At 39.1% G+C, this 144,179-nt stretch overlaps 2 protein-coding genes across 6 annotated transcripts; one reads left to right on the top strand and one right to left on the bottom strand.

The window, feature by feature from the left end:
- Positions 1 to 30,085: 30,085 nt before the first annotated feature.
- On the top strand, positions 30,086 to 111,672 carry IL12RB2 (interleukin 12 receptor subunit beta 2). 2 transcript variants are annotated; one of them, XM_077120651.1, is made up of 16 exons: positions 30,086 to 34,162; positions 39,745 to 39,856; positions 41,459 to 41,746; positions 46,572 to 46,686; positions 47,576 to 47,757; positions 49,016 to 49,158; positions 51,000 to 51,150; positions 63,831 to 63,910; positions 75,464 to 75,683; positions 86,014 to 86,214; positions 90,181 to 90,279; positions 90,369 to 90,527; positions 96,953 to 97,090; positions 99,056 to 99,146; positions 101,559 to 101,658; positions 106,380 to 111,672. In XM_077120651.1, the coding sequence occupies exons 2-16, from the start codon at positions 39,781 to 39,783 to the stop codon at positions 106,911 to 106,913; spliced, it is 2,577 nt and encodes an 858-aa protein (XP_076976766.1). In that variant the 5' UTR covers positions 30,086 to 34,162; positions 39,745 to 39,780; the 3' UTR covers positions 106,914 to 111,672. The 2 variants fall into 2 exon arrangements, with proteins under 2 accessions (XP_076976766.1, XP_076976765.1); XM_077120650.1 differs by having other exon boundaries at positions 30,086 to 39,856.
- Positions 111,673 to 118,005: 6,333 nt separating this feature from the next.
- On the bottom strand, positions 118,006 to 132,480 carry SERBP1 (SERPINE1 mRNA binding protein 1). Of its 4 annotated transcripts, none has more exons than XM_077120655.1 (8): positions 132,044 to 132,480; positions 128,454 to 128,604; positions 127,504 to 127,644; positions 127,306 to 127,395; positions 126,605 to 126,724; positions 123,334 to 123,511; positions 119,750 to 119,923; positions 118,006 to 118,483 (listed from the first exon to the last, which is right to left on the bottom strand). In XM_077120655.1, exons 1-8 carry the CDS (start codon positions 132,354 to 132,356, stop codon positions 118,427 to 118,429), a joined length of 1,224 nt encoding a protein of 407 aa, XP_076976770.1. In that variant the 5' UTR covers positions 132,357 to 132,480; the 3' UTR covers positions 118,006 to 118,426. The 4 variants fall into 4 exon arrangements, with proteins under 4 accessions (XP_076976770.1, XP_076976768.1, XP_076976767.1 ...); XM_077120653.1 differs by having other exon boundaries at positions 126,605 to 126,679; positions 132,044 to 132,471; XM_077120652.1 differs by having other exon boundaries at positions 127,306 to 127,377; positions 132,044 to 132,471.
- Between the last annotated feature and the right edge of the window lie 11,699 nt (positions 132,481 to 144,179).

Below are 144,179 nucleotides of genomic sequence, written 5' to 3'. Positions count from 1 at the left end.
CCCCAGTCACGCTCAGCCCCTTCCTTCTACTCACTCAACAAGCCGAACATTGCTTCCTGCCAGGATACGCCACAATGAGCTCTTAAATCTCTTCCCTCACTTTTCACTGTCATTTCCTTAATTCAGGCTACCGTGATATCTTGCTTGGATTATCTGAACAGATTTTTCAGTGATCCACATGTGTTCAGCATGGCAGTTTTAGAGTCCCTCTACAATATCATTCTAAAAATGCAGTTCTCCACTCCTTAAAACCCTTCAGTGACTCCCCAGTACAAATTCCTTAGCAAGGCATAACAGCAGCTTCACGATTCGCTAAGTTCTGCTGTTTCATCTCTTGCCACTCTGCATGTCACAACACTCCAGGTATCAACCAAACCGAGCTACTTAGAGCTCCAAAATTGGCAGGATTTTCTCTTGACTCCAGGCTTTTGCATGAACTGTTCACTTTGTCTGCATCTTTTTTTATTTCCCCCTTTAAACCTGGTTAACTTGTATCTGGTACCTGAGGCCTCGTTGCTATTCCCCTGGGGAACCACCCATGACCACCCAAGATTAGGCTAGATGTGCTCTGGAACGTTCTCTGGGCTAAGTCACGTGGTGACACTTTCCATGCTGTATTATATAGTAATCTGTTAAACATCTACTAAATCTAATAAAAACTTGCTCCCAGAGTCTGGAACATGTTAAATGTAGCAGAGATTGCTAACTTGTACTAAACGTCCATTCTCACACTTGGCCTTGTTAACAGAACACCTGTTATTGAAGGTAACAATGCACCTGGCTAAAAGATACATTCTCCAGCCTTCCTTACAGCTAGGTGTGGCCATGTAACTGAGTTCTATACAGTGAGATATATGTGGAAACTGTTAGAAATATTTCCAAAATGTCTCTGCAAAAAAGGGGGACAGACCAATGAAGAAATATTTTCTCTCCCTTAATGCCCCTTCTTCCTGCTGCCTGGAAGGTAGACATAATAGCCAGTGCTCCAGCAGCCATCTGGGCCATGAGGTGACCTAGAGGATAGAAGTCATCCATTGAGGATGCTGGAGAAAAAGGATGGCAAGAGCCAAGGATCCAGATGATTTTGAGGCACTCTCCTGGATCAATTAACTCTCCTTCTTTGACATGAAAATAATGGTTTAAATCACTGTCATTGGAGGTCCTGCTATTTGTATCTGAACTAATCCTAATGGACACAATAAGGATCAAAAAACATTTGTTCAAGGAATGGATGGAGTATACCCTTATAAGGGACAGGCATTGAATTGTCTCCTCACTTCCTCTTTTCTAGTAACTATGACTTTCCTCCTAATAAGCAGGCAAACAGAAAAGGGCAAAGATGAGAGATGGAAGGAGAAACTTAACTGCATTCAAGTCCCTGGTTTCAAATATTAGTAAAGTTCAAGGTCACTCATAACTCATGGTTCATGAGAGAACTTATCATACAGTCTTCTTTTGCTTTAGTTGGTTTTGTTATTTTTAATTGAGTCCTAATTAATGTAACCCCCTAAAATTTAAAAAAAAAAAAAGATTTTGAGGCTAAAACCTACATGATTTAAAAAAAATTATTAGCAATGACTGAAGGTGTTTCATCTTGTATACTCACTTTCCTGAAATTGAATGTGGACCACTACACAAAGAAATATTTGATGTTGTTTTCAGTAAATTGTGTCTGGGTTTAAATTTAAGCCATCTGACAACTCCTAGCTACATCAACCTCTTTCAAATTGCAAACAGAAGAACTGGCAATAAACACAGTGTAGCTTGACAAAAACATGATACATTTTAAAAGGGACCACTGGATTGCAATAGAGACTCTTGGGTATTCCTATTTGGAAAACTAAACTAGAACCAAAGTTCTAATGTTTTTACTTTTATAATTGTCTATAAATGTCATTGTTGTGTCTGAATAATTGTATCTGGATATAAACACTGCACACTGAGAAAAGGAAAACCCCTCTGAGTGATATGACTGAATCTCAGAATGTGAGTAAAGAACCAAAATGTTCAAGCAAACTGATGCAGATTTCCTTCTCTGTGACTACTTAAGCAAGAATCTTTTGCACAGTATACCAAGTTTGACGTGCTGTAACATACAAACGAGAGAATGTAACACACAAATGAAAGAATGCCTTTAAAAATATTTGCACAGAAACCAGGTAACCATGTCAGAAATTGTGGAAGAAATGACTTAGGGGTCACCTCCCACACCTTCTTTTGTGAACATGCTTAAGGTGTCATAACCACTAAATACCAACTTGACCGAAACTAAACGCCAGTGCACAAATTGAAGAAAAAGTGTCAGCTATAAACGAGTTCTATGGATGCATAGGTTTCACCTTATTTTCAAGGAACTTGTGAGGTAGGTATGATTGTCACCATTTTACAGCTAAGGAAACTGAGTCAGGGAGATGTTATACCTTGCACAGTATCCCTTGGCTAGAGCTGACTTTTGAATGGAGGTCCCCTCACTCCCATGCCATGCCCCTAAGTCAGCAATGTGCTGTACTGGGACTTCCTCAAGGGATGGCAGCTGCTGGTTTGAACTGTTTCTTTAGATTAATGTTTGTCATGAAGACTGGGATCGTTTTGAAAGTAATAATTTGTACAGCACCAGGAATATAGCAGTTATATCAAGTTAAATTTAAATATACTAATATTTATCAGAGTCAGCAGGTGTGGGTAGCAGAGGCACTGCAAAGGTGCTACCTGGGAAACTGGTGTTCCAATTTAGCAATGAGGAATAATGACAAGGCTAGGTTTGTCATTATTAGAATACGCTGGACTGTATTCTGCATTGAGAGCAGAGGTGAGGGGCAATTTGCTGGCACTACTGTTGTTGGGACATTCAACAATATTTCCATAGGGACCATAGGTTATGAAAAATACTGTATTGATTTTAAATTTCCTGAATTTGATACATGTACTGTGAATATTTAAGAACATATCTTTATTTATATGATAATACGCCAGAGTATTACAGGGTAAAGAAGCATAATACATGCAAGCGACCTCTCAGAAAGATTAGAGGGAAAAATGTATAGAGAGAAGACTGAATGAGAAGAAGAAAGAAAAGAAATGCAGCAAAATGTTACAAATAAACAATCTGGGTAAAGGTATGAGGGGATTCTTTATACTGTTTTCACAGGGCTTCTGTAAGTTTAATATTATTACATAATCTAAGGTTAATAGTAAAGAGCCCCGGGCTAAGATCCAGGCATACTGGACCCAAGATTCAGACTTCTCATTATTCATCTGAGTTACATTTGCCAGTTCGCATAACCTGTCTGCACCATGCCCCTCTTCTGGAACATAAATAAATAATTGTTCTAGCTGCAGACTGACACTCCCTTGTATGAATACAACTCAGCTCATCTGTCCTGCAACGCTGAGTGGTCACACTGTTTTTTCTACTCAAACAGTGCTGCAGCGAACAGGTGTATACTTTTTCTTGTACACAAGGGCAAGCAAGCGTTTCCTATATAGAGAGACATGTATCAATGTGGCTAACTCTCACACACATAAATATTGAGGGTAAAAAGGCTACATTTAATATGATTCCATTTATATGAATTTTCAAATGCTGAAACATGTCATAAGGCTACAAAAACATTCATAGGCTCAAAACAACTTTCACCGTTCATTCAGCTTACCTCTAGGGAGGGAGGGAAGGAAGAGGGGAGAGTGGGATAGAGTTGGGACTATAGCTGTATCCATAATGCTTTTTTAAAAGAGAGAGAAGGTGTGACAGTATTAAAGGGCTTCAGGCAGAAAATCTCTCGGTTCCATCCAGACTTTCTGGCCTATATTATTCAGGCTAGATTTTTAACCTCAAAAACTTTATAACCTTTAGCCTGCTTCAGAATGTGTATAGGCTTAATGTACTGGAATATAACAACAGGCAGTCACAGATAAATAAAACACTGTTTGGAATTCTTTGAAGATAAAAGGTCTCTGACGTTGTATTAAAGAAAAAAGCTTTGTTAAATTACTTCCTCAAGTTCATAGAACTTATGGTACAATAAAAAGAGATAATGAAATTAAGGGACTATCAACCATATATTCCTGATGTGAAAACAGGAGCATTTAGTTCTTAGCATTGTTGATTCTGTGAACCTACTAAGGAAGTTACGCCCCAGAAGGAAACATTTTGACACGTTGGAATTTACTGGCTCTCCATTAATAGCTACAATTGAATTGCATGTACCGAACAAAGATGAAAAAAACACATGCAAATGGAAAATATTTTCTATCAAGGACTGGTATCATTAAAATAAAACAAAGTGGAAATTTGATAATTGTCCAGTGAATTTCTGGAACTTGATAACAAATCTGGATAATTCAAGCAAAAATTGGATCTACTGGTGCATACACATTACTGCAGCAACATGCATCTTTCTATCCCTGAGAGTCACCTTATATAAAGGGAGAACAAATGAAGGACATACCCATTAGGACTCTTGGGAGCAAAAACAATACAAAACTGGTTCACATGAACTTAAATGAAAATGGAAATTTAATGGATCAAGTTCCTCTCGGTCTGGGGCAGATTTAACTTGACTGCAACTTGATTCTGGAGCTCGGGTGATGACTTCAAGCTCTATTTCTCCTCATCTCTTGGCTTGGCCTTCTCCAATACTGGCTTCATTTCAGGCTTCATATGATGGCCCAACAATTCCAAACGTGTATCACCCTTAATGCTGACAGAGCCAGGCAAAAGAGACTGTCTCAGTTTGTGGGAACTGGACACAAATTCCAATAATTAGGTTGCTTGGCATAATCTGGGTCACCTGCTTATCCTTAAACTGATCAATCACCGTTGCCAGAGGATGGTGACGCGCTCCTTGGCCAGGGCAAGTGACATGCCCACCAGAGGAGTCAGGGGTGGAGTTAACTTCTCTCTCAGAGTATTGACAATTACAGTAGCAGTTATCATTTGTGGCACTGCGAGTTGTTTTAATTTCAGCCATTGTGGTGGGTAAGTAGTGGTATCTTATTGTGGTTTTAATTTGCGTTTCCCTGATGACTAATGAAGCAGCGAGCACCTTTTCATGTATTTATTGGCCTTTTGGGTGCCCTATTTGGCTGAAGGGTCTGTTCAAGTCTTTTGCCCATTTTTCTTTTGAGATGTCTCTGATAGGTGCTCTTGATATATTCTGTATTCGGGCCCTTTGTTGGTTATATGGCATAATGGTTTCTTTCAACGAACAGAAGTTCCGAATTTTAATGCAGTCTAAGTTGTCAGTTTTTCCCTGTAAGGTTAGTGTTTTTTGTTTTCTATTTAAGAAATATTTGCTTCTTCTAATACCGTGAGATTTTCCCGTATGTTATCTTCTAAAACATTTGTTTGTTTTCAGACATGCAGTCTACCTAAAATGGATGGTATAAGGAAGAGCGCAACATGTATTTTTTCATACATGTATCCAATTGATCCAGCACCATTTATTACAAAGGCTTTCTTTCCCCCACGCCACCTTGTCATAAGTACGTGCAGCTGTTTCCTGTCTCTCTATTGTGCTCCTTTGATCTATTTGTCTCTCTTTGCACCAATATCACACTGTCTTAGTTATTATAGCTTTGTAACAAGTCTCATATCCAAGCTATTTTCCTCTTCAAGATTGTCTTGGTGATTCTTAGCCACCTGCATTTCCAAATATATTTTGGAATCAGTTTAATAATTCGCACAAAAACACTGGCTGGAATTTTGATTGGGAATGCATTGAACCTTAAATTTTTATGGTGAAATTGACGTTTAAAAATAAGATTTAGTCTTTAGATCCATGAAAATAGTATATCCCTTTATGTAGGTCTTCTTAATTTCTCTAAATATTATGTTGAAAATTTCTATATGTAGGTCTTAAACATCTTTCGTCAGATTATTCCAAGGTATTTTATGTTTTATGATGTCATTCTAAGTGGCATTTATTTTCTAATTATTTGTAGCTGGTTATCAGAAATATATTGATTTTCATATATATATTGACCTTATTCCAGTGGTTTTGCTAAATTCACTTTTAAATTTTGTAATTATTTCAGATAATTTTGGATTTTCTAAAGATGCATGTCATTTTGTTACTCTGATTTGTTTTGCTTTGTTTTTGCCTTATTATATTGTCTAGGGCATCCTGTATATTAGTAATACAAGTGGTGATAACAGGCATTTTTTTGTTTCACTTTTTACATCGGAGGAAAGCTTTGATTTTTCACCGTTAAGTATGATGTTTCTATAATGTCATAGGATTTTTGTGGATATCCTTCGACATATTAAGAAAGTTCTATTTCCAGTTTACTAAGATTTCGGTAACTGTTCCACCTATACTTCAAAAGAATGTGGATTCTCAAGTCATTTGACACAATATAGTAAATATTTCAGTTAGGTCATTTTATTTTTTGCTTGATATCTCTTGAGGTATTTTAGATACACACAAATTTAGAAATGTCATATCTTCCTGGTTGGTCCTTTGATCATTATGAAATATCACCTTTATCTTAGTAGAGAAGATACAGGTTTAGAGAAAAATGATGCAACTACAAAGTCACCACGTACCACCCTATTATTAATACCTTGCATTAGTGTGTGCATCTGTTACAATTCATGAAAGAACATTTTTATAATTGTACTATTAACATCATTTACAACAGGGTTCACTGTTTGTGTTGTAGTCCTGTTTTTTAAAAAACTTTTTTTCTAGTAATAGACAAACAATCTAATATTTCCCCTTTTAACATCATTCAAATATGCAATTCATTGTTGTTAATCATATTCATGATAGTGTGCTACCCTCCCCACCATCCATTACCAAAACTTTTCCATCAGATAGAAACTGTACACTTTAAGTCCACATTCCCTATCCTCACCCTGACCCCTAGTAACCTATATTCTAGTTTGGGACACTATGAATTTCCTTATTCTAATTATTTCATGTCAGTGACATCATACAAGTTTTGTCATTTGGTATCTGGCTTATTTCACTCCACATGATTTCTTCAAGGTTCATCCACATTGTCACATGTACCAGAACTTCTCGTTTTATTACAACTGAATAATATTCCTTTATATGTATATGCCACATTTCATTTACCCACACATGAGTTGATGGACACTGGATTGCTTTAAATCCTTTTGGGAATATACCTAGAAGTAGGATTGCAGGGTCATGTGGTAATTCTATGTTTAACTTTCTGAAGAATTGCCAAACTGTTTCCCACAGTGAACTGCACCGTTTTACATTCCCACAAACAATGAATGAGGGTTCTAATTTTTCTGCATCCTCTCCAACTCCTGTAATTTTATATTTTTTAAGTAGTAGTGATTCTAGTGGGTATGAAATGAGATTTCATAAAGGTTTTGATTTACATTCCCTTAATGGCTAAAAATGTTCAGCTTTCTTCATGTGCATTTTGGCCATTCGTATATATTCCTTGTAGAAATGTTTATCCAAGTCTTTTGCCCATTTTTAAATTGGGTTGCTAGTCTTTTTATTGTTGCATTGTAGGATTTCTTTATATATTCTGAATATTAAATCCTTATTGGATATATGGTTTCCAAATATTTTCTCCCATTAAGTAGGTTGTCTTTTTACTTTTATAATAAAATCCTTTGATGCACAGATGTTTTAAATTTTTAGAGGGTCCCACTTCTCTATTTTTCTTTTGTTGCTTGTACTTTGGGTGTGAAGTCCAAAGAATCATTGCCTAACACAAGATCCTGAAGATGCTTTCCTATGTTTTCTTCCAAGAGCTCTATAGTTCTGGCCCTTGTATTTAGGTCTTTGATCCATCATGAGTTGATTTTTGTTATTGTGTGAGGTAGGGGTACATCTTCATTCTTTTACAAATGGACATCCAGTTTTCTCAGTACGATTTGTTGAAGAGAATTTTCCTTCCCAAGTGAGTAGACTTGGCACCCTTGCCAAAAATCAGTTGGCCATTGTGCTGGTTTGAAAGGATGTATGTCCCCTAGAAAAGCCATGTTTTAATCTAAATCCCATTTTGTAAAGGCAGAATAATCCTCATTCAATACTGTATGTTTGAATCTGTAATTAGATCATCTCCCTGGAGATGTGATTTAATCAAGAGTGGTTGTTAAACTAGATTAGGTGATGACATGTCTCCACCCATTTGGGTGGGTCTTGATTGGTTTACTGGAGTCCTATAAAAGAGGAAATATTTTGGAGAATAGGAGATTCAGAGACAGCAGAGAATGCTGCAGCACCATGAAGCAGAGAGACCATCAGCCAGACCTTTGGAGATAAAAAAGGAAAATGCCTCCCGGGGAGCTTCATGAAACAGGAAGCCAGGAGAAGAAGCTATCAAATGACACTGTGTTCACCATATGCCCTTCCAGATGAGAGAGAAACTCTGACCGTGTTCACCATGTGCCCTTCCACTTGAGAGAGAAACCCTGAACTTCATCAGACTTCTTGAACCAAGGTATCTTTCCCTGGATGCCTTAGATTGGACATTTCTATAGACTTGTTTTAATTGGGACATTTTCTCAGCCTTAGAACCGTAAACGAGCAACTTATTAAATTCCCCTTTTTAATTCCATTTCTGGTATATTACATTCCGTTTCTGGTATATTACATTCTGGCAGCTAGCAAACTAGAACAGATTTTGGTACCGGAGAGTGGGGTGCTGCTACAGTTTGCAAATAACAAACACGTTGGAACATTTTTTTAAATGGATAAGGGGAAGATTTTGGAGGAATTGTGAGAAGCTTGATAGAGAAGGCCTAGAATGCTTTGAAGAGACTGTTGGTAGAAATGTGGACTCGAAAGATACCTCTGACCAGGCTTTAGACAGAGATGAGACACGTGTTATTGTAGACTGGAAGGAAAACGAGCCTTGTTTTGAAATTGTAGATAATCTGGCAAAGTTGTCTAGTGGCTTTGGCTGGAAAGCAGAGTTTAAAAGACATGAACTTAGATATTTAGCAGAAGGGATCTCCAAATTAAATGTGGAAAGTGCAGCCTGGTTTCTCCTCACAGTTTATAGTGAAATGCGACAGGAAAGAGATACACTGAGAACTGAACTCTTGGGTAAAAAGAAACCAGAAATTGAAGTTCTGGAAAATGCTGGGCCTCCAGAATGGGAGACCCCAGAGAATAGTGCCCCATGTGAGGATTTAGCCAAATGTGGAACTAACCAGCCACTTCAGAGAAAGCCAGGCTTGGACAAGGAGTTATCCAGGAAGGATTTGTGAAAACTGCTTATGCCTAATGGGCATGATCCAAGACTACTGCGTAGAAAGCCAACGAGAGTGCTGTGGGACCTGTATAAACAGAGCCACTGGACTGGGGGTTTCAGAGAAGGGACACATTAGAGGAAAAATAACTTCAGAGGCAAAACCATGGAGGCTGAGGTCTGAAGTCAAGAAGCCTTGGGCCAGAAGAGCGGACCCACTGAAGCCCGTGAAGAGGGTGAGTTTGCCCCAGAGGCAGAGGATGGGCCTTCCACCTCATTGCAGTGAAAGAGTCATGCCGCCTCAGGCCTTGGAGAGGGTAAAGCACATACCTTGGGGTTTGAGGAGAGCCTGGCTGCCGCCACATGGAGGGGTTGAGCGTGTGCCCTGAAGATGGCGGAGAGCCCTGATGCAGCCCCGATGCAGCCCCGATGCTTGGAAAGGGTGGAGCCGAGGAAAAGGTGGTCTCCCCAGTGTCCCCCAAGTTTGCATTCAGAGAGAGGAAAGCCACTGCATAGGCCCTTGGAAAAGGTGGGACTGCCGCTTTCTTAAGCCCTGAGGATAAATGACTCTCAGAGCTTGAAATCTGATGGACTTTACCCTGCGGGTTTTCAAAACTGCTTGGGTCCTGTGACCCCTGTGTTCCTTCCTCCCTATGGAAATGGGTATATGTATCCTATGACGGCTCCTCCTTTGTATGTTGGCAGCAAATAACTTGTTAGGAGTTTTTGTAGGTCCAGAGCCAGAGGATAATTTTGCCTTAGAACAGACTATGCCTGTAACTAACTTTGATAGGCATTTGTATGTTTCTAACTTTGTATTTCATGTGTATTGCTACTGAAATGGTTTAAGGATTTCTGATATTGTTATGAAATTAATGTATTTTGTATATGGGAAAAACATGTCTTTTTTTAGGGTCCAGAGGGTGGATGTGCTGGTTTGAAGGGATGTATATCCCTTAGAAAAATTTGCACTTGATCATGGTGTATAAGTCTTTTGATGTACTGTTGGAATCAGTTTGCTAATATTTTTGTGGAGGCTTAACATCATAAATCTGTAACAATCATATTGGATTTGATATCAACTTATCTTTAGTAGCATACACATGAATGGTTCCTCTACTCCTCTGTCCCTCCATCTTTTTTTTTTCTTTTTACTGTTTACAAATTATACCTTGGTACATTGTATGTCTAAAACCATAGATTTATCATTACTGTTTAAGAATGTGCCTTTTAGGACTTTTCCTGGAGGTCTTTATTTCTTTATATGCTTTAATTCCTGTCCAGTGTCCATTCCTTTAAGTCTAAAGAACACTCTCTAGCATTGCTTGTAAGGTGGGTCTAGTGGCGACAAACTCTCTCAGCTTTGGTTTATCTGGAAATGTTTTAAAATCTCCCTCATTTTTGAAAGAAGGTTTTGTCAAATATAAAATTCTTGACTGGCAACTGTTTTCTTTCAGGACTTTAAATATTTTATACTAATACCTTCTTGCGTTTATGATTTGTAATGAGAGATCAGCACTTAATCTTATTGGAATTCCTTTGTTTGTAACTTATTGTCTTTTTTCTTGCAGTTTTCAGAGCTCTCTCCTTGTCCTTGGTAATGTACAATTTGATTTTTATGGGTCTGGAAATGATCTTTTTTGAGTTTATCCTAGGATCAATGAAGATTTTTTGGGCTTTTGTTTCTTTGGGCTTCTTAAACATCTTATTCATGTCTCTCATTAAATTTGGGAACTTTTCTGCCATTATTTTTTTTAATATTCCTTCTGTTCCATTCTTTCTTCTCCTTCTGGGACTCCTGCAATGTATATATTGGTGTGCTTGGCGGTGTCCCACGGTTCCCCTAGGTTCTGTTTGCTCTTTTTTTTTTTTTACTTCTTTTCCTCCTTTTTGGTCAGGATGGCATCATTGATCTCACAGTGCCAGGGTCAGACTCATCCCTTCGAGTCATTTCCTGCTCCACCAGGGAGACTTTCACCCCTGGATGTACTGTCGCACGTAGTGGGGAGGGCAATGATTTCACTTGCACAGTAGCGCTTAGAAAGGGTGAGGCCACATCTGAGCAACAAGAGAGGCCCCTTGGAAGTAGCTTTTAGCATACCTATAGGTAGCCTAAGCTGCTCTGCCACCTATATAAGCTTCACCAGTGCAGGCCTCAAGATCAAGGGATTGGTTTAATGATTTGGGTGCCCCTAATGTTTGACACAATATCAGGGCGTTCCCTGGTGAGAAAGTTTAATAGTTCCATATTTTTTCTCCCATCATTCAAGGAACTTTGCCGATACTTTTTGATTATCTGCTTAATACACTCTGGGATGTATCCAGGCATAATATTTAGCTATATGGATTAAGGCCCTCATTCTTATTATTCTTATTCTGGGCTCCCTGTGTTTAGATTGTTTAAATGATCTATGCAGACACTTTGAGTTAGATTATGTGCTACAGAAAATTTAGGTTCTGTACAAAATAAACCTTTCTTCCTTTGGTGTCAAAGATTAGATGAGGTTCTAAAATATAGACAATGTCTTCCTTACCCTTGTATTCTCATTTTTTTTTTTTTTGCATGGGCAGGTACACGCAACTGAACCCAGGTCTCTTGGCATGGCAGGCGAGAACTCTGCCTGCTGTGCCACCATGGCCAAACTTACCCCTGTATTCTTTACCTTAATCCCGACCTGATTGGCTTCATTCTTTTTTTTTCTAACAGTACAATTCACACTTTATTCCCTCATGGTTGGTATACATGTAGGACTGGAATAGCAAGAAATTAAAATCAGTGCAGAACTTCTCTGGACTAAAGAGCCGTGAAAGGCATTACTGGTTTTGGCACACAGAATGGATAACCATACATTGGCTGGAACAAGATGGTCAGTAAAATAAAATGTACAGATCTAACACCATGTTGAGGTCATGACTTGAGTTCTGTAGAATGTTAGAGTCAATAATTATAAAGACTAACATGCAGCTCTACATAAGCCACAATACTCATCTACAGACTATTCCCCCCCCCCTTAAAAATGAAGAGATAGCCTTAGAAATCTGTTCACAGTAGCTTAAAAGAGCAGTCAGTATGCACTAGAAAGACCTGACTACTGATTTCTATAACAATCCATCACAGTTGAAGAAATAACGCTTAATAATGTACTTTCTCTACATTGTCCTTAGTAAATTGAATCTTATTGACCAACTTTTACTTGCCTAAATACACTTCTTTTTTTTATTTTTTTATTTTTTTATTAATTAAAGAAAAAAAAGAAATTAACACAACATTTAGAAATCATTCCATTCTACATATGCTGTTTGTTCTTTTTTATTATTTTTTCTTTCTGCACCTCAGCCTGAATCTTTTTTCTGTCTTGTCTTTGAGATCACTGATTCTTTCTTCTGCCACCTCTGATCTGTGCTTGAACCCAACAACAGGATTTTAAATTTCAGTTATTGTATTATTCAACTCCAATATTTCTCTAGTGAGATTCCCACATTGTTCATTCACTGTGTTCCTCATATCCTTTAATTCTTTCTCTGTGTTTTCCTTTATCCTTAAGCATACTGAGGCTTACTTTTTGGGGGTGGGGGTATGTGTGTGTGTATGGTCTGAGAATTGAACCCTGGGTCTCCCGCATGAAAGGCTGGCATTCTAGCCACTGAACTCCCCATGCACCCTGAGGCTCACTTTTTAAAAGTCTCTTTTCAGTAAATCCAAAGACTGGCCTTCTTTGTTGATAGCTTCTGGATTTTTATCTTGTTCCTTTAGGTAGGCCATGATTTCCTGTTTCTTTGTTGTCTTATAATCTTTCTTTGCACACTGTAATTTAATATGTTAAAGTGTTAACTCTGGCATTTAGCTCCTGCGCTGTTCCCTGTGTTTGTATCCAGCTGGTGATATGATGGAGATTTTCTTGAATGCCAGGAGCTAATCAAAACAAGCAACCCAAGGCAAAGAGCACTTTTTGCTAACTTTGCAAATTGGCTCTGCTTTGGCTCATGGTTTCCTTCAAAGCCTAGTCCTCATATCAAGAAATTCAGCCCAAGGTAAATGGGAAGTGCAGGGTCTTTCTGTCTTGTCTGAGCCTGCATGGAACTGGAACTATGGGGTCTGTTTCTTTTCCTGGGTGTGTGTTGTTAGAAGCCTTAAGAATTCCCCTTTCACAGATTCAAGGAGTTTGCGTGAACAGCCAGCCCCTTTGCTCCCTTTGAAATAGACCCCTCCCCTCCAGGGTACTTTCTTGAGTGATTTAATGCAGGTAGTCCTTTGCTCCAGACTATTTCAACTTAATTGTTTCTCACATTGTCCCAGAAGTCTGCAAGTGACTTTTCTACCCTCAGAACAAACTCTTAGAGGACGAGCCCAAGACACATTCCCAATTCAGTCTCTCAGATTTCCATGTGATGAATTGGCACTGACATGCATACACTCCAGTAAATACACAGGGGCCACTCTATCTCCTGTGGACCAGGGCCAGGAATCCACAATAGGAACACAGACTGGCTCCACCCTGAATTGTGGAGGGGATGAGGAAAGGGCCAGCAAGGGCACCAGGTGCATCTTCTATGGCTTTTGAAGCTGTGTTTTCTTGATTCAGCCATTGCCCAGTTAATGCACCCTGTAATGGTCTTCCCCAGTTTTGAGGAAGGTTATTGTCTGTGAGATCCCTCTGCTGCCTTTATCCAAAGAGGGATAAAATAATGACTGCCCTCAGAGACAGCCCCTAGCAAGCTTTAATAGCTGAGTACAAGTAGAGATCTGTAATCAGATCACACACCCCTGGGGTTTTAAGGACTGGGTATTTATTTCCCACCCAGGCACCAGCAAGCTGTGCTGGGAGCCTGAGCTGCAGTCCCTCCTGCTGCCCACCACAAGGCTGGGAGATAGGGGATGGTGGCTACTGCAGGGAGTGAAACTCACTAGTATTTATGGTAATTTACCAGTCTCTTCCTCCTGCCCCTCCTTGGGGGCTGCACAGTGCCCCATTAGACCCCAGAGTTTGAACTGTTGATTTAGACAGTTCCTGCCAGTTCAATATTGTTTTGATGGAGGGATGGCTTCATTTTTTGTGTGATTTTGGAAAATTCAGAAATTATGACTTTAAATATTGCTTCTGTCTCACATTTTTTGGTCCCCATAGCTCCATTTATTTATTTTCCATCAGTCTTCAGCCAAATTTGTGTGTATTGTAAATTAGACCTTGAACTGCATCTTGAAGCAGGGTTGTTGGACATAAGTGCAACATAAGTGGTCTGATAGGAGAATTCTCTCTAGGGTGGCTAGGGAGCTTGGAGTTTGGAGAGTAACTAACAATTTTAATCACATATTCTCTCTTGAGTAGTGTTAAATCTGAGACATACAGAGTGAGATCTCCAGATGCAAAATCAATAGAAAGAAGATGAGAGAGAAGCAGAAAGGATATGAAATTATTTCCTTTTTTTTCACAGCCAAATTTCCTTAAAAAATAAACTACATTTCTTACTAATTTTTCTCCCATTCACTCCTCACCAACTACAATCTGACTTTCCCCCCAGCTTTAAAAAAAATTCTTCTTATCTAGATTTCAAATGACTTCCCTGAGGCCTAATATTATTGATACTTTTATTTATGAATTTTGTTTTGGAATCCCCCACCTCCTGTCTTCCATAGGGTAGACTTGACCTCTCCTGACTTGGTTGGTGTTCTTTTTGTAATTTATAAGAATTTAGATCAAGCACCTAAAACATTTTATTGCACATATCTATTTATGTATACACTCCCTCTACTAGAACATAAGCTGCCATACCCTGAATTTCTATCCTTAATGTTTAGAATTGTTTCTATCCTTAATGTTTAGAGTCAAACATGGAATAGGTTCCCAATAAAACTTTGTAAAATTTAATTAATGAATAAAGATGACTCCTCTGAATTAGCATTTACCATTGTTGACTCTTCTTTGCCTTCTTGAGATGGCTCCTCTTTCACTTTCCATGGCCTCTCTCTTTTCCTGGGTTTTCCTCTACCTCTTGCTACTTCTTGTTTATCTCATCTGCTTTCACATTCTTTAAATGTTGTTGTTTTTGGGTTCTGAGAATTTTACAAAATTTCTCTGGGTGATATCATACACTTTCATGTTTTCAGCCACTGTCTTCATACTGATGACTTCAGCATCTGAATATAGGCTGGGCCCCCAATCTTGGGGTTTGTTCATATGAAACTTAACCCCACAAAGGATAGGTCAAGCCTACTTAAAATTAGGCCTAAGGGTCACCCCCAAGAGAACCTCTTTTTTTGCTCAGATGTGGCCTCTCTCTCCAGCCAACACAACAAGCAAACTCACTGCCCTCCCCCTCTCTATGTGGGACATGACTCCCAGGGGTGTGGACCTTCCTGGCACCGTGGGACAGAAATCCTAGAATGAGCTGAGACTCAGCATCAAGGGATTGAGAAAACCTTCTCCACCAAAAGGGGAAAGAGTGAAATGAGACAAAGTGTCAATGGCTGAGAGATTCCAAACAGAGTCAAGAGGTTATCCTGGAGGTTATTCCACCCATTAAGTAGATATCACCTTGTTGTTCAAAATGTAATGGAGAGGCTGGAGGGAACTGCCTGAAAATGTAGAGCTGTGTTCCAGTAGCCATGATTCTTGATGATGACTGAATAATGATATAGCTTTCACAATGTGACTGTGTGATTGTGAAAACCTTGTGTCTGATGCTTCTTTTATCTACCTTGTCAACAGACAAGTAGAACATATGGAATAAAAATAAATAATGGGGGGAACAAATGTTAAAATAAATTTAGTTTGAAATGCTAGTGATCAATGAAAAGGAGGGGTAAGAGATATTGGTATGTATAATTTTTTTTTCTGTTTTTGTTTTATTTCTTTTTCTGTTGTCTTTATTTCTTTTTCTGAATTGATGCAAATGTTCTAAGAAATGATCATGATGATGAATATGCAACTATGGGATGATATTGTGAATTACTCATTATATATGTAGGATGGAATGATCATATGTTAAGAATATTTGTGTTTCTTGTAATTTTTTTTAATTTAAAAATTAATAAATAAAATAAATATAGGCTGTATCTCTCTTCCAAGTTTCAGACTTATAAAGCCAACTGCCTACTACATATCCCACCTCCTAGCCCCAGATCTACCTCAAATTCAGCATATTCGAAACAGAACTCAGCACCCTCCTCCCCAGGCCTGATCCTTCTTCAGATTTCTTAGTCTCCTGAATCATCCCGGACTCATTCTTCTCTAGGACATTCTATCATCTTCTGACCAAATCTTATTTTGACATCTGCCTCCTAAATGTCTCTTAATTCCATACTCACCTCTGCATCTCCAATCTACACTCCCCAAATACCCAGCCCCACTTTCCTCCAAGTCATCCTTCCCTCTATTTCAAAAGTGACTTAAAATGAGGATTAAGTGACTTCAAATGAGGGAGTGTAAGGGGAGTTCAGTGGTAGAATTCTCGCCTGCCATGCTGAAGACCTGGGTTCGATTCCTGGTCCATGCACTTCCCAAAACACAAACAACTAGCAAAACAAACAAAAAACCAAACAAACAAAAATTCAAGAAATGGTGCTGCAATAACAGGATACTCACACAGAAAATGAATGAAATGTGACCCCATCATACAGCATACAAAAAATATATATATGCAGGTAAAAGAAATAAAGAGAAAATTATCTAAAAAAAAAAAAAAGGAGGATTGTCAAAGTTTTAAGTCCCTCAATAGCACTCTATTTACTCCAGATGATTATCCTTCCTAAAACAAACCTTGTCTCACTGTCTTTTCCTCTACCTGGAGCACCCTTCCCAACTTACCACCCTGGCAGTCTCTGTTCAATGTGATTGTTCAATTACTTTGATGTGTATCTTCTATGCGCAAAGCTTTAGGTTCATGTATCCTCTTTCAGGAAGATTTTCTGACCTAATGTGAGAGTCATTCCTTCTGAGGAGTGAACTTTATATAACTAAGTGTGAAATTACCAGAGTGATAGGTAGAATTCTAAGATGGTCTCCATGATTCTCTTTGCCTTGTATAATCCCCTCCTCTTGATTTTGGGCGGAACCTGTGAACTGATTGTAACCAACAGAATATGGAAAGAGTGATAAGATATCACACCTGTAAATATAACCTTTTCATGGCAAAGATGAAGGTATTCTGCAGATATAACTAAGGTTCCTAATCAGTTAACTTTGAGTTAATCAGAAGACAGATTATCTTAAATGGGCTTGACCTAATCAGACGAACCTTTTAAAAGAAGGACTGAAGCCCTCCCTGGGGTCAAGGAGATTCTTCTGCTGGCCTTGTAGAAGTAAGTTGCCACGTGTTCTACAGCCACAAGGGGATGAATTCTGCCAACAAGTCCACCACCCAGTTGACACCTTGATTGCCTCCTTGGGAGAGCCTGAGCAGAAAACCCAGTTAAGCATGGAAAGACTCCTGACCCACAGAAACTGAGATAATAAATGTATCTTATTACAAACTTCTATGTTTGCAGTAATTTGTTATGCAGCAACAGAATGTTAATACACCAAAATAAAGAGACTATGGTGACAAGAACAGACGATTAAAAAAAAAACTGTTATGAATATACCTATATTTGAGTAACTGGAAAAAAAAAGTAGGGACAGTGACAAGGATAAAAATAAAAAATAGGGGAATGGAGGTAGGCAGAAACTTCCAAATAATAACCTTCCCTCCTAAATACATAAAATTCCCATTTTTGTAATACATAGCTGAATCAGAAGCAAGAAGAATTCCAGCCCCATAGGCTGGAAATTAAGAGAGTCAGAAGCAGAGTCAGAGCATAAAGTGGAAAATAAGACTGAAGAGCTTGCAAGAGTAAAACAAACAAGTATAAAACCTTTTGGGACTAGAGTTTTAATGCCACTGAGAAGACTGAGTTCAACCCCAGGCCCATTCTAATTGGAATAATTTGTGAACCAGAAAGGGCTGTCCTATTAGTAAAAATGGAACAAGGAAAACTCCACCTAACACACTAAGACAAAAATAAATAAATAAAAGGTATAATAATTAGAAGTGATAAGACAAATATTTCATTATTTTCAGGTGATATGATCATTTACATAAAAAGATGAGCTATTATAACAAATAGGATTAGCTGCTATAAATTATTATACAAATTGTTTTAATAGTTTGCCAGAAAAGAGGTCAATATATAAAAATCATTACCATCTTTCTGTCTCATCAATATCCAATTAGACTAACATCACTCTAATATGCAAACTGGGTAAAAAATCTATAAGAAAGGAAAACTTGGGCCAATCTCCCTAATGAATACAGAGGCAAAACTTCTCAACAAAATACTAGGAAATCAAATCCAGTGACACACTAAAAGAATTACAGATAACGACCAAGTAGGGTTTATACCCTTGGAATGCAAGGTGGTTCAACACAAGAAAATCAATTAATGTAATACGGCACATTAAAAAATCAAAAGGGAAAATCACATGATCATCCTGATCAATTAATGTAATACAGCACATTAAAAAATCAGAAGGGAAAATCCCATGATCATCCTGATTAATGCTGAAAAAGCATTCAACAAAATTTAATATCCTTTTCTGATAAAAACACTTCAAAAGGTAGGAATCAAAGATAACTTCTTCAATATGACAAAAAGTATATATAAAAAACCCATGGCCAGCATTGTACTCAATGGTGAGAAACTGACAGCCTTTCCCCTAAGATCAGAACAAGACAAGGATGCCCTCTGTCACCACTATTATTCATCATTGTACTAGATGTTCTAGCTAGAGCAATCAGGCAGGAAAAAGAAATAAAAAGTATCCAAATTGGAAAGGAAGAAGTAAAACTTTCATTATTTGTAGATGACATGATACTATACTTGGAAAATTCTGAGAAATCTATGACAAAACTTCTTGAACTAATAAATTCAGCAAAGTGGCAGGATATAAGATTAATGTACAAAAATCAGTAATGCGTCTATATCCAAGTAACGATCTAACCAAGGAGACAAGTAAGGAAAACATTCCATTTAAAATAGCAAGTAAAAGAATCAAGTATCTAGGAATAAACTTAACAAGGGATGTAAAGGACCTATACACAGAAAACTACATAACATTGCTAAAAGAAATAAAAAGATCTAATAGATGGAAAAGCTTTCCCTGCTCATGGAAAGGAAGATTAAATGTAGTGAAGATGTGAATGCTATCCAAATTGATCTACAGATTCAACGTAATACCAATAAAAATTCCAGCAACCTACTTGGAAGACTTAGAAAAGCTAATTATCAAATTCATTTGCAAAAAAAGAGACCTTGAGTAGCTAAAAATATCTTTAGAAAGAAGAATGAAGTGGGAAGATAAATCCTTCCAGATTTTAAAGCTTATAATAAAGCCACAGTGGTCAAAACAGCATGGCACTGCATAAAAACAGAAGTATTCACCAATGGAATAGAATGGAAAGTGTGGAAATACACCACCAAATCTATGGTCAACTGATCTTTGACAAGGCCCCAAATTCACTGAACCAGAACAAAATAGGCTTTTCAATAAATGGGCATAGGAGAACTGGATTTCAATAGCCAAAAGAGTGAAAGAGGACCCTTACCTTACACACTATACAAAGATGAACTCAAAGTAGATCAAAGACCTAAATATAACAACCAGTACCATAAAACTCCTAGAAGAAAATGTAGGGAAACAACTTCAAGAACTAGTAATAGGAGGTAACTTCCTAAGCTTTATGCCCAAAGCACAAGCAATGAAAGAAAAAATAGATAAATGGGAACTCCTCAAGATCAAATGTTTTTGTGCCTCAAAATACTTTGTAAAGAAGGAGAAGAGGCAGCTAACTCATTGCAAAAAAAAACTTGGAAGCCACATATTGGATAAAGGTTTTCTATATATAAAGAAATCATACAACTCAACAATAAAAGAACAAACAACCCAATTATAAAATAGGCCAAAGATACGAACACGCATTTTTCTGAAGAAAATACAGATGGCTCAAAAGCACATAAAGAGATACTCATTTTCATTATCTATAAATGAATTACAGGTCAAGACTACAATGAGATGTCACTTCACACCTATACAAATGGCTGCTATTAAACAAACCAGAAACTACAAATGTTGGAGAGGATGTGGTGAAATTGGGACACTTATGCACTGCTGGTGGGAATGTATAATGGTGCAGTAGCTATGGAAGACAGTCTGGTGGTTCCTCAGAAAACTAAATATTGAGTTGCCCTATGACCTGGCAATGCCACTACTCAGTATATACCCAGAAGATCTGAAAGCAGTGACACAGAAATTTTCACAAAGATGTTCATAGCAGCATTATTCACAGTTGCCAAAAGATGGAAACCATCCAAGTGTCCATCAACAGATGAGTGGATAAGCAAAATGTGGTACTATGATTACTTTCTGGAAATCTACAACCTCCAGTTGGGTTCCTAGGCTAGATAAGTCCTGAAACCCAGACCAGCCAGCCTCTTCAGAACATCAACTAGTTCCTGCCCCTGTCCCATAACATCGACAGCCCTTTCCAACGTGAAAAAGCTGGAATGGGCATAGCCCAAATACCCCTAAAGATTGAGAGAAAGATCAAAGGAAAAAGTGGCTTATAACAGAGAAAATAGAATTTAACAAATGAGTATGACTGCTGAATCATTATTTTGATATTTTAGTCTCCAGTGTCTTGGAGCAGCTAGAAGTAAAAACTTAAAATTGTGAAATGGTAATCCACACCAAACTCTGAAATCTGTTCTATAACTAATTGCTGTGGTGTGCTTTGAAATTTATTGCTTTTTTGTATATACGCTATTTTTCATAATAAAAAACTAAATAATAAAAAAATTTATTAAAACATAATAAAATATTTAATTTATAATAGTGACAAACAATAAATAATGAGTTGGAAGTAACAATAAGTAATGCCAAACTTTTACATTGAAAATTTTAAATATAAATTATTTCTTTATAAAATAGTAAATGCATGTGTATAGATCAAAATTCAAAAATAGAGAAGGTAAGAGTTGCTATTAAAATATTCCCTACCCCTTCTTGACCAAAAGGGGGGAGAGAAAAATGAGAAAAAAATGAACTATCAGTGGCTGAGAAATTTCAAACAGAGTTGAGAAGTTATCCTGGAGGTTATTCTTACACATTATATAGATATCCCTTTTCCGATTATGGTGTTTTGGAGTGGCTGGAGGGAAGTTCCTGAAACTGTAGAGCTGTGTTCCAGTAGCCTTGATTCTTGAAGATGGTTGAATAAAGATATAACTTTTATAATGTAACTGTGGGGTTGTGAAAACCTTGTATCGTTGTTCCTTTTATCCAGGATATGGACAGATGAGTAAAAAAAATATGGATAAAGAATAAATAAATAATAAGGGGGACAAAGAGTAAAATGAATTGGGTGGAAATACTACTGGTCAATGAGAGGGAGGGGCAAGGGGTATGGTATGCATGCATTTTTTCTTTTATTTCTTTTTCTGGAGTGATGCAAACCTTTAAAAAAATTATCATAGTGATGAATACATAACTCTGTGAAGATACTGTGAGCCACTGATTGTATGAAATATATGTGTGTGAAGATTTATAAAAAAATATATTAAAAAATATATATTCCTTACAGTCCTTCCCCAGCCATCTAATTTCTTTCACGAAGGACAACCACTCTTAGTTCTCATTAATTTTTTCAGAGATATCCTAGGCATACACAGGCAGAAATAGTTTTTTCCTTATTACTTTCTTACAAGATCACAACATAGCAGAATGCTGTTCTGCATCTCTCTTTTTTTCATGTATCAATATATCTTGGGGATAATTCCATATCAGTACATGTAGAATCACTAAATTCTTTTTAAGTGTAGTACTATACTCGATTCAATTAAACAGTCCCATATAGATGGAAATTAAAACTTATACAAGTAATGTTATTGTGAAAACCTTTGCACATACATCAATTTCTACATTTCTGGAGTTAGAATTGCTGATTCAAAGGGTATGAGTATTTAAAATTTTTTTATAAATAAGCCAAATAACCCTCATAGAATTGCACCAATTTACATTTCACCAGTAATATAGGTTAATGCCTGTTATATCACAACATTGTTTCAATCTCAGGGTTTTATCGAATTTTCCTCTTTGCCAAAATGATAGGGAAAAAAACTCATTCAAAACCACAAAGAGATACCACTTCACACCCACTAGGATGGCTCTAATCAAAACGCCAGGTCATACATTTTGGTTAAGATGTAGAAAAATCAGAACCCTCAAACATTGCTGATGGAAATATAAAATTATTTGGTCACTGTCAAAAATAGTTCAGCAGTGCTCAGAGAGTTAAATAAAGACTTATCATTTTAGCAGTTCCATTCCTAGGAATACACCCAAGAGAAACGAAAACATGTTCATATAAAAACTTCTACACAAACTTTCAGAACAGCATTATTCACAATAGCTAAAAGGTCAGAACAACCCAAATGTCTTTCACCGTGAACTAATAAATAAAAGGTAGTATATCCATACAATGCAATATACTAGAACATAAAATGAAATGAAGTACCGATACATACTACAATTATTTCAAAGATGAACATTGAAAACAACCTTATGCTAAGTGAAAGAAGCCAGTCTCAAAAGACAACATATTATATGATTCCATTTATACGAAATATCCAGAATAGGCAAATATATAAATACAGAAATTAGAATAGTAGTATTTTTCCGAGCTCATATTCTGGACTGCAACATAGAAAAGAAAAACCCAATTAGAGCGTGGAGAAAAGACAGAGATCAAAGTTCAAGAAGGTGAGGTAGCTACAATTTATGGGACAGAACACCAGAAGGAAGAGAGTCAGTTATGAACATATTTTTAAAATTCTGCATAGGGGTTCCCTTGGGAATTTGGCACACACAAACTGAAACTCCACATGGCCTGGCATGTACCTAAAAGGACATAATTCTCAAAGCTCATACAGGACTGAGATACGTTCAAGTTCTAACCTTCCTGATGGAGAGACTTTGCTTAACCCCCAAGACGTTCGGTAGAGATCAAAGGATCACATCTACACCCCATGGACCATGATAATGGACCTGGAAAGAGACTCGAAGACAAGAATATTTGGCATATTCAAGAGGATAAAGGAAGAAAAAGAAATACTGACTGGAGAGGCAAGGAAAGGGTAGTTGGTGCCACATAAGGGAAGCCAAGTGAGGGGAGAGCCTTGGGGTGGATGGGCCAGGCCAGTTAACAACGTCCATAGTTCCAGGGAATAAAGTATTAAGAACACACTAAGCTAAGAAATGATGAATATGCAACTAAGTGATGATATTGTAAATTACTGATGATGTATGTTGTTTTATTTTGTTTCTATTTTTTAATTAATAAGTAAATTAAACAAAGAAAAAAAAACACACTAAGGCTCGGATGATGGTGACTTTTCTGATTGGGTTTCTAGGACCATGGACGGGGCATCCTTTTGATTTTGCGGTCCTAAGGGATAGGTAGAGGGATAAGGAGGTAAAGAAATCAAGACATCATACATTGCGGATTCTTTCCAGAGGTTTGGCAGGGAAGCACGTGACAGGCTAGAGTGTGAAAGGGGAACAGAAGCAAAGGAAGGATCATTCAATTTGTCATTTTTCAGGACTGATATACATGAACCTGTTGAAGGTTGTATGAAAAGAGATAGTGAAGAGGAAGACCTCAAATATATGATAAAATGAGACTGACTGACGGGCAAGAGGAAATTTGGAGCTGAAAACACTGAGGTTCTTGGCTTGACCTTGACAAAGCAGAATGCTGACTCGTCCTCAGAGTTATGACGAAACACACACATGCACCCATTTTCATGCAGAAAGGAGGAAACCTAACACTGTTAATATCAGATCATCTTTAGCTTCTCAATTAGGTAGGGAATGAAGGCAGCAGGAGTAATTTAAGACTTGAGAGTGATGATGCTGTGTAATGACAGATATGCAGAAAGCAATGGACCCTAAGCATCGTGTTCCTCATGCACTTGCCCAGGTTGGCCATCAATGATTTCATGTCAATTAAATTAATATTTATATATTGATGGCCAACTAATACAGTTCACTGACTTAAATAGCTGCTTATTTAATCCTCCTTATATGGCAGACCTGCATTAGAGTCTGTGAACAAGTCAGACCCTGACAAGTTCACAGTCTAGCTTAGTGTAAGCCAGAGGCTTTCATTTGTTATCTCATTTAATCTCCATCATGAGTTAAAATGTAGAGCAGGATGCAGTATTGAATGACAGAGCACATCTTTTATTTCTCTGTGTCCTCTCCATCTAACTAACACCTTCTTGTTATGCATTTAATCATAAATTGAAGAGAACGGAAGCTTTCTTATGCTGAAGATGAAGGCATAAGATGTGAGACCTAGCGATTTTGGTGTTTTGTTCCCAAGCATAAGGTGGTTCCTAGTGTGAGGGAAAGAAGCCAGACTGCATGCTTTCCTTTCCCATGGTTAGACAAACTACCCCAGCATCCTTCCATTAAGTACACTTTATTGACTAAATGTTTCAAGTTGAGTTTCTGTTGCTGGAAACCAAAAAGAATCATGGCTAATACAATAAGGACAGTGGCTAACATTCAAGGAGTTTTAAATGCATACCTGCCAAGGGCTACTCATGGATAGCTAACTGAATCCTCACAACAATCTTGTGAGGTAGATGCCATCATCAGCCCCAATTCACAGGAGAGAAACTAAGGCACAAAGAGTAAGTATCACCTATCCAGTAAGCAGCAGAATCAGAATTTAATCTGGGCAGGTGCAGAAACATTACATACTCCACCTCTCAGTGTGAGCCCTTAACTAGTGGAAGACACAGGATATATATTAAAAACTTTATGAAGTAGAAAGTGGTAAACACCCCGAAAGTTACAAAAATATGTGCTATGGGACTTCATTTCCCACTAAGGAGAATGCCCTTATAGACTTGTGATGACATTGTTTTGGAAGAAGACACCAACATCAGGCCAAGTAAATGGCAACGGGGAGAGAAGGAAGAAAAGATGACAAAATGAAAACATTAAAATTTGTTTATTGTAAAACAATCTAGTCTTCCACCTCCAGTAACAACAAAAATAATTTATCCTAAAATTATCGGGCCTCTCAACTGCAATAACACAACAATAAAAAACAGGTTGTCTGTTGCATTAATACAACTATGGTTATAAAAGTCAAGGCCACCTGCAGTCTAAAAATCTCATTGCATTGCTCCTATCCAAGATATGGCATTTTCCATTGGATTTGTTCACCTATAAACAACATCTCTGCTTGATGAATGTCATTTGTAGAAATGCCATTCTTAAAAAGTTTAAGAATATTTGATGATTACTTATAATCTATGAATTTTACGTTACGCTATTTTATATAAGCCTTTCAGCATATAACATTTCAAGTATATTTAAGAGTTATATTAGTATCCTATAAGTTGAATACTTTAGACAGATGTGTAAACCTAAAAATTAGGTAAAAACTATTAAAAATTAAACTTTGGCAAAGAGGGGCAGCAAGGATGAGCAATTAATCATCTTGGATACTGTCTCCTTACTATAAAATGTTACTATAAACATGAAATGTTAAAATGTATGTCCAACCCTTCTTACTAAGCTTAACTGTTGCCAGCATTTGTTCCATGCTCTAAATCACTATGTTAACACCTCTTGATATTTATTCTAACAAGTAACTCTATAAGCAGAGCAAAACTCACTTGTGATTACATATTTTCAGAACTTTTGCTATCAACAACAAACCAAACTAGGCATTTAAAGGAATGGAAAACTACCAAAAATGGAAACTGAACTAGTATTTCCTAGAAAAGGTTTGTCACTGTCACTGTGGTTATTCACCTAACTTTTGATTTGCAAATATATTCATCTAGCTACAGCTACAGAGAAGGCCATCTCACACCTATAGACTTAGAAGTAATCAGCCCAACAAGCATATGTTGACATTTTGGTTTATATATTAGGTTCTTCCTTCATCAGGCATTCTCCACCGTCTAGGGCTTATTTTTCTGAAAACACAGACACAAGGATTTTTCCCCCTTAACTAGATAGGGAATCACTGTCAACAGCTATGAATCTATTAGGAAGCTCCCCAGATAGTAAAAGAAGAAGGAAAAAGAAAAAAGAAAGATCTTTAGAGACTGTTAAATTTCATGTGGAAAGGTCATATACTAGCTAAGAAAAACTATATATATAATCTTCCAACTGCTTTTTTAGCTCTGGTGAAAGTTTTGATGAGTCAACAAATCCTATGATCTTGATTGGCCAAAGAAAGTGAGATCTCTCTGGAGCAAGTCAACTCAACTCAATAAATATTTATTGATCCCCTGCCCTGAACCAACTATTGTGGCAGGTGCTGGAGATAATGGAGGGATGATGCAGGATGAGAGAACCACAGTTATTAATGACTATTAGCACAAGTCTTCACTTTATATATAACCTTAAGTAGAATGATAGGAAGATGGACTTAGAATTATTTCTCTAATAATATTCATGTGTGATTAGTCATCTTCTAAATTATTTATTTTGGTGGGGAAGGGAAGAGAAAAAAAAAGAAGGCCATCATCATTATCTGCATTTTATAATTCCTTGTGCTTGCCTAACAACCAGATTCAAGTCCTCACCGGTCTCCCCAAAGAAACTGGCTCAGATGCAGATGAAATACCATCCTGTGTCTGACTTAGCAATTTTGTAAGAGTCAAAAATTCTGGAGATAGAAGTTAATAGACCAGTAGTCTTTAAACATTTTAGAGTGTGCATTATTTCAGGGGGAAAAAAAAGGATTTTGAGAATACATTCCCAATGTGTTTTGGTTGTTTTCCATTTGTTGATAAATGTTATATGCATTGTAAACTATACATAAAACATAGATTTTAAAATGAGACAAAAGGTAAAACACATATTTGGAATAATTTATTTTATTTATTTACTTATCAAATGGAAACCTTTTTCTCACTAAAAGCTACTGTAAAATAATCCAATCTTTGAATTATGTAATTTGCTATTAACATTTGGCTATCATAATTCTTCTATTCCTGATATCCATCAGCTGTCCTTTCAAACCAATCAGAAGCTGTTAATTTTCATATTTTAAATTTTTTCCTTTTTTTTAACAAATGGATTCAAAACCCACTGAAATGCTCATCAGAAGATTGAAGCAGGATGGCAAACTGTTTTCAAAATTTTTAAGAACTTTTTCTGTTAGTGGCAAACATACACAAACTTCAGTAGCAAAACCACACAATAATAACAACACATAAATTTTTTATTGTTTTAAGAGCAACATTTTGAAATATTTATTGTAACCGTTTTTTTTTCATAGTTTTTTCTCATTTAGTGTTAAAATACTACCTTTACCTTGAAGGGAAAAAGACGCTTGTGATTTTTCTTTTTCCTAGAAAAATCTATTAGGTGACTTTTTACTGAGAGCCATATATCAATACAGAACAGATGAGCAAATTTAGAACATTTGCCTTTTTTGTGAAAACAAATAAATAAATTAAAAGTCAGTCATATTTAAATAAGACAACTCTTAAATTTCTTACTAATGGTTTTCAAAACCGCATCTCATTACTCAATAATGTTAAGATTCTACAATTTAAAGATTTACTTTTATTAAATTATTCCCACCAAAGCATGTAAACTACAATAAGTCATAAAATAATCTGTAGTTGTCACTCCTGAGATGTATAATTTACATATTAAACCCCTCCAGAATTGGGATGTGTCTTATCCATTGCCCAAGCAGTAACTGTGATGCACTTATCATTGTCTGCTCAGCCAAACTGGGTTGGGGTCAGTGGACTGGGAAAAAAATCCCAGACACAAAAGTAAACGCTCTTTGAAGAAATGTTGCCTTATTAAGACTTCTGTGAGTTTTAATAAATGGTGTAGGGTGAAACAAAAAAAAGTGATCAGAAGTGTTGGGACTCTGAATATGAAAAGATCTAAAGGATATCAACCAATTTCTTTTTGCTTATATATTTCCTTTTTCTAATGCATAAGAGATAACATGTATTTCTAAATAAATCTAAAGGAGACATTTCAGTAAATAAAATTTTAATCAAAAGTTAGGTTCTACCTCTTTTGTTGCCCACATGTGGCCTCTCTCTCTGAAAATGAACTCACTGCTCTCCCCACCTACGTGGGACATGCGTAAACCTCCCTGGCAATGTAGGATAGAAATCCTGGGATGAGCTGGGACCCGACATCAAGGGATTGAGAAAGTCTTCTTGACCAAAAGGGGGAGGAGAGAAATGAAAAAAACATAAAGCATCAGTGGCTGAGAGATTTCAAACAGACTTGAGAGGTTATCCTGGAGATTATTTTTACGGGTTATATAGATACCCCTTTTTAGTTTATGGTATATTGGAGTGACTGGAGGGAAGAACCTGAAACTGTAGAGCTGTGTTCCAGCAGCCTTGATTCTGAAGATGTATAAAGATAAACTTCTACAATGTGACTATGTGATTGTGAAAACCTTGTGTCCAATGCTCCTGTTATCTAGAGTATGGACTGATGAGTAAAAAATACAGATAAAAATAAACAAATAAGGGGGGGGACAAAGGTTAAAATAAATTGGGACTGGAAATACTATTGGTCAGTGAGAGGGACGGGTTAGGGATATGTGATGTACGAGTTTTTTCTTTTTCATTTTTATTTTTTGGAGTAATGCAAGTGTTCAAAAAAATGATCATAGTGATGAATACACAACTATGTGATGATATTGTTAGCCACTGACTATACACCGTGTTTGAAATGTTTGTATGTTAAGAATGTTTGTATGTGGTTTAATCAATAAAAATATTTTTTAAATATTAGGTTGTGGTTGGGCCACGGTGGCTCAGCAGGAAGAGTTCTTGCCTGCCATGCCGGAGATACGGGTTCGATTCAGGTGCCTGCCCATGCCAAAAAGGAAAAAAAAAGAAAGAAAGAAAAAAAAAAAATCAGGTTCAAAGTGATTTTAAAAATCATAGCTAATTTGGCAGTTCTTTTTAGTTTTTTACTGGTCCCTGAATAATAGTGTATCTTATTATGGTCTATGAATTCCTAGATTCAAAGGAAATAATAAGTAAGTTTAATCGCTGCAATTTCCCCTCTTCCTGCAGTGCACTCGTATAGACTGACCACTTAGGGTCCGTGTCACGCCATCTATTAAACGTTCATTTCTTTCTTACTTTTTAAATAAGTAGAATTTTTCTTCCTCCGCTCCAGCGGCTCACCTTACACAGCTCAGTGGAAACCACAGCGACAGGCAATTCCGCCAATGTGGTAGGAGCTGGGAGCTGCAGCGCGCCGGGGCCAGCACACAGCGCGGCGCGTGTGCGCGCGGGACAGCCGAGCGCCTCGCTGTGGCGTCGCAGCTGCCCCGGGCGCAGAGTCCACCACCTTACCTCCGTCGGGCGTCCCGCGGCCTCACGGCTCCCGCGGTCTCACGGGTCTCACCCCCCGCTTCATAGACGGGACACCGAGGCATGGGACGACAGCTCCCTCGTTCGAGGTGACACAGGCACAGCCCGCGAGGGGCGGCACCCGATCCTGGCCGAGGGACCGCGGCGCCGAGTGCACCGGCGTGGCGGGGCTGGCGGGGCTCGGGCCGCCCCACGGTAAGGCGGGGTTCCGCGCGCCCCGCGCCCACCCCACCCCCGCGCCCTCGGGCCGGAGCGGGTACCCCCGACGGCAGCGAGCGCGACACGTGCGCCCCGGAGCTCCTGGGCTGCTCGGTCCGCGCCGCCTCTGGCCCCCGCCCGCGGACCGCCAAGCGCGGTGAGTGACCCATGGCCCGGGTGGGGCGGGGTGCCGGGGATCCCAGGACGCGGCTTCGGTGCCTCGCTTTCCCCGGGGGGCGGGGGGGAGGCTTGGATGGCCGCCTCGCCTCCTTGCGGTCCCTACCCTCGGCAGCCTGTGCTCACTCGGGGGTGCTGCTGGGCTGGGGGGTGGCCAACCCCAGGGGAGGGGCTGCAAAGACTGCACCTCCGAGGCGCCCTCGGGGCCGGGTGTGGGTGGTGGGCACGGGAGGCAGGGAGGGAGTGGGGTCCGGAAGGGAAAGGGTAAGTGGTCTTGGCCCAGGCCCTGGAGCGTGACTCAGGGCTGGAAAAGGGACCGGCGTGAGTAAACGTGGGAAGGATCCAGCTGGGGTGGCCTAGTGTGCCATGGGGGGCCCGTCCCCCTATCCCGCAGCGCTGCCCGGTGGCCTCTGTACACGAACCTGGAGCCCCTCCTGGCCGGTTAAAACAGGGTGCTCTGGGGAAAGCTTCAGCTTTCTCACCTGTTGGGCGACTCCAAAATATACATTTCGTAAGCCTTTATGTAAGGGAACAACTAGATTCTCGTCTGACAAATAGCAAGCCGAAAGCCTGCAAAAAGAAGTTTTTCTGGTATGTCTAAAAAAGGAGGCAAGATTAGTTTTTTTTATTTTTTGAAATCTGGGTAATTGTTATAATCCTCTATTTCCGCGCGTGTGTCTTGTGTAGATGAAAATCTTCATTGATTTTGTGAATGTTCCCGTTGTACAGATGTGGAAACTTGGCCTATTTTCATACAGAGAGTGAGTTACAGGTTTCTGGCGCCAAATTCTGTGCTCCTTCTGTTTGCATTTCTGGTTCTTAACAATTCTTTTTCACCTCCGCTGAGGAAACGAACACTAGATTCTCATTCTTCAGTGGCAAGGAATGGTACAGCAGCCTATTTCTCTGTCCCACAAGTATCTGAAGGACCCTGGTGACTTCGAGCTGACATGCTCCTCCCCTGTTTTAGTGTGAAGCCTCAATTTATTACAGTCGGTTTGTCAGGCGCGGTAGGCTGTAGCGTTTGCAACAGGCTCTTTAGCGTGTCATACTTTCCTAGAGTGTCGTGGTGGTTACATGGGATGATAAGTTGCCAAACTTTGGCAAGCTCTAAATGCCCTCTGTATTCATTATGTGTTCTAGTGTAAAAAAGAAAAAAAAAAATCCAAAACCACATGTAAATGATTTTTATGGGAAAACTCTATATATCTACAGTAGCTGTTGTGCATTGTTTTTCCATGTGGACTAATTTTTTTGTTACTTCACATACTTTGTTCTATGGAAAACTGTCATCTCTATAATTACTCTCACTGGGCTGCTCCTAACTTCTATGTATGAATTTGTGCAGACTGACCTGAAAAGAAAACCAAACCCCGAAAGTAGTCTTGTCCAGATCCCTTTGCCTTGGAAATTTTGTGATGCTCTTTGCTAGCGGTAAAAATGTTGTTGGTTTTTTTTTCTTCCAAATACGAGTACTTGCTAGCATCTAATATGTGCAAGGTACTGTGCTGGACACTGCCAGTGAATATAAGGAAATGTAAGACCAGTTCCTGTCCTGAAGAAGTTAAAGCTGTTTGGAAATTATAAGAACACTTCGTGTGTCATACATGTGAGGTGGTGTAAAGTCAGAAGATCTGGGATCTACTTTTAAACGGATTAATCTAGCCGTTTATGAGCCAGTTGAATGGTCAAAGTGGGAGGTCAAAAGCAAGGCCATGGAACTTAGTTTTAACAATGTCCTTGAAAAGTAAGTGATAGTGTCCATTTTCTTAAAATAATAGCAGTGCTAATATTTATTGAGCTCCTGCTATATGCCAGGCAGAGTGCTAAGGGCTTCACATTTAACCCCTACCACACTCTATCATAGGTGCTATTTTAATTCCCATTTTGCAGACGAGGAAACTCAGGCTGAGCTATGATGTGATTTGTGTCAGTTAGACCTGGCAGAGCTGAGGCCTGAATGTTCTGACCCAGCTGCACCAGGAAAGAGGCTTTCCTGGAAGCTGGGCTGGTTGGGAAACGTGGCTCATTCATCTCTGAGTGGATCACCATGTTGTATTAATATGGAGAGGCACTGGGCTTTCTGGGAATCAATGAGAGAGGTGAGTTTGTTCCTGCAAAATTTGAATGGGGAGTCAAAAAATAAAAATAAAAATGCAGATGGACCCAGCAGAACAGTAGTTCCAATTACAATTAATTTAAGTCTAAATTTACTTCTGATTTTTTTTTTTTTGTTATCATGGTCAACTTGCGAGTTCTCTACCTGTAAAATAGAGATACAAATAGATACTTCATATATATATATGTATATATTACACCAAATATAAACAACCAAGTTGTTTGCTCTGTATTGTGATCGTTGCTAAGTGTGTTAGTTAGATTCAGTTGTCAGCTTGGCCAGGTGAGCATTCCTAGTTCTGTTGCTGCAGACACAAGCCAATGGTACGTGAACCTCATCTGTTGCTAATTACATCTGCAGTTGGCTAGGAGGCGTGTCTGCTGCAATGAGTGACGTTTGACTTAATTGACTGGTGCTTAAATGAGAGTGTGCAATGTAGCACAGCTTAAGCAGCTCAGCATTCCTCATCTCAGCACTCGCAGCTCAGCCCAGGCCTTTGGAGATGCAGAAAGAAGTCACCCCGGAGAAAGTTTTTGGAACCCAAGGGCCTGGAGAGAAGACCAGCAGAGACCATCCTGTGCCTTCCACGTAAGAAAGAACCTCAGTGGAAAGTTAGCTGCCTTTCCTCTGAAGAACCAACAAAATAAATCCCCTTTCATTAAAGGCCAATCCGTCTCTGGTATGTTGCATTCAGGCAGCTAGCAAACTAGAACACTAAGTAAATACCCTTAAAAGATTATTGAGATGAGAATTCCGCATATGTTAGGATTAAAGGCAGAAGAAAGAGGAAGACGTTTAAATGTCAGGGAGAGATGCTGAGACGTGGGGTTGATAGAGGCTTTAGTTGAATTCCTAGTTTATATAAGAAACCTTAAGAAACACTGTGGGACAATAACCATTAGTTCTGTTTTTCTTCACCCTCCGGTGAAAAAAGACAGTTATCTTAAGACAATTGTGAAATTCCTGGAAAACTGTTAAAAATTATTGCAACGTAGTGCAATATGTTTAATGCCTTCTGAAAAGACTCAGGGTCGATGTTACAAGGTAAAGCAAAATGACAGGATTGAGCAGCACCCGGTGGTAACAATGCCCCCCCACCCCTGCCTACTGTCTACAGAGAGAGGAGACTTCAAGGTTGAGACATCAATGGGAAAGCTGTTTAAATAAACTAGGGAAGAAAAGTTACTGAAAAATATTTATTTTCTCAGTAAATGTTGATTTCCAATGAGAAAATGGAGGCTTGGAAATGTGAAGGTACTTGGCATGGTGAAGGTAGAAGTGGAAAGTCCAAGATGGTGACAAGTTATCTAGCTCCGGATACAGGACATGACCCTTCCCAATAGAAGGTAGTGTACTTCATCTATAATTCTTTGAAGGATACAGAGGGCGAAAATAGGAAAAGTTGGATTTTTGAGCTTTATTGAACAAGAGCCATGAAGTTTTAGGCTACTGGGAGATAATTAAGGAAAGAAAAGAGGAAATATAGCAAGTAGTATCTAGTTATTTGAAACATTGCTTGTTTCTTCAGGACTCCCTATGTGTCCTGTTTCTTCTAATTTCTCTCTCTCTCTCTCTCTCATTATGTTGGGAGAATGCTTGTTCAATTTATAGAATATTTTACAATACAAATGATTTGGGAAGAGGAATAAGATTCCCTAATGCATTTGACATGTGATTTGTCTACACGTATTTCAGGAGCCTGTATGTTATATCAACTGTGATAAATCTGAAAATAGGAATCAACACAATCTGAATTGCCAGAAAGAACATTTTAAAAAGCATAAAAGAAGAGAGAAAAAGATAAGGTGAACGATTTCTTTAAAAAACAATAAAAAGTTCTTTAAAAGGGAAAAGGGAAAACATATTTATTGAAAAGAATTTAAAAAAAAAAAGAAAAAGAAAAAGGAACAGAAGTTCAGAAGTCTTCTGAATTCAAGCCAGAGAAGAAATTTCCTGCAGTTTGGTGAAGCTGGAGAAGAACTAGCTACAGAAGTTTCCTAGGGAGATGAGAGAAAATTCAAGGGAGCCTACCTAAGACAGGAACACAGGTGTGTGTTGAATTGGCTTATGTGTTTGAGCTATTGGGTAGTAAGAAGAAAAACTGGAGGTTAATGTGTTATTCTCCTGCCCATTCCAGCCATTTTACATGGCAATGTGAAAGAGCTGAGTTGATGAATGGGGCCCAACAAACTAGCTCCTGTCCATGTTTTGGCTTATTAGATTTTTGACCAAATGGTAGACTTGGAAGGCAAAAGGGCATCAGGAGAATGTTCTTTCTCATGACGTGGGTCGTGAAAAACGATGGAGAAGAGAAGGTTGTCTCCAGTGTCTAAGCTGAGAGTGAGCTCCTTGGTGGCTTTGATTTTCCTTGTCGCTCTCCATAGTGAAATAGTTGATTAAATCACTAAAGATGGCTGTATATTGTTTGGACATCGGGTTTTGCTGTTGTTTCATCCTCTGTTGAAAGGTCATCAAAAATAAGGATTCAAGCTTCTGCATATTAAAGCATTAGGCATTATAAGTGCTTTACTAGATTGGTGTCATAAAGATTAATCAGCATCCTGCCTGGCACCTAGTGAGAGAACACCCCACTATAGCATTAGTCTTAGTGTTAGTGTTAGCATTAGCATTAGCATTAGTATTAATTGTGTGCAAATACTGTTGTTACTGAGCAAAAGCAATCTCTCATGTTGGAAGGAATGTTGGGTTAGAAATCAGGAGACATACTTTCTCATCTATCTGAATTCTGCCATTAATGTGACCTTGGCCAGGTCCCCTTTTTTTTCTCTTGGCTCCAGTTTACCCATCAGGAAACTGGGAAGGGTGGAATAGATGATCTACAAGCGGTTGTCTTTAAATAGATCCTTTCTGTCATGACCCTGATCATGACATGACTGTAAGTAACCTCGCCAGAATGCCAGACACAGAAAAAGAATTTTGAACCCTGCTTACGAAGTCATCTGACAGGCAGGCATTTGAAAAGTCAGCCAGCTTCACAATTCACGCAAAGCTGCGAGGCCTCTGAGAGGCTCTCTCCCCCTGAGGCAGGGATGCACCCTCCAGCCATCACTGGGTGGTTCTGTGGTGGCCCAGACAGAAATGACAGCTGTTGGGAGGGGAGGGGTGTGAAGGGTGTGGTAGTTGCTAGGTAATCTCGGAATTTCCCCTGATTTTTAAAAATTTCTTTGATTGCCTAACATAGGGCTTTTTTCTTTTTTTAACCTAGTCTAACAAAATGTACAATTCCAATACATGTGAAGTCATAAGTAATTTAGAAAAGAAATGCAAAAGCAGGATCCAGAAGGAGAAATGGGAACTGGCTTCAATGGGGTGTCTTCTCTGTTCTAGAGATTCTCATAGGTCCTCATCAGTGTCACGTTAATCTTCACAATAACTTTATCTTGGTATGTATCACCCACTGTATCCATTATACAGATGAAGAAATTGGTGTACCCATTATACAGATGAAGAAATGTGTTCTCACGGTTAATTACACCTGGTGGAACTGATACTCAGCAACCTTTTCTTTTCTACAGTACCACAGTGCCCCTTGCACTTAATGTGGTGCTACAGAAATTAATAATAATAAAATATGGAATGAGAAAGGTGACCCTGACTCGGTGAAATGATTGCCCCTGGAAGACAGCTTATTTGTTTTTTCCCAGTCCAGTGAAATATGATTTTGAAGGAGCAGCCTATCTTGGGCTCTTTTCTGGGGCAGTGGGAAAAGAGACTCACTGAAGGGCAGCTGTCACCTCTTCCCTCTTGCCAGTTGGTGTATTTCTGGTTCCGGTTTCTTCCTCAATCTGAGACATTGTTTTCACTCTCTGGAAATAGTCACAACTTGTGTGATGAGTCAATGACATCTTTGATTTTCTGATTCCAGGTACAGTTGTAGTTTTAATATTAACCCTCAAGGCAGCCTTACAAAGGATGTTTACAGTTGATAGGAGGTTTCATTTTATTGGAAGATACCTCGTTTACTCGAAGGTCTTTGAGGTTTGGTGTTTCTCATAAATGGAGAAGTTGTTTTTACCTCATATTCAGAGAAAATGAACAAGTTTGTGTTTGGATCAATGTCCTCTGTAAACTAAAATTTATTATCTATTTTATCTGAAATATATATATATATATATATATATATCCATTTTTAAAAATCCTTAGAGACCTTGGGGGAATGTTATAGCTTCATAAATTGCAAAGCACATAGAAAATTCCTATAAGAGAGTGCTGTGGACAGACATCTTTTGCAGTTAGGAAACAACAACCTATTTTATTCCTGTAATTATCTTCTGGTTCAATCCATCATTTCCTCTATGCCAGGACATTCCCGAGTTTATTGTAGCTACAATAAACCAAAATTTGATGCTGTAATAACAACACAGTGTAGCAGAAAAAGAGTTAACTATTTAAACTAAACTAGAAATAAAATAGAAAAACCATTTACATCTTATTCAGGTCAGCACATGTATTGCGTGTCCATCGTGTGCACCACTCACCAAACCAAGATGAACGTGGTTTGGCCCCTGCCCCTGAGGAGCTTGAAGGCCAGTGAAGGAGACAGAAAGATGCCTAAATAGATTCGTTCTATTTAATACAGCAAGTGCTAAGATAGGAATATGCCAGGATGCTAGGACAATACTGGTAAGAAGCTCCAGTCTTCTGCTCAGGTGAGGCTTCCTGAGATCTGGTATTTGTTTCCACCTTCATTGCTATGACTAGTCCACAACGCCATCATTTCTCACCTGGATCTTTGCAATTGCTTCCTTATTGATATTCTTACTTCCACTCTTGCCCCCATACACAGGGTCCAGAGTATTTTTTTTTCAATGTGATTTATATCTTGTAGCCCCCCATTGGTTTCCATTGGTTTCTCATGATTTAAGAGTCAAATTAAGCCTTCCTTCCATGGCAAACAAGCCCATGGTACATCTGGCCCCTGCCATCCTCTCTAATTTCATTTCGTTCTCCTGCCACACTGGCCTTATTTCTGTGCCTTACCCAAGCTTGTTCCTCTGCCTCCAGGCCTTGCACTCACCAATTCTCTTTCCGGAAAGCTCTTCCCCTAGTCTTCCCTTGCTTGGTGCCAACCTCAGCTCAAGCATCACTTCTAGAAACACCTTCATTGACCAGCTTCTCCATTCTCTGGTTCTTTCTCCCCTTATACTCTTTTATCATTATCTAAACTTGTTTTATATTTATATTATTGTTTTCTGTCTCTCTACTCTAGAATGTTAGTTCCATGAGAGCAGAAACTTTATCTTGTTGTCCACTGTATCCAAGCCCCCGGTACATAGTAGGTGCCATACTTAATGCATACTTGCTAAATGGATAACTGAATGAAAGATGGTGGAATTGTGAGCAAATAGATGACTAAGACTTAGCCAGTTTAAGAAGACTGGAAAGGTAGAGAGATACATGGACAAAGGCACAGAAGAATGAGTCATATAGGATGTGCAGGGAAGCTTTAAGCACCTCAACATTACTAGATGGTAGAGTGTCTACAGAGAGTGGCGCTGGAGGTGATAAAGACAATTAATTCACAAAGACTACTGTATACTATGACTTTGGACTTCATGATTTAGAGAGGGGAAGTGGTAGGTCAGATTCCACTTAGATTATTGTTTCTGAAACATAAAATACACAAGAAATACATTTTATATTACTTGTAAACTGAGAGCCATTCCAAACTTCTAGAGACTACCACGTTCCTTTGCTTGTAGACCCCTTCCTCTGTCTTCAGAGTCTGCAGTGGTGGGTGAGTCCTCACATCACATCTCTCTGACGCACTCATCTGCCTTCATCTTCCACTTTCAATAATTCATGTGATTCAATTGGGCCTATCATCCCAATTCAGGATAACTTTTCCATCTCAGCATCCTTAACGTGAACCACATCTGCAAAGCCCCTTTTGCCATGTAAGGTAACATAGTCATGAGTTCTGGGGGTTAGACCTCGCTGAAGGGTTTCATTTGGTGGCAGTGGGAGGTAATCTGATCTAATTTATGTTTTTAAGAGATATTCAGCTATATGAAAACGATTTAGGAAGGGGCAAGAATGGAATGAGAGAGACACATTAGATAGAATTGCAGTTGTCTGGGAGAGAGATGGCAGTGGTTTGGATTAGGGTGAGGATAGTAGAAATGGAGAGAAGTGGGTTATCTGTTATGCCGGTTTGAAACTGTTGTGTAACCCAGAAAAGCCATGCTCTTAAATCCTCATTCAATATTGCTGGGTGGGACCTTTTTTTATTATTTCCATGGAGATGTGACCCACCCAATTGTAGATGGTAACTTTTGATTAGGTAGATTCTCTGGAGATGTGCCTCCACCCCTTCGAGGGGGAGTTGCTTACTGGAGCCCTTTAGGAGGAAACCATTTTGGAAAGAGCTTTAGAGCAATGAGAACCAACAATGTAACATTGCACACATACATATCTTTGGGAATGGACTATAATCGCTGTTTATACTGCAGCCCTTTTGATGAAACAGTTGAAACTGTGCTAACCTCTCTTGCAGAAGAAACTTTTAGATTATTTAAACCATTGGATCTTTGACTTCAGCTTCAGAGTTCTGCCTCAGTGGGAGGATTCTCTTCCAGACTACATATCATATTTAAGAATTCGAACTCCAATAGTATTTCTAACGACTCTCAGAATTCCTCGTTAACAAAATTTGGATAATGTCAGTAACTATTACTACCATCTCTAGTAGTAGACAGTGTATTTTCTAAAAATCTTCTCCATTTTTCTAACAAGACAGCCTTCAAGACCACATTTGATGGCATTTTTTTTTCCTTAAAAGTGTTTGGCTATCTTAACTCTTTTTACTTCTTCCCATCACCAAGAATCAGTTCTCTCTCCTTGGTCCTCTGATAGCTCTAGCTTTCTTTATTTTAAGAATATCACATACCACATTGTACCATAGTTACTGGTATTTATTTCCTGTGTCAGACTCTGAAGCCCTCAAGGAAGAAACCACATCTTTTTATTTATCTTTTTAAAACACTCTTTCTAAACCCTCCACCTGGCACAGTTTGGGGCATGTAGTAGATAAATGACAGGTGTCTGAATGAATACGTGAATGGATGAACCAAAGGAGAAAATGTACTGGTATTTCAGTTGGTTGATATTTCAATCACATATTAAAGGAAGGCCTTATCTGCCAGTGTCCATATATGGATCATTATACCATTAAATGCTATACAGGGTACTAATGTTGTTGAGTAGCAAGCACTATGCTTTTATATAGATAACTTTTTTAAATCTCTACTCCTCTGCGAGGTAGGTTTCATTATTGCTATTTTCTGGAGGAAGAGACTGGGACTCAAAAAGTTTAAATAGCTCACCCACAGTCTCAAAGTTTTTAAACCTAGGTCTGCAGGACTCCAAAGCACATGCTTGTCCTCCAACGTTTTGCTGACCCGAAGCATCCTAACTGTGATGGGAACTGGGCGGTGGCTAAGATTTTCAATTTACTGGTTTAAAAGGTAATGTACATTTTTAGAAATAACAAACAAAATCTTAGTAAGAATGGAGAAAAATTAAACAATATTTTAAGCTCCTCTGAATCACTTTTTTCTTATCTTTTCTGAACGCATTGAATATGAATGCCTTTGTCTTCTTTTACAAGGAAGAATACAGAGGTATATTCCGGAGTTGACTATTCATGGCACATATTGTTAGAGGATATGCATCGACATTTATTTTTGTAATCATATGGCTGTTGATTCAAGCAAAAATAGGTAAGATATTTCTGTATGTTAATCAGTGGAAGGATTTGTGGTTTAAATTTTCAGTTACGTGTGAAATATACATTTCTGGTACATGTTTTCGTAGTTGCTCTTTTGTAGTCTGTCTTCTCTTGTTTAAGTGGATAAATTGGATTCAGTGTCTATAGTTAATATCTATTTTTATATTATTAAAATTTAATAATTTAAATTTTAAATTGCTTAAATTATTATGAATAGAATTAAATCATTAAAATTTAATAATATGATTAGCATATATTAATGTAAGAGTCCAGTCAGGTCATTTCCTTTCAATAAAGTGGCTGGGTAACCAGGCATCATGCATGTGTGTTTTGCATTACTGTGCATTTTAGCAGGCAGGTTTTCATGGGTGAATTCAATTATACCAAAATATTAATGGATGGGATTATTTTTACTATTTTCTTGGGAGCTTTTTCTTGACTTTCTGGCTCTTCAGGAACAGGAAAGAGGCTGAAGAAACAAAGAATAGACATATAAATGAGACAAGAGACAGGGAAACTCAGTTTTTGTCCTGAAAATTAAAATGAGAGCTTTTTATTTTAAATGAATTTTTAGTGTCGCCATCAATTGATTTAAATAACTTTTTATCAGTGCCTATCTAAAACAGTTGATCCAAGAAATCTTAAAATTCCTTAAAAAAAAAAAAAGATTTTCATTGAAGGCATTAGATCACATCTGAAATAATTCTGAGGTTCTTGCTATCAGCAGTTACTGAGTACCACCCCCAGCTGTTAATTTCTGAATAATTGTCATATCTATTAATATGAAGCTTCTGGAGGGTAAAAAAGACCTTGCTTTTAAATATGATTTAACAGTCTCTGGTGTATAGTAAACAGTATAGAAAACCCTTTTAAAAGAGGAATACGTTCACATAATTTCATTATCTGAATTGGGTAATTGTTTATCCAGCCAGATCTTACCTCTTATAGGAATACCAAAATATTGCATTTGAAAACGTAATTTCTGTCCTTGCTGCCAACAACAAACACACAAGAGCCTCTGAAGGTTTTTGCTTCATTATAAATAATGTTAAAGATTACACATACTTTATGCCACTAAGACTACTAGTAGGAGAAGGAATTATTCCTAAATCTGCCCTTAAAATTGGCAGTACCTTTTTAAAACTGGGCTTCTTGGTATGAGGATTAAAGTAAGCCTTATAAATTATAAATGGGGATGGAAACAAATGTGATTTGTTCTGGGAATAATATTCTGGGACCTCTTTCATGGTCTGGTGGATGATTTACATATAAAAGAAGCTGGTTTTTCCAGAAACTGTGTTCTCACATGTCCTTCCAACCCTATTTTTTCCATCACTTTCTTATTTATGGTATTGGTTATAGTATTTCTATTTTGAGAAGGATGTATATTTTAATTCAAATGCAGTTAATCTTTAGTATGATTGCCTTCTGTTCTTGTGATGTATCATCAGTACAGCCAGAGCAGTGTAGATTATCTATATTTCCATGATCTGTTGGGGTTAATATCACCCTACCTTTGGGTATTCCACAAATCCTCCATTTTCAATGAGTTCTTTATGTGCCAACTGCGTACTGCATTTGTGTCTTCTTATAGATGTGTGCAAGAGAGGAGAGGTTACTGTGAAGCCCTCCCGTGTAATTTCACTTGGATCAGCCATCAATATTTCGTGTTCCTTGAAGCCCAACCATGGCTGCTCACACTATTCCAGTTTGAACAGATTAATCCTCTACAAGGTCAACGAAAGTATCAGTTTCCACCGTGGCCGCTCTCTCAGTTCTCAAGTCACAGGTCTTCCCCTTGGTACAACCCTGTTTGTCTGCAAACTGGCCTGTAGCGGCAGTGACGAAGTTCAGATATGTGGAGCAGAGATCTTAGTTGGTGGTAAGTATTCCTTTCGAAATTCCTAAAAATTTGGTACTTTCAGTATCTGTGATGTGTTCAGAAGAAACTCAAATAGAGGTCAACGCTCTTTTGCTCCCATCACATGGGAGATGTTGTCTTGATGGTAACATGAGAACTTCAATGTGAGAAGTCCAGAAATTTGAGGAATTGGAGCTCATTGGGTAAATCTGTCGTCTGTCTGTCTCTCTCTCTCACTTTGTCCATTAAGGCCATTCATCCACTGTCCTTGGTTCTGATGGCAGGAAAATGGACCTCTGCAGAGTCTTCATGCCTTCTTGACATAATAAATTTGTTCAAAACTAAAACCTAAAAAAGACAAAAAGAGATGGGTCTTTCTTCTTTTGCATCCCAAGCTGAGTACCTCTCCCTTCTAATTTACTGCACAAAAAGCAGTTCTCGTGGTCCTCTTTGTTCCCTTCCAAAACCCTTACCCCTGACCACTTCTTATCGTACTTAACAGAAGTCAAGAGAACTATCTTTGTATTTACTATTTTTTCCCGAGTTCTCTAGAAAACTGAGGAAAATGAACATGCTAACACTTGTCACAGGCTCACTAGGAACATCCCCAGAAAGGGCTAATAGCAATACAGTGAGAGAGAGAGAAAATTTTATCTGTCTCTCATTGGTCAAAATTCACCCCACTGGGCCTCAGCTTCCCCATACTGCAGGTCCCTCCAGGCAGCTGCTGGAGGATTAGAGCTAAGATATCAGAGTTGACATCTGTAGCATGTGCCACAGAGTACAGGGTGATCCAGCAGCACACCTGCCTGCAGCAGCTTGCAGCCTGCAGCCTGCAGCCTGCAGCTTGCAACCTGCAACCTGCAGCCTTGCCGGTCTAGTCAGGCAAACCAGTGAGCATTAGATGGGCCCTACATCATCCCATGGTGCTTTGCACCTCTGTGTTTCCAGGGCAGCCTCCAGGGAGGCGAGAGGCATGAGGGGACCGAGAGGAGTTGCTGCAGGAGCCCAGCTTGTCAAGCTGCAAGAACAATGTCTCCTCTGTGAAGGCACTAGGATGAAACTCAATGAGACTCTTTCCAAGAAAGATGCAAGAGCTGGAAGCCTCTTCTCTGTGACCTTTTAGGACATGGCTGGTACCCAGCAGTTTTCCTGGAAGGCCACCAGAAGCATTGAGCAGAAAACCAAGGCCAAGCTAACTGGGAAGGGTGGGAGACAGGTGGAGAGGGGAGGTCTAAACCAGGTCCAGTCTGCCTCTCCAGATCAGGACCCCCTGTTCACACCATTCTGGGTCATGTACTCTCAGCTCAGACAGCCTGTGGTGAAAAGAAGAAGTATGGACTTTGAATCCCAACCCTGCCACTGGCAGTGTACCCTTGACAACTCAAATTCTCTGAGCCTCAGTTTCTCCATCTGTATTATGAAGGTACTAATACCTCATAAGGTGGTTGTAGTGATCAGATGACACTTTGTATGCAAGGTGCTTAACCTAACGCCAAGCACTTAGGAAGTGATAAGAGCTAGGATTGAAATTTCATCCAGGTTACTCTTTTCTTCATGTGTACTGCTTGCTGAGTGTCTGTGCATGTGTCCCATAAAAGAAAGTACAAGTATTCATTTAAACAAATGAATTTATTAAAAAAATGAATTTAAAAAATGCAACAATGGTTTTTACCTCCTTTGCTCTCAGAACACCTGAGATGATGCATCATCTGTTTTAGTTTGTTAGTGCTGCTAGAATGCAATCCACAAGAAATGGACTGGCTTTTAAAAAGGGGATTTATTTTGTTACAGATTTACTAATTTGGGAAGGCACAGGTGATATCTGCTGAGATTCTCTCCCAGCTTCTGGGTTCAAACAGCTTTCCCCCAGGATGGTTCCTTTGTGCATCTCCAAATGTCTGGGTCTGAGCCAGCTCTGAGCCATGAGCTAAGCTGTGCTGGGCTACTGAGCTCCGCTAGCCCTCTCTCTTTGGTCTTCTCCTTTTAAGCCTCCTGCTAGTTAAATTAAATGTTACTCATTACAGTAGGCACTCCCCTTGGTTGATCGCAGATGTAATCAGCCATAGATGAAATTCACATGCTGATGATTTAAGTCCACAGCAACAGAACAAATGGGCATCTCCACCTGGCCAAGTTGAAACTGAACCTAACTAGTACACCATCTTAATAGAGCAATGGTACATTTTAGTATAGGACATTCTCAGCTCTGTGATTTCATTTGCAGGTGTCTGCAGTGCTGTTGGCATTTTCTATTTTAGTAGACTGATGACAGCCTTGCCAGTCAGTGCCCTTGCAGTCACACGAGGCCAGTCCATCCATTTCACATCTGTAATGAGATACAGACTTGAAATTTGAATACTTCATTCTCCTTTTCAATTTTTATTTTCTATCCAGAGCAAGTAGATGCATTTATGACAGTTTACGGGATCCTGAGGTCTAGGGAGATGATGAAGAGAATCTGTCATGATGTGACTCAGTTGGGTAGTGCTGCCAGAATGTTGCCTGTGCAGCGTACATGAGTGGTAACCACACAATCAAATAACTGCTCTTCGAGCCAGTTTAGCAGCTTTGAGGTGAAGGACTGACTGGAAGCAACACCTTTTCTGCTCGTTATTTCAAGAAAGGACACAATGAATTTTGGTTTCATTCAGTGTAGTAAGTTCAATCCTATCTAGTGAGGGATTTTCCTTTTTGTAAAAAGTATATGCAGTGCCTTGGCATATACTGAGATTCAGAAAATGATGGCACCACATGTTTCTGAGAGTGAAGGTGAAAATGGGGCTAAAAACAACAGGTTTGTTTGAAGGTCTATTCAAAAAGCAGTTAGATTTTCAGATCCCCTTCCCAAATCTGTGTATCCAGGCAGTAGCTGCTCCCCACTCTGGCATAAGCCTGGAGGTTTGATATATGGAAAGGTAAAGGGAGAGTCTTCTGAACTAGAGGACACTAATCCGGTTAAGAGTGGCAGAACTATATGGAAAAGCTGAGAAAGTAAGAGGACATTGACATACAGCTCTCTTCCTCCAGTCAGCAACAGGAATGCTGGCAGGCAGACTGTACCCTTCCAACAGAGAATTGGAATATCTTTTCCTAGGAATCTGACCTGACCAAGAGAAAATATCTAAAACTATTCCTAAAAGGGGTCCCCCCAAAAAACTAGCCAGATCATCCTAGAGTGAAGCCCAGAGTCAGAAAATGACCCCCCACCAACTGACACACAACTTCAACCTAACTTAGCGCTCCATACCTGTATATGAGTGAGAATAAAGACTAAGGGAAATATCCAGCATGAAAGGCAGAAACCAGGTAAACAAAGCAAAAACAATCACATGGAACAAAGCAAATAAGCAAAGTAGAAGAAATAGAGAATGTTTAGGGAGAAGACAATGCTTTAAAAACAGAAGCTATCTTTAATAACTTTAGAGAGTTGAGTTAAAATATTGAGGGCAGAACAAGAATAGGAGGCTATAAAATGGAAACATTCAGAGATTAGAAAACATGTCCTCTGGAAAAAAAGAGATAACTAGAAATAAAAAACTTAACAGGTAGACATCTTGACAGAGGGCATACCCCTTATAGGCATACCCCTTAAAGATCAAGAGTTTAAACATACAGGGGATACAAAATAAAATTAGATAAAGGTCCCACTCACAAATAATAGGAATTTTTAGAAATAAAAAACAGAAGAAAGGAAATCATCAGAGATATAATTCAAGAAAATTTTCCCAAATCAAAGGACATGAGTTCCCAGGATGATGAATCCTCTGAGAACCCAGAAGAATGAATGAAAATAGACCCTTATTAGGTACATTTTTGTGAAAATTTGCAAAGAGAAGATTCTACAATCTTCCAAAAAAGAAAAGACAGGCAATATACAATGATTCAGGAATCAGAATGAAGTCGAGCTCCTGAGCAGCAACCTAGAATCTAAAAGACAGGAGAGCATCAGAATCCTGAATGAGAAATCTTTTCAACTTTTTATACCTGCCAAAGTATCAATCAACTGTGAGGGTAAAGACATTTTTTAGCACGCACAAAATATTTCCTCCATACCACTTTCCCAGAGAACCACCAGAGAATACCCTTGCCAACACCAATAGTTAAATCAAGAAAGGAGAAAGCATCGTATCTAAGAAACAGAAGACCCAACACAGGAAAAGGGGAAGGAGTCCACAGGATGCTAAGGCTGGGCAGTCTCAGGGTGCACAGGTGCTGTCGCCAACGAGAACAGGACTGGAGGGAGCGGGTAGGTGTCCTGACAGCAATATTCAGGTCAGTGGAGAAAATGACTCCCAGACTTTTAAAGGTGACTGGCATTGGAATGAGCTTCACCCTAAAAAAGCTAACTCATCTTCTCCAGAGGGAACAAGCAGGTGTTGGGTGTTCATCTGTCAGGGAGAAGAGTAGAATGTGGTGGGGGAAGGCTTGGATTCAAGTCAGAACTCGAGCCTTGATTCTGCCACTTGGTAGCTTGCGATATTGGGCAAGATGCTTATACTCTCTAAGTTCTACTTTCTCCTTTGATAAGCTGAGGTTAATAATAGTGTCTGCCTCATGGGGCTGCTAGGATGTTTAATTGAGAAAAACTATACATAAACCAGCATAGAGCTTGGCGGGTAGTAATTGTTTGCCTCATAGCTACTATTGTTATTATTGTTATTAGAAGAAACACATTCCTTGAAGGTAAATTTGAACTTGACAGACACTAAAATGCCTTCTGGTTCATCTGGGTATGGGGGACTGGGAACAAGTGTTGTCATCCTGTGAGAGGAATTATACTATGATTTAAATATCACCTGTGTGATATTTAAAATACAGTGTTTTGCTTTCTTTGTTTTTAAAGTTGTTCCAGAACAGCCTCAAAGCCTATCTTGCGTACAGAAAGGAGAGCACGGGACTGTGGTCTGCACCTGGAAGAGAGGAAGAGACACCCACCTGTACACTACGTATTCTTTACGGTCAGTGCAAGACTACATTTTGTTAGCTTTTTTGTAGGACTTCGGTCAGGTGACTTTTAGAAATATCCAACAGCTCTATTTTTTACCAAAGAGAAGACCAATAGACGCTTCTAGACAATTAGATGTTTAAAAAAGTATCTGCTTTGTTTCCTAATGCCTGCCTATGTTAAAAAAAAAAAAAAAAGAAAAGTATCTACTGTTCATCAATTATAAGGGCTTCATTCATCTAAAATGTGAGGGCTGATATCTTAAAATAATTCAGAATGATTTTCAGGGGATCCAAGGCTGGGCATTCTTCCCTGCTCTGCTGGGAAAAGCAAGCTGTGTGAATCCTTCTCCTCTTCTGCAGTCACAGACTCTTGGAGTCATGCTGTGTAAATCGACTCTTCCTTGAGGTAGCTTTCTGTCAGCTTTGGAGGACTTTCTTTTTATAGCACCTTTTCCTGACTTGAAAATCCTCAAGGGGAGGGGGTCTGGGAGGTTCTGTTCCTTGACGTTGATTCCATGATTTCATCCCAGAGATCCAGCTGGTTTCTTCTATGTGGCCCCCATGCTTCAGTGAGCAAGAGTCACATCCGATCACTGCTGTAATGCTGTAATGTAATCAGCTCTGTGCAGTTGATGTCAAGGTAGCCTTTGGCCAAGGATTGGAGTTGTCCTGAGGAACCAATATGGCAGCCAGGTTTTTGGGCATTCAAGCATTGGAGGTGGTATGGTTATATTTATGGCCAAAGAGTACAGATAGTCCTACAGTGTTTCCCCTGATGATAAGACTGACTTTAAAAAACTGTTTAGAATTTGAAATGTTTGAACACTTTGCTCTTTTGTACTAAAAGGGGAAAGTAGTACATAAAGCATCTTGCTAAACATACTTGTCTTTTATTTACAGGTTAAATGGGCCAAAAAATTTAACTTGGCAGAAACAGTGTGATAATCCTTATTGTGACCATTTGGACCTTGGAATAAATCTAACCCCTGAATCACCTGAATCCAATTACACAGCCAAGATTACTGCCACCAATAGACTTGGAAGCTCTTCATTTCCATCCACATTCACGTTCATGGACATATGTACGCTTTATTTCACTTTTTATAGGTGTCATTCATTGGCCCATGAAATTTGTTTTTTGAAACACTCAGATCTTATGTATGTGGTTGTTTCAAGGAGGGCAATAGTTGATGGAAAGTGCCCAAAGGGCAAAGGAAAAGGATAGAACTTACTTTTGTGCATGTAAAAGGGCACATGGAACCTAGAACTACATAAAGATGGCTGCTAACAATGGGTTATTTGTTATCTCTCTTGTGTAGGAAGGTGAGCCTGTAGCTTCAGGTCCCATGAGGGCACCAGCTGCCCATGATACCACCTAACTGAAGATAGGGTCCTGTGAGGTCCTTCAATAAAGCTCCCAGGCCCTTCTTGATGGAGCTGTCTTTCTATCCATGGCTACTCTCACTGTCCTGAGATGGCCTTGTGTGCTGGCCAGGCTAGAGCAGCTAGGTATAAATTATAAGTAAAATGTACCCAGGTATGAGTGCATCTTGCTCTTGGAATATTTATTTCCACCCGTTTTATCATCTTGGGAGCTGGAGTGGTCCAGATGCAGCACGTTTCTGAGCAAACACAATGGCCCAGCTGAATCAGAGCCAACCCAGGCATCACTGAGTTCTGACCACCCCAGGTAGAACTGGGTTTCTGGCTTCTCCCCTGCCTTGAATTCCACCTTCATGTTATGTGTCTATCTTTTCTCTTCCCACTCCACCTCTTTGCATGTATGCTGCTAACTTTGTGAGTATGAATATAGGCACTGGTTATGCACTTTCCTACCGCCATACTTCTCCCCACCCTACCTTCCATCTCTTTACATGGACCATTCATCTCCAGGTCATCTTCTTTCCCCTTTATTCTTTATTCCTTTTTTCCTTTGTCCCTTTCCTGTGACTTTTCCTACCAACATTCCTTCTCCTCCTGAGGTGCTCACCCCCCAGCTACCTCTGCCTTCTTAGCCCTTGGAGTCTTTCAGGTGTGGCACATTGGTTTTCTCTTAAGTCATTGATTGGATTAAATGAAGTTGACACCATCACTGATGTCGTAAGAGTTCATTTGGTAAAAAATGAGGGAGGATTAAGGGGAATTATTTTAATGATTTAGAAGTGGATCTAACTTTTCCTTCTTTGAAAGTCCAGGGGCTTCTCTCTTGTATATTTTAGTAAATTTGGTGATTGTGCATGTTAGAAATTACTTGTTCAGCTCTTTATCACTCATATAAATACGAGGCAATTTCCAAGCGTTGAGCCTGAATCACACTTTTTTGTTTGTCCTGGTTCCTAGTGAGGCCTCTTGCTCCCTGGGACGTCAGAATCACATTTGTAAATGCTTCTGTGAGCAGATGTACCCTTTGGTGGAAGGACGAGGAGCTGGTGCTGCTTAATCGACTCAGATATCGGTCCAGTGACGGCAAGACCTGGAATATGGTAATGGTCTTCAGAGAGAAGGAGAAGACAGTGGGAAGGGCTTCCTGTCTCACTAGACAGACCTCTATCTTTTCATACCAGAAAATATGGAGTTTAAAAATATTTAGCCCAAAAGTACATACTTGTGATATTTCAGAAAGACTTGTATACCTCTGTTTATTAAGAAATATCTTGAATTTTGAGCACTAATTCTGAAAGTTTTTAAACCACATGTTTCTGTAAATCAAATCACACGTTTATTCTAGTAAAATTTTGTTTTTCTATGTTTTACTGCCCCCTTCCATTTATTACTTTTTACCAATATTTTAACATATTAGAAAAAGAAATATAAGGGAATGTCTATACAGGCTTATATGGAATAGAATATTCCAAAGCAAAAGCATCACAATTTGATAGACTATTAGTCATTACATTTTCAGTAATAAAAATATAAGATTATGATTCTTTCTAGTATTTTTATAATAGGTATTATTTTATAATAATAACAAAGGATAAGTTTCACATATAGCTGATACTCAAGAGAGATACAAGCAATTGTTTTCTTTTTGAAACTGATTCTATAACTGTGTCTAAATATTCATTATGTTCTAATTGTAACCAAATTAAAAATAATCTCTAGTGTAGAAACTTCTCCAGGGCTCTTTGAAAATTGGAAGTTTCAACTTTCATTCATTGTTTAGCTGGTTTCAGGAGCCCCTTAGAACCTGTAGAGATGGGTTCTTAGTCCCAGGATGTTTTTTTTTTTTTTTAATGAGAAGTTATTATTTCAGATTAACATCCCATGTTTTCAGTAACCTGGATCTGAAAACATACCTAAAAAAGTCCATTGAGTCTAGCTTTTTTTTCTTTATGTTAATATTCTCTAAATTAATTTATTATAGATGTGTAACTTCTAAAATCTTCTCTGATTCTATTCCATCCTGACCAAAAGGGGGAAAAGAAGTGTAACTAATAAAGTATCAGTGTCTGGGAGAGTTCAAATAGAACTCTCAAATAGAGTCAAGAGGCACTCTGGAGGTCACTCTCGTGCAAGCTTCAGTTAGACATCATAACTTGCCTTTCATAACTTGCCAAATACCAACCAAAAACCATTCCAGCCAATCATAAAGAACACCTAAGGCAATATATAAGATTCTACAAAGGTTCCATGCACTAGGATAACTTTCCAGAAACCTGCAATCTCCAGGTGGGTCCCTGAACCAGATAAGTCCTGAAACTTTTTAAAGGGCCCAGCCTCTCCAGAGCATCAGCTAGTTCCATCCCCCTTCCCGTATTATTAACAGCCCCTTCCAACATGAAAAAGTTAGAATGACCACAGCCCAAATACCCCTAAAGAGAGGGATAGAAAGATCAAAGGTGATGGTGGAGTTACACAGAAAAGGCAGGATTTAACAAATGAATATGATTGCTGAATCATTATAGTGATATTTCTTTTAGTCACCAGTATCTTAGAGCAGCTAGAAGTAAAAATCTGAAACTATGGAATTGTAATCCACACCAAACTCTGAAAGCTTCTCTACAAATAATTGTTGTATTTATTGTGCTTTGAAATTTATTTCTTTTTTGTATATATATTATTTTTCACAAAAAAGAGAAAAAAGTTGATTGTAATGATAAAAAAAATATTTATTCCTTCTAGCCTCCTATATTCTGGAGCAGCTAGAAGGAAAAATCTGAGAGGATGGGGTAGTAGCCCATGACAAACTCTGGGATCTGTCCTATAACTACTTGTTGAAGAGTGCTTTGAAAACTGTTGCTTTTTTTTCCTTTCTCTGCTTTGTATATATATGTTATAGTATATAATAAAAAATAGTTTTTAAAAAAATCTTCTCTGATTCTAGGTGAATGTTACAAATGCCAAAGGGAGACATGATTTGCTTGATCTGAAACCATTTACAGAATATGAATTTCAGATTTCCTCTAAACTACATCTTTATAAAGGAAGTTGGAGTGATTGGAGTGAATCATTGAGGATACAAACACCAGAAGGAGGTATGTGTCAAAAAAAGAGGGACAGGACAAAAAGAAAGTGGGGGGGGGGAGAGGAAGAAAGAGTGGCTTGAAGAAGAACTAAGGATTCTTTTTCTCATTAGCTAGAGTTCGGGAGGGACTAAAGATAGTTGGTGAAATGGTTTTTGTTATTTAGATTACCAGTGATACCATAAATGATAGTCAATTTTGTTGAATAAATTATTTATCATTCTCAATGATTACCTTGCAAGAATGGTATGGTTTCCTGAGGCTGCCATTATAAAGTACACGAGCTAGAAGGCTTAAAACAACAGAAATTCATTGTCTCACAGTTCTTTAGGCTGGAAGTCTGAAATCAAGGTGACAGCAGGGTCATGTGCCCTCCAAAACCTGTAGGGAGAATCTTTCCCTGCCCTTTCTAACTTCTACTGTTCACCGGCATTCCTTGGAGTTCCTTGGCTTGTCAATGCATCACTCCAATCTCTGACTCCATCTTCACCTGGGCTTTTTCCCTGTGTCTCTTCTTCTTCTTGTAAGGCCACTACTCATATTAGGTTACGCTCCACTCTATTTGAATACATCTTCATTGACCCTATTTTCAAGTGAGATTCTAGAAGATAGGATTTCAGTATACCTTTTGGGGGGACAGAGGTCAACTCATAACACTCAGTTGGCAAGTAAGGAAATTGAGCTCAGATAGCTTAAAGTACTTGCCTAAGGTTAAACAGGTAATAAGTGATGGGGTGAGGACTTAGAGCTAACTCCGGTTATTTTTGTCACACCATCACTTCTACTTCTTCTCATTAATGAGACATTTTTTACATAGTAATCAATAATTATCTGTCTTTTCGTGCTCTTTGTTTTATTTTATTTTAGATTATTTTATATAGTCTCTTCAAATGACCAGGATAGACCACAAATATGTCATTTCATTCATTTCAGTAAATATCTGAGCCCCTGTCGTGTAGGAGCACACAACCAGAACATTAAGTGTTGGGAGTATAAGAAAAAGAAAGTAAAAATTCTTGACCTCACGGAGCTTACATTCCAGTTAGGTAAGATAAATTATAACAAAAAAAAGCAAGCAAACACATAAAATAGATATCTGTAGGTGCTATTCAGAAAATTATAATAAGACTATGCTACACCAATGGAATGGATATTCTTTATTAGGAAATCAAGGAAGGGCTCTCTGATCAGGTGACATTAGAACTGAATTTTAATGTAGGGCTGGGGGAAGCCACTCAGGTCAAGATCTGGGGGAAGAGTAAGTACAAAGAGAGAAACAGGATGACACGAAAGATGATAATAGGCAGGGGCCATATCGTAAAGGATTTTAAAAATCAGAATAAGAAGTCTGGATTTTCCCCCTACATCTAATAGGAAGCTATTGGTGAGTTTTAATTTGACTCGAGCCGATGAGAACTTACCCTGGCTGCTAGGTGGAGAACAGATTGTAGGAGGTTGGGGGGGGGGGGGGGGTGGGCGGACGGGCAGGAGTAAAAGCAGGATGAGCCATACTGTGGCTTGGAGGAAAGTAGACTCTGAGAATTCACATTTTAAATAAGAACATTGCGTTTTTCAGGTGAGAGATACAGGTGACTTGGACCCAGATGGTAGTAGTGGAGTGGTAGAGATGGAGAGAAATTAACGAAATGGAGATATGCTTGGGATAGAGTTAACAGAACTTACTGAAGGATGTGATATGGCAGATTAGAGAAAGAAAATTAGAGAAGAAAATAAATGATAGTTCCTAGATCTTTGTCTAAGCAACTGAATGTATGGTGGGGACTTTTCTTGAAACGGGAAAGATTGAGGAATGAGCAGATTTCTCATTGGGGAAGACAGATCGAGAATTCTGTGTAAGTCTTGTGGAGATAGTTCCAGGAAGAACTGTTAAGCATGCAGTTCTAGGGAAGATTTGGGCTGGAAATACACTTTCGGGAGTCATCAACATGAAGAGATGGTATACTTAAGGCAGTGGGACTCCTAGAAAGGATGTGTACCTGGAGAAAAGGAGGAGTCCCTAGGGTCCTATCACCTTTAGAACTGGGGCTAAACAGATGGGGGCTAGCAAAGGAGACTGAAGAAATAGTCAGTGAGGTAGAATGAAAACTAGGAGAGGGTGGTGTCATGGAAGCCAAGAGAAGAAAGCATTCAAGCAGCAGAGAGTGGCCAAATATGTTTGATGTTGTTGAGAAGTCAAGGAAGATGACAGAAATAATCCATGGAGTGTGCAACATGATATGGGCCAGAAGGTTCTCATGGAGAACTGAGGCAGAGGCTCCTCTGAGTGGGCTGAGAAGCAGGTAATGGGAGCAAGAGGAGACAGTAATGATAGACAACTTTTTCATGAAGTTTTGCTTTGAATGGAAGGAGAAAAATGAGATAGCTGGAGGAGGACACAAGGTCAAAGGAGGGTTTTGCTTTGGTCTTTAATACTTTAAGATTCTGGAGTTTGTATGCTAAAGAAAGATTACTCAGTAGAGACAGAGAAGCATAAATTATATGGTAGAAGCAAGTTCCTTGAGGAGGCTAGTGGTGATGGAACCAGAGCACAAGTGAAGAGGTTGGCCTTTTTAGGAGCAGGGACAAGGCATCCACAGAGCCAGGAAGGAAGACAGAAAATTTATTTGGTCTGTTTGGGATTGAGGAAGTTTCTTTCTGATTGTATCTACTTTCTTCATAAATATGAGACAAAATCATAAGCATTCAAGAGTATAGAAGATTCAAGGGGAAGGTTTTACTGAAAGAGTAGGATATCAAATACAATAGAGAAGTAGGGCTAAGTTGCCAGGCAGCTTAGAGTGCCCACTTGAGATTTTTGACCACATGTTAAACATCATGGTTATGTGTATTTCTTCTTAGAAGCTTTTTGTGTGATGGTATGAAGTTGGCAATTGACTTTAACCAAATTTGTTGTTTGGCCAGGTTGAAAATGGTGGAAAGAGGATATGTGAGCAAATGAGTAATTTTTAATTGCTGGGTCTTAGACTCTAAGTTGAGTAAAAAGTAATTACAGCATGAGGTAGACATATTTTGTGGGCCATCTTATATTCCATTATATTACTATTCCAAGTTCTTATCTTATTTGTAGCATACTGGAGTGTTTAAATTTGGGGGGTCTTTGTAGAGCTAGGTTTTAGTTTTACATTTGCTTGTAAGGATGTCCTTGGAATAGAATCTCTAAGTTACTGGCACCTAATAAAAAGGTATGATTGTATTAATTAACAAGTTAATTTTGACATTAACTTAAGTACTGGAACTGCCTGAGAAGATATGTTTATATGGCTAGGAAATTTTTAACATTAGGTAAGTCCTATTCCTGTTTGTCAAGTCATGTTGGTTATAGGCTGATGCCTCAGCAGTATTTAGTTCTATTTCTTATCTCTGTTTTCTCTTATTATCTCAGTAACTCTCTTCTATTCTGCAAAGCCATAAATGGTAATTAATCTCATTCCTTCATATTTAAACCCTGATGTATTTTTTCTTTTCGTTTCTGTGAAAATTAATGTGACTCTATAAAAAATTTAATATGGCTTATACTAAGATCTTGAAAGAAAGTAGGCTCTGGAGACATATTACTTCAAAATAAAATTTAATAGCCAGCAGTCTGCTCTCCACTAAATATTTTAGCATCATACTTCAAGCCTTTCAAATTCACTGCTCAGACAAACATTGCCAGGCTATCCATAACTATGAAAGGATAATAAATATGTTTTTCAGGTTAATGGACTTTTCTTTTTGGCAATCATTGGGAAATCAATTTCACTGAAGTATAATGAAACATTTTATTGAAGCAGTAGTGCATATGTAAACTTTACACTAATCTTAACAAATCTTTGAAGACACAAGAAATAGCCACCTGACAAGTTTTCTGAAGCACTCAATTAGTGACAGAGTATAGAACTTTCCATAATTTGTATAAATTTAGAACAGAAGAAAAATTATTGACATATAATCCACTGCCTTATTATCTAGAATTTTTCTAGTATTAACGTGAAAAAAATCAGTGTTCTTATTTGAGAGACTTAAGGACATATGTGCGTGTAAAATAGTCTCATAATTAAGTTACACTCATTTTCTATGAGCCACTAATGGTTATTTATTTATTTAGTTTTTACATGGGCAGGCACTGGGAATCGCACCCGGGTCCTCTGGCATGGCAGGTGAGCATTCTTGCCTGCTGAGCCACCGTGGCCCACCCCACTAATGGTTTTTGACAACTGACACTCATCATTGATACTTCAGTGATACTCGAAGGCCTACGGGGCCTATTGACAATATTATATCTAATATATAAATTGTAAATAATTTTATATTCTTTCTTCCTTCTTATATTAATTGCATTTCTCTATTTTTTAAAATAATTTTTTAAAGTGAGTTAGCTCAATAAATCATAATTTATTTCCTCTCATTTTTAAATAAAAATCACTTAAAATAATATTGAGCCGGGTGGTGTGGTGGCTCAGTGGCAGAATTTTCGCCTGCCATGTTGGAGACCTGGTTTCAATTCCTGGAACCTGCCTGTGCCAAAAATTAAAAAAAATAAAAATTAATGGTAATAATGCTGAGCTGCTTGCTGTCTGTTTAAATGCTTGTCATTTTTATAATCCAGAGCTTATTATTATTATTCTTATTGTAATACATAAAGTACTATATTAAAAAAAAAACAACTCATGGATTAGATTTTGCTTATACTGAATACAGATAAAATTATTGAAAATGGGTCATATTTTATGTCTAAGTCCAAGGTAATAAGTAAACTGAGAAATATTTGAGTTATATCACATTAGGCTAAGCTATAAACTAGGGAAACTCTAGGCTTGTGAAATCTTGTCATTCTCAAATGAGATAATGACCTATTTAGAGATGTGAAAAAGATTTTGTCTTATTTTTTTAAGTGTTTGTCTGTTTTATTTAAAATCCTTTGAGGCAGAACTGTTACTTTTTCGTATTTCATAAAATAAGCCACATCATAGCAATGAGTACAGCAGCTCATTTCTGCGTGTGGGTGGTTGTGAATGGACTCTTGAAGCTGGCTAATTCAGAGTAATTGCTAATTCAGAGTAATTCATAAAGAGAGAAACCCAAACCTGGAGATATACCATATTTACCAAGTTCCGTTGGCTTCCTTTCATTGTCTGAATCTCCCTTTGTGTTTGATCTTCCTGTGGGTTGTTCTAGGATCTCTTTTCTCTTCCTCTCAGCAGCGTGGTTTTCACCCTTACCACTGCTTCTGTCACCAGTTTCTTCATGAAATACCAGTTGATGTAAACCGAAAAATGTGTGAAGTTTTTTTGTTAGCACGTCTTCCTTTTTGCCCTGTGAGTGTGTGCTCAAACATAATTTGGCATTTAAAAAAATTAATAGTAAGCTTTTTTTAGTTCCTCTCTAAAACTATGAGTGATTTTATGAGAGGGCTCTTTCTTTGCAGTCTTTGCTACTCAATACTGAGAGGAATTTAATTTCTCCTTGTAGCCTAAGGCTTAGTTATTTACATCATTTCAGCAGTGTATGAGGACATTGTTTGCTCCATGTGGTCCTTTTCTATGGCATTAACTTTGACTCCTGCCATAGTCCTCCATGAGAAATGCTTTCTAAAGGACCACTAAGCCAGGGCTAGGAGGACAGAAGCCACTTCCTGTGTTTAGGACAGTCCTACAATTAGTCAGTCATCTAAGGCGGGTCTTGTACCGGGACGCCATCAACCACATTTTGTTTCTCGTGGGAAAACGTCCTGGAGATTGGATTTCACACAGTCTATTGCCTGAGAATAGTTCCAGGTGGTTGGAGAAGGTGGTCCCTTACTGCTTAGAAAAGAAGACTCAAAAAAAAAGAAAAAAGAAAGAATGAGCCGTTCTTAGGCCTATCTTATCGGTTACCTGTTTCTGTCCATTCATTCACCATTCTTAAAAGCCTTGTTTAAAGGTTTTGGTCTTGTTCAGCGCTACTCTGCGCAATGAATAAAGGAAGCGTTGCATGTTCATATTTGGGCCAGAGTGTTAAAGGAGAAGCCCCTTTCCCATCTCACAGGGACTCGGGTGATGGTGAGAGATCCCCAAAGAGGGAGAAAATGTGGGTTACCAGCTCTGGCCACCCCTTTCCACACTGAGAAGCTAGGCAGCTCATTCATTCATTCATTCTTTTCTTTGTAATTTTTAAATATTGCCAAGATAGTTTAGGTGTGAATAATCAAATACTAAAAGTGATTTTGCTATCTTGGTTATTAAACATCCCATAATAGTCTAGCTCAGGGCAAATATTTTCGTAAAGGTCCAGATAGTAAATATTTTAGGCTTTTCAGACCAAACAATCTCTTGTCACATCTACTAAAATGTTTTGTTGTAGGATGAAAGCAGCCACAGACAATATATAAACAATAGGTGTGGCTGTGTGTTCCACTGAAACTTTATTTATGGACACAGGAATTTTTATTTCATATAGTTTTCATGTATCACAAAAAATCATTCTTCTTTTGATTTTTTTACAGCCATTTAAAAATATAAAAAGCAATATTTATACATGGGCTATAGAAAAAAAGAAAGAAAGACATATTTGACCTGTGGACAAGAGTATGCTGACATCTAAACTAGCTAAACTTGAAATCAGCGTACTTAAGACTCCTTGCCTAAGGCGTAAGGAAATGAGAATGAGTGGCACTTAACCCTTCTAAAGGGGCTTACGTGTAAACATTTTCGGTAGAGGGAAAATGTTATGTTTGTGACCAGTGACAGCAGCTTTCCCCTTTTTTCCTTCTTTCATTCTCCTCTAAGCCGAATACCTACCCTGAAAGTACTGTAAATGCCTGGGCTCTGTCATTTGACACAATACTGGGCACGCCAGTTGGAGGACATGCATTCCATGAGTTCTTCTGAACAGCAAGAAATATGGTTCTCTGGATGACCTGTGAGCAATGTATGTATCAGGAACTATACATACATGAAAACTCATCACGTCCTCAGACTCAAGGCTTATAGTATACCTTGGAAGGTCAAAAAAAGATTCTTGGGGGAGGTGACACCAAGATGAAATGCAAAGTCCAAAGGGTCCCCTTCCTTCCCAGGAGCATAGGCCACCAGAGTCACTGCCCTAGGAGAAGGCAGCTAGTTCCTCCTTGAAGTATTTGATTCTCTTAACTTACGTGAAATCTTGCATTCCGATTTTCGTTTTACTTGGATAACCAATACTTCTTGATTTCGTTGGCAACCATCTTTCTCTTCTCAATCTTTAAAGGTTGGATGCCTTAAAGCTTTACATTGGGTCCTTTCTTTTCCCAGATGACCTCATCTAGCCCCATGGCTCTAAGGCCATATGTGTAGTTTCAGCCCTGGCCTCTCTCTAGAACTTCAGATTTGTGTTCCAGCTGCCTCTCTGATATCTTCACTCAGATGTCAACAGGCGTTAAACAAAAACATTTCTTTTTCTCCAAAGCAAAACGCTTCCAACATGTTTCTGCTTCAGTCTTCCCTATTTCAGTAAATGACATCACCATCTTCCTATCTTACTCAAGCCAAAAATCTAGAAATTATTTATAATTTCTCCTTTCTTCTCAGATCAACAACAGCCTCTCTCTCCTAAACATATTCAAAATCTGTTCACTTCTCTCCAGTGCCACTGTGACCATCCTAGTTCAATAATTAGTTACTTTTTAATTATAAAGTTTAACAACAAAATGAACATTTACAAACCCACAACTCAACTTAAATACTGTAACGTAGCCAATAGATTCCTACCCTGTCATGCCCCCGCCGCCCCCAGAGGTAGCCAGTATTCTGAATTTGTGTTTATTATCATCACCATTTTTCTTTATTTTCATAAATATATGTCTCTAAACTCTCTCTCTCTCAAAAAAAAAGCTTGATTTTGAGCTTTATAAAAATTACATCCTATGTATAATCTGCAACACACTTTTTTCCCATCAGAACTCAAACACAGTGTCTCTTTTGATTTTAGTATGGATGGTACATCCCCACTTCTATCAAAAGGCAACCTTTTCACTTATGATCTGGGTGTTAAAAGGTTATGTTTCTAAAAGGTTCCATGCACTAGAGTAACTTTACATAAACGTACAACCTCCAGATGGGTCCCTGGACCAGATAAATCCTGAAACTTAGAGGACCCAGCCTCTCCAGAACATCAACTAGTTCCATCCCCCTACCCCATGTCATTGACAGCCCCTTCCAACATGAAAAAGTTAGAATGGGCATAACCCAAATGACCCTAAAGAATGGGATAGAAAGATCAAAGTGGAGTTATACAGAAAAGGTAAGGTTTAATAAATGAGTATGATTGCTGAATCATTATATTAATATTTCCTTCACTATCTTAGAGCAGCTAGAAGTAAAACCTGAATTTATGGAATTGTAACCCATACCAAACTCTGAAAGCTATTCTACAACTAATTGTTGCACTATTGCTTTTTTGTATATATGCTATTTTTCACGAAAAAGAAAAAAAGATCGATTGTGATGATAAAAAATATTTATTCCATCTAGCTTCCAATGTTCTGGAGCAGCTAGAAGGGGAAACCTGAGATGATGATATGGTAGCCCATGACAAACTCTGGAATCTGTCCTGTAACTACTTGTTGAAGAGTACCTTGAAGACTATTGCTTTTTTCTTTCTTTACTCTGTATATATGTTATGTGATACAATAAAAAAAAAAGGTTATGTTTCTAAAAGCAAGTAAAGGGAGGTCTCAGCCATGCTAAGCATGCTGAGAAGTCAAATAAAAGAACAGAGAAAAGACCATTAGATTTGACAACATGGAGTTCATTGATAACCAAAAGGAGTGTGTCAGTGGAATGAGGGATCTGTGGAACCGGCTCAACTAGTGTGAGGTGAATGGATGGAAATAATGACAAATGACAGCTCCTTTCAAGAAGTTCTTCTGAAGCAGGCAGAGTTATGGGGCACTAGCAAGAGTCCATATAGAACTTAACAAGGAGGCATAGCAGGCAATAATTACTGCAGACACGACCCTACCTACAAAAACTTTTAAATCATATAAGGTCTTGTAAGACTATTTGAATTGTGTTATTTGAAACTAAATTTTAGATACATATTACAGCCCTAAGAGTGGACATCAACCAATCAAACAATTCCTGTGTATTTCGTTTGTCCGCTACTTAAAACCTCTCCAGATATGCCTTTTCTGTATTTACTTTTTGTTAAATCTTCCATTCACTGTCTTTGGAGATCTTTACACTTCTCTCTAGTGCATGCTAAAATTTCCAAGGTTGCCGGTAATGGTGGAAGGATTGTTTTCTACCCTGAGATTCAGGTGCTGTTATTCAGAACCCAGTATTTGCCTCTAGCGTTAGATGTGATGCTGTTTTTCAAAAGTAACAAATAGCTTGGCTCCAATTTGTTGAACAACAGACTGTTCCAAAGAATCACAGGATCTTACGCTTGAAAGAGCGCTGCCGGTCATTTAAGCCAATTTCCTGCTTAATTCAGGTCTTCCTCTTTTTTTCATATTGATGGTTTCTTACTCTTTTGTCCTTCAAATGGAGACAGTTTCATCTCAGGAGATTTGACTTCCATGTCTCATATTTGTACTTTTAATCATTTGTATCCATTTGTTTTGAAATTGTTTGAGCTTTCTGACCTTTGACCATCTCTTTCTCACATGCCTGTAAGATGGCAGTTCTCTCTCTCTTTAGTTAGAGACTGAGGACAGAACTTTAAGTGATTTTTGTGACGTTGAATCTCCAAGATTCTCTTCAATTTTAGCACGAAGGTTGCTTTAAGCAGCTGTGGCTTGACACCCCTCGACACAAAGTTTTACACTTCGAAACCCTTGCAGATTCAACTGATAATTTCTCTCCCGTAGGGTTCACGCTGCAGGTGAATACCATTAAAACTTTAGTTTCACTTGCGATTCATCCCCCAAAGAGAGTAAGTTTTTAGAATTCGATTCTTAGCTCTGCGATGAACTGTTAGGCTGAGGGTCTTTCATGAATGATCTTTTTAAGTTTCTTACTAAACTGTAATTAACTGAAGATATTGTGTGCTGTAGAACAAGTTAACTGGCTTTGGGACTGAGCACACCCAAGTTTTCAAATTCTGATTATGTGCTCAATATCTGGATTACCTACTTTGTGGTATGTTTAGATCTTTGCTCAATATAGCAATCTCACATGGAATTAAGATTCCTGGAGATTAGGATCTCTGGAGACAGTGAGACCTGGGCTCAGCTCTGAGCTGTACCATTTACCAGTCTTTGTAAATCATTTAACCTTTGTCAGCCTCTTTATCCTTAGTGGTAAAGCAAGTGTTATCACACGCACCCCCTGCATTGTGTGCAAATTAAATGACAGAATGTATATAAAGTGCCCAAATATTAACTGGCAATAATAGATGGTGAATAGAGGTCAGCTCCCCATTTCCCTCTGTGGCTTATGCTTTCTTCATTTTTGCATCTGAGCTAGGAAAAAGAAGTCACTGGTTTGATTCCTGGGTCATTTTTCATGGTCCTAAAAGTTTTGAAATGTTTTCAGGATGTCTTATGTAAGCATTTCTTCTACCCTAATTCCTTGCCAAAAGAGTAAATACTACCACTGCTCAGAAGAGAGGGAGATGAAAAGAAGGCTTTTGGAAAGAAAAGACATGGGTGTTTAGAAAACACAAAAAGAGAAGGTAGGAAGAGGAAGTGATGAAGGAAAAGAGTAGAATAGGAAGAGATGCACATGATGGAGAATGGACATATTACAGAGAAATCATAAGCTCGCTTACGGCCAGGCAGTTTCTTGGTACTGAACAAAGAGTATGGTCTAGGGGCTAGCACAGACCTGTGTGCAAAGCCTGGCATCCATGCTGACTAGTCTGGGGCCTTGAACAAGTTCCCTAACCTCTTAGCACCTTAGTTTCAAATGAAGAAAGCAACAATAGATACATTTACTGAGTGCTTACCTTGTGTCAGGCACTGTTCTACTCACTTAAATTCTTACTACAGCCCGACATGATATTGTTATCCTCATTTGTCAGGCGAGCAAACTGGTTGAGCCCACAATTAACATTTCCTCAAGATTGCAAAGCCAGGATATTTTATTCTCCTGGGTTGCTCAAGGTAAAACCATACCATGGTTTGGCATAACCAATGGCAATGTATTCGCAGTTTTAAGGTCAGGAAAAGAGTCCAAATGAAGGTATCATCAAGGCGATGCTTTTCTCCCAGAAGACTGCCACGTTCTGGGGCTGGCTGCTGGCACTCCTTGGCCCTTAGCTTGTCATATGAAAATGCACATGGCGGCACCTCCTGATCTCTCCATTCTCTTCTGGGTTCCACTGCTGTTTAGCCTCCGTGGCTTTGCTCTCTTACCTGAATTTCATTCTTTTACAAAAGGACTCCAGTAATAGGAATCAAGACCCATCCTGATTAAGGTGGTACATACCTTATCTGAATTAACCTCATCAAAAAGTCTTACTCACAAGGGGTTTACACCCTCAGGAATGGATTAAGTTTGAGAACATGTTTTTCCGGGGTACATACCATGGCAAACCACCACACAGGGTTTGCCCTTAGGTGGACAGCTCTGAAGCTCACCCTTTAACCACTGCAGTAAAGTTACTTCCTGGGGTGTGAGGAGGAAACACGGTGGCACTTGTGAATGTTCTCACACCGGGCCTGCCCACAGCCTGTGCTCAGCACTTGTTAGTTTTCCTCCTTTCACTTTTTCTCTTTTCTCATCTTCTGTTAGCCAGGAGAGGACTTTCTTTTCTGGAAATTTCCATCTGGTTAAATGGAACTTGTTACTCCAGAAGGAATCTCAGTATAGCTTTACCTGGAATACACTCCAAGTTTCACTGTTTTGGCAGCTGAGTTGGTGCAGCTAAAGCCTGTTTTCAGTGGTTGCTTCTATTGATTCTGCCTTTGAATCAAAACAAATGTCTGTGATTGATAGTGGGGAAAATAAAATTGCTTTACAAATGCACGCACTCATACACACACACAGGAGTTTATTATTAATTCTCTTTTTTAATTAAATGGTGCCACTTTTACCATTGTCCTATAGATTGACATTTATTCTAAAAGTTCAGTCTGTGTTTCAGCCTCAAATAGGTATTTCCTGACTTGTTCATCTGTTCATTCATCATTTAACAAACACTTATGGGCAGCCAATGACATTCCAAGTTCTGTGCTAGGTAGAGAATATTAAAATGAATAAGACAGGCCTTGCATTTAGGGAGTTCCTGTCTTATCATAAAACCAAATAATTATACTACAGGATGGTAAGTTCAAGAAAGGAGCTGAACACAAGTTTGACCATTCGTATTTGTATTTCGCATGTTTTTAAGATGAAAAAATGTTCTTCCTTTTGATTTATGTCTTTACTTTTCTTTTGAGAATTCTTTCTCCATTCCAATAAGATAAATAAGCGCACGTATTTTCTCTGAGTTATTTTATTAATACGTGTTTTAAGAGTAAGGTAAAATCTGTTTCCTCTTCCTCATTTTTTAAAACATTTTTTAAAAGTTAATCTTGCATTTTCTCACTTTTATGGCCAAGGAGATACAAGTTTATTGTTAAACAAAAGAAAAAGGAAAATACAGGGCTACAAAGGAAATTAAAATTACCCTATTATCCTACTTTCCCAGAATAATTTATTGAATAAACAATTGATGTTTAGATAATAGTGTTTTATATTGCATATGTACATATATATGAAAAATATGTTTTTCCCACTTCAAAACAGAGCCCACTGGCATGTTAGATGTCTGGTACCTGAAACAGCACATTGACTACCAGAGACAACAGATTTCTCTTTTCTGGAAGGTAAGTTTTCAGACAATTTAAAACTCAAGAGAGTCATATATTTGAATGAGGAATTTCAAGGCAGAAAAAGACCTTCCATTTCCATAGTGACTTTGGTAGGAGGCTTCAGTGACTTCGTTGGAGCTCATTTTCTCAGACATATCCTTATGGTACATGATTTGGTGTCATTTGCCTTTACCAGATAAGGGCAGAGCTCCATGTTACTTGCCCTGCACAACCACACCCTTTCCTCATCCCACCCCCAGTCAGTCAAGGCCCTTTCCTACCCCCAGGCATTGCCACCCTCTAACTCCAACTACATCATCTTTTTTGACTCTTATCCTCCCTTCTAGCCACTTCCTGTCTCCCTGTTTTAGTTTGCTAAAGCTGCCGGAATGCACTGTACCAGAAACAGAATGACTTTTAAAAGGGGCATTTATTAAGTTACAAGTTTACAGTTCTAAGGCCATTAAAATGTCTAAACTAAGGCATCCAGAGAAAGATACCTTGACTCAAGAAAGGTTGATGGGTCCGGGACACCTCTGTTAGCTGGGATGGCCCATGGTTGGCATCTGTTGGGTCTGTGGCTTCTGATTTCAAACAGCTTCCCCTGGGGCATTTTCTTTCTTCATCTCCAAAGGTCTCCAAAGGCTGTGTGGGTCTGTCAACACGGAAGCTTTTTCCAAAATGTTTCCCTCTTAAAGGCTCCAGTAAGCAACCCTACTTTGAATGAGTGGACACACATCTCCATGGAAACAACTTAATCAAAAGATCTGACCCAGCAATACTGAATCAGGGTTAAAGAACATGACTTTTCTGGGGTACACAACAGTTTCAAACCAGGACGCTTTCCTATACACAGTATGCCCAGCAATGACCATACACCCTTACTTATAAATTGTTTGGGATATAAAAGATAGGAAAGCTATAGGTGTGAATTTTTAGGACTAGATTTTCTTTGCCATTGAAAAGCCTACAGAATATAGGAGAAATATATTCCTGAGGCCCTACCTCAGGAATTCTAATAGTAGTAGAGAGTAATAGCAGCAGGAATAGAAAACCACCCCTCAAAAAGAGTAGTAACATTGTCGTAAATCACACAGCCTTCCAGAAAACAATGAAGCCCAATATTTTTTTTTATTAGAGAGGTTGTAGGTTTACAGAAAATCGTGCAAAAATTACAGAGTTCCCACATACCACCCCCTCACACAGTTTCCCTATTATTAACTCTTTTTCTGAGTATAGTACTTCTGTTACAATTGGTAAACAGTATTATTATAAATATACTATTAACTGGAGTTTATAATTTACCTCAGCGTTCACTGTGTTGTGCAGTTCTGTGGTTTTTAAAAATGTTTATTCTGGTAACATCTATGCAACCTAAAATTTCCTGCTTTAGCCACTTTCACATTTACAGCTCAGTGGTGTTCATTTCACTCACGATGTTGTGCTACCAGCATCACCATCCATTACCAAAACATTCCCAGCACCCCAAACAGAAACTCTGTACCCATTAAGCATTGACTTCCAGCTCCCTATCCCCACTCCATCCCTGCTACTCTGTATTCTAGTTTCTGACTCAATGTATTTAATCTTCTCATTATTTTGTGTTAGTGAGATTATGCAATATCTGCCTTTATTGTGTCTGGATTATTTCACTCAACATGATGTCTTCAAGGCTCATCCACACTGTAGCTTGTATCAGAACTTCATTCCTTTTTATGACCGAATAACATTCCATTGTGTATATATATATATATATATGCAATGTATATATTTATTTTATCTGTTGATGGGCACTTAAATTGTTTCCATCTTTTGGAAATTGTGAATAATGCCACTATGGACATTGATGTACAAATATTTGTTTGAGTCTCTGCTTTCAGTTCTTTTGGATATATATCTAGGAGTGGGATTGCTGGATCATGTGATAATTCTGTACTTAATTTTATGGGGAACCCATGAGGCCCCATAAGTTATTACAGAATGTGTGAAACTTTCATAAAGCCGGCATCACCATTTCATTTAATCCTCATTAAAAACTTGGGTATTAGATACTCTTACCCCCACTTCATCCAGCTGCTAAGTGCAAAGCTGAGACTGAAACCCCATCCAATACTCTTTCTGCAACTTCATGACTCAACCTTGTTGAAAGGAAATAGTACTTGAATTAATACGCTGATTAGCATACTCATAAGAAGAGGTTTTAGGGTGAGCTATAGTCCTCTTTATTTCCCCAAATTCATATCCCTTTCACTATATGTCTTCCAATTAAGGGTAAATAAACAGTTTTGGAATTAACCTAGTGGAGATCAAACCTGCAGAGCCCAAGCATTGAGTAAAAAGTCTTCTGATGCGGCTGGCATGATTGAATGTGATACTATGCAATCATCTTCAGTTTTAAGAAATGAACCAGCCAAGAAATAAGCTCTTCCTCTCTTTTCCATTCTCTCTCTCTCTCTCTCTCTCTCTCTCTCTCTCTCTCTCTCTCTCATACACAAGATGTCTGCTATAAGAGGAGGCTCACCATAAATAGCTCGGTGAGTCATAACCAGGCTCTTCACTTTGAAACTAAAACTACAGTTCAAAATTTATTTTAAGATAAAATTACTTTTAATGGGAAGACAATTCTTAATGCAAGACATTTAGAGCGGCCATGTCTTATAAATGTTATAGAGAAACCAGCTCAATTCTTGGCTGTTGGTTGTCATTCGCACAACTAAGTGCTAGTTAAACCCCAAATTCCTTTCCTATAAAGATTCCTCCTCTACAGGTGCCCTGAGTAGTGGTCTGAAGGTGATGCTGTTTTAGTCTATTTCACTCCTTCCTCTCAACCATTTCTCTCTAAAGAATGAAGGCACCAATACTGGTGTCTATGTAGCTGAAGACACCATTGCAGGAATCAAGTAAATGAGAGAACACAAATGTACAGAACCACTAAGCTGCCGAGGTAAAACTAAATGGTCCTACAGCATGAATTTTCATCCTGACATTGAAAGTGGCATGCCCAGTGCCATGCCTCCCAGGGCTTCTCAGTGTGCCAAAGACAATTTAAGACAGGTATGATCATGGTATTCTGATTCCAGGATCGGAGTAAGGCAGATATTTGTTAGCCCCAGCAAATACTTAGCAAATGCACGTCTACCCCTTCTTCTCTGCTGCTTATTTTCATCTTGTCCTTTCTCACAGTGCTTATGTTCTGAAATGGGGTCTTAGAATTAGAGCCCTCCTAGCCCACCCTTCCAAACCACAGCTCCTACTCCAGCCGGGACAGACAGATGTCTTCACTGGGGCCTTTGGGACACTGAGATCCCCTGCTCTGTAGGCAGCCTGTGCACTAGGGTTGGATATCTCTTACCATTAGAAGAATCTCTCTTTTTGTGGAGGCATAATTGTAGTAGGACCAAAACTGATACTTTGGACTGGAGTAGGTCCATCTAAGAAACCCAGAACATAAATGCTGGAAGCCTCCACAGCTTGATGCCAGATATTAGTCATGATGGAACCAGTTCACAGCCTTCAGTGATTCCCCAGCCTGAGAGACTCCTTAAGAAGACTTGGGCACAGTCCTAAGTTTCGCAGTGTGGTTCCAGGATTGATTCCTTTTCTGTCAAATCCAGGGCTTCTCAGTGGCCCCACATATGCCACTCGCCTGGGAGTGGGGATAAAATACTGGCCAGAGTTACTGGGCTGAGCAGTCCTGCTTAGGCTCACAGAACCCCGGAATCACCGACCCCTAGAGCCGAGGAAATTTAGCATCCCCACCCTTTATGCTGTAGATGCAGAAACTGAGTTCTAGAAAGGAGACGTGGTTTCCCATGAGGGTGTTTCAGCGAATAGGGTGTTTATTGGCAGGGTCCTTCCCACAGTTCTCTCTGGTCTGAAGCGCTCCTGTCACCCTCCTCGGACGTGGGGCTCCTGTGGCACAAAGGGTGCATCTAAAGGTCAGGCTAGAAAGAACACACAGCAGCCAGATCAGGTGCTTGTGGTGGCGCCCAGACCACACCTCGCAGGGGGAAGGAAGCAGAGACAGCTCGTGACGGTTGGGGTTTGTATTCCTCTGGGAATTACAGCAAATGCTCAGTCACTGCAGAGGGGAGATTTTCAGACCTTGGCACAAAGAAAGCCGATGTACAGTGGGGCCAGGCTGTGGGCACGGTGAGAGCAGGTTTCTCTTGCACCTGGGAAACGTGAGGTGACCTTTCACTCTTGTGGGGTGTTTGCATTGCAGAGGACTCGGTGCTGAACCGGTGCAGCCATGCATATGTGTTTATGTGTGTAAGAAAGGGTGTGAGTGTGGGTGCGAGGGTGTGTCTTTGTGTGTGTGAGTGTGTAATGTGTGGTGTTTGTGTATGTGGTGAGGAATGTGTGAGCATGTGAGTGTGGGGGTGAGGGAAAGAAGTTAAGTGCGGGAAAGTTGCGTGTGTATGTGAGTGAGCATGAGGGGCATTTGTGAGTGTGTGAGCATGTGTGGAGGTGTGTGAGTGTGATTTGTGTGAGTAGGAGGGGTGTTGTGGGCATGTGTGGGAAGGCATGAGCATGGATGTGTCAGAGCGTGTGTAAATGTGAGTGGTGAGTGAATGTGCGGGTGTGAGCATTCTGTGTTGAAGGTGCAGGAGGCTTTGGCTGTGTAGTTCCGGTACCCAGATGGCTACTTATTTTCCCACACCTCGTTTTCTCCTCTGAAAGCTTTGTTTCCTCAAAAATGTACTACTTTTTATCATAGCTATTTTCAGGAGAGTTTTTGTGTTGAAGTGAAAAAGTACAACCTAGTCTACGAGATAAAACAAGAACACCTGAGTGTTGCTAAAACTGCAAATAAATTTTAACAAAGCAGCTCTTCTCCAAGTAGAAAACGATGCTCTGTCCCCAAGGGCCCAGTGTGGCATGAGACCCCTTCCCAGCTGGGGGCTTTTAACAATACCAACCCCCACCCCCACCCCCCAGTCCTTCTAGCATCCCTTTCTATGCCAGGCTTTATATGGTCTCCTTTGCCTCGATTCAACAATTCAATCCCTGATTCCAAAATGCTTTTCTTCCACCTGATGCAACGTGTCTCCTCTAGGAAGAAAATCACCCTGAAAATAGGGATAGCACGTGAAAAAGATTTCACAGCAGAGTCAAAGCCACTTTCCCAATCTCATCTGTCGATCACTTCAGTTATTCTCACCGTCTTGATCCTAGCAAATCCCAGACGTCCTGAAATGATTGTGGGTCTAGAAGAAAGATGCCGGTGTGCGAAGGAGACTGAATTCATTCATTCATTTGTTTATTCATTCATTCATTCAAACACATATCTTAAAGCCCCTCTTCGGTGCTAGACACTGCACCGCATGACGGGTATATATGAAAGTGAAAAGACGCAGCCTGTCCTCGTGTCGTATTGTCACATCCAGTGGGTGGACAGGACTAAAAGCCAGGATGACAGTGGGGCTTGTGGCGTGGGAGGATGTCAAGAGCCAGTGGGAAGGAAGATGGGGCTTGTCCCATAGAGAAAGGACCAGGGGGTGGTCAGAGAGAGACCTCCAGGGTGGTCACCCTGGAGCTGACCCTAAGAGGGCAGGTCAGCCAGGACGGGCGTGGGGACAGCGTCTAGGGGAGAGCCTTTGGCGACTAAGGCTCCGGCATGTAAAGGCTCCAGCATGTAAAGGATCACTTTATTAAAATGCTGTCCCATAGAAGGATAATACAAGCAAGCCACACATACGAGTCACATGCATAAGTTAAAATTTTCTGGTAGGCACATCTTAATAGGTAAAAAGAATCAGGTGGAATTTGTTTTAATCATATGTTGCATTTAACCCCATATATCTAGGATATCATTTCAATATGTAATCAATATTTTGAAAATTATTCGTGAGGTTTCTACTTTCTTTTTTTTCCTACAAAGTCCTAAAAAAAAAACAGCAGTGCATTTGACACTCAGAGCCCGCCTCATTTTGGCCTGGCCACATTTCAGGGACCCTGTGGCCTCTCATGGTTTGTGGCTCCTGGACTGACAAGCACAGCTCTGGTGCCTTGAGAAGTTATAAAGAAAGGAGCTTTAAAAAGTCTTGGTTCCAAAAGTGAAAAAAAGAGATTTGGTGGGTTTTTTATCCACTTATTAAATGAAGTCATTCATTTTGTTAAACAGCTACGCTCAAACTTTACATCTGGGATAGAAGGGGAGAGGGCTGAAATATCAGCCAGCCCCATCCACCAAGCCTGCCCCGTGGAGAGGAGGCAGCACTAGCCCCAAGAGTCCTGCTGCAACACGGGGCAGCTGTGTAGTACATTTGTGTCTTTCCCTGGAATTTCTCTTTCTCATATGGAAAACATTTCGACCTAGATCACACAGCGCTGCTGAAGATATGGTCTCCCCAGATAAATGAGGTTAGGCTAAAAAACTAAAATTTTTTATAACCTGAGTGATGTGGATGTGAAACAAAGCTCCATCATAAGTCCCCAGGGTAGATTAGTTGTCGAGATGTATATATTGCATGTATCTAATTAAAGGGAGCGCCTCAGAATCAATATTTTAGTACGAAAGCAGCAGACAGTAAAGCTGTGATAGCTTTGTTGCAATGTTCGGCTGTTCCCTGCCCTTTCCCTTGTCCCATCACTGGCTGGCACAGCATTTCTGAAGATATTTTGAGAAAGAATAGATTGCTACCCCTTACTGGCTAGTCACACAGGTGTGTCAGCTGCAACGCAGAGAATTTTTGGTTGAATAAGGTAGAGTGTGACCAGCATCAAACATAAGAGAATAGGTAGCAGAGAATTAGCTGAAGATAGAAAGCAGCGATGCAAGGGAGTGAAATTTTTGCTGTTTTTTTCTAGATGCAAAACAAGATAGAAATCATTATGCCAGGGTATCTGCCATGAGGTATGACTATCCATTAAATGAGTTCAGTGTGAAAAAACATCTGGGGTGGGGGGGGGAGTCTATTATGCACCAACATGATGCAGGGGTTAAGAATTCATCATCCAGAAAGAGTTTTGCTACCTGGGTTCAGATCCCAGCTTCACCACTTATTATTGGCTGTGTGTTCTTGAGCGAGGCACTTAACTTCTCTGTGCCTTTCTTTTCTCACAAGTGAAATGCTCGTAATAATATGGACTGAGTAAGATTGTGTGAAGATTACTGAGATAATCATGAAAAGTGTTCGATAGATAATTATTATGAAATCAAACACTGTACATGGCACTGAGGAGTCAGAGATACAATGGCAGGCTACTGGGAAGATCGATTCATACAGAAACCTTCAATACAGTAATTAAAAAAAAAAATTTCCAGATGAGTCAGTTCTTCACTTTTAGACTGGGATTGCTGAAGGCAGTCATGAGTTCTGAATCCAAGGTCGGCTCAGGTTATACCCACAATTATATGTGTTTTGTAATCAACTGTATAGCATTGGTAATGCTTCCGTATGGAGTTGTAACCCAAGCGTCAAGATGGAATCGATAGATCGATAGAAGGGTCATAGGAAAATGGTAGAGAAAGTACCAATTATGATAATTTTTATATCACTTTAGAGTAACTAGAGGAGAAAGAACTCACCAATATATGAACATGTTATGTGCCAAGCACTCTGAAACTAATTTCTTGCCTTAGCTCACTGAATCCTTCAGTAAGCTTGTGCTGTACATGCACCTATGTTATTTTATAGATAAGTAAAAATATCTATAAAGAGGCTCAGAGTGGTGAAATGACTTGCTCAAGGTCACACAGCTGCTCCATGGTGGAGCAGGAAAGCAAGGATTGCCCTGATGAAAAAGAACCTAAGCCAGTGGTATTCTAAAACAAAGAGTCTTCACAGGCGAATCTGTAGCTATAAATGAGCACATTCCCCCAGCTGTCTAAATGGATTTGATTATGGACCCGCTTCTTTGAAATGGCCCAGGTCTAACATTTTTCTTATGATTTGCTTGTTTGTTGATTTTGGGGAAGTAAGTGCATGGGACCTGGAATCAAACCTGGGTCTCCCGCATGGCAGGCGAGAATTCTACCACTGAACTACCCTTGCACCCAGTTTTCTTATGATTTGTATCAGATGAAATTCAAAAGTAAAATGTTACCTTATGACAAGTACAGTAGTTTTTTTTATAAGTTTTCAAAAAGAATGCTTTATCATTTCACAGAAACACCTGTCCTCTAATATATAATTTTTAATTAAAAAAAAAAAAGATGTGCCATCTTCTGTCCAATCATGGATTCCATTCACCACGTTCTTTCTAATGCTGATAGTCTTTTCAGGCAGCAGGCCTCTTCTAATGAACTTGTGAGGGAGCTATTCACTCTGCTTCTTGGACAAATCTAAGTCAGAAAGCCTTTCCATATAAATTTGGATCATTTTCTGCAGGGAAGAGGAGAAACAAAACTGAAGGGGAGAGGCAGCAGGACGTTTCCTCTTTAGCATACTCTTACCAGTAGGAGAAGGTGACAATTACAATAGGAACCCTGGCTTGAGACCCTCTTTTACGACTGCTAGAGAAGGTCTAGAGTAATCAGGTCTTCAGAGACACTTCTGGAGGAGCCACACACCTTCTAGACATCTCATTCCCCTCATTCATCCACCAGGAGGTGCCCCAAAATCTCACATTACTTCCCTGTGGTGCCTACTTGAGATGGTTCCTTCAATTCTCCAAGCTTCAGTACCCTCATCAGAAAGGGCTAAGTGTGACAACAGATGTAATGTTCCTGGCCCATGGAATATGTTCAGCAACTGTTATATTCCCCTTTATCACTCACCCAAATAAACAAACACTAGAGTGAGAATAAGTTTATGTGGGTAGAGCCGGCTAGTGTTTCAGTTCTGCATTGTTCAGGGCATACCAGTTGCCTCCTCGTGACTCAGAGCCTGCTGGCCCTGGAAGAAAAGAATTCCAGGTCTCCACCCTCCCCAAACTGCTGAACTTACCCCTAATGTTGATGCTCCGTGTCGGAACTACCACAACCTCACGATTAGAGATGCTGCCTTGCAGCTGGGGGGCGGGGGATGGGGTGACTGGGGATTCCAGCTCTGAAACACGGAGCCCCGTTCTGGCCAGCTCATTGTCTCAGTCTTGCCAGCATAAGGAGCAGGGTGTCCTACTGGACTCCACTCCCAGCTCTTCCATTTACCCCTTGAATAGCCGTGAGTAACACACTTCATCCCCCTGGGCTTCTGTTTCCCCATTTATAAAATGAAATGTTGAATGAGTGGCTAAGCTGCAGAATTGCATCCAGTTTAGGGGTTCTGTGATGACATTCCCTTCCATCAGGGCCAAGTGCCATTCAGGGGTGATGGATTACATATACTATTTGCCATCTTTAGGGTGCTATTATTTTTATAAGCCAAACAAATTATACTTGTCTTCAGTGGCTTCAGGAAACTAAGTGCCCAGCTGGCTACATACCCGTTTTCTGACTGGTTCATTGACTTTTTCATTCCATGGACCCTGTGGGACGAGTTAAGCCTGTTCTCCAAGTTGGTTAAGGATACAATTACCTGAGAGAGAATAACCTTTATCCTAAAACCTGAGCTTGACATTTTATACAAGCATATTGCATGGGCTGCCATATTTACTCGCACACCATCTCCTCACCCCACCTTCTTCTTAATGATATTTTCAACTCAAGAACATGGAATGTGGAAGGAAAGATGCAAAGGTCTGTCTCTTTACGATCCTCTGTGAACTTTTATTTGTCTTTTAGATCTCCATTTCTGTTCACTAGATTAGTGGCAGTCAGATTCCAGCAGAAAGCACTAAGTTCATTGGATCCAAGATGACTTGACCTTTTTCCTCTCCTTTCAGCAGTTTATCATGGTTTGAATGAGATTGCTGGGTGTTTATGAAGATAGTGAGAGGAAAGTGATAAAAGATGATATTCAAGATTTTTTTTTCTCAGTTAGGGCTGTGTTTCCATACTTGAAAGAGTGAGACTGAAGCTCCTTTGGTCTCTGGCATGAATGGGGAGCTTTGTGAGCTCAGTTAACTCTCAGGGCCTGCCTTAGGATTGGGGGTGCAAAGGGTGGAGGGGAGGCTGATAGTCCTATCACTGAGCCTCCAGAGAGACAAATAGGGAAGGATGAAGTGAGAGAACTGAGGAAATGCCCTTCCCCAGCCAGCTTTTGCTTTAATCTATCCTGTTTTCTCCCCTCTGACAAAGGGCATGTTGTGTATTCATAACAATTTGGAACATCACAGTCTGAAAAGCATTTGCTTATTTTATCCATGCAACAACCCTATGAGATCAGCTATGATGCAGGTTTGAAATGCAAACTCCCCTGGCTCTTGCCGGTGCATAGGATATCTTCTAAGGAAAGGCTGACTGTTTACCCAAAAAGAGCATCTGGCAAAATGGCACTCAGCTCAGTGCAGTGACTTTGGAAAGATCCAGTCTAGGCTTTGTTGATCCAAAAAGGTCCCCAGGTTGGAACCTGCATTAATCAAGCTCCCAGAGGCTGACATGGCACAAGCTGGATACTCATGGATTGATTTACATTGAAAAATGCAGCTGTTAGGCCAACCGAAAGGCTTCAGTCAGCAGATCAGAATATTCTCTCCAAGTGTGCTAATTGTTCCAGAAGCCAAATTATAATTGGACAGCCAATTTATTCACTTAAAGTGAAAAATACAAATTTAAAGTGTACCAGATGTTCATGCTGGCCTAGTCTCTCCTGACAAATAAATACATAGGGAAACAAATTATTAGAAGATCTTTGGTGAGTAGAGAACCAGAGCAAGGAGCATTTGCCAATCTTAAGATGCGTCTTTCAGAAAAGGCAGGTGGAGGTTCCCTCTCCCATGGAAGGAATAGCCTTGCCAAGAAAAATGTAATGCTTAAGTCTTGTTAGCCGAGCCTTCCTCTTCCTGAACTAGGAGTAGACAAGCACCGCCAGTGCTAGCCTTGGCAACACTCCATTTTCCATGCTTCTGTTTCCCGTGGTCCTTTTCCAAGTGGGGTTATTATAATACAAATAATTCATTTTCTGCTTACTTTCTGGGATTGCTCCCAAATGATCTCAATTGGAATTTTTGTGGTACCAGGACTCGTTAGTCACACATTTATAAACGGTGTCTTACCTCCCTAGCACAGATGGTTAATCCAATTCGCTGCCTTTAGATTTTACTAGTTTTAGCTCTTGATAACCTTGTTTTTGTATTTCTTGAGAAGCGTTGCACTTTTCTGTCTAAAAAAGTTATATATATATGCGTGTGTGTATGAGTGTGCCTGACCAGCTAAGAGCTGGGGGCTCAGGGCTGAGTCACACAGCTGGTGATTGGTAGAGCTGGAACGCAGACCCAGGTCTTCTAAGTTTAGATCCCGTGCATGTCTGATTGCATGTGATCGAGTTCGCTATTCTTAGTGAATTTTGTTTTGAATTAAGAAAGGAGAATCAACACGTTTGAAAAAAGTTAACCTATTTCCTTCTGAATTGGGTGGGGGAGGATGCGTAAAAATGTATGGAGCAGGAGGTGAGCAGGTGTAAATCAAAAGGTCATCAGAAGTAGCCACCTACCTGCTGCAAGGGGCCTTGAGGTCCAGGCACAGAGCATCCAACAGTCCTGTCTGCAAGTCAAACAGTAAGTGGACGTGTTTTGTTGCAGAATCTGAGTGACTCAGAAGCCAGAGGGAAAATCCTCCACTACCAGGTGACCTTGCAGGAGGTGGCTGGGGGGATGGCTACCCTGCAGAGCATCACGGGACACACCTCCTGGACCTGGCTTGTTCCCATAACTGGGATCTGGTCTGCGACTGTGTCTGCAGCCAACTCAAAAGGCAGTTCCCTGCCCACTCGTATTAACATAGCAGACCTTTGTGGGACAGGTAAGTACCAGCTTTTCTTTAGTATTGCCTGGGGGAAGCTGTTTCTTACTCATCTCTTATCTCCTGCAGGCCCTGCTTATGTAGGCATGAGCAGCACAGGAGTTCAGACTTTGGAGTCAAGGACTTTCAGAGGCTGTCTTTTCTACTCAGTCTATAAATGGCCCTGGACAAGTGAATTAACACCTTTGAGCTCCAATTTCCTTCTCCCTAGAATAGGGCTTATAATATCTGTCTTATAGATCATTGTGAGATGAATTGCAGAGACCAGTACATAGCAGGTGCTTAATAAATATTAGTTAGGGAGATATTAGTTACATTAAATTGAACACTAATTCTTACAGAAGCAAGAGTAACACACGTTCTCAAGTTCCAGAATAAACATTTTGCACCTATGTAGCGCAAACATATTTTAAAGCCAATAATATTGAAATGAAATTCTGGCTGAAATGAAATTATAGTAAAATTCTGCTACACTAGAAACCTGTTTTACACAAGTTTGTATACAATTATCCGTGTGCAAAAGCTTCCTACTGGGTAGAGACACATATTTCACAGGTGAAGTCACGTATCTTGAACGCTAACTTCACATAAAACCCATAATTAGCCAAGAAAGTAGATAATGGTGCTATTTCTTAAGATCTGTACTATAAATGGGTATCATGTCAAGATTGATGGCCTAGCTTTTCAAAAAATGTGTAATAGAATAAAACATCATCATATCCTTCCTTAAAATTCAATGTAACAATTTATTCCATTTATTATTGCCCGAACCTTTATTATTTTATGTGCAATGTTAAATCTTGGTTATACGTCTTTTCAGTCATTTATCTGTAAACATAGAGATAACAGAGTAGATGGAAATTACTAGAAGAAAATGCAAGTAAAACTTCATATCCTTGGGGTGGGGCATGAGTTAGGGATTGCTCTCAGGAGTTGGGTGGCTCTTACAGATGTGTGACTGCAGTGACTGATTTATTCACATAAAAGAAGTCAGAATTTGGCAGCCTGGGGCTGGGGTGACAGCTCCGTGGCACAATCAGGATTCAGGTTCCTTGTTTCTCTGCCAAATTTGACTTTCGTCATCAAGATGGAAACAGCCATGATGGCAGCTATAGCTCTAGCTGTTTCCTTATAGGTGGAAAAAAAAAAAAGAAGAAGGGTCACCTCTCCTTAATGCATAGTATATTAACTTTAACCAAGGTTGCACACAACACTTGCAGTCACTGGCCCTAACTGCTCACATGGCCACACCCAGCTGCGAAGGAGTCAGCAGTGATCCCTTGCTAAAGAAATGGGCAAAGAATATTTGACAGGCAACTGGCAGTCTCTCCCTCAGGTCAGGGAGGCACCTAAATCAGAAAGCTTGAAGGAAAAGATGACAACAATTTTCTCAATAATTAAACTTTATGCACAGTGTATTAGTTTCCTAAGGCTGCCATAATAAAGTATCACAAACTAAGTGGCTCCAAACAACAGAAATTTATTCTCTTACAGTTCTGGAAATCAAGGTCTTGGCAAGGCCGTGTTCCCTCTGAAGCTTCTAGGAGAGAATCTATCCTTCTTTCTTGTGTCTGCTTCTGGTAGCCCCAACTCAAATGGTCTTTGGTTTGTAGCAGCATAACTCCAGGTTCTGTCTCCATCTTCATATGGCCAGCTGCCCTCTGTGGTTCTGAACATCTCCTCTTCTTATGAGGACACCGGGCATGATAGATTGTGTTCCACCTTAATCCAGCGTGCCTCATCTTGACTTGATTACCCCCCGCAAAGACCCTATTTCCAAATTCACAGGTATTAAAACTTCAAAATATCTCTTTGGGGGACATGATTAAACCGAAAACATGTAATAAAATAAATTTGAAAAACATTATAAACATAGCTTTAAAACAGAAATAGCTATTTAAGGAAAATATATATCACATCTTTGTCAGGAAAGGCGTTGATGTCTCTCTCTCTCTCTCTCTCTCTCTCTCTCTCTCTCTCTCTCTCTCTCTCTCTCTCTCTCTCTCTCTCTTCAAGTAAAAAAAGAACACTACAATTGAAAACTGATCAAAGGATATGAGCAGATAACTCAAAAAAAAAGTTTAAAAGGAGGATAAAGATATGAAAACTAATATTCAGTTTAACTAGCAACCAAAGGGTGCAAATAATTTAAAAGAAACCCAATCAGACTGTGATAATTAGGTAGAATTAGCATACTCTGCCTTGGTGAGAGCGTGGGGAAAAGACATTCTTCTACACAGTTGGTGGGTGCATAAATTGGTACAACTTGCAATTTACAGAAATTTGGGAATATATAACAACTTCTAAAATAAGCGTATCTTTTGACCAAGAAATTTTTTGGTAGAAATGAATCCTTAGCACATTAGATTAGTGCTCAGAAATATAAGTACAAAGATGTCTGTTGAAACATTGAGATACTGAAACACTGGAAACAACCTAAACTGTATAATAGTAGAAGACTAATCAGATACATAATGACCCCCATCTGTCTTAATTCTGCACCTGCATCAAAATGATGATTAGCTAAGGTTTTTACTGACATGAAAAGATGCACATACACCCTAAAATAAAAAAGTAGGCTTTCAAAAATATGTATGAGATGATGACATTTTATTTATTCATGTGAGTATTCACTTTTGCATAGTGAAAAAGTCTAGTAGAATATAGATGGAAGAGTTAAATTATCTCTGCATCATGGAATTACAGGTGATTTTTCTTCCCTTTTGCTTTGTGTATCTTTATAATTATTCTTCAGTGGATAAGTATTAGAAAAGTAATCTTTAGGGTGGTATGATGGTAGCTCAATGGCTGAGCTCTCCCTGCAATGCCGGAGTCCCAGGTTCGATTCCTGGTGCCTGCCCATGCCAAAAACCAAAAAAAAAAAAAACAGTTAAGTTTTAAAGTGAATTTTGTGAGGAAAACTTGAAATCATACCATTGTTTAGTATCCCACCATTTAAAAAATTTAATATATCAGAACACATTACTTCTTAAAACCTTATGCAGATGGGTTTGAGGATATAAACCTCATAGGTTTTATGGGCCCATTCCAGTTCCAATATTTACATTTGGAAACAACTTCTCAACATGGCCATGTTCATTATTTTAGAGTCCACTTTACTTTTATTTGTTCAACAATCACTTATTGGGCATGTGTTATATAAGACAATTGAAATCCAGCAACAAGCAAAAAATGCCATTGAAGTCCTCAGTTTATTTATTGTTGATTGGAAAGTACAGACATAAAAACAAGTAAATTGTAGGACAGTATAATAAATGAGAGGCTAGAGGTGAATGCAGGTGCTGTAGGAATGGAGAGAAGTGGAGGAATGGTCTTGGAGAGAAGGCAAGGAACTGGAGGAGCCATCTGAATGGAATAGGGAGAGACAAATTGGTATTAGCCAGGAGACGGAGGGCAGGCTTTCGGGAGTGAGGGTTTGCTTTGTAGTGAGGGTTGAGCGGCCCCTAAATTGAAGGTAAGATAAGCCATTGAGGCAGTTTTCTAAAATTGATCTGTAGCTAAGAGGATCCTGGGAATGTTGGAATCTCAAGGGCCCATTGCCTCCCTGAAGATCACATGTAAACCATCCAGTGCAAGCAGTTGTGCATACCAGAGTGAGCCGGAGGACAAACTGGCAAATGGTGTAGTCCCATCCTAGAGGGAACATGCTTCATGCATACCTGAGAAATAGATTCCCATGATTTGGGGTCCCTCCCCCCCCCCCCCCCCCCCCCCCCCGCTTCAGTATATGTTTACACTATTCACATATGTATTTTTCCTTCTAGGAAGGGAAAAATAATGCCCAATAGGCAAAATTATATTGGTTTTGAGAAACAAAGGATAAATTTAGTACAAAATCACCTACCACAAGCATTGCGTATTAAGAGGCACAAGAATCATTTTGTCAGTTTATGATGAAAGCTGACTGTGCTAAAATGCCAGTCATCAAGTAAAACATATTTAATATTTCAAAGACTCATCCCTGTGCTCAAGAAATACTCAAACCATGGGAAGACACAGAAGCCAACAAAATCATCAGCAGGCCCACACAGATGTCAGAGACAGAAGCCCCAAGAGGTGAAATAACTTAGCCAAGATCGAAATTCAGTTAGTGGCAGAGCTGTCTGAAAAACCAGGTATCTGTCTCTTAGGTGGACATTTTTCCAAATACCTTATGAACTGCGTAACTCTGTATAGGAGAGCCCCGTGAAAATGGAGGTAGGAAGTTGATTGATCGACTTTGGAGAGGTGACAGGGAGAAGGTGATTTAGGAAGAGTTTGAAGGAGAGAAATATGCCTCAGCAAACGTCATCGGGGAGGAAATTCCAGGCTGGTCCCTGTAAATGTGGTGACTCAGAGGCGAAGAACTCTGGACAATGCCAAGTTGGTTTCTTAGCTAATTCCAGAGAGAGTAAGGGCAGGGTCTACAAAGGCTCTTTGGCTAAATTACCCCATTACTGACAAAAGATTACAAACTGTAGCTGCTCAATAAGTATTTGCTGGATGGATAAATTTGATTCTCAAAAAAAAAAAAAAAAATCCATGGAATTGCACACCAGGTACCAAGGCAAATAGAGAAAAAAGAACCACTGCTGGAGAATTTCATTTCCGAATAAGATCTCCAGTACACAGGCCTCAGATTCTCACCACCACACCCAGCACTGAGGATGCTGCAGAAGAGTTAGGAGCTGGGTGACTAAGCCCCTGTGTCATGGGGAATGGCCACCTGAGTGGAGAAGGACAGGGCCGCGAAGTGGGGTGAGCCGAGGGGACACCTCCTGTTTGACCCTTCCTCTTGCCACGTTGCACTGGGATGACGACTGCTCTGCCATTTCTACAGTGGGGCAAAAAAGTGGCAGCACCTCTGCAGCTAGAAGCAGCAAAGTGGGACAGAGTAACTTCATGGGCGTCTTGGAACTCAGCTAGGGGTGGGGAGAGGTGGTGGGTGGGTGGCTGAGAGCAACGAGGGCCTTTGAGCTTACCAGTCCTTGAGCTTTTCCTCCTGCCCCACCTCATGGACCTGACAATTAAGAGAACAACAGCGTCTGTTCCCCAGGAAGAGTGCCTGCTGTCAAGGCACTGGGGGGTTCTGAGACTTCCAGCTCTGCCTAAGGGGAGCCTGGGAACAGGTAGAGTCCAAGTTTCGCCACATGACAGGCTCTCTGTTCTAGAACTTTCCACCCTGAAAACTCCCTCTTTCCACCCTCACCTGACTTGGAAGAGCATGAGCTACAGCTAAGCTTTGCCCCTCCCCCCATAGGAAAATAAAAGCCCAAACTGCTGATCAACTGGAAAAAATGAAGCATGATGTCAAAAGAGAACATTAGGAGAAATCAGAGGAGCACAAATACTGAGAAAGAAAGACAACAGACAGAACAACCTATATCATAGGAAGCAGAACTGAAGCAAAAGATGAAGCAACAACAACAAAAAAAAGATCAAGAGTTTAGAATGGACATAATAAATATCCTTAGCAAGAGAAGGGAGGATACTAGAAACATGAATCAGAAACGGTGATTGTAAAGAAGACACCACTAGAGACATTCAGTATGAAAAGTTCAAGAACTCAGCCAGTGAGTTCTTAGCAGAACTTAGGTGACTAGCAGTCTTTGTTGACTAGCAGAAAGGACTCATCTGAAGAGTGAATTAATGAGTGGGAGTTTGGAGGAGAAACTCAAAAAAGGATAAGGAAGATTAAATAGGAAAAAAATTAAAACACTGAAAGAATAAAAGTAGAAGTGATGACAACAAGGTGTCCCAGTAAAAGAAAGAAGTAAACGGAAGGGAGAAATTATTCAGGGACTAATGATCAAAAATAATGCAGAATTTTATAAAAGATATAAAATCTCAGACTGAGAGGAAATTTTTTTCATTTTGTAGTGAAATTTAAGAACCTCAAATTCAATGAAAAGTAAAAATTATAAAAGTAAATAATTCAGGGAGAAAAAGAAAATCACCTACAAAAGAGTGAGAACCAGAAAAACATAAGATATCACAACAACAAAGCATACAAGAAAACAATGAAATAATATCTTCAAATTGAAGACAATAAAGAACTTTGAATCTGAAATTTTTTATTCATCTCAACTATCATTTAAAAATGAGAGCAAAATAAAGGTAATAGAGTAAACTCAGAAAAACAAGAAGTAAGGAGAGAATAAAGACAAGGACAGAAATCAAGAAATTAGGCCATGATAATAATTTAAAAAACCCGCCAGAGGGGTGGGCCACGGTGGCTCAGCAGGCAGATTTAGCGTCTGCCATGCCAGAGACCCAGGTTCGATTCCTGAAAAACACCAGAGATGAACCACTAAAGCTGATTCATTGAAAAGACTAATAAGATAAACAAACCCTTGATAAGATCAATGGGGTAAAGATGGGGGGGGGAAAGGGAGGAGGGAGAAAGGAGATATAATCAAAATACCCAAAAAACAAGAGGGGAAGAATAATTTTTCTCAATAAACTTAAAAACTGTGATGAAATGAATAAATTTCTGAAACAGAAAGCCAAAATTGGCACAAGAAGACATTTTTTTTAATCCAACTAAAAGAATAACCATTCAAGAAGTTGGAATTAGTCAAAAACTTCACATTTAACTTGCCTGCCCATCAAAAAAGCCCCGAGCCCAAACTGTTTTATAACTAAACTCTAAAAGAACAGATTATCTCTATGTTATTCTAGTTGTTACAAAAAAGAAATGATAAGGAAAGCTGTCCAACCTGTTTTATGGGGCTAATTTAATTTTGATATTAGCAACTTGAGTCCAATAAATGTATTAAGAATTTGGGCAGAATGATCAGGTAGGGTCAATTCCAGAAATTCAAGGATGAGTTCATACCTGAAAAATGTGTCTGTGTGGGTCATCACATTAATACTAAAAGAGTAAAAGAAAGAATATACTCTTAACAGAAGCAGAAAAAGAATTTAGTGATGTTTTAATACCATTTTATAAGACTAAAACCTATTTGAAAACTAGAATTAGAAGATAACATTTGGAGTGCATACAAAAGTTATTGATGGGACATGACAAGGTAGAGCTCTCTGAGCCCCGACCCTTCCTCAGGGGGTCTGGGATGGGAGCTGTGGAGGATGGTGATTCTCAGTATTGGAGGATCGTGTTGGAGCCAGGACTCCCCAGTAGCTGACAATCTCTCTTCCTCTCATGTTGTTGCTGGGGCTGGTGGTCCAGGGGCTCTTGCTCCTCAGAAGCCATGTGGACCATAAGGTCCCTCATCCTGCTGCTGTAGCCAAACTCATTGTCACATCTGATAATGAGCTTGACAAATGGTCATTGAGGGCAATGCCAGTACCAGCATCAAAAATGGAGGAGTGGGTGTCACTGTTAAAATAACAGGAGATGATCTGGTTCACAGTGTGGCCCAGGATGCCGTTCAGTGGCCTCTCTGATGCCACGCTCTTGATGTCATTATATTTGGCCACTCTCCCCAGGTGGTAGGTCAGATCCATGATGGACACGTTGGGGATGTGGATGCAGAAGGCCATGCCAGTGAGCTTCCCATTTGGCTCTAGGAAGACCTTGCCCATAGCCTTGGTAGCACCAGTAGATGCAGGAACATTCTGGACAGCCCCATGGCTGTAATGTCACGTTTCCTGGAGTGCCATCCACAGTCTTCTTGGCGGCAATAATGGCATGGACAGTGCTCATGAGTTCCTCCAGGAAAAAGTTGTCATGCATGACCTGGGCCAGGAGACCAGGCAGTTGGTGGTGCAGGAAGCATTGTTGACAATCTTTAGGGAATTGTCATGCTTCTCATAGTTCATGCCCATCACAAACATGGGGGCATTGGCCAAAGGGACAGAGATGCTGACTCTCTTGGCACCACCCTTCAAGTGGTCCGCACCCTTCCCCAGGGGGTTGAAGACACCAGTGGACTCCACAGCGTATTCAGTACCTGATCACCCCATTTGGTAATGGCAGGATCTTGCTCCTAGAAGATGGTTCTGGGATTCTCATTGATGGCAAGCTTCCCATCCTCAGCCTTGACAGGCCTTTGAACTTGCTGTAGGTGAAATCATTTTGGAACGTGTAGACCATGTAGTTGAGGTCAGTGAACGGGTCATTGATGGCAACAGCCTGCACTTTGCTGGAGTTTACAGCAGCCCTGATGACAGGAGCCCAGTATTGCCAAATCCAGTTATTCCAACATTCACCATCATGTCTCAGGGATGCAGATGGCACTGCATGGAAAGATGTGGCTGTCTGTCGAATGGGGAGGAGCAGAGAGCTGAAGATAGCTTTTTAATTTTTTGAAGACTCTCTCCTAAATACATGCAGCAAATGTCATCTTAATAAAGAAACATAGGCATATTACCTTTATACATAGAAACAAGATAAAATAAAAACAAACAAAAAAAGAAATAGGGATTTAATGTAAAGATTGGAGGGAGATATCTTATGTTTGCAACTAATAAGGTTATTTACATAGAAAATTCGAGACCAATAGACAAATTATTAGCACTGATTAGAGAGTTTAGGAGGTTTACCAGAAATAAGATCATCACACACAGATTAATAGTTAAAAAAAAAAAAGTAGTAGAAAATAAGATCTCATTTAGATAGCCAACTAAACATATAATGTCTAGGAATTAACCTAACAAAGAATGCATAGAAACTTTGAGGAGGAATTTTTAAAACTCCATAAAAGTATATAGAAGGAGATTTGATTAATTTCAAAGAAGCCGCCTATTACAAATGGTACAATTCAACATTGCAAGATCTCAGATTGAACTATAAATTTATGTTGAATTATAAATTTAATTTAATTCCAATAGAAATACTAGCTACAAATTTGGGGGGGGGCTCCGACAAACTGATTCTAAACACTGTATGGAAGAAAAAGGGTTCATGAATATCTGAGACCACTTTGAAAAAAGAAGAACTAAAAGAGGTGCAGACTTTGACCGCCAAATTGTCAGACATTGTGAAGTTTAATAACGTAAAAAGTGTGTTCTGGTGAAGAGGCCGACTTGGAACAGACCCGTGAGTATATAGAACTTGCTATAGGATAAGGATGGTGTAACAAATCTGTAGGGCACAGTGGATTGCTTGGAAATGGTTTAGGGAAATTTGGCTCCCTGTGTGGAAAAGATAATAACGTTTAATCCCTTCTTCATACCACTTAAAAAAAAAAACAAAAACAGACCTTCCGATGGATTTCAATTAAAAATCGAAATGTAAAAGTTAAAACTAAAAGCTAGTACAAGAAAGTGTAGTCTTCACAGTGCCAGGATGGAAAAGGTTTTCATAACTAAGTCACAAAATGCACATGGATAAATTTTTTGCTTACATCAGAGTAAAGTTATCTGAGAGCTGACAGATTTGGAGAAGATATTTTTAACATTGAGAACTGACAAGTGATTAATATCTAGAATATAAGAGGTATTTCTGCAAAAATCAGAGAGAAGACAGGAAGCTCAACAGAAAAAAAATGAGCAAAATATGAACAGTAGTTCACTGAAGGGGAAATCCAAATGGCTAGTAATATATGAAGAGAAGCTAGGCCTCAAAAGAAATTAGAAAAATGAAAATAAAACCATAATTAAATGCCACATTACACTTATAAGATTGGCAAAAATTTGTAAGTCAGAAAATAACACATGATGGAGAAATAAAAACCCTCAGGCTTTTCTTGTTAGAGTGTCCATAGATTAACAATTTTAGAGAGCAGTGTGGCAGTATTTAGTAAAATAATATATGCATTTATTCTATATATAATCTAGCAACTCTATGCATAATATATCCGGAGACATCTCTTGCACACAAGAGAATATATAAGAGAATGTTGCATCCTCGTTTGTGTTAGCAAGGAGTTGGAAGGTACCTCCTGTACCTTCCTTGGATAAGGAAAAGATTCACACAGCAATCTGAATGAATGAGCTGGATTTACATCTGGCAGCAGGGTGGCTATATCCCAGAAAAAGCATTAGATTTATCCCACAATATCTTTCACAAAAATAAACCAACCACATAAGCACAAATTTTCAAGAATACGTACATGTCTAAATAAACATATGGGAGGTAGATTAGAAGGATGTATGTTATATTTACTAGAGCAGGTATCTGTGGGGACACAAGAATGTAAAGAGAAATAGAAGATGAAGGGGAAAGACTTTGAAAAATAACACTACACAGGGTCCTTGCACAAGCTGATGCTGCTGGTTCTCTATGAACTGAGAAATAGAATGAACTTACATGCATGAACTTTACCAAAAAAAAAAAAAATGTGGTTCTTCCTAAAACTATGTTGGAAGGAGTTGTTTTCTGTATTCTCATCCATTGCAATTTCCCCCCATATTCTCCCCCATAAAGGGTTGCTGGCTCCTCACCGGGTCTCCATAGACTCAGAAGGCACGGACAGCATGGTGGTGAGCTGGGAGCCTCCCTGGAAAGCTGCCTCTGCTGTCCAGGAGTACGTGGTGGAATGGAGGGAGCTCCACTCAGGAAGCAGCACGCAGCCTCCTCTCAACTGGCTGCGGAGACCACCATACAGTGTGTCCGCTCTGATTTCAGGTACCAAATTGTTTACCTTCTTTCTGGAGTGCTACTAAACTCACTTTTGTTTAGCGGAAACTGCAGGTGGGAATCCAGGACCCTGCCCTCCAGTACATGTTAAGAGGGAGATTTATGACCTGGAGTCCACCAAGGTAGCACCTCAGACATACCACTGCAGCCGACAGGTTGGCTGAAAACTCTAGCTTCATGGAAAATCCATGTGCCCAGCACAGTGTCAAGTAGTATGAATCACATATGAACCATACAAGCATGGCTAAGAGCTGTGCTTCTCAGTGTGATAAGCACCTTGACACTTGGGAGCCCATTTAATGATCAAAACAACTACGGACCGTAGATGAAGGAATCAGGAGATCTGAGTTTCTTTCCTAATTATTTATATGATATATTATTTATATGATTATTAGTATCTCTGATTCTCAGTCTCTCAATTAAAATCAAGTGGTCTGAATCAAATGAAAGAAAATATTTGAAGATACATTAAAAGGATTGGATAGAACTTATTTAATGTCATTTTTAAACATATGTTCAGCCTAGTGGTGAAAAGGACTGTTCCAGAACAAGTCTACCTGGGTTTGAGTGTTGGCACTTTCACTTACTGGGTGTATGATCTAGGACAAATTACTTAACTTTTCTGTGCCTCAGTTTCCTTATCTGTAAAGTCAGGGTAATAATATTTACCTACATCATTGAATTATTGTGAGGACTAAATGAATAATGGAAAATGCTTCGAGCAACACTAATTGCTCCATTAATTTAGTTGTTGCTATTATTATTTGTGGCAGAGCTAAGATTTGAATAGGTTTTCAAGCTCTACATCCCCAAATATTTTCATTACCCCATAGCAGTCACTACACCTACCCGGGAGGAGACACACGCCCTGCTAAAGGAGACAAACCTTGCACACCTGAAATAAACAGAGCCCACTGCATGATAATACATGTGCCCATCCTTAATTGTGTGCCCCTCATGTGGCTCTGCGCTTCCTGAGAAAGATGAGCAAGCCAGAGGGGTCGGGAACTTTTTATCTTGGGACCATTTAGCCTGTGGAAGAGTATCCCCGATTGGGCAGCTTGAGGGACTTGTATGTGTGAGAGTGTCTCCTTTGTGCTCTAGAGAGCAAAACTAAGAACCCTGGGTGGAAATTATAAGAAGACAGATTTCACTTCAAGAAAGAACTTTCGTACTGTTGATGATCCCTAATAAGAATGTTGCTTGCCTCTCAAGGCTGTGTTTCCTCTTTTTAGAGTTATTACAGGTTGAATTAATTTTCCTTCAGTGCTGTTATATCCATCAAATCAGATGAGACTGTACACAGAAAAGGCATTTTCTGAACTCTAAAATGCTACAAAATTGTAAACGCTTATTATAAACTGTTTCGGGACTCAGCCTTGTGGGATAGTTTGTACTGTATAGTCCCTAAATTCTTTCCTTCTAGAAATTCTCTAATTCTATACAAATATAAAATAGATGATAAGAAAGTATGTTTCCTAAACATCTTTAGCATACTTAGAAAAATGTCATTAAGCACTTCAGATATGTTCATTTGAATAAAATTAATATACAAATGGGTAAAATAATTTTATTAAAGTTCTGCTAGAAAGCACTAAGTTATTAGTTTGTGTTGATATTACATTCTGTAAATAAACACTTAAAAATTAGATAATTCATACTTATTATCCATTCACACTGGCCCTCTCCAATCAGTAAAATGTTTCACTGCCATCTTATTTGCAGTAGCCTTTTCCCTATGCTTTGTGGAACAGAGTTGGGTGATTGGATGTGGGGCTAGAGTACAATCTGAGTCCTTGATTATAGAGCCAGGTTAGAGATCATCAGTTTTGTCCTGTGTGCATGGAAAGTGTTCTTACCAAAGACAGCCAGTCTTTTTACAATATGCGAACATTAAGGAGTCTGGGAAGCCTTCCCTGATGCCTGTACTGGTCGGGTTCCTCTTCTGTCCTACTGCCTCCATGAAGACTCCTTATTATTGATCGTTTAATGTTTACCTCCACGAACATTTAATAAGCGAAATTAGCTTTCTACAGAAAACTACCTAAGAGATGGCTTATAAACTTGGATACAAGGCCTCTGTCCAAGGGTACTGGAGCAGGATGTATGTATGCATATGAGTAGTGGGAAATGGGAAATTGGGGCCAGACCGTAGAAAGAAAACAAAAGATGAGCTTCTTCCACTGGGCAGCAGGATTTAAGGAAGGTTTTGGAGGCAGAGAGCAGACAGGATTAGGGACTTTTCATACAGGAATCAACCGGTAAAATAGGAGCCCTTATAAGAGGTCAGAACCAGGGAACAAATCTTCTGAGGCTCTACCTTTCGCAGAAAGAGAAATGTCCACTGAGTTACAGAACCACATTTTCTTCTCTCCTCTACTAAAGGTGTCCCGAAGCAGCAGTTCCCCAGGCCTCTACCCTGAAATTCACATTTTGCAAGGCAAAATGCGATGAAACCATTTGCCTGAGGAGCTCATCGGGAACATCCCAGCCCGGCATGGCACGTTGGCTGGCCACTTCCCTAACTGGGGGCCCAGCAGCCAGGCGGCTGGGAGCAGAGAGCTGTGTGTGAACCTCTTCCAAGTGAAATATGATTCCATACCCTGGATGCCACCCATGAGGAGTCTTTAGATTACAGAGCTGAACTGTGTCCTTTCCTCCGTTTCACTTGGTCTGTGACCATGGCCTGACCCTGGCACAGTCACCACCCATCCATGGTGTGAGCTCTTATCTCGTCATGGTCTCTTCTGTCAGTAGTACTGTTGGCCTGCCTGAGCTTCTTGCTGGAATACTTATGGAGTAATGGATTTTCATATAAAACAAGCACGATTTAGTAAATTATTCTGATGTAAAATTCCTCTTCCTGAAAGAAAATATTCAACTCTAATCAGTTATCATTGTAGGGGATCTGATCTACTTGTAGGCAGGGCATTAAACAATATTGGGGGAGAGTCTTTCTTACTTTGACCACATGATACTATAATTACTTAGGTAGGATTGCTTGTCTTCTCTTACTTTAAACTTTCATTTGGAATTTGAAGATATGTCAAGGGCAGTGTCTATGAGAGGGGTGTTGTCTTCATAGGAAGCAGACACCTGAGATTCATGGAAATAAGGAGCTTTGGCAGGAAAGAGTGGCTTGCCAATAAGCTTTCTGACCGACAGGAAATGGCAAAGGGTGGCATTTTGAAAGTTAGGAAGGAGCATTAGCATATGTCTCCTCTAAATAGAACAGCCCACCAAAAAAAAAAAAAAATTACCAAAGTATCAGATGCTCTCTTGTGTTCCTTCAGATGTCTTTCCCAGGTTTCTTCCTGAGCTTCCAGACTGGGAAGGAGCTGATATCTAACTGGAACTCCGTGGGGGGAGGGAGGGAGAAGAACGGGGCGGGGGGGGTCGGAGTGCATTGGATTGCACAGGATGTGACCTGTCGGATCCCCCATAGGCGTACCTGTGGAATTAGGAGAGCAGTTAGCTTCTATGCCTCCAAAACTCCAGCCTCACTTTTTTTGTGAACAGCAACTCGTTTAGTTGCAGAAGTCAACATTTTTTTCTTGAAGGCCAGTTTTGTTTCGAAAGGCAGTCTATGCACATTTGTTCGCGTGGTTATGTTTAACGCCTTGTGAGACCTGAATCGCTTCCCCACCTTCTTAGTCACAATAACCCTGTTTGTTTAATAGAAAGAAACTCAGTCAGTTGTGTTTGATTTTTTAAGCTCATACCTGGCAATCGGGAGCAGTGATTTTCAGAAGTCAGTGCCATGCGGGCAGGATGTTGAGAATTTGTACTTAGGTCATCTCTCTACCCTCAGGGCAGACTGTTCTGGAATCATCTCCAAACTAAGCAAGGGCTAGAAACACCTTCAAGGAGTCCCTGTCAGATATTAAAATGGCTCTGAGAGTGACACAGAGGTGATGCCACATCTGCTATAACAAGCACTTCCTTTCCTTGCAGAGAACATAAAGCCCTACGTCTGTTATGAAATCCGCGTGCATGCGCTGGCGGGGGACCGGGCAGGATGCAGGTCCGTCCAGGGTCATGCTAAGCACGAAGGTGAGTCTTGGGGTCTTTGGCCACGTTTTGCTTTAGGTCAGTAATTTGGATTTGGAGGGTGGTGAAATCACCCCTGTTCTACTTTGCAGCCCCACTGAGCGGCCCCCACATCAGCGCCGTCAGAGAGGAACGGGGGAGCGTTTTCATCTCCTGGAACAGAACCCCAGCCCGCGAGCACAGGGGCTGCATTCTCCGTTACAGGATCTACTGGAAGGAAAGGGACGGGCATTCCCAGCCTCAGCTCTGCGGTATGTGTGAGAACCAAGTGCAGTAGGGCCTGTCTTGTTCACAGGTAGGGAAAACACACGTGTGTGCGTGTGTGTGTGTGTGCGTGTGTGTGCATGCACAGAAGGACCTGGCTCTTAGAAGACACTCAATAAATATTTGCGAATTGAATTGAATGAAGAAAAATAACACATTTTACCGCACATACACACTCACACACACTTAGTGAATATGTGTCATGTGCCAAGCAAATTGCTAAAGGATTCAGAAGTGAAAAACATCGACTAGGTTTCTCAAGGAGCTTAGCCATATGGGGAGACGGCATTTCAAAAGGCAACAAAGGGTTTCAGTACTATTTAGACACTTCAGGTTTTTAAAAAATGCATTTGCAGAACTTTTTTTGGGGGGGGGGGGTGCATGGTCTGGGAATCGAACTCGCGTCTCCCGCATGGAAGGCGAACATTCTACCGCCAAACCACCCACGCACCCAATTTGCAGAAATTTTAAATCCTCCATTTGCAGATATCATCTTAGCATATTTATCTTTTTAAAATGGGTAAAATAGCACACAGTTTTAACGTAACCCCTTATGACCCATAATTATTCTACACCTACAAGTCTAAAGCAATTCAAATATACTCTGACTAGACCATTAGCCCAAATGATTTCATGGATCACTCATTCGATGGCAAATCCAAGTCACTTGCCAGATTTGACGTTCCAATCTTTGAGGTGTTCAGAGTTTGTTTGATTTTTTCCCTAACTTCACCTTCTCTTTACATCGTACGTAGCTACATTTCTTTGCAGGGAGTATTTATCGTAAAGAAGCAACACTTTTATTCCTTCGTGAGAGTTATCATGTGCAAGACACATATAACAAAGCCACCCTGAGATCTGGTTGCAGAGAACTGCTTGCAAGAATGATTTTTACCAGGCAACTTTAGGAGTCCGTGTTCCGTCTTGACCTTAGAAGATCTGTAGTAGAGCTTTTCTAAAAGTTATGACTTTTAAACCTAATATATCTTTTATTATATAAATAATGGTTGCACATGGTAAAAAAAAATTCAAATACTTCAGAAACATATATAATGAAATCTTCCTTCCTCTGCTCTTAGGCAAGTGGCTACTGTTGCAGTTCCTTGTGAGTTCTTCCAGAAAAAAACTTAATGCATATGCAACATATATTTGGGGACTTATTTTGTATTTTGATTTGCACCTTGCTTTGATCTCTCAATAATACATACTGACAATATTTCCACCTCACTCCGTAAGCACTTACCTCACTCTTTTAACAGCTCTGTAGTATTTCATTACTAGATCTTACAATCATTTGTTAAAGTAATCCTCCATGAATGAGCAGAATGTATCATTGCACAGAACTGCTTCCCGCTGGGCTTGTCAGGGTAAGTTAGTTCTGAAATGTAGCTCCAGAGGAGATGAATACATTGACCTTCTCTTGGGCCATTTGGAATTCTTCATGTGAAATAATCTTCATTTTGTCAGAGTTTAGCCTGAGATGCCTATTTACCACCAGAAAGATGAGCATGGTCAGATAACTCTTGCAACTCCTCCTGCTGATGTTCAAGAAACTGCCTACCTTGTTTTGCCATGAATCTGATAAGTCTAAAGCCTATGTAAGAGTATTTTTTAACAAGTTAAAAGGGGAGGGAGTGGCAGATTCATGGTACTATTTTATACCAGTTTAGATTGACTGTCTCTTTAATTCGGTGAGCACTTACTGATGAATCAGAACTGTTCTTTATCTTCAGAGAGCTCATAGTACAGTAAGGTAGAAAGGAGAGTACCAAAAGTGATCAAGGACTGAGGATCGTCCATTGCATTTTGCAACCAGAAGGCCATTGGTGAATTCACGAGGGCAGTTTCTGGGGAATGGGAGGGGCAGTGGTTTTGAGTAGGTGGGAGAAAGTCACTGAGAGAGCGAAGTACCACAACAGCAAAAGGAGCGAAGTACCACAACAGCACAAGGGAGAAGGGGCCTTCTGGCATTGTCGACCAGGCAGCAATATTAACAGCGCATGCAGAGGCCAATCAGAGCAATAATGAAGGGCAGTACTCAACATCTATGGCCACCTGATTTTCAACAAGGGTGCTAAGTACATTCTATGGGGGAAAGAATAATCTCTCCAACAAATGGTGCTGGGAAAACTGGATTTCCACGTGTGAAAAAATGAAGTCGGGTCCCTATTACACACAATATTCAGGAATTAACTCAAAATGAATCAACAGACTAAATATAAGGGCAAAACCCACAAAAATCCTAGATGAATGCATAAGGGTAAATCTTAATGACCTTGCATTTGGCGATGGATTTTTAAGCATTAAGCCAAAAGCACAAGCAACAAAAGAAAAAAAAAATAGGTAAATTGAACATCATCAAAATTTAAAACTTTTGTACATCAGAGGACATTACAAAGAAAGTGAAAAGGCAGCCTACAAAATGGGAGAAAATATTTGGAAATTATATATCTGATAAGGTTTTAACATTCAGAATATATAAAGAACCCTTACAACTCAACAATAAGAAGAAACGGTATTCTGATGCAAGGAGACTCGAGGACACTGGGTTGAGTGAAATAAGCCAGAAACAACAGAACAAATATTATGGGATTCTTCTTAAATGAAGTATCTAGAATAGGCAAATTCACAGAGACAGAAAGTAGATTGGAGGTTACCAAGGTCTTAGGTGGGGGTGAGGAGACAGGATGGGGAGTATAGATATGGTTTCTGTTTGAATGATTAAAAAAAAGTTTTGGCTAGAGGTGATGGTTGCACAGTATTGTAAGTGTAACTGATGCCACTGAACTGGATACTTAAGAATGATTAAGATGACAATCTTCATATTATGCGTATTTTGTCACTTAGCCAAAAGGTCCCTTAGCCGGGCTTGGACAGGAGTGGAAAGATGGAGAACCGGGTGAGGCCTCGGCATTGCATTTTAGTAAGGTCCACACGAGGCTGATGGACAGCGAGCCCCCTAGAAGCCTGTCGATACTGCCGGGCTCCACCAACGGCAAGTGCGCTTGTCTCCTGGAGCTCACGTTATCCTTTTCCACTGCTTGGTTGTCCTCTCCAACAGACTCCAAACTTCTTGAGTGGAAGCCATCATGATTTTGCTCGCCGTTGTCTCCCCTGCACCTAGAATGGTGCCAGGCACAGGGTAGGCGCTTGATAAATAGAGTATGTGCTGTGTAACAGCTGTAGGACTGCTGCCCAACTCTTTGTTAGGCCAGTGTAGCTTTTTTCAGGTGGAAACTCATTTTCAGTAACAGTGCAGCTATTTTTTCTGACGGATGGTTGGCAGCTATCACATCTTCCTAAGCGGGTGCCTTTGTCGTTTAATCACCCTGAGCCTGAAGTTTTTAGACCACAGGGATTGAATGGGCCCCTTTATCTCCATCAGAGATCACCGCCCAGGTAGAGGCAGCAGGACCAGAATTTCCTGTTTGACTTCTTGCCTTCATTCTCTCATTACTCACCTCAGCCTATTTTGCTGACTGACCGAACTGCTGACACTGTCCTCTCCTCACTGCTCCCCTCGATAAGAGTTTCTATTTTTGCTCTTCAAATATACATATGTTTGTGTGCATGCATGAACTTTTTCAGTCCAGCAGACCATACAGACCCCTTCCCTTCTGTTCCGACGTCCTACTCCACTCCCACAGTTAAGGATGCAGTTTTGCATCCTCCCTGATGCTTGCCTGTGCTTTGCTGCTAAAATTAATTTTTAAAACCCCTACCTGAGGAAGCAAGGGAAAATTGCTTTTTATTTGTTTTTGGTTTTTTAGCTCAATCATATAGCTTAACTCTGTGCAAGCAATTTCATAGGCTAAAGTAGATTTGGGAATTTTCCACAAGGTACTTTTTTCTCAGTAGGATGTAAAATACAAAAATTGTTCTGATAGTCACAGCTGTTAAATTATCTGCTCATGCCTCAGCCCCTGTTTGAGTTTGCTAAAACTGCTGGAATGCAATATACCAGAAACAGAATGGCTTTTAAAAGGGGAATTTATTAAGTTGCATGTTTACAGGTCTAAGGCCATAGAAATATCCAAACTAAGCCATCTAGAGAAAGATAACTTGACTCCAAAGAAAAGGCCAATGATGTTGGGGGCTTCTCTCTCAGCTGGGAAGTCTGCTAGCTTTCTCTGTTGGCTTCTCGGTTCATAAGGCTTCCCCGGGGGCATTTTCTTTCTGCATCTCCATAGGTCTCCAGTGGTGTGGGCTCTGTCTTTTCCAAAATGGTTCCCTCTTAAAGGGCTCCAGTAAGCAACCCCACCTGGAATGGGTGGAGACACAGCTCCATGGAAGCCACCTAATCAGATTGTCCACCCTACGGTTGGGTGGGTCACATCTCCATGGAAACAACCAAAAAGATTCTATCCAGCAAAATTGAATGAGAATTAAAGAACATGGCTTTTCTGGGGTCCACCACAATTTCAAACCGGCACAGCCCCTTCAGGTAGAATGGAGATAATATTACAGAGCTCCATCTTGTTACTTACCAGATAGTAAGCTGGGATAGGAGTACATAAGGGGTTTGTTTTCCCAACTAGAACAAAAGCTCTTTGAGGCAGATTCTGTCCTTTTGAATACTCAGTGCCTTGTCCGAAGAAGGTACTCAGTAAGTATTTGTGAATGTCAAAATAGATTCAATAAACAGAGATTCTACAAAAGTTCCATCCACTAAGTTTACTTTCAAGAAACCTACAACCTCTAGATGGGTTCCTAGGCCAGATAAGTCCTGAAACCCAGAGGGACCAGCCTCTCTAGAACATCAACTAGTTCCATCCCCCCCATCCCACATTATCAACAGCCCTTTCCAATATGAAAAAAACGTTAGAATGGGCATAGCCCCAAAACCCCTAAAGAGTGGGAGAAAGATGAAAGGTGATGGTGGAGTTATACAGAGAAAGTTAGGGTTTAACAAATGAGTATGATTGCTGAATCATTATATTGATATTTCTTCCAGTTTCTAGTGTCTTGGAGCAGCTAGAAGGAAAAACCTAAAATTGTGGAATTGTATCTGATACCAAACTCTGAAATCTGTTCTATAACTAATTGTTAAAATGTATTTTAAAATGTATTGCATTTTTGTATATATGTTATATTATACAATTTTTAAAAAAACCCTAAAACAGTAGCCATCCTGGTGGGTGTAAGGTGACATCTCGTGGTTTTGGTTTGCGTTTCTCTAGCGTCTGGTGATACTGGACACCTTTTCATGTCCTTATAGGCCATTTGAATGTCTGCTTCGGAGAAGTGTCTTTTTGGGCCCTTTGTCCATTTTTCAATTGGGTTTTTCATCTCTTTGTCATTGAGTTGTAGGAATTACTTTTAAATATTCTGGATATTAAATCTTGTCAGATATGTGCTTTCCAGATATCTTCTCCCAAAGTTTGTGTTTTCATTTTCTTGAATATTATTTTTAAATATAACTATCCAAGTAGAAAAAAAAAATGAATTCAGCAAACAGAGGCATCATCTGACTTTCCCTAGGGTTGTTGAGCGAGTATGTGATGTCTGGGCATTAAGTGCTGAGTTCTGATTTTCATGTTCACCACCTGTTAGGAACAGGTCTGCAGAGCAAGTTAGCAGGCTCCTCCTGCTGAAGTTCCAGCTTGGCTTTTACAGCCCTCCACAGCTTTTGAGATGTCACTCCAAAACCCACAAGCAGCAGATCACTGAAGGAGAAGATTGCCTATTTACTAAAGGTTACTAGCATTCATGTTTCTTCAGGGAGGAAAACAATCTCGGCACATTGCTCTAAAAACAAACTCTTCCCCCTGAGAAACTGCAGGGGTATTAGAGCATAAGGAGCTGATAATCTAGGCTTAACGCTGCCAAAACAAATCTAATCTAAGCACCGTTGCTCTAGTTTTGAATGATTTTGTCAACTGAAGCAGACCCATCATATTAAGTCCTTTACGCGAAGTATCCAGAGCCTACGAGAGGAAAGGTGCAAAATCAAATTAATAAATGCTACTTAAGTGTATTTCATTATTTGCTAAACTTAAGCTTTTTAAATTAATTTCATTACCCTGAAAAACAATTTGTACTTTTAAATCCCCTCCCCAAGTATTCTTAAATATACCTGATAAATGCCTACACTATTGCAGTCATAGGAAATAAAAGGAATTGCTACAGCTCAGTAATTTCAAAAGCAGAATGATTAAAATTCAAGAGATTTTACTACAGAAAAAATAATTTATTTGATATGCTGTGGAGTAGGGACTTTCTGTATAGGAGTGTCTAGGGCCTATTAAAGTTTTGAGAACTGATAAATGAGGACAGCTTTGAAACAGAAATATGCCTTTTCCTTTCACATCAAATGAAGCATTAAGAAAGTAAAAGCGAGTAAAAGCTAATCTTCAGACGTTTCCTTTAATACCTGCTGTGGTTACTGTTGTTATCTTTATCTCCTTTTTAGAAATTCCCTATAGGGTCTCCCAAAATTCACATTCTATAAACAGTCTGCAACCCAGAGTGGCATACATCCTGTGGATGACAGCTCTGACCGCTGCTGGCGAAAGCCCCAAAGGAAATGAGAGGGAATTTTATCTGCAAGGTAGGAGCCAACTTTCAAGAAGGCAAACCCATCCCGGGTTCTTACTCAGACATACACTCCCACTGCATTTGACAAGGCGATTATCAAATTGCAATTCCCTAATTTCTTTCCTGCCGCTACCCCTTTGTCCTTACTGTTTCCTCTCCCTGGGGTTCCCTGCCACCTCACTGTCTGCTTGGAGACAGAGACTACTCAGTTTTCAAAACTCAGAAGAAATGTTTCTACCTCCAGGAAGTCTTTCCAAATGCATTTGTGGGCATTTCCTTCATAAGCACTACAGCACAGAGTACATATTTGACCCCACTCCAAACTCTGCATTCCTCTGGGCAGAAACTGACAACTGTTTAGCTCCATTCCCAAGGCCTAGAGCAGTGCCCAGCACATAGTGCTCAGTCATTAGATATCTGTTCAATGAAAGATGAGAATTACATCAACAGTAACAGCAGGAGCTACTACATATCAGGTGGTCATGATGTGCTGGCCACTGCATTAAGTCCTTTTATCCCTTTGCTCATTTAGTCCTTACAACCACTAGGGAAAATGCCTGGCCATCATACATACTCTCAGGCACTCAATATGAAATGAATAAAGGAGTGAGGGATTGTTATGCCTTTATTACAAGTGAGGGAACCAAGGTAAAAAGAGATGCCCCAAGGTCACAGAGATGGTAAGTGGCAGAACTACAAATCATACACACATTTGAGTGACACATTAAATTTGAGTATATGAGTAAGTGCCTCAGCTAACATAGGCTTCCTTCCGCTGGCTAAGTTAACACTGTTATCTCTGGCAAAGCTTTTTTGCAACTGTTCCAAGCAAATTTTTCTTGCTTTTTGACAGAGCGTATCAAATTGATAATACAGAATCTCTCCAGTGGGAAAATTGATAGGCCCTCTCCTCATCTCCCCAGCACTCTGTGAAGGTTAACTTGTGGGCAAGTGGAAAGTGGGTTAGGGGCTCAGCATCTTCCTAGATGTGGCACTCCAAACTTGTCCCAGCTGCCTAGGAAGAAAGGCAGATGCTGAAGAAATGTCAGATTCTGCTGTGCAGAGTGGTTACAAGGTTGCATCCACCAGCACCCCCGTGTAGCCCTGTTAATGCATTGTGCACACAGGCTAAGCCTCCTGCCTCTAATGCCCCCCACACCCTGCTCATCTGTCCTCCCAGCATCTCCTTCACTTGATCAGAAGATTCTTTCTGCAAGACGCATGATCCTGAGGTTCTGCCTCTTGTACCCTTGCATTCGTTCCCCAAGCATCTTCAAGCTAGAACCCAAGCTCCTTAGTTACCAGGTCTTGTATGATCTGACCCTCTTTACCCATCTAGCTTTATCCTCTGCCACTCACTTCATCATTCCATGCACTAAAGCAGTGCTGTGCTCTTTTCTCCTTCCATGCCTTTGCATTATTCTCTTTGTCTAGTCTGCTCTCCCCTCACTTGTCTGCTTAGCCAACTCCTATTCATTCTTCAGCTCTTAACTTTTGATATCGTGTCTTTTGTGAAACTTTCCTGAGCTGCTCATGGGGCAGCTGCCCGTGCTGTCCTCAACCACGTTGCCTCGTGTGGGCCCTGGTTTTTACATGTATCCTATGGCATTGTGGTTTGTTTACATATTTCTACAGCAGTCTCCTCTATTATATTCATGACTTCTTTTTCCTTCTTTCTTTTTTTTTTTAAATTCATGACTTCTTAAGACAGCTGAGCCACTGCCCTTTTCATCTTTATACCCCAGCATCTATCAGGGCCTAGGACCTGGTTAGTACTCAAAAATGAATGATTCTAATAAGCAGTGAAATGCCTTCTTTTCATAGGAAGGAATAGGTACAATTTCAAAGACCATAGTTAGAGGGCCTATTCAATGGGTTGGTAAAATTAGTAGATGCCATTTCTGGAGGGCTTTCTATGTTCAATATTTTGAAGTGTTCATCAAAGACAACTCAATCACAGAATTTGCTAACTTTTCAGGTAAAGCCAATTGGAACGCGTTTGTGGTGCCAAGCATTTGCATTGCCGTCATCATGGTGGGCATTTTCTCAATACGTTACTTCCGGCAAAAGTGAGTTAATTATATCTGCCAATTTGGCAAACATACGCTTTTAAACAGTAGGTGTAGTTGCTAAGGGTCAGGGAAATGAACACCCTTATACATTGCTGGTGGAAGGTTAAATTTGGTCAATCTTTCTGGGCAACAAAAGTTTTTAAAATACTAAACCTTTTGACTTAGCAATTTCTAGCCAGGAATTTATTATATGATAAATATCTGTGGCTATTTAGTGACCATATGTTCACTAAAATATTGTTCATAAAAGAAAAAATCAAAACAGCCTACAGGCCCACTGATGTGAGATCAGTTAAATAAATCACACCATATCCCATACTATAGCATACTAGGCATCCATTAAAGATCATGTATAAGAAAATGAAATGGTATGTAAAGATAATTGTTATGTAAGAAAAAAGAAAAACCGGTTGCCAAACATATGTAGCTTTACTTTTAAAAAAAGTGTACACACACACACACGTGCATGCAGGACATATCTACATTAAATTTGGTTGTATAACATAAATGCCAAAATACTATGATAAACTAGCTAACAAGTTTCTCACGCAGGTAAAATAAACTCAGGTGAAGGGCTAGTGTAGTAGCTATATAGTCATTGGAGACCTAGGCTTCTTCCTGCTCTGCCATCCTACATTGGCTTCCATCCTCAGTCACTCATGGTCTGACAGCAGAAGGAACTGGACCCAGCATGCCTTCATTATGCAACTACAGGGAAAAAAGAAGGAAGGCACATCCCCTTCCCTTTTAAGAGCCTCCAAGGAGCACATTGAACACTTCTGTTCACATCTTATTGGCTAGAACTTAGAGGCAGGGAAGGCTGAAAATCTGGTCTTTTCCTCGGATCATTGTTACATCAATAAATCAGGGTCCCTTTCCTAAGGAAGAAGGGAAAATGGGTACTTGGTGGCAATTAGCATTCGCTGCCCCAAGAATATACATCAGAATATTTCCTGGTGATTGTATCAGGGGTTAGGATCATAGATGACTTGAGTTCTTTCTACTTAACTGTGTTTTCCAAAGTTTCTTTAGTAAACATGTACCACTTTATACAATTAAAAAATGTTTTTAATGAGTGAATTATTCAATACAAAGCTTTCTTCAGATGCGGTGTAAGGTAATAGAACAGTTATCAAAATAAAGCTAACTTAAAGTCATTCTACTACTGTTGAACATATCTGAAAACTTCACTGATATTCATTGAGGAACCCATGTGTGATAGATATTTCCAAGCAACAGCTCTTTAGGTAACCTTTGCAAATTTTAATTAAAAAAACAGTCAACTAGGTTCACACACATCTTCTTCAGAATAGTAGAGAGTATCAGTTAGGATAAAGGCTAAACTAACAAAAAGGTGCAATTACAGTGGTTTAAATAAAATAGAAGTTTATTTCTCTCTCATATAATAGTCCTGAGGTGAGGCATCCAGTTTGTTGGGCGGCTCTGCTCCACACAGTCATTAGGGGCCCTCTTTTCTCCCTTCGTATCGGCTCACCCTTCCTTGGCATTGTCCTTTTCTGAATGGTATACACTAGGCCACAGCACCTCTGCTCACATTTTTTTGGAAAGAAATTAGTTACACGGCCAGGTCACAGCTTCAAATTTAACACCTTTTCCATTAAACATCAAAACTTATTAAAGTCACCATAGTGTGTCTTTAAAAAATGTCTCCTTTTGGTCTTGAACGTTTAAAAAATATTCAAAATATTTAAGTCACATGCATCTATAAGTAACATTTTCAGGACTTTTTCCCTTCTGTATCATAAAAATAATCTATATTAATTTTTAAATATTTTCAAAAAACCCAGAGAGATAGAAAGAAAAACAGAAGAACCGTATTTCCTCCCATCATTAAACACATAACAACTATTAATAGTTTGGATGTATTTCCATATTATATTTTTCTTGGCTTTTTTTCCTTACATAGTTATGTTCAATTTTTTAGCATAAACATTTGTTATTTTAGCATAAAAATTTCTCTTTGTAAGCATCCTAGTTGGCCACATATAAGCTTCCTAAGTGCAGGGGACCAAGTATTCTCATTCACCTTTCTGTCCCTTGCACGTGGCACTCTGCTAGTCATATATTAGGTGTTTGGTCAGTGTATATTGAATGAATGCAGATATGGAGGGTGATAGATAGCTAAATGATGCATCGAGTGGCAGGTCCAGAAGCTTATATAGGAACCCCCCAAGTGACTGAACTCTGACTCCTTGTCATCATCAATCCAAACTTCACAGAAAAGTACTCCAGCCTTGGACTGAGCATCATCTTTCTCTTTTACTGTTTATATTTTACTTATTTGCATGCAAAAGCATCTCCTAGATTGCAATCATCACACTAAGAATCTGTGCTCCCATGCCATCGTGGGTACACTGAACAAGATGTCATTGTTTTCTTTATCTACAGGGCATTAGTTCTCCTTTCGGCCCTCAGACCTCAGTGGTGCAGCAGAGAAATTCCAGACCCAGCAAATAGCACTTGGGCCAAAAACTATCCCATTGTGGAGGTAAGGTAAAAAACTATAGTGTTTAGTCAGTGGGGTTTTGTGACCACTGCATCTAAGCTCCCCATTGTTAGAAGGAAACCGAAATGCTCAGATCACCGATAAGTTGAAATCACTTATGCTATCATCTGAATCATCACTCTCAGCTCACATCCTCAAGCGCAATACATGAACAAGAATTTTATGAAGCTTGTGACAAAAAGACTAAAATGAAATGCCTTACATTCCCCTCTTCATCTCAATGCATTTCAAAAGAAAAATAAAAGCAAGTATTTTTGGCATTTCCAAGTACTAGGCTGAGCACTGAGTCATCCAAGAGAACTGGAGCTTTACCATGACTTTCCCCAGTCATGTCTGAGCATAGAGCAGATAAGTAGAATCCAGCTTGTTTTGGTTTTGGCTGGAAGCCAATAAATCATACCATTCTGCAAGGAAAAGGTTTTAAATAAGTAGAGACACTCAGGTGGCAGATGAGTGTGCTAAGAGTAAAGAAAGAAAGAAGGGAGCTGCTGCAGTGTAGTCTAAGAACGTGAAAACAAGGTCAGATATGGCCAAGATGGTCCATTCTCTGGTGGAAAAGACTGGAAGTTGAAAGTATCTGAATATGTGGAAAGACTTTATGCATTTAGGGCAAACAACCTGGGAGGGAAGCTATATGCCAATATTCTTTCCATTGTCTGAGACTTTGGCGGCCCCGGACTCCCTTTCTCAAACGTCACAACCCTTTTCCTCCAAGAATTTTCTCTATGGTTACCCAGTGCGTTCTTCCTCCACACCCCTTCCCAGGCCAGAAGCCAGCAATCCCACTCTCCACTTAGGGAAAGAGCCAGTCTCAGCCATATCTGCCTCAGGAGGAATGTTACAACACTGCAGTTTAGTGCCTTTAGAATCAGGTCTGGGGTGAACCCCCCCTCTGCCACTTACACTGCCTGTGACCCTTGGACAATTTGCCAAGTATCTGAGCCCTAGTTTCATTCCCTGTAAAATAGGAATTGACAATACCTACCTTGTATAACGTTATGAGGCTTAAATTAAAGATACCAAGTAAAGTGCATGGTTTGTAAAAGGCAAAAATCATTTACTTTCTTTCCAGGAAGACTCATATTTTAATTAAGGGATTTTGTTGCTGTTAAATCATAACAGCAAGAATAGTAATACCTACAGTCAATACACACGCACACAATAACTGCATATATATATATATATATATATATATATACACACACACATATATTACTTTCTGTCAGGCACTGAATACTGCACATAATATATATATACATATATATTACTTTCTACGTCAGGCACTGTTTTAAACATTGTGCACATATTAACATTTAATCCATACAATAGCTTTAGAAGGCTATACTCTTATTATCCTCATTTTTCAGATAAGTAAACAGAGGCACAGAGGAATAAATAACTTGCCCAATGTTAGTCAGATAGTAAATGGTGGATCCTCGAGTCACATTCAAGAAGGCAATCTCCAGACCACGTGGTATCTACCAACATACTGAATGTTCTAGATCTTTCAGCACAGGCTAAGGGGAGTGTTACCAGCAGTCCACACCTCCAAACTGAACAGGCTAACTAGAGAAGGGTTCACACAATGGCCCGTGTTCAGTGGCAATATTGTGATGACCTAAGGAAAGCACTCTACCAAGTGGTGGAGCCCTAGAGGGATGCCAGTGTTAGTGTTAGAGGGGATTCAAGTTATAGGAATTTAACCAGCTGAGCTTTAAGTTCTCCTCCCATGCTGAGATTCCACAGTCTCATGTCCCTAAAGCCTGAAGTAGCACGGGGGGAGGCAGCTCTGGGTCAATTGCAGACACCTGGCTCGCAAGCTGGTAACTTTGATGTCATGGGCTCTGTCTGCCTCTGCCTTGTCATCAGGGGATACAGAGGCACAGACTGCCACTGAAAAGCCCATAGAAATTCCAGAAGAAATGCTGAGAAAGATGCACCAAGAAAGAAAGTAAAACAGGTAGAAGGTAATACAGAAATTGCCACACACATGCCCAAGTTATATAATGTAAGTATGTTCATTGTAGCATTATAAATAAAAGCAAAAAATTGGGTACAATGTGAAGGTCCATCAGAGGGGCAGGCTGAACATTTTCAGTATATCCACATAACAGGATATTATGAAATTTTTTAACAGAATGACATAAATCTGTATGTGCCTAAATATTTCCAAGATGTAAGTGAACAAAAGTAAAGTTTATAACAATAGTGTACATGGGTTGCCATGTGTACAAAAGGAGAGAGATTTTATACACACACACAAACACATCCCCAGCATGTGCACAGTATATTTCTGGAAGTATACATATTATAATTGATAATGCTGGTTGCCTCTGGGAAGGAGGATAGGCATATGATTTTTAAATAATTTTTATAATTTTCACTGCATATTCCCTTTGAGCCTTTTGTTAGAAGAACTATGTGCATAAATTCATTAAAACAAAAAAAAACCCAATAAATTAGAAAAAAAATTAAGTAGCTTAAACATGGCCTATAAGAGAAAGGCTGTGGAGGCAGCCTCAGAATCCACGTGGTTTGACCATTCAAGTGAGTAGGATTGGTTTAAAGAACCAAACTGCTCTACTGGTGTTCAGCTGAGGCAGGAAACAGAAACACTATAGTCTGTTCTTTACTTCCAGAAAACTATGTTTGAGCTTTCAGGCCTTACATCTCCCTGCCATTTCGTAAGATGGGGCTGAAAAACCACATCTTAAAACCCTGAAGAAAAAGGCCAAATCACAAAGGGGATTATTGAGTTGGTACCCATTTTGAGCTTATAAAAGCTTTAACTAGCACCCATGAAATGCCTGAACCAAAAGTGGTTTAAAAGGGCTTTCCCTTAGAACTTATCAGCCAGAGGTCCTGCTTTGTAAAAGATCTGAAGAGCAGCCTCTCAATATTGCCAAAGCTTTAAAGATGGCAGGCCAAACACCGCACCTTGTGAAAACAAGCCATTTCCACACCCTGCGCAGTCTCGCCCATATCTATGATAGGAGTTCTTTGGCAGTTCTGCTTTCCAAAGCAGATCAACTTGCTGGGCCAGTTTCTGTAGCAATCAGCAAAGAGCAGCCTCCTAAGAAACATACAATCTAACTCAGCAGAACCCCGTAGAAGACTCTGGAAGTCTGTCCTGAGACAGCAGCATCATTCATTTTCTGGACATTTGTCATGTTCAAGGCAGTGGAGGGGATGTAGAGCTAGGGGAATGTCAGAGGTCAAGCCAATCCAGACCAAACTCCTTTGCACAATTTGTCATTTGACAAGAGGGAACTGAGGCCCAGAGAATGTGTTTTCCAACTAATAGAGTTGGAACCAGGACCCAGGGTTTTTCCTATCCCAAGGCTAATTTTTGTCCTGCTACTTTTCCTTCCTTAAGATATACTTCCTGCATGCGTTTGGTTTACAGACATAAAAAGTAACAGGGCGGTGCAATGGTGGCACAGTGGCGGCATTCTTGCCTGCTGTACTGGAGACTGGGGTTCGATTCCTGGTACCTGCCCATATGGGGAAAAAAAAAAGTGACAGTACAAAGCATCATGTGCCAAGACCCAAGTGGGTGGTTTCTTCAGTAGAAGAAACAGTCACTAGGGGCTTATTTGAAAGAGAAAGGCTTCACATAGAAGATGGTGGGGCATATATAAGTAGAGTTCAGACTGGCAGTGAAAGCAAAAGTGTGGTGTTGGAACTGAGAAAAACAAAGTGTGTATCGTCAAGACCAGGACAGAATGACTGAGATGGCAGTTTCTGAAGAGAAATGGATGGGGGTGGGGTGAAGGGAGGCAGTTGTGCAGGAACTTGATAGCCAGGCTAAGAGGTTGAAACTTACTGTATATTTAAGTGTGAATCAAAGGGTTTGGAGCTCTACTTTAGAAAGACTGCGCATTCAGTGTGTAAGAATTTAATGTTGTACAGAGACTGAGGTAGAGAGACCAATCAAATCCTATTTAAAAAAAATGTTAAGGTGGCAAGAAGTTAGATCCAGGCAGTAACTATGTAAAGGGAAGACATATGACTTCCTATGTAAAAGAACTACGTAAAAGGAAGAGCTGGTAATTCACTGGATATTCAAGGTACAGGAAAAAGAGGAAGTAAGAGAATAACAGCCATATTTAGTGATAGGGAGGAAAGGATGAACATTTCTCCTAAAAAAGTTATTCCAGAAGTATTTTAAAAGCAGATCTGACAAGGTTATTATTACCCTGCCTAAAACCTTTCAGACAGACTCTAACTCTTCAGCATCCCCTTAGGATGTTCAAGATGTGACCTCCTCAGATTTCTGAAGCCTCAGTTGGCCTGCTGTAAGAAATAACTAACAGGTTCCAGAATACACCCACCCGCCCCATCTGGAAAATACTACACATCTTTCAGGGCTCAGCTCAAGTGTAACTTTATCACTTGTGCATTATGTCTTCCCTGACTCCTCCAGGGACTGCACACTCTGTCCCCAAGGAAAAGCAGGCAGCACAGTTCGATTCACATTAGGAATGGTCTGGCTGAAGGTGGAGGGTAGTGAACCACTGGCTGGGGGGTGGAAAGAAAATCTCGACTCCTGACTTTCTGCTTCTCTTACAAAGTCAAGGGTCCACTCCCACCTCCAGCTGAGTAGGCAGTGCAGGTTGGGTGGCATTTGGGAACACTAAAGAAGTCAGATTTCAAGAGTACTTTCACAGCCATATGAAGCTCTTCCTTTTCCTTTCTCTCAGAAGACACAGATGCCATTGGACAGACTCCTGACAGCCTGGCCCACTCCTGAAGAACCCGAGACCCTCGTCATCAGTGAAGTCCTTCATCAAGTGGCCCCAGTCTATGGGCATCCCCATTGCTCCAAAAGGCCAAAAAAGGGACAAGGAGTCCAAGGTCACTGTACCTCTGACAAAGACACAGGGCACGGTGCTTCAAGCCCTCCTCAAGCCCTCACAGCCGAGACAGGACAACTACTGGATCTGTACAAAGTGCTGGGGAGCAGGGGCTCTGACTCCAAGCCTGGAAAGCCAGCCAGCCCCGTGACAGTCTTCCCAGTGGATTACCCTCTCACCCATGAGGGCTACTTGCCCTCCAACATAGATTATCTCCCTTCACATGAAACTCCTACCACTGACCCTCTGGAAGAACTGGAGCCTCAGCACATCTCTTTTTCTGTTTTTCCCTCAAGTTCCCTTCACCCACTTACCTTCCCTCGTAGTGAGAAGCTGACTCTGGATCAGTTAAAGATGGGGTGTGGCTCCCTCATGCTCTGACTGGTGAGGCCTGAAGCCTGGAAAATCAACGTGCCCCCATACAGGACAAGTCCCTTCTACTCAGCCCTCTCTCCAGGAGGGATAAAATCACCTGTTCCAGGATCACCCTGTGTATTACGATCAGGTTTGGTTGCAGCTGGAGGGCAGTCAAGCCAGTTCATGGTAGCTCAGGGGCCCGAGTTGGCCTTTACACAGACACCTCATCTTGCCTTCCCCAGAACATTAACATTACATCCTCTCTGTGTGGACCTAGACTCCAACCTGGGCTCCTAGCCACTTTCTTGGCTATACTGACAAGGGAAAGGAGAAGCAAAACTAACTCTTATAAGAAATGGCACAGTCTAGAAGACCATTCATGCAATACTTACAAAGCACCTACGACATACCAGCCCTTATTGCTCTAGATCAGTACCGTCCAATAGAAATTTGAGATAGAAATGTTCTGTATCTGCTCTGCCTAAAGCCATGTGGAGTGAGTCTACCATGACTGAAGAATTTAATTTTGATTGTCAATGAACAGCCACATATGGCTAGTAGCTACCACACTGAACAGCACAGTTCTAGATGGTGGATGCACTAGTGGGAAATAAAAGGATCCTCCAAAACAAACTGGTTTTTAAGAATGGCCTAAGATATGGATTAACACTATAACACTATAAATGGGTCCCCAAGAGGTTATGAATGTCATTTGTGGAAGCCTAAGAATGTATCTTTTTCTTAATTTCAATAGTTTATAGTGATTTCATTTTGCCTTCACCCTCACACAACACATCAAGAATTTATGGTGAAGTGCTACTGTGAGCATGCTATAGACAAGTCAGACATGGATACTGCCCCTCTCTGGATCTTAGATGTCTCATAAAGGGTGAACCAACAGCTCCGTGACCCCTTGCTTCCTCCTCTTCCTGCATGATAGCAATTGCTGCCCACAGGAATAGGGATATCTCAATTCTGTCTACAGGTTGCACTCACAAATTTTCCTCTGCTCCTCAGAGCATCCTACTTTCCTTCTTTATGAAGACTCTTAGCTGGCTCTCAGACAGCTCACGTTGAGCCTGGAAAGTAAATCTTTTCCACAGCATTAACTTGAAACATGACCTGTTTATATACCTTGAACGCTGTGCTCTCTGGCTTATCACCCTCCTCTCATCTCCATCTCGACCCCTTCACTACAGATATTTCAGCAAGCTGGTGGGGAAGAGTCTGGTCCAAACTGCTAATAGCCATTTTCTCATTCATTCAGTGTCCTCCCAAGATAAGGATGAAAAGTCCACTATTTTCTTAAATCTGTCCAAACCTGGTACCTATTCCCTACGCTTTACCCTAAAGAGGTGGCTTCTACACTATCCTTTGCATTTTCATTAAAAAGGATTTCCTACAAATTTTACTTCCCTAACCCAGCAGCTAAATGTGTCCATAAAGATTTAATCTGGTCTTGTATAAAAAACTGTCATCTTTTGTTTTACTGGATTCCCCTCAGAAGTCTAGAGGTTGAAGTTATGAACATTTGCTCTACTTGTTCATATTGAAGCTCATTATTATCCTTATTTCTGCCATTCCAGCATATTTAGCCCCCCCAAGCGTTCCTACATTTCTATCTAGACCTTGGCTCCTTTGACTTAGGATGTAGAACCCCTCACTTGATTTTGTTTGCAATGAACTGTAACAAAGCCACCTCCTCAGCAGACCAACCTATTACCCCTTGGTAGTGAGAGTCAACTTAACTGATTTCTTGCAGTACCTGTTTTACTTATCTTTGGTTTCTTTTTGATTACCTGATATTCATCTTAGGCAGGCTTCCCTTTCCCCTTCTCCCCAACACCCAGTCTTCCTTTTATCCCGTCTTAAAGCCCAAGACATTGCATTCCTCCTTCCTTAAAAAAAAAAAAAAGATAGGTTGAGTGTACATCGTAGAAACCTTCTGACTTCCTCAGGCTGAGGCAGATATCCATCCTAAGTACTCCCACATGCTCCACATGGCACTTCACTTCCTCTACTGGATTGCAACCTGAAAGCAGGGGTCATGGCAATCTGTTTCCACAGCACAATGCCTGGTCTATAGTAGGCTTTCAATATAAAGTACAAGATGTCACCCAGCATTTTTCATCTTGTTCCTTCTGTTCCAGAAGTCAGTGCCTACTTCAGCTTCATTGGGACAAGTTTGTATTTGTTCCTTTTCATCCCCAACCCCCATTCTACACTTTTCTTATTTGAAAGACAAAACACTTATGCTGCCAGATAGCATCCTCTTTCCATGAATGTTAGAGGTTGAGTAATCTTGTTCTGTCTTTGCAACCAAGTAATTTCATAATTCCTCATACTCCCACAGTCAAATCCCCAAAATCCAGTCACCAGGTTTATTACGACTAGGTGGGAGCTCATCACCATTTATACACCCAGGCTTTCAACCTCAAGAAAATGGGCAATGATTTAAAATTTTCACTCCAGATATATACCTGAAGGCCAATTCTGTACTAAGACATATCAAATGAGACCTAGATGACTATAACGAGTCCTTGAGTTCATTAATTCATCAGAATCTTCACCACTTATTCTTGTGTAGATAAAAATCCTTACCATGAGTTGATCCTTGAGCCCTTTCTTTCCCAGAAACCAGAGATTCTATTTCCTCAGCCTCCATCTTCATTAGAAGCATCAGTAAAGTAAAACTAGTGTTAACTTGTTTTTTTCCTTCACTACCTTCCTCCCTCTACCCCAAACCAATTTTCTTGGCTTCCATTACTAACCTACAACTATTAGGTTGTGGTTGAAGCTACAACTCACCAATTCCATGGGACCAGTGAATAAGATGCCAAGCTAGGCACTTTTCTATTCTATTTAACTCGCCACACTAGATTCTTGGTTTTTCTCTGGGATTCTGTCCTTTTTCTTCACCTAATGCTGTTGTCAACGGTTCCAATTTGGAGGCTAGAACCCTCCAAGAGTCCTGTTTTCCTCTTTCTAGTTTTCAGGACTGACAGGCATTCACATTACTCATGCTTGTGAGAGGACGACAGATAACCCTCATGACTGAAGAACCCTCTCGAATAAGAGATTAGAAACGTCTTTCCTTCCCCCTAGAAAAAGACAGGCAATTCAATCAATTGGCTAACTGACCAATGGGAAAAAAAAGTCGACCTTTACATCAGACTACACCAGAATTTCCAGATTAAACTCTTGCAACTCATACACATGCATACACACATACACACATGCAGTTAGATACAATTATTTACAGCAGATGCCCAAAGTAGCTTCCTTAATAAGCTCTTACAGATAAATATGAAAAAAGGCAACACTTCAAAGAAAAATGGACTATGGGCAACTCACAAAATACAAATAAATGCCCAATAAGTGTGGAAAAAAATCACTGTAATAAAAAATGCTAATCATGATTCCATTTTACAATTATTGGATTAACCAGGGCTAAAGAAATAGTATTTGTATTAGCTGTCCCCTTTCTGGAGGGCAGTTGGGCAATATATGATAAAATTTGAATAAGCAACTCCACTTTTAACATTCTAAATTAAAGACAAGATCCACCAAAGGGGAAAAAATCCCAAATGCCCTTCAGTAGGAACTTCGCTAAATCATGATATAGCTATACAATGAAATAATGAATCTCGTGAAGTCTAAGCTTCAGTTCTAAGACACCTCATTACTTTATGTTCTGAATAGGAAAAAAATGCTAATTAAACTGTGATATGCCATCTATACATTCTATAATGCACATTTTTGTTTTTCATTTTGACATGCCTGAAATTGGGATGGACTTTAGAACTGATGAAAAACATTAGGCAATCCTTTAAAACATGTAACAATATCTGGCATGGAAAACAGCAGGTTACAACAGGCTGAATAGGGCTCTCCCACATGCACAAAAAAATGAATGTAAATAAAAATGCTAACAATTATTTCTAGGCGATTGGAGTTTTATAAACTGCCTTTTTACATTATCTTAATCACAAATATTCATTACTCTTGTAATTGGACCAAATTAAATATTTATTTATTTAATTTTTGTGCATGGGCAGGCACTGGGAATTGAACCTGGGTCTCTGGCCTGGCAGGCAAGAACTCTGCCTGCTGAGCACCATGGCCTGCCCTATTCATTTATTTTAAAAACTATGAAACAGGGATCCAATAACAGACACCTCTGACTACAGAGACATTGCTTTGTAGCCTATGTCTCTCTTGCCCTCCACCTTCATCCGTCAGTGTCTGGCACTTTTCATTAGTCATGACTACGACTACTCCTTTCACATAGTAGTTATTTTGATTTTACAGATAAGAAAACTAAAATACAAAACTACGTAACTTGCCCCAAATGACTTGTACTTGATAGCAGACAGTACTACATCAGTGCATCCTTTTAAATAGCTATATAATCCTTTTCTATGCAAATGACTGTTTAGCAGATAAATTTACAGCAATTAGGGTTCTGACTATAAGTGATTCTTACAAGTTACTAGGTAACCAAACACAGGTATTCCCATACTTGTAAAGTTCTAATTCATTCTTGGTTCTTCAGAAATCAACCTAAAAACTAGGTAAACTTAAAACCATATTACATGAGAATAAATATGGCACACCTGAATTTATCTCCCAGCTTTATCTACATCCTTTAATACAAGGCACAGGTAGGCCACAGAAAGGAAACTCCACTCCCAAGCAAGTCCATTCTTAAAATTTACAAATGGAGTATTTAAAACCTATAGATAAAACACTAGACCTTTTCAATAGAAAAGCTACCAGAGCAATGTGCTATTTGAATTAAAACAGCTGTACCAACCCAATTTACCTACTTATTTTTCCCAGAAGTGAAGACTATTTCATAAGCAAAAAGGAATTAGGACGGCACTTGACTCAATTTTGTTACTTGTATGAATTGCTTTAAGATAAATGCCATTCCTTCATCCCATAGCAACTGACTCCTTATCTTCCTAGTGTCCTTTCTTTTTTCATTTGCAAGTGGCAAAACCATTTACTCTAAAGTTGATTCTGCTGAGATTTCAATCATATTAATAAAAATATAGATATTATGTGAAGACATCTTTAAGTCAATTCAGGCAACTTAAAAGTTGTTTCAAAGCGCTTTACATTGAGATCCTATTCTTGCCTTGGCAAGAGAATGTCATGAAGTTCAAAATGCTACCCCTTGCCAATTTCATAATTATTACTGCCTATAGATAACAGGAACCCTGAAAACACAACTCTAGGTTCTCACAGAGAATACATTAATCACAAAGGCCCTAAATTTTCACTGTTAAAGCAGGAAAACCCATAAGCAGAACATTTTCCCCAGTTCAAAAAAATGTTCTTTCAAAATTTGACAAAAACTGGTAACAAAAAAACGTTTTCAACCCACATGCTAAAATGTGTGTCTCCAGACAAATTTGCTGAGAATGTGCTCTTTGTAATCTGAAGGCACTTCTTTCGTGTGGTCCAAATTGGAGACCCTGACCCCCAAAGTCAAAGTATGTTTTAAGATTTCATTCAGAAACAGATCTTAATGTACTCCACTGCAAAGTAAAAGACCATTTTTCCTTTTCACAATGCTATAGATAATTACTTGATTCCTCAGGTTTTTCTCTATTTCTCATACTAAAATTCCATGTGATTGGATTCCTCTGCTTTCCTACAAAAACACTCCTTCGGTTCAGCACCCTATTCTCTGGTAGGGTAGCTTTCATAGTAATTCAAGAAAAAGCTTTGAAAAAAACCATCCACTTTTGACTTGCTTATAACAGGTTAGAAAGGGTATCAGTTATAAATAATTTGCCAGGATAACTAAATCTTTACAAGTTAACTCTCCAGCTATAGATGCAATCTTCAAACCAATTAAAAAATTTCCTCTTTAAGTGTGCAGTCATCTTTATAGTTTAACAATCTTAAGCAGCAAGAGATTATCGTGAAGAGGGAACATCTGTCTTTCTAAGCAGGGGGCACTGTTAATAAGTTCTTCAAGCAAGTTTATTGGCAATTTACTGTTAAAATCTGTCCTCCTGAAGTCAATTTCTCAGACTTGTATTTTCACTAAGCATTATATAGCACCTAAAGCATTTCTCTATTTCAGTCAAGATGACTTCAACTCTATCTTGCATCTGGCTCAAGATGCAGGAAGTTATCCAGCTGTTAACCTTCAAGGGATGCTACCACTATGAACACAATATGTCTGAGGCACACACGATACACCTGCTAGGTATACTAATTTTTTTTCCCTATGATTAGTGACCCAATGCAACCCTTACCTCAAAAATTACTTTATCCAAATCGTCTTCCCATGCATTCCTCAGAAGCTTCTAATTTAACTTCAGTATCTATAGTGGAGCCTTGGCAAACACGTAGAGTATGCTATAAAACTTGATACATGAAATCAAATCAAAGCCAAATTATCTGGTCTTTTTAAGGAAGAACTTCCTTTTTACCTAAAAGTGTGGATATGGTGAACTGAAATTGAGAATTTCCAGCGAAAACAGACAAACCAATTCTTTATCTCTAAACAAAGACATACATCAATGTTTGATTCAATACACATGAAGGCCTAAACATGGTTAGCCATGAAAATAGCAGAAAATAAAATATTTCTTTGATGGATTTAAGTCATCAATTTATCTCCAAGACAATCTTGGTGTCTGAGCTCTGACAAAACATCTAAACATGTGTTCATCTAAACTATTGTCAGTGTGGTTGCCATTTCTCTTTATTACACTCAAGGAGTGAAACAAGGATTTCAGTATGCAAAGACACCCCACCACAAAAAAAAATTCTCTCAGATTATAGTCAGTAGCTAATAGAAAAATTTAGCTCCACTTTGAATCTGACAACATTCTGGATAGCCAAATGTCAAGAATCAAGCTAAGCACCTTATACAGAATCTTCATTCTGAGAATATGAAAACAAATGCCATTCCTTCAAATTAAGAACTCTTTTTACAACATAAAATCTAGAAATTAACCAACTGCAAATGCAATTAAGGAAATATAATACAAAGAATACATCTGTCCAAAGATAAGCAACTTCCCATTTTCCCTACTCAATTCAATAATAAATATCAAAATTCTGAATAGCCCTAGATTTTCTTATTTCTATAGTGGTTAAGATTTAATCTAGTTACTTAATGAATAAAGCCAAGCTCAAAATCTGGAGTTCACAACAATTGTTTCATCACCTGATATGAATTAATATTCAAGTTAAAAAAAAATGCATATAATGAACCAGGATTCCCAGATACAAAGTTATCACCAGGTATCTCTTATACAGTAGTGCACAAGACTTAGGAAACTACCCATACAAGTTTACGTGCATTTAGGACTGCACCCTCCTAAATGGCAGCAAAAGGGGTAAACATGACTGATTTAAAACACCAAGTATCTGCAGAGTTAATGCCTCAAACAAAAACGTAACTTGGCAAATTTCCTAACTTATGTGGACCATTTCTCACCTTCCCATTAAAAAGCTAAAAGTTGACTAGTCAATACAGAAGTAATCAGTGGCACAAAATCTAAAATGACTGCAAGACATTCAATTTATCTGAGAAATACTTTTACCAGAAGCCATTAATTCCTCCCAGTATGACCTATGGAGTTAATTTTTAAAATGACAAGAATTATCCAAGTCGCCAGCTACATACTTTAAAAATTATCAACACCAACTTTAAAAGACTACCAGAGAGCTTGCCCTTACTGATTAGGTGAAAAGTATGCTTTAAAATTACAACTTGCCATGCATTAGAATGTTTGTACTTTAAACTTTTAAAGATCTTATGTGTTAGCTAGGATTGCAGCTTAGGTTAGGAATCAGCAAACTTCTATAAGGAGCCAAACAGTATTTCAGATTTTGCAGGTTACATATATTTGGCAGCTTAAATATACTTCCAATGATAGTACTTTCATCTGTGGCCAAAACTTTGATGGCTCTAACAAATTATCTTTAGAACATAATCACTTCCAGAAACCTGTTAAACTTCTCGTCCTTTAGGTTACAACCTTGCTTTTCTGATTTACTCAGTCTGAAACTGCCTTGTTTCAATTACTCCTCAAATAACCTCCAAATTTGTGTAATTTGAAAACAAACAAAAAAATCAAAATTCTTAAGATGGGAGAACATGCCCAAGGTAAGACCTGGGCAAAAGTAAATTGCAACTGAACCCAAATTTCTGAAAGCTGCTACTTAATGCCATCCCAATGATAAAATCTAACCATTCTGCAAAGTAAGTTGATAAACTATTTCATTTTAATTACTAGTGTCTGGCAGCTTTGACTAGACAGAATTTTACGGCCATGCTACTAGATATACCCTGAGAGTATAATAATCATCAAGCTTCTGGGTTTTATTCACTTAATTTGGAAATCTGCATTAACTATTCATACTCACCAAGCATTTATTTACGTTAGTCTCAGCAGAACTATGTTTGGCTTATAACCTACTTTTTAAGCATTAAAAAAAAAGTGGAATTGCTCACACCTGAGAGCCCTAAAGAATTTGCTGTACCAGTTAGCTCAACCTTGGGCTACATGTCCACTAATTTATCTGGCATAAGCTTACCTTCAAAGTCAATATCAGTTAGTTTCCTTTCATATAATGCTTAGTCTTAAAAATACATCAAAAAATCCAATCAATACTATTTAGATGTTGTATGCAACTGCCCAATAGCATAATAACACTTCTCGATTTCAGTGCAACTATTTCCAGCAATTAGAAAAATAAAATAATGATAATGAATACTTAACATTCTCCCTCCAAACCCATGCCAAAAATAAGTTCCAAATTTATTTACAACCCTGGAGTATGATGTATCCTATTTTCATTTTCAAAATAAAACTGGTGGCACATTCAATAATTTCTCATAACTTCACAAAAGTCTCAAGAAAGAATGTCTTAATAAAATCATATCCTGAATCATTTCAATGTAAGGTGAAAATATCTTAAACTGTCAGCTCTGATATCATTCCTATTTAAAAGCTTTAAGGCATAAGATCACTAAAACATTCAATCATTGGGATTTGTGTACATTATGCTTTTTTCTTGGAGTATTTATACTATATTATTTGCCAATAAAAAGTGGCATTAAGTATAATTACTTTCAGGCTCAAAACTTTGTTCACTAAGAAATACTCATCATCATGCATCAATTCTGGAAATTCATTTTACAAGAATCTAACTTTCCTAATACTCAAGTGTCACTCCCAAAATGTGATATGATAGCCTGGGTTAACAAATAAAACCCCACAAAAACAAAATCTTATTTTTTAAAGGGAAAAAAATAAATTATAAAACATTATCTTTGGGGATGTACATACAGGTCAGAAACCAGGAAACACATAACCATAAATGGGCTCCTATTTAAGACTGCTTTTATGACTTTTAAGAAGTGAGCATGAAAATAAATCTTTATTTATTTTCAGTTATTACCCACCAATAAGAGAAAGTTAAGGTTCACAGTTTCAGCTCTTGACACAAAGTGAACTAGGAGGCAAATTTACATCCATCAGATACAACTAATGGACCAACTTTTAAAAATTCAGGCTATCTTGAAAGCTTGCAACATACCTGATATTGCTGTGTATTCTCTAGTGCCAGAATGCCAGCAATGGCTAAAACAGTGAGTAGAACTTGTGAAGTGTTTTTATATAGCAGGTGTTTCTATAATATGTTGCTAGCACTCCAGAGGTTTATAAACATGCCAGATATGCAAAAGTGGCTTGGATACTTGAAAGTCAAAACACACTGATTTAGGAGTATGTTGCAATCTCAAGAGAGGTCCAATAGTCCATATGGACTAAATTAATACTTGCCTCTGGGTAGCAGGTATGTATTTGAATACAAAAAATATTAGACATTAGCACCAGTGCAGAACATGCTCAGCATCATAAGATCCAAAACACCAGCACAAGTTTGTATCCATCATTATAAAAAATCATGGTCTTTCCTAGTAAGATGTCAGACTAGCAGGTGATTAGATTAATAACCCTAACTCAAACGAGTAACTTTTACTGTACAACTTCTCTTTTAGAAGCATTTGGGAGAACCAATCAATTAAAAAGCAGACACTTTAAGATTTAAGATACTTGTAAAACTGGGTATTATTATACATAGAGACTAAACATCTTTACAATTTTAAACAGAATTCCTTTCCTATTTGTCAATAAATGTGCAATAGTATTTAAGAAATCCTAGAAAACCTGTTTATTGATCATTTTTTCCAAGTATTTTTAATAAGTGGTGCTGCTCCTGTTCAAGGAACCCATTATTAACCTAATTTTCTAACGGGGAAAGAGGGAAAACATACTTATCACCTTTTGTGGAATAAACTTTCATCTATCAACTAAAGACCAAAATACAGCAATATAGGAAATTTGGAAATAGTTAAGATTTTTGGTTTATATTTGTTGGATGGTGCTGCTGTTCCAACCTTACAAAGTAAAGCTGTCTGCTTTTCAAAGTCCAAATATTAAAATACTTTCCCACTTCACCATGCTAACCAGTGCCCTTTGGTTTCTTTAGAACAAAGAGTTAAAGGGTTGTTGATTATAGCTGTACAATTTTGATCTGGGGACCTCACACACACACAAATCATACTGAATAGCCAGACACTTATTTTACAGGAACGATTTAAATATTATGTATTAGCCAAATCAACCTATTCCACCCACCCTGTTGGAGGGGGAAAAAATCCACACCAACATAACTATTTCATTTGATAGGATTTGTCTCCCAACAGTAAGTAGCTTCAACAACTTTCACCAATTTAATCTGCCTTTTAAAATGGGAAAGTCACAAATTTTTAATATAGCTGAAATTGTGAATCAATTGTAACTTGAACCTAATGAACTATGCATCACTGTAGAAGCAAAGGTTAATAAACCAATGTGCTTTGAATTTGTTCAAGTACTGATATCTTGTACATAAAGATTTAGCATATATAACAGCTATCATGAGAATTGAAAAGATTTTTCCCCAAAAATGAAAATATTAAAACTAAGTTAAAATAGTAGTTAGTATTACATAAAGCATAAAATTTGACAAATCAAGTTTACATATCCCAGTTGACCATGTGTGAAAATGCGAAGCAGGTATTAAAATTGATATGTCCAACATTTTAAACCAGCTTGTAATTGGGGGAACGTCTAGATCCTTAAAAAAACACAAATGAAGTGAAAGCTTTAAACTGGTACACACTGTTCACACCTATATTTCAAGTTTGGAAATGCATATTTGCAAGCAGCAATACAAAAGTATTCATGAAGAATGCATAATCTCTGAAAATTATGAAAACATCCCTGCTACCAATACATTTCTAAATACAAAACTGACTACCATATTTGTTACTTCTGTGTAGCGAGAGAAGTTCATTTTCAAAACAGATAAAATTCAGTCTTTAGGTGTGAATGGTATGAATGACAGTCTTTTTTTTTTTTTTTTTTAAATTTCTTAGTCGTTTGGGATCCTTAAGCATGCAAAGCCTCAGAGAGGAGGGTCCACAAAGGAACCGGTTGTCTTATGGCATCCAGTTAAGCCAGAGCTGGGAATGCCTCTGGGTCATCTACATCAGGAGCAGAAGCACTTGACTGAAAAAGAAACAAACCAAAATTAACCATAATTCTCAAATCTTGAAAACGGACTGCCAGTGTCTATAACTGATTAGACACAGAACTCTAAAAAAAACCCCTTGAAGTTTTAAAACACTAAGTAAAATGGGTCAAAGCTTTCACTTAAAAGGCAAAACTTACATAAATCAGACAGGACTACAAATATTTGCAATGAGGTTTGTCCTGAATTTCTATCAAGACCTACGAAAATTTACTAGTAATATCATTGTCTTTTCACATCTTGTTTTTCTAAGAAATCACACAATTACGAACATGTATGTGGATTCCTACCTTGTGGTTCACTATTCTTATACAGTTTCCTCACTTGCTAAATAAGAATGGCTTCCATTTGAAAGGATATTTACAGAACAATGTACAAATAATAAAACGTTGGTCTTAAAAAAAAAAAAGAGGAAAAAAACAGAAACAAAATCTTATTTTGCCACTGGAGACCAAAAAATCTAAATATTAAGATGTCACTATAAAATCAAACAATGACAGATTTAACCAAGTAGCTGTGTTTCCAAATTTGTATATCATGAATTCAGGATATTAGAGCTTAGCAGACAATGAAAGAGTTCAAATCTATCAATTACTGGGGTTCTTATCAAATTACTTCATTAAGAAGTTATTTTATGCCTCACACTGTGCAAGGTAATTAGACTCTATGATTACATAAAGCAGACAGAAATGAATCCCAACCCTCATTACATAAAGTAGATAGAAACGAATCCCAACCCTCAGAGCAGAATCTAGTAAAAAATCAAGAAAATAAAGGTGACAATAACCATCTACCGAAAGACACAAAAGGAATTACAAGATGAACACAAATGTTACGTTTAAACTGAGGTCTCAAAAACAGTGAGGAATTAACAATTAAACTAAAGGGAAGAGGTTGAACTTAGCAAAGGGAAAAAGTTAAACTGGTTTCCTTTTCTACAAAATGGGCATGCCATCATAGTAACAAGAATTAAATGACAATATTAAGTTAAAAAAAATGTCTAACATAGCACCATGAGCAGCAACTAATAAGCACTCAATAAAGGGTAGTAATTTAATTTATTAGCAGCCAACTATTAAAAAATAGAAGGTAATTTAAGAGCTTTAAACGAAAATGTAAGCTAAAAAGTAGCTTTTCCTGACGGCATGTCTACTTCCTCCTATATTGCTCAAAGCACCTAGCCAGTACTTTTATTAGATGTATCCTTGAATTACTCAAAGGGGAAAAAGAAATCCAAAAATTACCTTGTCAGTCCTGCTGCCACGATTAGGACGTCCACCACGCCCACGTCCACCACGTCCTCCCCTGCCACCACGTCCTGGGCGGCCAAGGTCTCCAAAATTGATCTCCAGCTGAGACGTTATATCATTTGCTGGCTTCCGGAAATGATGGTCCATAACTGAATCTTCAGCATGAGCCTAAAAATATAAATAAAAGGGTCATGGGATAATTAATAAGAAAATGTTGCAGAATTTCTAAATAAATGGGCTTTCGTCTAAAAACAAACAAAAAACCCCAAAATCCAATCTGTACTTTCTGAGTATGAATTTATCAATACCTCTCAGAGGGTAGCAGGTAATCTGAGCTCTAATTACAGCTTATTTATTACTGACTTTGGAGGAAAATGCCTTTTTTTCTTTATCTCAGACGACTCTGACTTTAAAGTACAGGTAATACTGGCAGTTCTCAATCAGAGGTATATATCACAATCACCCAAGTTGCTGGGACCCATGCCAGACTTACTGAATCATACTCATTAACAGTGAGTATATTTTAAATATGCCCCTCAGATTAGCGTTTCAATGTGAATCTGTGGTGAAGATCTTTGACTGAATCTCTTTACCTTTACAAATTACAAAGAAAATCTCAACCCAAACCCTTTCTACTTACCATTTGGCAAAAACACATTATTATGTATACATGTCTTAGACTGTTTTTCTGCTCATACACAATTGATTATTTTTTTTCTTTCCAAATTTTACAATTGATTACTACCTGTTTTTCCATATAAGGTGAGGAACCACAAACTCAAGTGAAACACTGGTAATTCTTGTGGCACACAAAACCATGCCTTAAATCATACCAACGTAATCTTCTTAAAAACTAAGTCACAATTACTGATTGTGAAAATCCAGATACTTCTTCATAATCACATGTAAGCTACGTGACCCAAGGAAGGGGAGGGAGATGGGCACGAAAGAATTTTACACTAATGATTAATGCCCATTACGTTCTCTTATGTTTGGGATAATAGTATTTTAATCTTCTAGTTGTAAACTTTTCTTATACTAAACATTTTTTTTCTAATTACATGTACAAGCCCTCTTTTCCAAAAGAATCATGAACATTTTGCTCTTTCTAACCATTCTTAAAAGTATAAATACGGTGTTTTTACTTTTTTAACAATCAGCCATATTAAACATCATTCATGCCATTACAGCTTGAATTTAAAGGCAACAGAAGCAAAGCTCCTCTATTACTAATTTTCAAGGAGCCTAAGAACACACACACAAAACTGTATGTTCACAAAACCATTAGGAAACTAAAAATCAATTATGTTCTAATTTAAAAGCCCTTGCTATTTCAAATCACTGTCATAAAAAGTTCCTAGAACCTAAAAACAAAAAACATTAAGTTGATATACTACTGCTGAAAGGTTTCACTACAAGAATTAACAGGAAATATGGGTTGTTCAGAGCACATCCTAAGGGAACTACTAGGATGCATTGGGGCGGGTGGGTGGGGGATGATTATTAGAAGGAGCTCTAGTCTCAATTTTGTTGACAACTTCTGTTGATTACTACCTCATATCTGTTGGGAGGATAAAGATTGGTGAACTAAGAACATTTCAAGTGTTATATATGAAAAACTTGAAGATACAGTCAATATGCCAACAGGACCAGGTTCAAACAAGTATTCACATCGTAAAAGCGCAGTAACTGTAAGGGCAAACATAAAGGCCGCTTGATATTTAAAATGTTCTACTTTCAAAGTTATTCAAAACAAACTTCATGTTTTATGCTTTTCAAACTCATACATATTACCTTGTATATCAGTTTATTTCTGAAAAAGTGAGTCTAAAATGATATTTAAAACTGGGATGGAAACCTGATTCAATGTCTATACAATGCATTAAAAGGTTTTAGGGATTAATGAATCACTTAAAATTATAATCAGAATTTTATATGTACATACGTATTTGTGTTTTGGGAGAAAATGTCTAGTCAGGATTCAAAAACAGTTCCAAATAATTATCTTAATGGAGGCTTAGGTTACTTTTTCATATTAACCTAGGCACTTTAATAATTACTCAACTGACCAAACTTCCCAAGATGAACTTCCGTGGTTCCTGAATCAAGATCTAGCTTGTTTTACCCAGATACATTAAGAATTTCAACTGTAAGAAAAACAAAAAAACAAGTGTTCTAATGAAGGAAAATTTTTTTTTTCCTGGACTTCACATTTATGGCACTGTCATTTATTGTATTGATGTTTCTAGATGAAACCTAGAAACTTCATGCACTTCAAAAGAGAAAAGATGCATGCCAATGGACCAAACAGATGGTAATACTGAGATCTTCAACAAGGTGGTGTACTTGTAATTTATATGACTTACCAAAACGGAATGGGTAATTTGAATAATTAAAAAATACACAAGTTGGTTAACAGCAAAGAGACTCCCAGAGATTATGCAGATGATGACTGCCAGTAAATTTTCTAATATTTTATATATTCTTCCTTAATCCTCAAGACATATTCTACTGAGTACTCAGGTTTCACAACTTTTACCTCTTTATTTACTGATCATAATTCAATACCAGCAGTTTATCATGTTCTATGTTCAAAATAATTATGGGCAATTCATAAAAACGGAGTCAATGTTAAAATTTTTTTAAAACCTAGAAAAACATTTGTTTCTTCAACCTCAATTTTAGTTTCCAATTTGTCTAACAGCCACTTTTTTGTTTATAATATTAAAATGTAATAAGACAATTATTTAATCTTATTATAGGTTGTCTTCATGATATTTTTAATTTAGGGAAGACAAAATTTGCACTATGAACTTCTGGCATGATTTTACGACATGAAAAAAAAACAACCAAAACATCAAAAGGTTAAAATAATCTTTAAAGAATTTAGAAGGAAGATTGTAGCTTAGCTAAAACTGTGATTAAAGTCTCATATGTAAGCCCTTTTAGGATATAGCACTGAGACATTCCTATAAGAACGCGCCACAAGGCTTAAATAGAAATTTACCAAATTAAAAGCCACACAACGTGACTTTCTCAAATATCTTCATTCATTGGTTTCCATATTTCTTAAAAGGAAACCCATAAAGTCTCTGGTCTTTACAAGGCATCATTCCTCAGTAAAGGATACTACCATTTACCGAGAGTTCTGATGACTATTAATTGACATAGGCAGTTTCAGAAGTTGAGAACTAATTGAAGTCACTTATGATTTTAGGTTAAACCATGTGAAAATATCAGTATTTTAACCTAGTAACAGTCCTTAATGATTTTTATTTAGGCAGGACTTTGAAAAATAGACCCACAACTTTGAAAATAACAACTAGATACCTAAAAGACTAAAAACTATATCTCATTGACTAATAACTTTTCAGGAAAAAAGAAAAAAACATCCACATTAAATATAATTATTGAAAGACTAAATTTCTTGGAATTTTAATGCAGTTTCTTTTCCAAACTATCTGCCCTACTTTGAGCTTTTCTTTTTTATAAACAGATTATCCATGTAAAATTTAAAAATAAAAACTATAGTTCAAATCACACTCAAACATTTCAAACATCATAGATGTTAATTTTACCTCTTCACTCTTTGACTTATGAAGAACAAATCCCTTTTTCCACTGCCCATCAGCACCTTCATTTGGTTTTCGGATATTAAATTCTACTTTTGCCCGGTCCTTATTTTGAATAGCCTTCCATTCATCCAGAGTCATCTCTTTTGGACCTTCTTCCTTTACCTCTTCAACTTCATTCTCCCTGTGAAAAGTTATGTGATTTACATAAAAATATTTCAAACTTATGACCATAAGTAAAAAAAAAAAAGTTAATCTTGGCTGGCTGACAGACTATTTTAGAGAAAATCATCCAAAGGTGGGACAAATCATAGATTTCTTTATAACCCAATGGCTAATATGCAATTTGGCCAAGATCAGAACTCAATGCTTGTTGAATTATTAAAAGTATAGATCAGAGGAATATTCAATTTAGCTTCATAAACTCTTAAATGATCAATTAGTATTGTCATTTGAAAAACACATTTCTTCAAACCACACTATTTTGCTTTAAAACAGTACTGTCTTCTCCTAAAACACAAATCTTTAATCTCCACAATACATAACTTATGAAACATGTTTCAAAGTAATCACCAAGGATGCCTGTGAGCAACTGAGTTTCATATTCTGAAACATAAAGGAACTGCTCCTATTCTCGATCTCAGCAATTAAGGCTAAGGAAAAAATAAATACCAAGCTTCTACAAATCCTAAATTCTATATACTCAACTTTCAAACCAATCTGTATGGACAGGAGCCTCAGGCTTCACCAGTGACAGACCTCTTCACAAAACACACTGGTTTCAATACTTAAGATTAAATTAGTTATTTCCAAAGTTATCACCTTATTAACTATTTCATATTATCTTTCCCCCTATTATCAGAAACAAAGCACAAGCCCAGGAACCCATTATATAAGTCTAATCTCTAATTGTTACCAAAGCAAGTTGTTCGCTATTTTGGGAGTCACTCCTGCTTCTTTCCAAAGATAGTAGGTGATTCAATTAGCCTCAGAGCTCAAGTATCTCCCTTTAATGCTGCCCTTTACTGTTTGACAAACCCTATCTTAAAGACTTTTAGAGCAAGTTTACATTGAATTAACATGATCTTGGCTATCAACTCATTTTTGTCAATTTACTGATAAGAAAAATTAAAAAGTTAAACAATGTGCCTAGTTATTTCTAAATTGGGACAAGCTAGGAATAGAACCCAGCATACCTTTTCTTTTATCAATCATGAAGCCATGCCATCTATTTCAAAGGTTGCTGTGAGGACCAATAACTGCCAAATAGAAAGAAGTTCTAGAACCTGTATGTAAGAGCTTATAAAGTTGTGCTGCTTAAAATTTATACCTCTGTATCCAAATATAATACTATACTCAGTTTCTCCCTACTTTAGAGTCAGAAAGACTAGAGGGCTGAATTCTCTGCTTAAGTTATTTACCAGCTAGATGATTCTGGATTAAATTATAAACTGAGAATTTAACCTTCCCATCTGTAAAATTGAGGATAAGTATCTCGTGGGGTTGTTGGTAAGATTAACTGGATATATAGCTATATATATATATATTACACATATAAAGGAGCTTGGGTCTATGACTATCAACAAAACTTTAATAATATAAGTGGAAAACAGCAGACCAGCACTGGATAGCTGAAGATAGTCAGCAAGGTAAACACATGGCTTTGGTTATATTAGTAGATGTATGATGCAAATGATTTTTTAAAATTCTATTGGAGACCCACACTTCTCAGGCATGAGTCGCCTAACTCAATCATTAAAAAAAAAAGGAAAAAAAGCTCTTCTACCAATCTAAGGGCTTGTTTATTCTCTTTGCAGGTTAATTCCAATGCAATCATCATCATCTTTAGATAAAATATATTCCCAATTTCATTCCTGGGTCTTGAGCTAAGGATTTGTTTCTAATACCCTAGCAATACATCATTTTCTTCTGGTAAACAATTATAATCTTAACAGATCACTCTGAAAGTGAATCAAATATGGTTTCTTTATTAGAGTTCAGTGGTTTACTTCATATTACACAGGATACATATAAATCATCTATCACAACTTTATTGTTTACACCAAAATTATGATCCTATTATTTCATAAACATGAATTTATAATACCCCCAACTCATTACATCATCTAACACCATGTACTCTTATCTACTCCATCTACATTTTCTTTATCCCAACAAACTCATGGAATATGAATAACATTCCCATCATTACTAGTAGTTCACTGTAAGCAATTTTCCCTGGAAAAATGAACAGTATAGAAAAAGTGGTTTGTATATGCTCTGGTTGAAAATCACCACCCTAAATAATCTGTAATACAAGACTTCATACTACAATACATAAAAAAATGACTGGCATATAACTTCTACTTGGATTGATGGAAGCAAGAAGAGGCATTAAATTATTTCTATCAGCATAACCTGAATCTTTTAAACAACTCCCCATTCCTGAAAAACAAAAAGTTAAAAACAAAATCTTCTACTGAAACTCAACAAATGAAAATGATCAAGTTAATCATCTAATAACATATTGATATTTGTGTTCTAACACATTTTTTAAACAAGTATAATGCTGTTCCAAATTCTGTATTAATGGAAAACACAAGATGGAGGAACTAATTTAAAAATAGCCATGTTTATAATTTTATAATCTTTATAGAATATAATTTATTCTATATAACTGTAGAATAAAATTTGTACAGGTGTAAAGAGTCACAAGTACATTAAGCTATAAATCCTAAATACTACAAGTTCTTTTATTTCGAACATTAAGCGTAATTTTTAGAAAGCCCCAACCCCAGCTTCTAGTACCTACCAGTTCAATGTCTCAAGATAACTATAACCCAAATTATAACCTGTCATCTTCAAATAAGGTAGTTCGAGCAAATACATGGCTCCCTATTCCTATCCGCCATTCTCAAATTACAAACGTTAGGTAATTTTTTTGTGCTTAGGACTAACAGGTTTTACTAAAAATGTACACTCTTCAATTTTCAAGCAACATGTAACAGTGGTAAAATGACTACACAAAACCAGAAATAACCACATTAAAATATTCCTTTTTTTTTTCCAAACAAATAAGAGCCAAATATATACATGAATAAAGTACTTTCTAAACAGATACCATTTGAGAGGTAAGGACACAGTAAGAAGTATAAAATATCTCTTCTGTCCCATAAAAACTCATCAAATACAAGCATTAAAATCTATGGGTTTTACTGATAAAAATTCAAACTGATTTAAATGCTGGAGCATTACTATTACATACAAAACCACTTACTTATTTTCCGTGTCTGCCACTGGATGTTCTTCACCTTCAGGTGTTTCCTCAGTCACATTTGATTGCTCCAAGTCACTGCAATTATAAGACATTTGTTTCTGAATGTATTTTGGGCACTCTCTAAGGAAAGAAAGAAAAAGAAAGGCATCTAGGTCCATTTACATGTAGCTAAAAGGTTCTTTATACAAAAACATTAAAATCCCTCAAGTACCCCTAAGAGTCATTTCTTATTAAATTTAATCCCCAGCAGACAGCTAAGAGAAAACAGTACAAAAATGTATTAGCAGTTAATTTAGTACTTTATTTAAATAAAAAAAAAAAGACAGCTAGTTGTAAAACCAAGCTTTCCTGACATATAAAATTTTGACATGACCAAGTTAATAGTGTGAGTAAGAACTATTAAAGACAAATAAAATCAGAATACCCGAATAATTTGAACATAGGCTTTCAGGAAAAGGTATAAATTCATATGAAAAGAAAAAAAAATAACATATTCAAGTATGGAAAATTGGTCACTTCATAAATTATAACCCAAACACATCCAACAATTTATTGCCTTGTAAGGAAGTTATCTGTGAGATCAGATTATTCTTTTCCAGAGAGAAGTAAAACTAAATAGAAGAGGGGTGACCCTCTAGTTATTCTCTAGTAAAGAGTTGATTTTATTGAAATTATTTAATAAAAAAAATCAGAATACCAACGTTAATTCGTCTTTGACAGTTCCCCAGTTGTGAGATCCGCTACCTCCACGTTTGTCCTCATGCTTCAGGCCACTGTAATGTGAAAAAGAACTAACAAAACTGAGTTAACATAATACTCTTCAGTTACAGGAATTCAAATTTTGTTTTATTAAAAAAAAACACAAAATGTAATAAATAAAAACCAATATTAAGACTTACGATCTATCGCTTCCACTATGCCTATCAAATTCACGTTTGCCACGAGAATCAAATCCATCTCCTCGGCCCATTCCACGTCCACGGCCTCCTCGACCTCTTCCAAGACCACCACGGCCCCGGATAGGCCGGTCAATCATCGGTCTACAGAGAAATAAAAAATAGGGGCGGGCCGCGGTGGCTCAGCGGGCAAAGTGCTTGCCTGCTATGCCGGAGGACCTCGGTTCGATTCCCGGCCCCAGCCCATGTAACGAAAACGGAGAAACAAAATACAATAAAACAAGAAAATGTTTAAAAGATGTTTCCCTTTCTTCCTCTCTTCCTTCCTTCTATCCTTCCTTCCTTCTCTCTGTCTTTCCTTTAAAAAAAAAAAAAAAAAAAAAAAAAAAAAAAAAAAATACTATTCTCCCAAGGTTTCCAGAAAAAGGAATAAGGGAATCCATTTTAAGAGTTCAAAAATGCAGGGACATGTTTACTGACTCATAATCTAACAGTTAAATACATGTTTTAGGAATTTCAATATAGTATATTTCTAAATACATAAAGAAATCAAAACAGCTAGGAAGCCCCCCAAAAGACTAAGAAAATTATTCTGGCATTCTCAAAAACATTACTAGTGAATAGTCTTTTTCACTGTTATATCATTGTACACTACAATCTAGGCAAAACTACTATTTTAGTTAAAATTAAATTTAACACACCTAATCTGCTATGCTTTTAACTCAACTTCTAGGGATAGGAAGGAAAAGACAGCAAAGTACGTTAAGCATTTCATTACACTAGAACATGAAAATCTATTACAAAAGGTCTAAAGCAGAACAAGGCACATGTATTTATGTTTCTCTGCAAAATGATGAGATCAACCACACTGTGACCTAGCGATTATATCCAATTTATAGCTTTATGATGTAATTCTGTAAGTTAACAAAAGGAAAAGATTTTTAAAAACTTACCGATCAACTGAAAATTCTCCTCCTTCACCCTTTTCTTCAAGTGGCTTCTCAAATCGTCGTTCTCGAGGTGGTCGCCTTTCTGGTCTCCTATCAATTATTTTCCCTTCACCCTGAAGTTGCTGATCAGGTCTTCTTCCAACACGTCTTATTCCTAAAATGATAAATAATATGCATAAGCAAATTATTTTTGCAACATAAAAAGTTGTTCACCTGTCAGTTCATTAACAAGCACTTTCTGTTGAACAAGGCAAACACAAGGTATCCCTAATGTGGATCACAGTACTTTAGAGAGATTCCCATCTAAAGATAATAAACTTTTCAAACTTCTATTTTGTTTGTCAACTCATTTTTTTCTCCCTGAAGTAGTCTCTATTACCGCCCTGGAAGCCATTCGGGAAGTTATTCTTCGTTTCACTTTTCAAGATATCAAAGTTTTTAATTAAAAAAACTTTTAAACAAAGTATTATGAGAAATTACACATTTTGGCTTTAGAGATACTTATGAAGATAATACTTGTAGTCACTCATAAGTAATAAAACAGCAAATCAATACACCAGTAACAGCCCCTTAAGAAAACAATGAAGGACGTATCTTATTTTACATTATTTGGATGGTGGGGAGAACACTATACAGTAAAAAAAATCTGTTATGAAATTACAAATCCAAAAGGAAAGCAAATGGCATTTAGGATTATTAGAGTGCATCCCCATAGCTTAAACTAGCCAGAAAAAAAAACCTCACCATCTTCCTCTCCTACTACAGTTTTACATATACAGATAAGTTTGTGTGTGTGTATATATATATATATAACATGTTTGCATGTACACAATACATTTATCACCAAACTTTTTAAAAAGCTATGTACAACTATGAAATTCATGAAAATTTCTTAGTTTGCCCTTATACTTATCTTTATTTTCAAAGAATCTTTAAAGACTGCACAAACATAAAAAGACCTCTTTTGCAATATTTAACAGGAGATGTATGGCACTAAATGATAGCTGAAGCATTTACTGATTTCTCCTCTTACTACCTTTTTTTCCTATTATAGAGTCTAGAGGCCCAACCAAAGGCAATCAAAATATATTACTGATGGGCTTAAGATTGGTAGTTAAACTCATGACTGTAAGATTCCAGGTATGCTGTAATTCCCAAACCACAATTTTTGACAAAGCCAAAAAAGCAGCTGAAGGACTGATTTTATAATAAGATCTTAAGTTAATTCATTCTTGTTCTAAGAAAGTGGAACACCATTAGGCCACAGCCAAATTGTTCAACCATCTTTAGCATCAAAAATTCATTCCACGTAAATTCAAGAGACCATGGATGATAAGCCTTACCCCAAAGCCTTAAATATATTTTTTCAGAGGTACAGTGTATTAGTGTTCCATTAGGACAATGGAACCAGTCCTTATGATATCCAAGCAAAACACACCCAAATGAACAATGACTTGCTTCTCCACCCAACTTTCAATATTAGGCTTAGAGAATCTAAACTGCTAAATCTAAAACTTACTAAATAAATTTACCCAATAAAAAATGATTGACATTAAAAGTGCAAGCTCCTCTATTTCTCTACACTTGCAAGCTCATTCATTTTCACTAGATTCCAGAATTTTATTATTAAAAACAAGCTATAAACTTAAATTCATATAAAACCTTAAATATTTATCTAAAATATGTCCAACACTGTGCAAGGATCTATATCAAAGGTACAGAATGCATGATCAGATAAGAATCTGTCCCACTACAAGAGGGGAGGGACTTGTATGCCCAGAACATTGACAAGTAGTAGAATCTTAAAACAAATACTTTTCATTCAACATTTCTTTCCCATACTTACAAGCTTGTGTTTTAGTCCTGGAAAAATTTATGAAATAATTCTCTGCACTTACAATTTAAAGTACTGGTTTCCAGGTAAAAGTATGTTTCAAAGATGGGCTTTTATTTTAATGATCAGAACTGAGGTATTAAATCATGCTTCATATGTTGAACATTCAAAATGGGGTAAACACATCTACCAGTAAACACTTTAGATTTATTCCAGACTCAATTTTTTCATGTGCTTTCTCTGGATGAGCATACTCAACGAGATAAAGGAGAAGAGTCCAAATAATTGCATAAAGTCAGTGTTTCTTAAGACAGGAATTAAATGTTTTATTCAACTGTACCACAGGTTGCCATAAATCTTAATCAGCTGAATAGATATTTGGTCTAACTGATAAACACATGCTTTCTGATATTCCAACTTGCGCTTTTCCCCAACATATAAATTTATTACAAGAATTCTTTTTTTGTTTTATTAACCACCCATGCTCTTTATTCCAAGTTTCACAAAACAGCCACAAAAAAATCCTAAACCAAAATCCAACATTCTGAGCACACGTGAAATTTTGTTTTGTTTTCAAGTCAGTTGACTGCTACAGTAGGCAAAATTAATGAGACAACTTTTTTCAGGAGCACGTGGCAGTAAAGGGGAATCTCAATTTTCTGAATAAAAACACAACTTGAAAGATTCTGAGCTTAAGTTCTACCCTCACTTGCAACTGACAATGTATGTTTTTTACATCCTCAATTATTTACTTTTTCACCCCCCACAATAAGCTAAAACGTAGAATGCAAAAGTCAAGCTCAAGACAACCCTGTGAAATTCACATCGCCCGCCAGTAAAATCTTGACAATGCTTCAGGCACACGCGGAAAAAAGGCTACAGGCTCAAGAGTTCTGCCGCTGCTAATGTTGTGACAGCCTAAACACCTATTTCACCACGAGGCCCAGGCCACGCCACGCCATACGAACTGAGCGCGAGGAGTTGGGAGAAAAGGATCGTGAGACGCCGGCGATCCGAAGGATTTCCGGCAATAATCAGTCTTCAATCAGAATTCCCACTCTGCTTAACTGAGTGTAGCCAAATTCCTCACCCATCCAAACAGTCTAACTCACTTTAGCAAGTTAATAGTGAAGGTGGGGGGAGGGGGCTTAGAAACCACATGTAGCACCTCGAACAGCAACTTACTGCATAATATCTTGACTTGAGCACAGAAGTAGCTTACATGTCAATTCTGACCCCAGAGCTTTTCACTCGGGTACTCCACACCATCGTGGGACAAGATGGCAGAACAGAAGCTAAACCAGAAAACAGCACCTCGAAAGACCACGCTAAGAGCTTTGGGCAGAAAGAAGCTGTAGGCTCCCAAACTTCTTTCCAACTACAAAAGCTTCTAAGTGTCTGGATTCCCCGCACCTCCAGTCCATGCGCTCGCCCGCCAAGGAATCCGGCGGGAAGGGAACAGCTTCCTAGGACACCGACTACGCTCGAGGAACAGCTGAGGAACAGCTCCGGACCATGCTCCTCCGGCTGAGAACCTGAGGCGGGAAAGGGGTGGCTCCGGGGGCTCTTGCAGGTGGGGGTTTAAACTTGGCACTACCACGCTCCCAGCACCTCCGCAGGACCTGGCTTTGGTCGCATGGGGGGAAGCGTGAATAAATCGGCGGCAAAGTCTCCCATAGCCCCTTGGAGCTACAGAAGCAAGTGGCAGTCCCAACTCTCCTCCATCCCTAGTCTCCCGCACCTTCTACCCCACCTTTACCTTCTTTCTTAAGCGCCACGGGCGGCTGCGCCTCCTCTTTCTTGTCAACCACACCAACGTTGGGGGGCAGCGGGTTCTTGCGGTCTTTCTGGGACTCCTTACGCAGCTGTTTGCCCGCCGCGTTGGAGTTGGTCTGGGCTGCGGCCTGAGCTGCGCTCTTGGCCCCAGGGCCCCCAACGCCGCCCCCGCCGGCTTCTTTTTTCTTGTTCTCTGCCGCCTTCAACACCTCGAAGGGATCCGATTCGTCGTCAAATAACTGATCGAATCGGTTCGTGACCACGCAGCCGAAGCCTTCCTGTAGGTGGCCAGGCATGATGGTGGCTCGGCGGCGCGTTCCTCCACGGATTGCAGCGGGCCGCGCCGAGCCAAGAGCGCCTGCTTGAGCTCTTCCCACAAGATGGCCGGGCCGAGAGAGGGGGGCCGTCTTCTCTTCCGGCGCCAGACACACATCCGGGAGCGGCCTGCGCCGCACGGCATCATGGGGTGCGTAGGCCAGAGTCGCCTTTCCAGAAGCGGCTTCCCGCTTCGGGACTACAATTCCCAGGATGCACCGCGCGGCAACTCTTCGCGCGCGCTTCAGAGGCGGGACCTCGGGGAGCGAGCAGAGCGTGCGAGCTGAGGGAGGGTAACTGAGGGAGGGAACGCGGGACAGTGGGCGGGGCTGTACCACCTGCTCCAGCCACCCTTAAACGCTCTAGGTCTCCAGCCACCCTGAAAACAGGAAAACGTGACAGCATGTTTTGCTCGAGAAAGTGCTCGGTCTTTGCTTTTTCTCACCCCGCCTCCGGGCCCGGGCTAACTTTCCCCACCTCTCCGGGAGGGTCAAGGTGACTCCCAGATCTTTCAGCTGGAAACTCACGAAGTTCCGGGGGTGCGGGGGGTGCAGAGGTGCCGCTCCGGCCTGGCGAGGCGGGAACCGGTCTGATCCACGTGCCTAGCTGCTCCGTTGCTGGAGTCGCTCTCTTTCCTCCCCAATAATGTATCCAGGCTTTTCTGATTTAATGCGAAGCGGAGTACGCTTCCTCTCTCGGGGACGTGAACACCGCGTAACAGAATTAATCAAAGGGACACGTTGAGCTGTCCATGGGAGTGTGGCGCGCCTTTCCCCGGCAAGAAATGCCTTGTTGCTACGGATGCTTTAGAGCTGTTAGCTCCTGACTGTGCAGCACCAGACACTGGGCAGGCTGCGAGAAGAAGGCAATGCTTGTAGAAAGACTTTTTAGAGCCAGTCGAATTGTCTGTTAGTGTCCGGCAGGTCAAGGCTTAGGTGGCTGTGGTGTAATTACAACGAATGAGCATCTCATTGTATGTGTGCTGGCAGGTGCAGTGAGGGGAGAGGAATATGTCAGCAAATTAAGTGTCTTTACTAAAAACATTGATATTAGTTAAGAACATTAAAATCCACTAAGGTAATGCAGTATCAATGCATATTTGGTAACACTCTAAGTGTTTAAACACATCGTTATAATTTTACACCTTTTTCCCTTATGCACCAAGTGTTATGACTACTGTAATCTCAACAACTTGTTAAGTAGGTTTTGGTCCTTTTCACAAATAAACCATTTCAGACAGGTAAGATAACCAAGTTCACACCTTTTTTAGTAAATGTCAGTGTCATGAGTTAACCCCATTATCTAACTCCACTATGAGACTGTTGACATCAACTCTTTGATCTAGACTCTGCCTTCTGTTAGCAGTCAATTATTAATTAATTTCCAATATTTAGTAAGATTTAAACACTGTTGCATGTTGGTCAGGGAATGTAACATTGATGAATGTACTTATCAATTTCTTAGTAGATCTTAAATGAATTCCTTAAGAGGGAAAATAGAAGAGTCATATTACAGACATGTGGCAGCAAGCCTAGTGGTTTTCTTGTTTCTAAATTCTGGCCGCCTCCAAAATTGGCTTATTTCCCTGCTGCCTCAGTCCCAGCCATACACCCTCCTCCCCCATCCTGGCTTCCACAGTCTCTGACGCTTGTGGCTCCTACCAAAGGCAAGAGACAAGGACCTTTTGACCATTCTCTTCCCACCCCTTTGAAACTAGCTCGAGTGAAATTTGGAAAGTCTCTATACTTTTCCAAGCCCTTTTCTCTTCACCAAAGACTGTTAATATCTGTAGCTTGGAGACATCTGCTAAAACTCCATTTCTTACTTCTTAGAGGCTAGTGCCACAACAATAATAGTTAAAGCTTGATATTTTACTATGTGCTTGGCACAATTTACATTTGTGATCTCATTTAATCTTTACACCAACTGTATGAGGAAAGCGTTGCTATTCCCTCTTCAAGGTAACGAAAGTGAAGTGCAAAGAGGTCGAATAATTTGCCTTCATTTTACTCTTCTTTTAAAATCATTTTATTTTGGACAGTCCAATAAATAGCAAGTTTTTAGGTTTCGATATAGCCAACAAAGTTCTGAATGCATGCATCTAGGTTAACTCTTATGGAATAGAAAATATATTTCACATTTAATACTATTTATCTAACTCTTCTGATAATAAACCTTTAACTCAACAGCTGTTATTGAATAAACCTATGTGTGATGGGCTGCTCTGAGCCCTGGGGGGTCTCTGGTGAACAAAACAGGCAAGGGGCCTGTTTCATGGAGTTTTACACTTCGGTAGAGGAGAAACAAAGAAGAAACAAATAATACATCCCCAAGGGCAATTTCAGGGAGTGATAAGTACCATGAAGACTGTCTATTTGGATAATGTGATGAGAGAAGGGGACCATTTTTGGGGGTTGTATGATCAGAAAAGCTATGTGAACTGATGCCTGCCTGAGTGATGTGAAAAAGCCAGCCTTGAGAAGATTTAAAGAGAAAAGCAGAAGGAACAGCCAACAGGAGAAGACGAGGTAGGAAGGAGCGTGTATGTTCCAGCAGCAACAACAACAACAAAAAAACACAAAAAGCAGAACAGCATGTTGTGTGCCTGTAACTAAGTGAGCTTGAGGTTGGGGTGAAGAACTGGAAGAGAAAGCCTGTAATGAATACAAAGGTGATTAAGTCTGAGTGTGCTTTCAAGTTGCTTCCAGTTTCCTTTTTTAAATATTTTTATTGAGAAATCTTCACACACATACAATCCATCCACAGTAGACAATCAAGGGCTCACAATATCATCACATAGTTGTGTATTCATCACCATGATCATATTTAGAACCCGGTTTCCTTTTTAAAGAAGGAGGCTTCAGCTAACATGGTAATAAAACTCAAAATTTAAATCAGGAAACTATTTTGTAATCAAAATTCTCACTTGCTATTCTAAAAGAGACCAGTTTAACATGATTGAAGTTCTAACCCGATAAACACAGGCATGGAGGCAGGCACAGGCATTCCTACTTGATACAATGGAAGCACAAACATCATCTTTTATTATCTAAGATGAGAGTCCCCTCTCTAGACTCCAGCTGTTCTTGGCTTCTGTGAAGTGGATTACAGGCAACGATACCAAACAAAGATTGATGGCAGAAGCCTTCCTCAGGGTGATACTGCATTATTTACCAGGAGCTACCATAGACCTGAGGCTGACATGTCCAGGAGGAGCTCCTAGAACTGAAAAATTGGAAGAGTAATTAATGATAATACCATGCTCAGCCCCAGTAAGCTCCTAATATATGATTGCTATTTTCTCAGAGCTTTGACCTGTTTTCAGAGACACTACATGCTCTTGGTTGCTAGCTGAAATCTCTTAGGTTTCTGCTGCTCCCAGAGGTAACAAATGGAAAGGGAAAAAGAGATGGAGCCTCATGGCTGATGTTCACAGCTATGCTTATGTGTAGAAAATTTAGAGCAAATTGTGTGTGTGCAGAAATCAGGTCAGGCAGAGAATCAGGAGGGAAGACTATAAAGTTCCACTGTCCACCACCACCACCACCACTCTAGGAGTTTAGTGCCAACTTTGGAAAGACTAGGTTTGAGTTGGTTAAGGGTTTGGATTTATTAAATTTTAATCAGTTCGCTTCCCAGTGCCTGCCCATGAAACAAAAAAATTTAATCAAGGCTACCTGACTTCCTGGAAATTGCATACAAAATTGTGGCATATTTCCAGGTTTTTCATTTTTTTTATAGCGTTTTAATAACTTTCATGAGATCTGTGACAGCCTCTAAGAACAGAGCTGTACAGACAAAACGTAGATTAGTGGAGGTTGGGGGGTTTCAGTGGGAGGAATGGGCAATGACTGCTAATGGGCATGGGTTTCTTTTTAGGGTGATAAAAATGGTCTAAATTAGATTGTGGTGATGGTGGCACCTCTCTGTGAATAAATTAAAAACGTTTTATTTTTTAAATGGGTAATTTTTAAATGGGTGAGTTGTATCATATATGAATCATATCTAAATAAAGTTGTCTAAAAATAAAGCATCTAGGGCGATGCAATGCTGGCACAGTAGCAGGATTCTTGCCAGAGACACAGGTTTGATTCCCAGTGCCTGTCCATGCAAAAATAAAGAAATTAATTAATTAATTAATTAATTAAAGCATCTAAGACATTCAAAAGACTAAGACCACTCACTGTTCTCTAAGGTACAAACTTCTCACCACAGTCTTATTCTCTAATCCCCAAATACTCACACTCTCACGTACCGCATGCTTACTATGTGCCAGGCCCTGTGCTAGGCACTCTACATGTTAATAGTTCTCACAAACTATGAGGTAGGACTATTACCCACACTAAACATGAATTCAACGGATGCTAGAGATTGGATTTGAGTCCAATTCTATCTGGCTCCAAAACCTCATTTTCTTTCTGTTATGCTACCTGTACTTCTCACACTTTTCCAATCAAATACCCATATTGGCTAGAAGGATACATTGTCTCTTTGATTATTTGCATTATTGCCCAAACATCTCCTGTTCTTCATCCTCAAGGCCAGCAATCCATTGCAGCCTTACGTTCTCATCAGGAATATTTCCAACGACTCCAAATGGTTGTCCTGACTCCATATCTAACCTTGTCTAGATTATTTAATTCTAGCTCTTCTAGACTTGACAGTTCCCCATTATTTGCAGTATGAAGTCCAGAATCCTCTGCAATGCATTTAAGGCCCCTGACAACCTGGTGTCATTTTCTTCCAATTCTGGCCCCCTGCCCCCTACAATGCCCCGTTACCCTCCAACTAGACAGAACTACTTACTCTACCCCCTCCTGCTCCTGCATGTGCCTCCCTACACAGCACAGCTCATTACATACTCTACAATTCACATTCCGTTTTAGTAATTAGTAATTTAGTAAATAGTGGCAAATTCCTTCTCATTGAACCTCTTTTATTGTTCAGGTATGGCCTCTCTCTCTAAGCCAACTCAGCAGGTGAACTCACTGCCCAACCCCCACCCTCTCGTGGGACATGACTCCCAGGAGTATACATCTCCCTGGCAATATGGGACAGAACTTCTGGGATGAGCCAGGACTTGGCTTCAGGGGATGGAGAAAGCCTTCTTGACCAAAAGGGGGACAAGAGAAATGAGACAAAATAAAGTTTCACTGGCTGAGAAATTTCAAACAGAGTTGAGAAGTTATCCTGGAGGTTAGCTTATGCATCATATAGATATCCCTTTTTAGTCTATGGTGTACTGGAGTGGCTGGAGGAAAGTTCCTGAAACTGTTGAGCTGTGTTCCAGTAGCCTTGATTCTTGGAGACAATTATGTAACAATATAACAATTACAATGTGACCGTGTGATTGTGAAAATGGTGTGTCTGATGCTCCTTTTATCCAGCATTTGGACAAATGATTTTTTAAAAAAGGATAAAAAAATAAATAAATCATAGAGGGGATAAAGGGTAAAATAAATTGGATAGATTGAAATACTAGTGGTCAATGGGGGTGGGTAAGGAGTATGAGATATATGAGTTTTTTCTTTTTTCTTTTTATTTCTTTTTCTGGAGTGACGCAAATGTTCTAAAAATGATCATGGTGATGAACACACAACTATGTGATAATATTGTGAGCCATTGATTGTACACCATATATAGACTGTATGTGTGTAAAGATGTGTTAATAAAAATTTAAAAAAAAATTCCTTCTCATCCATCAGGTCTCACTTTGAGTTCACTTCTGCTGAGACACTTCCTCTGCCCTCCAAAACATCATTCCCTCTTATATATTCTCATATTACCCTGCTTGCACCCCATTTTCTGTGTTTATCACACTGTGTTGTCATTGCTTGTCTATTTACCTCTTATAGCAGTTTGTAAATATTGGGGGCAGGGGGTGTATTTTGCTGGTATGCCCTCAATGCCTAGTGCTTAGTATGTGAAGTGTCTATTGAAGAAATGAACGTGCCTGTATTTCTCTCTACATTGCATGTACTTCTATTCCCTGTGCCTAACATACTTCTATTTCCCAATGTCTGTTCCATAATACCTAATGTTTACTGAGGATTACTCTGCACCAGGTACTATTATTAGCATTTAATATGGAGTAACTCATTTAAAACTCATAACTCTGTGAAGCCAGCGTTATCATTAACCTATTTTATATAAGGGACCCGAGTCACAGAAAGGTTAAATAACAAGTTGTGTGACCTTGAGCAAGTAAATGGCAGAGTCACAATTCAAACAAAGCAGTCTGGTGCCAGAGTCTGTGTTAACACTATGCCATATTTCCTGTGTGTGTGTGTCAGCGTCTGTCCAACAAGGGAATGAGTAAGTGAATCCTTTCCATTTTCCACAGGGGTAAAATCCCAGAGCATTGAGCTTATTTAAGGAGGGTGGATAGGAGATGTATCAAGAACTAGAAAGCACTTAGATTCTCATAGGAATGAGGCAGATTTCATGGTTGAAGTACAGTGAGAACTCCAGACGTGCCACAGGCTGCAGAGGCAAACTGTGAAATGACCGAGGATTAGGCTGGGAGGTGGGAAAGCCAGGTTTTAATCCCAGAGGTGGTGTGAATTTGATTATGCTATGCTGGTCTGAAATAAAGGCCCTTCCATCAAACAGTCTTCATAGCTACGTGACCTGGGACATGTTCCTTAAGAGACTCTCTAAGTTTCCTTATCTGTTAAATTGGGATACTTAGCAGGACTCCTAGAATTGTGAGGCCTCAAGGAGTCAACGCATGTAAAACATTTAGAACAGGGCATGTAGTTAAGTGCTCAAGAAGAGGGGAGTAAAAGTAAAGAAGAAAAAGGAAACATTTGGGAAGTGGTTGCCAGCACTTTTCTAAATAAGTAGAAGGGGGGGGGGGGAAAGGATCCGAACTTAAACAAGTTTTGCCACTATTTGGCAGGTTTGAGAATTAAATGTTAGGGGGAAAAAAGGCCATTGTAAATATTTGCTAAAGGGAAATATTGGGGCTAGCAATAAAAATAAATAATAACCTCAAGGATTCTCCACAGCTCATTAGAGGTGCCTGACTATTTATTTATACTTAGAGGACACATCTCTTTTGAGGAATTTAAGCAGTTTTTAAAATTAGACTGAACCTTTTTAGCTCGAGGGAATTCTGAATTCTATTAATAATTGTAAGGTCCCTTTTTCTTCTTTTCCTTCCATCACTTTGTTTTCCCCCCTCTTCCTTCTAGCCACAAACTTTCCTTCACAAACGGGTTTTTTGTTAATGCATTTCTGCTGGCAAAATCCCTGAATTTCTTTTTGTTTATTTTGAGAGGAATAGGTTAAGAATGAAAGTAAAAGAAAACAGAGAAATGCTCAGTCGCCTTGGCTGCCTGCCAGAAAAAATGCCAAATGTCAGAGGCCTTGCTCAAAGCCCCTGGCCACATGCTTGAGGGACCTGCCCGCCACTGGGCCCACCCACTCCAAGATAACCCTCCAGGAAATTTATACCAACCACCTAAAAGTCAGATGGCTTGAGAAACTCTTCCCCAACAAGTTCCTACAAATGCACTTGATGGTAAAATAGTAAGGCTTTGAAGCTCCCAAACCAATAATCAAACAAAAGCCTGACATCTCTGGTCATACGCAAAATAATCAGAAATACAAATGCTTTAATCTATCTGGGAGGCTATATATCACCATTGTGTAGGCACAGAGACACGTCAGATTAGATCCTGGCCCAATATTTCCACCTTGGTGATGATGGACAACTTCCTTGTTCTCCCCCAAACTACTATTTCTTCACCCCTAACATTAGGGAAAAAAAATAGCTCTCACCTGACAGGGTTGTAAAGAGAATTAAATCAAAACTTCCTGACTCATTTAAATACCCTGCTTAGTAAATGTTTATTACCACTATGACCAGCTTTGCCAGCCCTCATCTTTGGTAGAAACCAATATCTCAGACTACTGCTTCCAGCGCAAGCTTCTGGACCTCTTCAGATCTCTTGCCCCAGCTGTTTACATTATGACCATACCAGTAAGTCACCCTAGAGAATCTGAGTGGGTCTGATAAATCAGCCATGAGTTTCCAGGGCAAAGAACACCTAAACGGGAGTAATTTCAATCAAGGATAAGTGATACACTTATTATTAACAGTCTCAATCATATTTTGAGCACTTAATATATTATCCCACTTAATCATCACAGCAGCCTCCATGGGCATAAGTAGCATTAATCCTAATCTACAGATAAAGAAATTGAGGCTCTTAGAGGTAGTGAAGGAGTTGTGATTTATTCCTAGGTGTATCAAACCTCTTCTCTTGTATCACCACTCTAGGATCTTAGAGTTGGAAATGACAAGATTTGAAAAGGCAGTCTAGAAAAGCTCAGTATTTTTGCTCAACACGAACCTGTCACAAAAGCTCAAAAAATAGTTCCTTCCTGCAACCCTTCATCCCACCTTGAGATCAGAATCCTCCTTAAGCACATTTCTCATAGGCACATGCTTGGCTTGAAAAGATTCTGAGCAAGACCTATTTGCATCATATCAGAAGGAAATCGGAAGACTGATACTCTGAAAATGTCTTGTGTATCCACACACAGTAATGAATGCCTAACAAGAGGATTAGGTGCTTTCTTATGAGGAAGACTGGGATGGACAGAACACTCAAGCAAAGCAGTGGCATGCCCTAATTACCCCAGTAGTAGTAGGATGTATTTCCCGAAGATGAACACAACAATATCTTTCATCCCACATGCTCTTCTGCAATGTGATCTTGCAACACCCCCATTCAGAGGTGGAGTCTAATTCCCTTATCCTTGAATCTGGGCTGGACTTAATGACTTGCTTAATCAATAGAATGTGTTGCAAGTGGCATTCTGGGTCTTCTGAGGCAGGGTCATAAGAAGCATTTCAGCTTCTGCCTGGGTCACTTGGGCCACCCACCCTCGAGATACTCTCTCTTAGAAGCCCAAACCACATGGAGAAGTCATGTGTGGGGCTCCAGGTGAGAGGCCCAGCTGAGCTCCCAGCCAAAGGCCAGCATCGGCTGCCAACTTTGTGAGAGAGCTATCTTTGATGTCCAGCCTAGTCAAGTCTTCATCTGACGTAGCCTTAGCCAGGATCAGCCACATAATCTGCAGGATCCAGTGCAAAATGAAAAATCAGCAAAATGGAAAATCAGGGCCCCTTGCTCAGAAAGTACTAAGAGTTTTGAGATAGCCACAGCAGGAGCACTGAACCAAGCATGAGGCCCTTCCAAGCTTGGGACCCATATGGCTGCACAGATCCTGGGTCTAGCAGGTCTCTAACTGCAGCCATTTGAGAGACCCCAACTGTGAGCTTCCCAGCTGAGCCCAGTAAATCCACAGAACCATGAGACACAATGATAAACTTTTATTTTAGGTCACTAAGTTTTGGGGTGGCTTATTACGCAGTAATAGATAACCAGAAATCCCCCCCTCCAAAAAAAAAAAAAAAACAATTGTAGGCAGCCCTAACCAGGAAAATGCTAAAAGAACAAGTCTATGAAAGGACCCCATGCTCAAATATATAGAGAAGTTGATACTACATAATGGAACATAAATCCCAAATCTAGCAATAAGGCTTCCATGAGGTCAGAATAACTTCCTTCTTATTTGGGCAGACCCTGAGAGAAGAAGGCAGGCAGTATTCCTGCCTCAGAAAGAGCTGAATCAAGAGATATTACAGCTAAAAAAGTAGGTCAATCAAAATATGACTGGAGTTGTACTCTGCAATAAGGTTTATTGAAGCCATGGAAATTAGTTAAAAAAATGAAGTTGCTGAATGAGTTTGATTATCTTGCTTGGGTACTGTACAGAATAAGAAAGGTTCCCGGGGATGTCGAAATAGTCTGATTTTCTAAAACGTGAAAAAGTCTTACAAACTAACTAAATTACTTTAATGTGTATCCTGGGCTTGATTTTGGAACAGCATGTTAGAGGAATAGTTTGTGAGTTATTGAAAACCGTAAGAATTGATTACTAGGCTCCCACACCGATACATTAAGAGTAAGTCTTACAGACACAGGGCTTGGTACACAGTAAGTATTTAAGAATATTTACTCTATGAATTAATATTATTCCTTTTTTTTTTTTAACAGAGTTACTACACAGTTCATAAGAAATGCAGGAATTTAGCAACGCACTTTATGGGTTCCTTGAGGAAAAGAGAGAGCAAAAAGGGGCACAGGATAGTAAGGTTAGGTGATTTATAACATTCAACAATCAGTTATAAATGCTCTGTAAATGTCAAAAAGAAGAGACCACTCAGATCTTTATGCTGCTGCTGTGCCCTTTACTAGCTTGAAGACTTTGGACACATTACATGCTCTCGCTCAACTTCAATCTCCTGGCCTGCAGAGAGCTGATAATAACCCATTTGGCTGAAGCACGAAGTGGATAAAATAAAAAGCCCCAAGTCAGTTGGCTGCATTCAGCCCCTAAGGACCAACGCAGGTGGTTCCTCTGCCAAGTGAAAGGCAGGAAGCAACCAAAGAGGAAAAGATTTTTGAGTAAGAGGAAAGTCTTCTGGGCAGCATTTTTCCCAGGAGAATTTTATTGAACAGAGTAAAGCCTCAGAGGTCCTTAACGGCATGACTTCCTCACAACAGGTTGGATAAAAGTCAATAGTATTCTAGAGCATATTTTTACTGGAAGGAGAGTCAAGACTCCTGGTATGCGTGGGTCTGTTCTATAACTATCAGGTACAGAAATAAAACATAAGAAACACATAAACTCAGTAACAGAAATACATAATGCAGGGAAAGTCCATGCTTGAAGGATCCAACTTTGGGCAATTCCAAAGACTGACAGTTCTATGCAGTTGGCAGATTAGCATTAAAATAAAAAAGCAAACAATCCAGGGACAGTCCAAGAGACCTGACACAGGAGAGGCCAGGAGAGACCAGGAAAGACCTATGGCCTGGGCCTTGTATTCAAAGCCCTCAAATTTAGGCTTTGGGCACTATCTCTAAATGAGATTATATATTTGTCTGTCATGACACATGCCTACAGAATTAAAAGAATATTGTGCTCATCCTGCAGCTTTAAACCTGTGTTCCTAATACTGGACCATACCTTCTGTAATATATCAATTAGCATTCCTAAGAAAGCCTGTAATTATTTTGTGAATAGCACAAACATTTCAGTTTTTAAAATGTTAACAAAGCTGTTGCTAAAAGCCATTTAGTGTAAGCATCACCTCATTTTTTTGTAACCCTATTTTTAACATTTTAAAAATAAATACCAATTCAACATCATTAGTCACTAAGGAAATGCAAATTAAAACCACTATGAAATACCACTTCACATGCACTGGGATGACTATTATCAAAAAAAAAAAAAAGGAAAATGTTGGCGAGGAAGAATGGAAATTGGAACCCTTGTGCAATATTGATGGGAATGTAAAGTGGCATAGCCACTGTGGAAGTCAGTTTGGTGCTTCCTCAAAAAGGCAAACAGAGTTACTAACTGACCGAGCAATTCCGCTATTAGGTATTTACCCAAAAGAATTGAAAGCAGAGATTCATTTAGATACTTACACAACAAATTTGTAACACCATTATTCACAATAGCCAAAGCATGGGAACAACCCAAGTGCCCATCAACAGATAAATGGATAAACACATGCAGTCTGTCCATACAGTGGGACATCATTCAGCCCTGAAAAAGAAGGATGTTCTGATAAATGCTAAGACACGGATGAACTTTGAAAACATGATGCTCAATGAAATAAGCCAGACAAAGAGAACAAAGGCTGCACTTAAATGAAACATGTAGAATAAGTAAATTCTTATTTACTTATTCTACAGAGAGTCAGAAGGCAGATTAGA

Source organism: Tamandua tetradactyla, chromosome 11 (assembly GCF_023851605.1).
Source record: "Tamandua tetradactyla isolate mTamTet1 chromosome 11, mTamTet1.pri, whole genome shotgun sequence".
Taxonomy (NCBI): Eukaryota; Metazoa; Chordata; class Mammalia; order Pilosa; family Myrmecophagidae; genus Tamandua; species Tamandua tetradactyla.
The sequence above is the reverse complement of the archived record's forward strand: the minus strand, read 5'-3'. Positions and strand labels throughout refer to the sequence as shown.

Bases quoted from the DNA above. Each gene is read 5' to 3' on its own strand.
- SERBP1 (XM_077120655.1), bottom strand. From the start codon at position 132,356: ATGCCTGGCCACCTACAGGAAGGCTTCGGCTGCGTGGTCACGAACCGA. The intron at 126,725-127,305 runs GTTGGTATTCTG...TTCTTTCCTTAG, and splicing joins ACTGTCAAAGACGAATTAAC to AGAGTGCCCAAAATACATTC. The intron at 118,484-119,749 runs GTAATTTTTGGA...TTTCTTTTTCAG, and splicing joins GTGGCAGCAGGACTGACAAG to TCAAGTGCTTCTGCTCCTGA.
- IL12RB2 (XM_077120651.1), top strand. From the start codon at position 39,781: ATGGCACATATTGTTAGAGGATATGCATCGACATTTATTTTTGTAATC. The intron at 41,747-46,571 runs GTAAGTATTCCT...TTGTTTTTAAAG, and splicing joins AGCAGAGATCTTAGTTGGTG to TTGTTCCAGAACAGCCTCAA. The intron at 90,280-90,368 runs GTGAGTCTTGGG...TCTACTTTGCAG, and splicing joins GGGTCATGCTAAGCACGAAG to CCCCACTGAGCGGCCCCCAC.